Source organism: Manis javanica, chromosome 10 (assembly GCF_040802235.1).
Source record: "Manis javanica isolate MJ-LG chromosome 10, MJ_LKY, whole genome shotgun sequence".
Taxonomy (NCBI): Eukaryota; Metazoa; Chordata; class Mammalia; order Pholidota; family Manidae; genus Manis; species Manis javanica.
The window spans coordinates 45,789,231-45,919,392 of record NC_133165.1 but is presented as its reverse complement, the minus strand read 5'-3'; the positions used below and the strand labels follow the sequence as shown (position 1 = coordinate 45,919,392).

Genomic DNA, 130,162 nt, shown 5'->3' with positions numbered 1-130,162 from the left:
GATTCACAAATGACAATGGTTAAAGATCTGATGAGAACTTACTGTAAGATAGTTGATATATGGAAGTTTGGATATTTCTGTAACATAAAACACTCAGTAATAAAATTTAGCACTATTCCTTTTGACAGCACTTTCCAGGTAAGTATATATCAGGTAAATAAGCCAAATTAGTCAAATATTTTCCTTGATGAGGAGAAGGAATTCTTCTGACATGTTCCAGAGGCCCTCTGGAAAATATCAGAATTAACTGAGAGGTAAAAATACTTTTTTAAATTTGGTCTTGGGAAGCTGTCAAAAGTTTTTAAGGCACTTGCCTAAATAGAATTATAGTTATTAAATAACACTTGTTATTTAACTGGAATGATAATAAAAAGGCTTAAAAGCAAATACAGAGTGTTACATGGTTGTTAACACTTAGCTTAGTCTTTTTAATATTGATCTTATTTTCTTAAATACTGTAAGGCTGGAGGTACCAGAGGGAGAGGGTCAAGGACAATGCAGGCAGAGCAGAGACAGCACCAAGTAGCTCTGTGCCATATGGGGAAGGAACGAACAGCTCTTCCTGGATTCCAGTCCCATGATGTGCTGACAAACCCCAGATGCAGACCCCCTCCGTCTGGAAGGAGGAGACCTCTGGCTATCCATCACCCGACCCTGAGCCAATAAAAATTCCCCACATACCCTTAGTGCTGCCCACTTCCCCCTCCATTCCCTGTTCTCTTAAAAACTCCCTGCCTCCCCTCCTGGGTGCAACTTCCCCAGGCTGCGTCCCTGCAGACTGGTGAAACTCGCCTGGGAATTGCGCTCAAATAAACTGCCTGGCCCTTTGTTGCCTCTCATTGCCTGTTTATTTCAGCTAAAATTTATCTTACATTTGGTGCTGAAACAACCTGGGAAGGAGCATGAGCGTGGGGCCCTGACTGGCCACCGGTGGCCCTGCCCCCTCCTTCCCCGACAGAGGACCTCATCCTGCTCTCCACTGCATTGACTATTTTCCAGTGAGTCCCTCAGTTTCCCTAGTCTGTTTCCCTTCCTAACCCATTTTCGCCTGGTCCATTCGAAATCGTAGCTACATCTGGGTTGGGGCATCTGGCCCCTTGGGCATCAGGCACACCCTCTGTGGGCAGCTGGCCTGCCCCTGCCCCTGCGGTGCAGGAGACGTCCCTAACCCAGGCCCCAGGACGTCTATAGGCATCTGGCCCACCCCTGGCCCTGCAGTGTGGGAGAAGTCCCTCACCCAGGCTCCCAGGACATCTCCCCTGACTTGGCACACTTGGGACATTGGGCACTCCTCTCAGCAGGATTAGTTGGGGAGGTGATGCAGACATGGGAACCAGCTCTCAAAAGTGGAGGCTCAGACCCCATTGCGGTGTCTCATTTCTAATCTGGCCACTCTATATTTGTCCCAGGAAGTTTGCAAACAGAAGCTGGTCTTCCTTTGCTCTCAGGCCTGGCCTCAGTATCCCTTGGACAACCAGTCTTGCTGGCCCCCTGAGGGAACTTTTGATTTTAGCCTCCTCACCGACTTGACTACTTATTGCTACTGGAGCAGAAAGTGGAGTGAAATCCCATATGTACAGGTTTTTTGGAATTTGTGCGCCCGCCCAGATCTATGTGTTAAGTGTACTCCTTCCCAAGTTTTGTTAGCCCAGGCCTCTGCCAAGGACCACTGATCTCTACTACTCCTATTATTACTGGGAGGCTCTTCTCTGACAGACTCGGCAGAGGATCTCAGCTACCCCCCTTTCCGCTCCTTCAGGCCCACCGCGGGGGCCAGCACCCTTCCTCAATGTTCATATCCTCACCCCTCCTCCTCTCTCTCCCTCTCCACCATCTTGTTCCCCTTCTCTTCTGGTCTCTCCACCATCTTGTTCCCCTTCTCTTCCTGTCACGCCACCACCTTGCTCCACAGGTGCTGACCCCACTTTGGAAAAAGCGGATAAAACTCCCCCATATCCTGGTCCCCTGCCTTCAAGTTCCACATCAATTCCCAAGTTGTATCCCACATTGCCAGTGTGGCCTCCTCCCTCCCCTCCTTCAAACCTGCCACCGTCCTACTCACTGCAGCTGGTGCCCAAATGGTCTAACCCTCCCATAACCTGCTCTAAGTCACAGCGGTCTCAGGCTCATGTGATGGTGCCTCTGAGGGAGGTGGCAGGGGATGAAGGGGTAGTACAGGTTCATGTTCCCTTTTCCCTGGCAGACTTGTCCCAAGTGGAACAGCGATTGGGGTCCTTTTCCTCCAACCCCATAATGTTCGCTAAACAGTTTAAATATCTCAAGCTTACAAGCTCACCTGGCATGATGTACATGTAGTCCTCCAATCCACTCTAACCCCGGAAGAATATGACCGTGTCATGGTGGTGGCACAGCACTGTGCCAATAAGACCCATGCCACAGACGAACAGAAACCTATGGGCAGGGAGGCTGTTCCTCTACAGGAACTCCTGTGGGATTATAATTCTCCCGAGGGTGAGGCGTGCCAGGATTGCATGGTTCGCTACTTGTTAGCAGGTATGAACTCAACCACCCATAAGGCTATCAATTATGATAAGCTTAAAGAAATTACCCAGAGGCCTGATGAAAACCCATCAGAATTCCTCAAGCGCCTCAAAGAAACCCTAGGGGCTTTTACTAAGATTGACCCAGCCTCAGTGTTGGGTTCCTCTCTCCTGGCCATGTATTTTATAACTCAGTCGGCTCCCAACATCAGGCGCAAGCTTAAAAAAGCTGAAGATGGTCCCCAGACCCATCTAGGAGACCTGGTAGATAGGGCATTTAAGGTTTTTCATGCCCAAGATGACGAAAGCAAGAAGAGGTCAGCTGCCCGAATGAGGTCAGGACCACCTCCCAGAAAGCCGAATTAGTGGCTCTTACCCAGGTGTTATAGCTGGCAGCCAGGAAGAGGGCCACAATTTATACTGACTCTAAATATGCCTTCCTAATTACACACACTCATGCTGCGATTTGGAAGGAAAGAGGCTTCCTTACCATTAAGGGAATTCCGATCATCAATGGCAGGGCTATCAGCTGCCTGCTACAGGCCCTACAGGACCCCAAGGAGGTGGCCAACAGACTCGCGCAATAACACCTGCTCTGTGACCGGCTCGTGGGGATCGTCGGGGTGTCCCTGAAGATTGACTCAAACCTCCGGGCCCTTGCTTTCAATGTGGCAAAGAAGGGCACTGGGCATGGAAATGCCCCAACCAACCACGCAGACCAACCAGACCGTGCCCCAGGTGCAGTGAGCGAGGTCATTGGAAAGTAGACTGTCCACTAGGGGGTGGTCCTCATCCAGCAGCAGAGCCTCATGGGGGGCAGACTCCCTCGAAAGACTACCCTTCAGACCTGCTGGGCATCCTCAAAGATTGAAGACGCCTGGACTTGGACACCCTGATCACCCTTGCCGAGCCCAGGGCCAAGCTGTGGGTAGTGGGTAAGCCCATATCCTTCTTAGTGGATACAGGGGCTATCTACTCTGTTCTCCCCTCCTTTAAAGGGCTTTTATAACCTGCCAGGGTCTTCATAGTTGGGGTCATGGGAACCCTCTCCAAGCCTTTAGAGACGAGCCCGGTGGCCTGCACCTTCCAAGGCATCCCGTTTACCCATTCCTTTCTAGTCATGCCTTCCTGTCCTACCCCTCTGTTAGGACGGGATCTGCTCTATAAGTTAGGAGATTCTATTTCCCTCCCACCTTTTGAACACTTAGGTTCCCTCATTGCTTTAGTCAGTGAAGGAGGGTTGAACAACAGAGACCTGAGTCTCCCAACTCCCTGGACTGCTGTCAATCCGGTCGTGTGGGACATCTCCACCTCTGTGGTGGCAACCTACCACACCCTGGTTTTAATACACCTTAAAGACCCATCCCGCTTCCCTTCTCGGCTTCAATATCCTATTTCACAGGCTCACTGAAGGGGCTTTTAGTGCCGGCTAACTCTCCATGCAATACTCCCATCTTGCCGGTAAAAAGCCTTCTGAAGTGTATCGCCTCATTCAGGACCTCCGAATAATTAACAAGGCTGTTATTCCCTTACACCTAGTGGTGCCTAACCCATATACTCTTCTGTCTCGAGTCCCTTCCAGTACCTCTCATTTTACTGTACTGGACCTTAAAGATGCCTTTTTCACTATACCTCTCCACTCAGACTTGCAGCCACTATTTGCCTTTACGTGGGAAGACCCTGGCACCTGTCGATCTAGACAATTGACCTGGACAGTTCTACCTCAGGTTTTAGAGATAGCCCCCATCTTTTTGGACAGGCTCTGGCGGAGGACCTCCTACGACATTCAACAGCGAGAGTATTCTCCTCCAATATGTGGATGATCTTTTACTTTGCAGCCCCTCAAAAGAGGCCTCAGTTCTGGACACCACATTCCTTCTTAATTTCCTGGCAGACATGGGATACAGAGTATCCCCTGCCAAAGCACAGCTGTCTCTACCCCAAGTTACATACCTCGGGCTGACTCTAACTCCCACCACTAAAGCCCTAACAGCGGACTGAGCAGCTGCAATTAAAGCTCTCTTGCCACCTACTTCAGGAGCCAAGATACTATCCTTTCTAGGATTGGTAGGATTTTTCAGACACTGGGTGCCTAACTTTGCCCTTCTGGCCAGACCGCTCTATGTGGCTGCCACAGAGACTCCTACTGGGCCACTAACTTCACCTGCCGAGGTAGTTTCTGCCTTCAATCAATTGCGAGATGCATTGCTCTCATCCCCCCTGTTAATGCTCCCTGACTTAACTAAGCCCTTTACCATATATACTGCAGAGAGGGCAGGGGTGGCAACCAGAGTACTGGTACAGCCAGTGGGGCCAGGGTACCATCCCATTGCCTTTCTCTCCAAACAGTTGGATACCACTGCCAGCGGGTGGCAGCCTTGCCTCTGAGCCCTGGCAGCTGCGGAAAGTCTGGCCCGAGAAGCCCTAAAATTAACTCTCCAACAGCCCATTACTGTGTATTCCTCACACCGGTTATAAGATCTTTTGAGTCATAAATCCCTGGCCTCCTTGAGTCCTTCAAGGGTACAGGAATTCCATCTTCTGTTCATTGAACAATCCACAGGTAACCCTACAAGTCTCTCCACCCCTTAACTTAGCCTCCTTGCTTCCCATCAGCAATCAGGCAGATCAGCCCACTCATTCCTGTGTATAAGTTATAAAGGCTCTAAGAAAACCTAAAGAGGGCCTATAAGACATGCCCCTTGAGGAACCTGACTTGACTTTTTTCATGGATGGAAGCTCCGTGAAGGGGAGTGACAGGGTGCGAAGGGCAGCCTATGCAGTGGTGACTCTGTCACAGGTGATAGAAGCAAACTTACTCCCATCTGGGACCACCTCCCAGAAAGCCAAATTAGTGGCTCTTACCCAGGCGTTGTAGCTGGCAGCCAGGAAGAGGGCCACAATTTATACTGACTCTAAATATGCCTTCCTAATTACACACACTCATGCTGCGATTTGGAAGGAAAGAGGCTTCCTTACCATTAAGGGAATTCCGATCATCAATGGCAGGGCTATCAGCTGCCTGCTACAGGCCCTACAGGACCCCAAGGAGGTGGCCATAATGCATTGTAAAGGACATCAGACTGGAAATGATCCAGCAACCAGGGGTAATGCGTCGGCAGACGCCATGGCCCGACAGTTAACATCCGGGTCTAGCCAACTCTCTGTGCTGTTCCTTTCCTCCTCTCTATTGCTCCAATTCCCCGATGACAAACGGCAATTGCTTCCACATCAAGGGGGGACGTTGGGAGATCAGAGATGGATATACCTCTGTGATGAATTGCCCTCCCCCAAGCCCAAGGCAGAGATATCATATCCAAAATTCACCAGTTTCTACACATTGGGCTGGAGGCCACGCACCAGTTTCTCTCCCCCATATTTGCCCCTTATGGTCTCTGCAAGGTAATAGATCAGGTGCACCAAACCTGCACTACTTGTCATTGTGTCTCATCTCAAGGTGCTCTGAAGACCTGGATAGCCCTCCACCAGATGAGGGGAATGATCCCCAGACAGGACTGGCAGATCGATTTCACCCATATGCCTAAGCATAAAAAGCTCCGGTATTTACTAGTTCTGGTTGATACTTTTTCAGGGTGGATTGAGGCCTTCTCGCACCTACTGGGAGACTGCATCAGTGGTGGTGCAGGTGCTGGTAGAACACATCGTTCCTCGTTTCGGGGTCCCCACTTCACTCCAATTCTATAATGGACCTGCCTTCATCTCCCAGATCACTCAGCTAACAGCTGAAGCTCTCAATATCACCTGGAACCTCCATATACCCTATTACCCCCAATCATCAGGTAAGGTCAAAAGGGCTAATGGTCTCTTAAAAGACCAACTAACTAAGCTGTCTCTGGAGGTAAAGCTCTCGTGGCCCCATCTTCTCCCCATCATTCTTGCTCGGCTGTGTGCTGCCCCCCGGGGACCGGCTGGACTAAGCGCATTTGGGCTGATGTATGGTAGGCCCTTCTTACTAAACACAGGCCTGCCTGCTACCTCTCCTCCTTTGGTCTCCTACCTTCCTTACTTTACACTGTTGAGCAGGGAACTCACAGACCAGCTCCTACCCCAACCTACGTCATCCAGCAACTCAGGAGACGCAGCAATCCTTCAGCCAGGAGATGAGGTACTCCTAAGAGAACTCCAGCCAAAATCTCTCCAACCCTGCTGGACAGGGCCTTATACAGTAATCCTCACTATGCCCTCAGCGGTCAAACTACATGGGCATTCTTCCTGGTATCACCTTTCTAGGCTCAAATGGGCACCTGGACATGATGATTGGGTGTCTTGTGAGGTGGGTCCTCTTCAGCTGCGGGTTAGTCGTGTCAAGTGCAACCAGCCAGATGAATAGCCCGGTAGTCTCCAGGCAGAGCTACTCTGCATGGAAGTTTAAGCTCCAACTAGCTCTTCCTCACGGAACCGAAGCCCAAGAAGTAGGCACCCAAAGTTGCCCACGTGCGGGTTGTCAGATGCCGGTTCAAATACCAGTACACACAGACATCTTAAACACATTCTCAAACCCAATGCTGTGCTTTCCATATGACCAAACCTCTCATACATGTACTTTCCAGTCCAACGTGTATGGGGGATGTCATCCTGAATTAGACCACTGCATAGGCTGCCCTTCGCACCCTGTCACTCCCCTTCACGGAGCTTCCATCCATGAAAAAAGTCAAGTCAGGTTCCTCAAGGGGCATGTCTTATAGGCCCTCTCTAGGTTTTCTTAGAGCCTTTATAACTTATACACAGGAATGAGTGGGCTGATCTGCCTGATTGCTGATGGGAAGCAAGGAGGCTAAGTTAAGGGGTAGAGAGACTTGTAGGGTTACCTGTGGATTGTTCAATGAACAGAAGATGGAATTCCTGTACCCTTGAAGGACTCAAGGAGGCCAGGGATTTATGACTCATAATTCAGGGTTCATGCAGTAGGAGATACAACAAGAGGAGTCTCTGACAACATGTTCATCAGAATACAGGATAGGCTACACATTACCATTAGTGACCCATGGGAACAACACTGGGAGAAAGGAGTACAGGGCAAGCTATACAATAGTTACCAAGCCCAGCCATGGGACACAGTATACATCAAGAGGGAATGGACCACTGTGAATCCCACTCTCATGGAGGTTCTAAACACCCAGGTACAGGTATTAAGTAATATTCTACAGACAGAACAGGCACTAAAACAGAAGATTCAGTCGGACCCCTTCCCCCTACCTCTCTCCTTCCGCCTTCACTACCCTCTTCCCCCACCGGAACACGCTCCTCCTGCACTCTGGTTCAGAAGCCACAGACAAGAAGCTAAAAAGAAAGAAAGCGATTAAATATCAGTGACTCAAATCTTTATATCAGTTTGTCTGCCTGTGTATATGTACTTTTTATGAAAAGTGTTGCTAACTGTAGTCATTATGTCTCAGTCTGTATGTTTATGTATCTAAACGTGTAGATGAAAGATTTCTCTACCTCCGGATGGTATTAATAAAATTGATTTAAAGACAAGTGCTTGTGAAAATTGGGCATTCTAAAACTTCCAGAGAGTTCTAATGGAAAATATTAAGCATTAATGCTAATTTAAGTTGAACTGAAATGGACATGTCCTTATGGTTATCAGCTGCCTAGGTTTATCTAAAGTCATTTAAGTTGATGTTATCTGCTAAATCTTTCAAGAATAAAATGCTTAGAGGCTTGACTTTGTTTAAGTATTCAGTAAAAGTTTTGTAAGTAACCTAGCATACTTAAGAATAAGTGAACTATCAAACAAAAAGCAAATAATCCAATTAAAAAATGGGCAGAGGAGCTGAATAGACAGTTCTCTAAAGAAGAAATCCAGATGGCCAACAGGCACATGAAAAGATGCTCCACATCGCTAATCATCAGAGAAATGCAAATTAAAACAACAATGAGATATCACTTCACACGGGTAAGGATCGCCATCATCGAAAAGACAAACAACAACAAATATTGGCGAGGTTGTGGAGAAAGGGGAACCCTCCTACACTGCTGGTGGGAATGTAAACTAGTTCAACCATTGTGGAAAGCAGTATGGAGGTTCCTCAGAATGCTCAAAATAGAAATACCATTTGACCCAGGAATTCCACTTCTAGGAATTTACCCTAAGAATGCAGCACTCCAGTTTGAAAAAGACAGATGCACCCCTATGTTTATCGCTGCACTGTTTACAATAGCCAAGATATGGAAGCAATCTAAATGTCCATCAGTAGATGAATGGATAAAGAAGATGTGGTATATATACACAATGGAATATTACACAGCCATAGGAAAAAAACAGATCCTACCATTCACAACAACATGGATGGAGTTAGAGGGTATTATGCTCAGTGAAATAAGCCAGGCAGAGAAAGACAAGTACCAAATGATTTCACTCATATGTGGAGTATAAGAACAAAGGAAAACTGAAGGAACAAAACAGCAGCAGAATCACAGAACCCAAGAATGGACTAATAGTTACCAAAGGGAAAGGGACTGGGGATGATGGGTGGGAAGGGAGGGATAAGGGCGGAGAAAAAGAAAGAGGGCATTACAATTAGCATGTATAGTGCATGGGGGACATGGGGAGGGCTGTGCAACACAGAGAAGACAAGTAGTGATTTTACAGCATCTTACTACGCAGATGGACAGTGACTGTGAAGGGGTATGTGGGGGGGACTTGGTGAAGGGGGGAACCTAGTAAACATAATGTTCTTTCTGTAATTGTAGATTAATGATACCAAAATTAAAATTAAAAATTAAAATAAAAAAAAGAATAAGTGAACTAAATAAGTGTGGCAAATGAACACCTTAATAATTGTGTATTACAGTGTGTATACCTATCTACAGTCTGGGAATCTCTGTGGTAACCTAAAACCTTAAAGTTTTGCTAAATTAAAAAGATATACTTTGTGCTTAGTGAGAAATTGTGTTATAAAGCTCATAGTTAACAGAAATTATAAAATGTTCATAAATTTGTTAATCCAAAGAATGCTAGTGTAACAGTTTATAATAGTCTACTTTTCAGTGTTCACAAAAAATTAAAGTACCTAATAGTTTTAAGTTCTAATTAAAACTACTTAAAGTAATAAGGAAAACATTTCTGCGTGATAAAGAATATGTCTTTTGATAAAAGAAAGTAATTGTTCTAAAGTACAGCTGTTTATTTAGAGGGAGAAATCTAAATGAAAAAGAAGGTTGTAGAAAGTTTGTGGAACAATTTAATATGGTCATGCTATATAAAATTAAAGCAAATGAGTCTCGGTATCAAGTACACAGCAAAATTAGAATTCTGTTTTGTTAAAAAGACAAAGATTTCTTAACTGTTAGTCTGCTCTTAATATTGAAAGATTGCAGAGAGTTCTCTAATTGTTTCATCAAAGCAGTTTCTCATGCTTAAAGTCTCAATGAGTTGTCGGAGGCTTTTAAAAAATGAGATCTTAATATTAAAAGGACTAAAAGCTAAAGTTTGCTAACAACTGTGTAACCTTCTTTATTTGCCTTTGAGGTATTTTGTTGTCATTCTGGTTAAATGGATAAGTATTGCTTCATGGCAACCTATAATCCTATTTAAGCAAGTGCCAAAAAAAAAAAATCAAATGCAAAAAGGTGCTTTTACCTCGAGTTTACTCTGTATTTTCCAGAGGGCCCCTGGAACATGTCAGAAGAATTTTTTCTCATTGGAGAAAGTATTTGGCTAATTTGGCTTATTTATCTGATATATAATTACCTGCTTAATTAATTAGAAAGCACTGTCAAAGGGAATGATGCCTAAACTTTGTTACTGAATGTTTTGTGTTACAGAAATATCCAAATTTCCTTATGTCAACTGTCTTACAGTAAGCTCTCATCAGATCTTTAACCACTGTCATTTGTAAGTCTTTTGTCATTTATAGTCACTGTTTTATTACTCCTAAACTAGTAAAGAACTAGATTTCAGCAGAACAAGTATTGGTTACATAAGATTAAGTAAACTAAAGAAGATGATTTTGTGGCTTTTTGTTTCAAATGTTGCTGATAAAGTGCTTTAAGTTTTTTCTCTTAAGCTGATAACAGTTTATTAAATTACTATCTTTATAAGCAGAATTGAAACTTTATCTTTCTCTCTACCTGATCCCTCCAGAATTTAAAAACTCTCAATGACTATTTTTATATTTCATGGCAGTATGTTTATTTGCATAAGTTCAACAAGAACCTGCTATCCTTGTAAGAGGACCAATTAAAAACACTGGTTATATTACCAAGGCTTTGACTGGAATGTCATACCTGAGAGACACGTGAGTAAACTCAGATATGAACAGCTTTAAGGAACTAAGATTGACTTTACAAAGCCTACAAAGCCCCTTGGAAGAACTAGCCTGGTACCTTGCTTACAGGGTTCCCAGCAGTCTTACCAGGTGAGTAAAGAAGGTCACTTCCTGGCAGGTGCAGGAACCTCAGGAATGTCTCGAGAACCTCAAGAAGAGAGGAATTCACTCAAATGTACAAGTACTGCAGGCACAACCTGATGGTAAGTCTGGCTTGGCTCTCTGGCCTTGAGAGGCCTTTAAAAGTTCAATCTGAAATTCCTTACAAAAAGTTCAAGCAAAGCACATTTAAAAGATCCCATGTAATCAATTACTCTTCCTGCTGCACTTATGCAAATAATCAAGCCAACTGTTATTTTCTTAACCTGGTTACTTCTGATAAAAATGAGGGTGATTTTAGAGAAAAGTATTGTTTCAATAATTCGGTCTTATCTATACTAATTCCTAATAATAGTCATTGGGATGTAAACTTGATCCCGAATTCTAGTTTCCCCATGATACCTGGCTATGATTCTCAATTAGACTCTTCATATTTCTAGTTCTCATATTCAGCCATGCATTCTTAATCTCATCAAGTTTGTCCTTCCAGAATAGAAAATCCAACTCCAAATGTTGCTACCTTACCTAATAACACAATTTGTTCTATCTTACCTAGAAGCCACAAAACTGCAAATAGTAATAGAAATGAAACCCAGAATAGAAGCGCCAATCTTCCGAGGCCCTCTCAACTGACCAGTGATGAAAACCTAGCTGCACCCTTTACTGTGCCCCCTCTCAGCATGAAGCAGCCAGAGTGGTCATTGCCCCTTTTCCCTAGCAGCAGCTAGAGTCTCTATCTGTAGAGGGGAGAATGAGACAGAGACCATAAGCTTAGACAGAATAAGGTGAGAGCCTCTAGAGAAAGCAAGGCAGGACATTTGCAGACAGAGCAATGTAACTACATGCTAAGAAACACCCCTCAATGACTCCCCTTGTCAGCCTCAAGTAGCCAGGTCGAGTCATCACTCATTATGACCAAAGGGTGGAATGTAAGGCTGGAGGCACCAGGGGAAGGGGTGAGCCTGCTGGATAAGCTCAGGCCTCACCAAACAAGGTGAAGAGATCACAGGTTCTGGTCTGACAACATTCCAGAGCCTGATCGGATAACATTTCTAACTAGAGCCCTTCCTCCAAGCTAGAAGAATAGTAGTAACTTTGCAGTACCTGGCTAAAGGCCAAAGAGAGACCTCCATGTACCCTAGATGAGCCAATCCTCACACCACTGTACAACTTTGCTCTCCCTCCCCCTGTCTTCTTTAAAAACTTGTGGCCTGCCCTGCTAAGTGTGACTTCCCTGGCCTGTGATAGCCAGACCAGGGAACATCACCCAGGAATTGCACTCAAATAAATTGCCTGGCCCTTTGCTGCCTCTCATCACCTGCTTATTTTGGTTGGAATTTATCTTACATTGGAATTTATCTTACACTTCACTACTGTGTCTCTGCCCTTCAATTCTTTGTCATGGTGGGGACAAGAATGGAGGAAAATACACAATGCCTCCCCTCCCAATGTTGCCACTCCAGCAGATTCTAGGAAGAACAGAAAAATGTGAATTCTGGTATCTCAAATGTGATGGTATTTGGTGCTCTAGAAGCTTTGCTGTTCCAGGGATTCAGGAGTCAACAAATATCACTACTCTATACCACAGGTTCTTAAAGTATTTATTCCTCAAAATCAAGGAAGTGCTCCTTATTTCTACCCTTCACAGATCATAAGACAGACAGCAGGGGATAAAACTTGGCCTAGCCTGGGTTAAATGTGTGGACACTAAGGAAAATCCAATCATCCAAACTCAAGCATGGCTCAGAGCAGCTAAGGAATGGGGCTGCAAACCAACAGCTGTCTGACTACCAAAATGAGGCTACCTTCTCCAGGTTTAAGGGCAGCAGGCCCTTCCCTACAATCTGCTCCTGATGAGAGGGTTCTGAAGCTGTCAGGCCTGCACCAGTTCAGGTGTGCTCAGCCAGAGCAGGTTCAACCTTTTTAGCGACTGACAGGCATGCTGCTTTCACGTTAGCCTAAGCAGAGGCTGATGGCACTGTGTGCTCCACAGAAAGCTCTCCTGCTCACCTGGGAAAGATGGTAGGCCCAGGGGGTTCAGCTTCTTCTTCAAGCTCCCCGGCAGCAGGTTAGTACTTAGGGCTGGGGGGGAGGCTGAGGAAGCAGCAGTCCCAGCAGCAGGCAGGGTGAGAGAAGAAGGTGGAGTGGCATGGCAGGTGGGTTCGCAATGTCAGAGTTTAAGGCAGTTTCTAAGGAAGAAAGAAAGGATTGTCCTCCCTTGTAGGAGAATTCCTTCCAGGGGCATCACAGAGCACAGGAGGCTCAGGGACTTGGGGGAACTCATGTAGAAATGCTTCCTTTCAATCTCAATGCTCACTGTTCTCGGATTCCACTGAGAACCCAAGAGGTGGATTTCTCAGAGGAGAAAGACTAAAATAAAACTAAAGGAAACCATCTCTGGAGTGTGAAATTAACCTATATTCCTTACCAGTCTTATCCTCCACAACCTTGTTAAGTCATTGTAAGGACGCTTTTTTTCTCCAACTCTATATCTTCATCCGTGATTGAGTAACCAAGCATGGGAGGTGGAGACTACCAAGAGAAAAAGGAGAAGCCAAGTCAGTCAGAAGGAAGTGAAAGAAACCTGTACTGACCCTTCCATTCCTGAGACTCAGGGGATCCAGGCTGGAGTGGGCAGGGGTGGATGGACAGACAATACCAAGATCAGCAGGATCCCTTGTCTGGAAGGCACCAGTTGAACCTTCTGTCTGCGTGGCCGGGAGCTGCTGGGTGTAGATGGAGAATCCCAGGAGTTCTGCTTCCTACATGTGGTTGTATCTGAAAATAAAGTATCAGACTTACTTTCTTCCTCCTCTCCTCCAGAAATGGAGAAGTTTGTTTTTCCAGCCTACTTTTAATACTGAACTTTCACTAGGTGTCTCTGAGATTCTGTCTTCCATGGTTTGGGCTCTTGGATGGTGTTGGCAAGATTATTTCTAATCGTCAGGAAGACATGAAGTGATAATTGCTCCAAATGCATGCACATGGTTGCTTACTGAACAGAAGTTGCCTGGACTGCTCAGATTCCCCCACCTAGGCTTACCTTACCCCGAATCTCCCAGGTGGCCTGGATTATGCTATAGAGTCTGGGCCACCTTTCTCCCTTACCAGACCATAAAGCCCGAAGGACAGAAATGTCTATCTCTGTAACTACCAGACCCCACACAAATCAAGGCTTAGTACATGTTTCCAGTGGGTCGTGGTCCATGTGCCCTCCATTCACACTACCACCAACACATGCCACATGTTCAACTTACCCTGTTCTCCCTGGGACTCGTTGTCTGTTCCCAATGGAGCAGAAGAGCCAGAATTATGAGAACTCTCCTCTGTAGGAGGAAGAGGCACAATTAAGTTTAGAAAAGTACTGGATAACTTCTTATACCCTCCTAACTACCAACTGGCCAAAGTCTAGAACAACCATGACTAAGATCTCAATGTATCAAGAAAACAAATAAATCAAAGAAAATTACTAAAGAAATGAAGGGAGGCAGTTCACAGAAGCCACAGAGACATCTTTGTCTTAAAACAAGCAGAAAACAATCTTCAGAATGTTACATACAACCTGCCAAATTTCTGAGAGTTCTAGTCACACCTCTATCTCTAAGAAAGTGGCATTCTAGTTGGTCACCTAGAAGGGTCAGCTGGGGTCTAGAATTGAAGCCTGCTGCCCACTCCCATCAGTCACTCTGTCCTGTGCAAGCCCTTCCCCTTATGCCTCAGCCCCTCAATGCTGCAGCATGAGGGGGAGCAGAGGCTGGTATGGTCACTATGTGACGACTGCAAGAAATGAGAGCGATTCAGGGCGGCACCATCTCTGCCCTATAGATGTGAACCGCTTTGATTCTCCAAATCAGACTGTCAGATAGCCTAATAGCCAAGTAAATTTCCCTCCTTTCCTACCCTCTAATTAATCCACACAGCAAATCACTGATTACTTTATTTTCCTTGCTGGCCTCTCTGCTGTCTGCGAATGGGTAGAGGCGAGGCTGGAGAAGAGTGAGGAACTGGAACCTCTTCTCTTCCAGAGCTAAAAGCCAAACACAAGTCACATGACCGACCCTATATAATAACTTAGGATCTGACCTTCAACATAATTCTGTGGCTCTAATCCATCATTGTATATAAAGTCTCTTTTCCAAGTGACTAAAAAACATTTCTTTGTGAAGAGGGGCTTCTGAAAAGTGAGTCAATTACCAGTATTAACTATGGGGAATCAAGTCGGAAAAAGTAATGGAATGCTAATAAATGGCAGAGGAATGAGCGTGCTTTCTGCATATCCTGGAGAGTGGAACGTCATATTCAGTAACGGCTGAGAGCGAGCTCTGATGCATACACGTTCACTGTGTATTAGTACATGGAAATGATAAAGGGAAACTCAGAAACTGTTCCAGTGAAGATGAGCCAGTAAGATAGTTTAGTCTTGCTTTCATTAAATTTTTAAAATATGCTATTGTGACACTTGTGACTTTTGCAACATCTTTGGTATTTACTGTCACATGATAATTATCCATACAGCCATCCATCCATGACTAGCCAGGATTGAGGATAATCCAGACAATTGAGGGAAAAGTGTTTTCTCTCTACTTCATAGACTGTGCATAGCCATACAACACAGACATGATAAAAGATTCATTTTTAGAAGTGTAACAAACAAAAGGACTATAACAAAACAGACAAGCTGTTAGATAAGGTTGGGTAGGGAGAGACTGTACCAGAGAGAGAAGACAGAAAACTGGCAGACTGTTACATAAAACTAAGAACGTTTTTCTATAAAAACATTGTCACATGGGAAAGAGACTTCACTGTACACCCTTTGTGCCATTTGAATTTTCAACCCTACTAATGTTTCCATAAACTATAAATAAAATAGGAAACCAACACACCCCAAAACAAAAACAAAACCATAAGCAACATTAAAAGTCAGGTCTTTTCAATTAAACTGATGAGTTAATATCCATACCATATAAAAATGGAGTCTCACAATTCCATATGAATATAATCAACATGTCAAATGGAAAGTGGGCAAGGAATGTGTAACAAGGCAACTCATAAAAACAGTCTATGTCTCTGGCAGTTAGTTCTGTATTGGAATTCCATTTTTATTTGCCTAGTTCCTACTTCATAAGGATACTATGCCTTCAAACTCTACAAAGAATGTGAAGATAAGTATGACGTTTCCATCACCAAGAAATTTACAATCTGGAAAAGAGACAGGACAGGACACAAAATGATTACAGAAATGAAAGATAAAGCAGGTCTCTGCACAGGAGCCTAAGAAGAGATTATGCAGAGTTCAGTTAGAAGAATCAGTGGATGAAGGTGGCATTTGATATGGTCCTTCATGATTTGACTTAAAAAAAAAACACTTGAAGAAAGACAAACTTTATAGGCTTGCAGTGGGATGGGCATGTCATTCTGGATGGAGAACAGTACAAGGAAAGATAAGGAAGCAAAGTATCAGTATTAGGTGCTCTTAGGAGATATTTTGATTTGCTTTATTATGGGGTATATGTAAAGGGATAAGAAGTTAGAAATGCAAACTTGAGGTCTGGCAATTTAAGGCCATTGTAAATATTTCTGCTTTGGAAAACAGTATGTCCTGTTAAGACAAATGGAGAAACCAATGCCACACACAGAGAGGTCAGAGGACTGTTCACTTTCTTTGTTACATAATTAGTACCAGTTTAATGCTGGTAATGATTTACAATGGCAAAACTAGAACTTCAAAGTTGCACAGCTATAGATTTGGGCATTTACTACTGTTCCTCTGGAAAATTAAGTCAAGTAACTATGCTACCACTTGCTCCAAATATGAGGGCTGCCATCTTGGCTGATCACACTGTATTCACTATTCACCACCCATTCTTCCAATGAGGCATCATGTAAAGAAGGTTTATATTTAGTGTCTGCTTCCTGAGACCTGCTTCTGAGAATTTACATTTTTAAACATCTATAGGGGGCTGCTAAGTACTCACAACAGAATATCCAACAACTGTCAGTGTCAATGAATGTACATCTTGCAGTAAGCCACAGGCTCTACTGGTAATGGGAACTTTACAACAAAAATGTGGCAAAGGCCTACTACAGTGTTCTAGACCAACCACCTGCTGAGGACAAGCGAAATGCTGAAAAAGATAAGGAATACATCTCTTTGAAGGTATGGTGATATGAAAGAGCAACTAAAGCAATGAGACACTTTGGGGCAAGACAAAGAAGAGAAGCCCAGAGATGAGCCTACATTTAGGTCTACATTTTCCCTCAAGTGACTGCCATTTCTACAAGGGAAAGCTGCAGTTGAGAGGCTGAGAGAAACTTTCACCAGTCTCACAGGGCTGAAGAGACAAAAAACAGAATCAGAGCTTTCCAAAGTTGAGGGGTCATAACAAAACCTCAGGCTTCTGGTTGGGGTTGCAAAGGCTACATGAGAATATATAAGGCAAATCAGAAATAAACCAGCCCCCACAAGAACTGACAACTCAGAATTCATGTCAATCCCAACTAGACAGAGGAATCTGCTCCCACCCTGGCTGCCTGCCAGAGACAAAAGTAAAAACTTTCTGGAGAAAGATACCATCATTCAGAGATTCAAGTTATTGTTACTTTGTTTTGTTTTATTCAGTGTCTGACAGAGAAACAAAGCAACACATAAAATCAGGTATGTAAGATAATATTTAACCAATAACCAAGTGGACGGAGCACAGAAGATTAAAATATACTGGAGTTGTCAAGACTTTAGAGGAATGGTTTATTGTAATTTAAATGACAAAATGGAGATTCTAGGCAGAAAGGGTAGCTATAAAAATGACTAACTGAAATTAAGAATGCAACGATAAGTTAAAACAGCTGATTCCACAAAGCTGAAGAAAATTAGTGAACTAGGAAACTGAAGAACTGAAGGTTGGGACACAAAATGATGGGAAACACGAGGAGATGCACATAGGACACAGTAAGACGTCTAACATGTCCTAGAATAGTTACTAGAGAGAGGTGAGAAAATAGGGCAGAACAGTCTCTGGAAAGATAATGGCTGAAAGCTTTTCAAAACCATCAAAGTCATCAAGCCACACAATAAATTCCAAGTAAGATAAACCACAACTGAGCACTTCATAATAAAATTTATTTTCAAGTGAAGGTGGAATACTTACGAAAACTAAACATCTGTTGGTGCATAAAGCAAATCCGAAACATTTCAAGGATTGATGAATACATCATGCAACCTAGCAGAATTAAGCTAAAAGCCAGTAATTAAAAGATAACTAGAGAAGATTAAAGATGGCAGCATGAGAGGAGAAACAGATGCTTCATCCTGAAACTGGATACAATTACAAAATATAGATGGCGCAACTAATCCTGAGAGAGCAACAGGAAAGAGGATGGTGCCAGACTGCACACACCTGGAGAAAAGAGCAGACCTCACCAAATGGGGTAATGTACTAGAGCTGTGGCTCAGCGGGACCCGAGCCCTTCCCCCACCCCAGCTCACTGGTGGAAGAGAAACGGAGCAGGGAGGGGGTGGAAGGCTTGGGACAGCTGAATACCTAGCTACAGAGATCTGTGCTGGGAGCACAAACCTACATTTCTTGGTGCTTTCATGATAGTCACGTGATTACGGGGTTGGAAAGCTGGGACAGGCGGAGTTCCTGGGGAGATTGGGATTCTGGCCACTTGTGGGAAGCATGGATCCATATCCCGCTGCTCTGAGACAAAAGCTTATATCTGTGTGCTCAGCCCACTGGTTCAGGCAGTGGAAACAGGCATAGCAGCCAGGAAACAGGGAACAGCTCTTTCCTCCCCCCAAGCACCAATACCATTCCCCTGAGACCCCCAACATTGCTTCAGGGGCTGAGCAGCTCCAGAGTAGAGCTTCTGGACACTAGAGGGCGCCATATACAAATATGAAATGCCAAAGGAACCTGGTCCAGAGTAAAATTAATATAACGCCAGAGAAAGACTTAAATGACATGGACTTTATGACTCTTCCTGAAAGGGAGTTCAAAATAAAAATCATCAACATCCTAATGGAGGTACGGAAAGATATCCAAGAACTCAGGAATGAATTCAGGTCAGAGATCCAATCACTGAAGAGCACGATGGAGGGTATTAAAAGCAGATTGGACACGGTGGAGGAGATGATAAATGAAATAGAAACTAGAGAAGAGGAATACAAAGAAGCTGGGGCACAGAGAGAAAAAAGGATCTCTAAGAATGAAAGAATATTGAGAGAACTGTGTGACCAATCCAAACGGAACAATATTCGCATTATAGGGATACCAGAAGAAAAAGAAGAGAGAGAAAGGGATAGAAAGTGTCTTTGAGGAGGTAGTTGCTGAAAACTTCCCCAATCTAGGGAAGGAGATAGTCTCTCAGGCCATGGAGATCCACAGATCTCCCAACACAAGGGACCCAAGGAAGACAACATCAAGACATATAGTAATAAAACTGGCAAAGATCAAGGATAAGGACAGACTATTAAAAGCAGCCAGAGAGAGAAATAAGATCACATACAAAGGAAAGCCCATCAGGCCAACATCAGACTTTTCAGCAGAAACCTTACAGGCCAGAAGGGAGTGGCATGATGTATTTAATGTCATGAAGCAGAAGGGCATGGAACCAAGATTACTTTATCCAGCAAGATTATCATTTAAATTCGAAGGAGGGATTAAACAATTTCCAGATAAGCAAAAGCTGAGGGAATTTACCTCCCACAAACCATCTCTACAGTGTATTTTGGAGGGACTGCTATAGATGGAAGTGTTCCTAACGTCGAATAGCTGTCACTAGAGGTAATAAAACCACAGTAAAGAAAGTAGAACAGCTAATTACTAAGCAAATGAAAAATTAGATTAAGTATCTCCAAAGTCAATCAAGGGATAGACAAAAGGTACAGAATTTGATACCTAATATATAAAGAATGAAGGAGGAAGAAAAAGGAGGAGAAATAGAAAAGAACCTTTTATATAAAGAATGAAGGAGGAAGAAAAAGGAGGAGAAATAGAAAAGAACCTTTAGATTGTGTTTGCAACAGCATACTAAGTGAGTTAAGTTAGACTCTTAGATAGTAAGGAAAGTAACCTGGAAACTTTGGTAAGCACGAATCTAAAGCCTGAAATGGCAATAATACCTATCAATAATCACCCTCAATGTAAATGGACTGAATGCACCAATCAAAAGCCACAGAGTCACTGAATGGATTAAAAAACAAGATCCATCTATATGCTGCTTACAAGAGACTCACCTCAAACTCAAAGACATGTACAGATTAAAAGTCAAGGGATGGAAAAAGATATTTCATGCAAACAACAGGGAGAAAAAAGCAGGTATTGCAGTACTAATATCAGACAAAATAGACTTCAAAACAAAGAAAGTCACAAGAGAAAAAGAAGGACATTACATAATGATAAAGGGCTCGGTCCAACAAGAGGATATAACCATTATAAATATATATGCACCCAACACGGGAGCACCAGCATGTGTGAAACAAATACTAACAGAACTAAAGGAGGAAATAGAATGCAATGCATTCATTTTAGGAGACTTCAACACACCATTCACTCCAAAGGACAGAGCCACCAGACAGAAAATAAGTAAGGACACAGAGGCACTGAACAACACTCTAGAACAGATGGACCTAATAGACATCTCTAGAACTCTATATCCAAAAGCAACAAGATACACATTCTTTTCAAGTGCACATGGAACATTCTCCAGAATAGACCACACACTAGGCCACAAAAAGAGCCTCAGTAAATTCAAAAAGATTGAAATTCTACCAACCAACTTTTCAGACCACAAAGGTATAAAACTAGAAATAAATTGTACAAAGAAAGCAAAAGCACCCATAAACACATGGAGGCTTAACAACATGCTCCTAAATAATCAATGGATCAATGACCAAATTAAAATAGAGATCAAGCAATATATGAAGACAAATGACAACAACAATACAAAGCCCCAACTTCTGTGGGATGCAGCGAAAGCAGTCTTAAGAGGAAAGTATATAGCAATCCAGGCATATTTAAGGAAGGAAGAACAATCCCAAATGAATAACCTAATGTCACAATTATCAAAAGTGGAAAGAGAAGAACAAATGAGGCCTAAAGTCAGCAGAAGGAGGGACATAATAAAGATCAGAGAAAAAATAAATAAAATTGAGAAGAATAAAACAATAGAAAAAATCAATGAAACCAAGAGCTGGTTCTTTGAGAAAATAAACAGAATAGATAAACCTCTAGCCAGACTTATTAAGAGAAAAAGAGAATCAACACATATCAACAGAATCAGAAATGAGAAAGGAAACATCACGACAGACTCCACAGAAATACAAAGAATTATTAGAGAATACTATGAAAACCTATATGCATACAAGCTGGAAAACCTAGAAGAAATGGACAACTTCCTGGAAAAATACAACCTTCCAAGACTGACCAAGGAAGAAACACAAAATCTAAACAAACCAATTACCAGCAAAGAAATTGAAGCAGTAATCAAAAAACTACCCAGGAACAAAACCCCCGGGCCAGATGGATTTACCTCGGAATTTTATCAGACATACAGAGAAGACATAATACCCATTCTCCTTAAAGTTTTCCAAAAAATAGAAGAGGAGGGAATACTCCCAAACTCATTCTATGAAGCCAACATCACCCTAATACCAAAACCAGGCAAAGACCCCACTAAAAAAGAAAATTATAGACCAATATCCCTGATGAACGTAGATGCAAAAATACTCACAAAATATTCGCAAACCGAATTCAAAAATACATCAAAAGGATCATACACCATGACCAAGTGGGATTCATCCCAGGGATGCAAGGATGGTACAACATTCTAATATCCATCAACATCATCTACCACATAAACAAAAAGGACAAAAACCACATGATCATCTCCATAGATGCTGAAAAAGATAACTAGAGAATTCCCAACCATTTAAAAATTAAGCAATGTACTTCTAAGTAACCCATAAGTCAAAGAAGAAATCACAATGGCTATTAGAAAATCTTTTTCACTGCATGAAAATAAAAAATCCTATTTCAAAACTAGTGGATTAAGCTAAAGTAGAATTCACAGTAACCTTCAAAACATACATGAGAAAAGAGAACAGGCTGAAACTGAGTGATCTAAGAATCATACTTAAAAGCCACAAAGGAATCCTAGCAATTCAAACATGAAGAAAGGAAGGAGAAAATAGTATCTATAACAACAGAAATTAAAGAAACAGGAAAACATAAGAGAATGGCTCCTAAAATTGGTACTTTGACAATATGACTTTGGAAATGGAACTTCCTTAATCCAATAAAGGTATATACAAAGAATGTCTATCTATATTCAAATGTCATGTCATATGTAATACAAAACTGGAAAGTGCTCCCTCTGAGATTAGGAAAAACAAGACAAAGATGTTTGCTATCATTTCTGTTCAACATTGTATTGGAAATCTTAGCCATGTGCAGAAAGGCATAAACAAACAATAAAAGGATTGGAAAGGAAGGAGAAAAAATTGTCATGATTGTAGACATGACATACATATAAAAATCCTAAAGAATGTACAGATAAATGTTCAGAGTTTAGCAAGTTTTCTGAATACAAAAATCAGCTGCATTTCTAACATCAGCAACAAATTTTCAATGCACTATTTATAACAGCATCAAAAACATACACCTAGGAAAAATTTAATAAAAGATACAAAAAAACACTACACAGAGAAGTTGATGATGTAAATAGGTGAAGGACATACCATGTTCATGGATTTTAAGATTCAATACTGTAAAAATATCACTTCTCTCCAAAATAACTGTTAGATTAAAGGCAATCCCAATCAATAGCTCAGCAAGTGGTTTTTGTTTTTGTTTTGGTTGAAATTGACACGTTGATACTAAATTTATGTAGAAATACAAAGGTCATGATCCAAGAGAATTCAAAAGAGGAATGAGAGAAATTATACAGATGGATGACCTATTCTACTAGGTATCAAAATATAAAGACTGTAGAGCATAGGGAAGAAAAAAAGATGGGCATAGGTAGAAAAACAGATCAGTGGAACAGGACAGAATCTAGAAATGGATCCACATACATGTCGGCATTTAAACTGCAACTGTGGGAATAACATATAAATCAAGTATAGAAATCAAACGTATAATCATATATGACTTGATTATTTTTCCTGTAATCCTGATAAGTGGTCAAGAACAGAACAAACAAGACCAAAACAGTTTCTGACCTAATTGCCCTTGCTATTGTTTCAGTACCATGTAAGATGTCGTGCCCCAGGAGACTGGAGTCTGCTAAGGATTAAGTTTCGAATTAGTTAATGATTGTGTATTAAGTCCCCCCCCCCAGAATTCTATTGTTGTTAACATGTATTTGCTCAATAAACATGAAGGGTGCCCTCTCAGCACCACCCTTGCGCTGTTAAGCCTCAAGTCCCCTGGCTGGTCCTTTCAGATCTTTGGTGTCTCATTGTGTCTCCCCCCTTATCTGCGGGTCGGAAGAAGGGAGGGGCCGACATGCAACAAAGCTGACACTGTGAGCAATAGGGAAAGGATGATCCACTCTTCCAGTGAATGTTACAGAATCAAATGGATATTACATGAAAAAATATTAAGACTTGATCTTTACCTCATACCACGTAAAAAAAAAAATTTCAGGTGAGGATCTAAATGTGAAAGGAAAAATAATAAAGCTTCTAGAAACAAGCATTAGAGAGGATCATCACGACCCTCGGTAGGCAAACGTTCCCTAAACAGCACACACAATACACTAACCGTAGGGAAATGACTGAAAGAGAATGGAACGGGGCACACCTATTTGTTGCAACATATATAATTCAGAAACCTTGCATCTAGAATATATAAAGAGCTTATATACATCAGTAAGAAAAAGACAAATAACCTAATAGAAAAGTCAAGAAATTTACACAGACACTTCATAAAAAAGATTGTACAAATGGCCAATGAACTCATACTTTTAACTCCTCAGTAATCAGGAAAATACAAATTAAAACCACAATGAAATACTACTTCACACCCACTGGAATGGATCATTAAAGAGACTGGCAACAGCAGGTGTCAATGAGGATGTGTAACCACAGGAACAAAATCTCCCATGCTCTGGAATGAGTATCATTTGAAACATCACTTTATACAATTGGTCAAACTACTAAAACCGAACATACACATACTTGATATATATGTGCACCACAAGACTTATACAAGAATTTCCAAAGCAGCATTACACATAATGGCTCCAAACTGGAAACCCAAACATCCAGTGGTAGAATGGTTAAGTTGTGATATATCCTACAGTCCAAGAGAATCCACAATGAAAATGAAAGACTCTCTGTTACCTGCAACAGCATGGATGAATCTCACAAGTAAAATGCTGAGTGAAGGAACCCACACATAAAAGAAAGTATATTCTATTCCCACTGATATGAAATTCAGAAACAGGGAAAACTATATGTATGTGGTGCTAATAATCAGGAAAGAAGAGAGAAGGAGTAGTGATTGAGAGTGGGTATGAGAGGGGCTTTGGGATGTTGAAAATGATTTATTAACTTGGCCTGGGTGGTGGTTACATGGAATGGTTGCGCTTATGACACCTGTTTTTCTGCACATTCTCTAATTTTAAAAAGGCCATTAAAGAGAGTTTATATGACACAGAATGCATGCAATATATAATGACCAAAAGCATGTTAAAAGCACATATGTGATGATACCACTTGAGTAAAACAGCTCCAGAAGTCTGTGTATTATCTGTGTTTGTACACATGGTAGGAATATTAACAATCGGGACCTATGGGATGGAGACTGGGATAGCCAGGACCCGGGAATTTTACTCTTTACTTAACAGTGATCCATACTTAAAAGTTTTTTGAAACCAGGAAAGGTAATACTTGTAGCACATTACAAATTCCAACACATATATGTTCAAAAGTTAGTTTTCCTCCTATCTCAGTAAGCACCAGTTTCTAATATACCCTGTCAGAATTATTCTATGTATATTAAAAGATTAAAGAAACCAGCAGCACAAATAGAGGACACTATACATACACTTTCTGCACCTTTATCTTTTTATGTATTTTTGAGATCATTACATCAGTGCCTATTGAACTACCTTATTCTTTTTAATAGTTTCATAGTATTTCAACTTATGGAAATACTGTTAGCTATTCAACTAGCCCCCTGAAAAGGTACAGTTACTTTGTTTCCAAGCTTCTGCTATTTAAATAATCCTATAATCAACATCCTTTTATATGACTTTGATTATACGTGTAGCATTAAGTCCTAAAAGTAAGCCTGCAGGGAGAAGGCACACAGTGGATCTGTGGCATCTTACTGCACTGATGGACAGTGACTGCATTGGGGTATGGGTGGGGACTTGATAATATGGGTAAATGTAGTAACCACGTTGTTTTTCCATGCGAAACCTTCATAAGAGTGTATATCAATAATACCTTAATAAAAAAAATTTTTTTAAATGTAAGCCTGCTGGATCAAAGGGCAGGCAGGTGCATCTCTAATGTTGGTAATTACCATCACACTGCCCTCTACAAAGCTATACCAACTGACACGTTCACGAGCAATACATGAGAAGTCTGTTTTTGCAAATACTTTTACAGTTTCTATTTTACATTTAAATCTTTAGTTCACTCGGAATTATGTTTCTCGAGTAATTGAAAAGCCTCTCAAACTCCCTCAGAAGAGACACAAATACTCTTCTTCACATGTCAAACTGGTAAAACCCAAAGCTATGACAACTTAATCCGTTGGTGAGACCGTGGAGAAACGGGGCCTCCCATACACTGCTGGTGAGAATGCTAAATAATTCATACGCTAAGGGGGAAATCTAACAACATCTAGCAAAATTGCACATGCACGTAACCTTTGACCTGGGACTTACATCTTCTAGGAACTTATCCCAGAAGTATAATGACCAAAGTGTGAAGTGGCATATGAACTAAAGTATTATTTATGGCACCATGTGTGTAATAGCATAAACAACCCAATGTTTATCAATAGACAATTGGAGTAACTATGCAGTTGTAAAAAAAAAATGAATTTCTATATACTGCCATTATCTCTAGTATATACTAGGTGGAAAAAGGCACTAAGAGACGCCCATCGTCCCCACCGGTGGGGAGGGCGCGCGGCCGCCGCCCCAGCCCGTGTGCTCCGTGCCTGCGGCGGCGGCGGCCCCATCAACAGCGCGCCCACGGCTCCCGCGGAGGGAGCCTGACACCTGGAGGCCTCCAGGGGACGCCGGCCGGGCAGACGCGCGCGCGGGGCCTGGAGAGCCCGGGGAGGGGGCGCTGTTAGGGCGGCGACCTGACGCCTGGGGGTCCGACTCCTCGGGAGGGCCGAGGCGCTGGGAGCCGGGCCCCGGCACCCGGGGAAGTCGGCATCCTGGCGGGGCCCGTGTGTCCCGGGGATGTGTCTGGTGCGGCCCCAGGCCCGCGGAGGGGTTCTGCCACCGACATGGCCGGAGGGCGGCTGGCTCGCGGTAAGCTCGCCGGGACGACCGGCCGGCCTGAGCAGCGGGCCCCGGGAGGCGGAGGCCCCGGGGCACGCGAGCCTTGCGCGGCCGTCCCTGCAGCCGCCGGCGACGCGGGGACTCCTCCCCGGACGACCGGCTGGCGGCGGGGCGCGTGACGCTCGCCCCGCCCCCGGCGCGGCGCTCAGAGCATCCTCGCTCCTCCCAGGCCGGTACCGGTTGCGTGGGCTCCGGCGCCCTGCGTTTTCACTGGATTCTCCAAACTCGGCGGCAACGAGGACACTGGGTTGGGCTTGCGAGGCGGGCTCGCACCCTGGCCGCACCCGTGCCGCCCGAACCCGGGTGGCGGCTCCCGAGCCGGAAGATCGCAACTTTGCAGAAAGAATCATCAGAAACATCTTCCAGATACAAAACAGAGTTGGATAGTCCACTGACCCTGAATGAACGACAGGCCTGTGCTGAGAGGCAGCGATGAAAGGCAATGATCTACTCTGGAGACAGTACCCACAACACCCAAGCCTGCCTTCACATGAAGAGTGCGAGCACAGAAAGGACAGAGTTGCCTCTCATTCTTTTGTCAACTACTGGTGTTTTCACAGTACTTTAGATCTGTTAGTATTTGTTTCACATATGTGGGTGCTCCTGTGTTGGAAGCATAGATATTTATAATGGTTATATCTTCTTGTTGGATTAACTCCTTTATCATTATGTAATGTCCTTCTTTTTCTCTTGTTACTTTCTGTGTTTTGAAGTCTGTTTTGTCTGATACAAGTACTGCAACTCCTGCTTTTTTCTGTTAGTTGCATGAAATATTGTCCCGGCCCGCGGGACGAACGTGGAGTGTGCCAGTGACGCCTGCAGAAATGAGACAAGCAAGGGACACAAAGAATGACCAGCAAGACAGGATGTCTGATCAAGCTGGCAAAGTTTATTGTTTACAGGCTCAATTTATACAAGTAGCAAGTAAGGGGTGGGTCAGGAGATAATTGGACCTTAGGTGGCGCTGGCGGGGAGGTGTTTTCACACATCCTCAAGGTCTCCCTATTTTCAGAGCGAGGAGTCTTGGCTCATCTTCAAGGACAAGATATGTTTTTGTGAGCAGATAACTTCCAAGGACTGCACCGGTTGCTCTCAAGCTTGTGCTTTCCCATGCTGCGTTCAGACGTGGGGGAAGGGACATAGCCCCGGCTCCCAACATCTCCCCCTTTTTTCTTTAATAAAATAACCAGCCTAACTCAGACTGGGTCAAGGTATGTGCCTGTCTTAGGTTGTACGGTTGAAGTAAATCCTTACCCGTCATGGGGGCATAGTCCTCTGTCGACCACTCCCTGTCTTAGGTTGGTATTTACTATTCAACCATATCTTACCCGTCACTGGCTACCATACTTGACTTTAGATCTTATGATTTACAAGTGGGGGAGCCGTCTGCAATTTCAAATAATGCAGGTCTCTTAAGGCTTGTTGGATGAGTTTCCACATGCTGCAAAGGACACAAGGCCCTAGTAACAGCAATAGAAGACATAAAATGCTTAGGGTTAAGAGAGGTGTGACAGCGTGCCAGACACTATTCAGGGGTTCTTTGAACATGTCGAAAGACAGACATAATTTGAATATATATATAGGTTTTAACAAACTGCTAGTTAAATTGCATATACACATTAACAATAGGAAATTAGATACATAACAAAGGCAGACTTACAATTACTAGTTATATCTAATGAAACTAAAAAACTAGTTAAATAGCTTAGGCATTTGTAAAAACTTATTGACAATATGATGGATATCATCTAATTGATTTTGAGTAGTTTGAGAAATTGAAACAGCACATTCTTGGAAACTGATCACATCTTACATGCTCTTTTAACATCAGACAGTCCACAGCAGCGCGATTCTGAAGCACTGCAGCTCGCAATTCTCTGTTTTTGGTTGAGTTCAGATAATACAGAAGCAGTCAAATTTGTTGTTTTGCTATATGCACAGGCCAGCTTAGATATCTCTTTCTGCATTCCAATGACAAGTCTAGGAACTGGCAGGAGGAATGCAGCTGCAACTGCAACAGCGACAGGATCTCAAAGTTTCAAGTTTTCATCAGTCAGATGGCAGAACTCGGAGAAGTCTCTAGCGCTTATATGCAGGCGGCCTATTAGAGCAGGAAGAATGCGTCCCACACCACAAACACCTCGATAGTGTGGAGAAAGGGCTTGATATCTTTTGTTATTACGCAAAAATACCCAACTATTTGGAAGTCTATATCCAGAAGACCTTTACATTGATTGAAGAATTATAATAAGAGGGCACATGAGTACAATTAATACATACACATTTACAGTAACAGGTAAATTTAATTGGGAATCAAGACTAAGCACTTTAGGGGGAAGAGTGATGTTTATGTAACATGAAAGATTCAATAATAAAGTTTAGTATTATTCCTTTTGACAGTGCTTTCCAGGTAAATATATATCGGGTAAATAAGCCAAATTAGTCAAATATTTTCTTGATGAAGAGAAGAAATTCTACTGATATGTTCCAGGGGCCCTCTGGAAAACATCAGAGTTAATCGAGAGGTAAAAATACTTTTTAAATTTGGTCTTGGGAAGTTGTCAAAAGTTTTTAAGGCACTTGCCTAAATAGAATTATAGTTATTAAATAACACTTATTATTTAACTGGAATGATAATAAGAAAGTTTAAAAGTGAATGCAGAAGGTTACATAGTTGTTAACAACACTTAGCTTAGTCTTTTTAATATTAAGATCTTATTTTCTTAAATAACTTGGCAAACTTTAAGAATTTTGGTTACCACAAAAATTCTCAGGCTGTTTGCAGATATATGATATATACATTGTTATAGATTAATACAGTATTATTATTATTAAAAGGTTTATTTGCTACACTTGTTTACTTATTTTTAGCAACTATGCTAAATTACTTATAAAACTTTCACCACACATCAAAGTCAAGCCTTTCTTTAAGTATTTTCTTGGAATATTTAACAGGTAACATCAACTTAAATGACTTTAAGTAAACTTTGGCAGCTAATAACTATAAAGACATGTCCATTTCAGTTAAGCTTAAATTAGCATTAATGCATAATATTTTTTAATTAGATTTTCTGGAAGTTTTAGAATGCCCAATTTTCACAAGCGCATGTTTTTAAATCAATTTTATTAATACCCTCCGGAGGTAGAAAATATATATTTTTTTTACACACTTAGACACACGAACATACAGACTGAGACATAATGACTAGTTAGTGACACTCTTCATACAAATACATATACACAGACAAACTGACATAAAGATTTGAGTTTCTAATACTCAATGGTCTTCTTTCTTCTTAGTTTATTTGATGAAAAGTACTTCAGTTTTCAAGAATACACTCTACAGGTAAGCAGTTTACATAACTGGGTTAAGGTTTAGACAGCCCCAGACTAACAGGGCCGATGAAGGCTCTGAACTGATAGGGACCATGTGTGTCTAGGGGGCTGGAAATGAAATGCAAGTACAATTCTAACTCCAGTCATTTAAAGCCAGGCTGTATTGCAGAAGATAAATTTCTTCTATCTCAGGGAGTTTAGTTTAAGACTTCTCAATTCTCAAAGACAGTGATGAACTTAATAAATAGAATAGATGTTCACTAAAAGAATTCAGAAAACTAGCTCTACATTGTAGCAGTTCATGGAACTCTTGACTATCCTCTTCCCTTGTGGCAAAATATATTTAGCTGCATAACATTATATTGCATACTTCTTTCAGGGGCCAAGCCTCTCTAATCAGAGTTTGTACTGGGACCAGGTTTGTGTGCAGAAGATAAGATACTTCTTTTTAGAGTTTAGGGATCGAATTGCTCTCAGTTAGTTTTCCTAGTTTTTCTGCCTGAGCTATTGTCTTTCCTCAAGAGGCCCCTGCCTGTCTGATAAATGCAGGGACTGTGTGACTTTTCACTACCAGAGCCCTGATCTGAGTCATAAGCTTGTTTGGCTTCCCTGGGGCTGCTGAGGAGGTTTTGGGATGTTAAGTTCTGTGAATCAATTTGGAGAGCTCTTGATCTAAATCACAGACGGCCTGCAGGAGTTGAATCTGCTCTTTTCTGTTTTTGACCGTGTGCCTGAGGACTGAGAGGTCATTTGTCATATGCAGACGCTCTCGGGAGAGAGTTGATGAGGCAAGGAACACTTGGTCAATGACAGGGAAATGATAAGGTGGTGGTCGGGAGTTTTCTTTAAGGGCTATTTCTCCTGTTTTAATTATATCTTTAATGTCAGGATCTTGAGAATGAACCTCAAGTATGTCGTGAATAAGGTTCCAGTAAGAAAATGCTGAAACAGGGTCTTTTTCAGGGCCAAAGGTCTGATAAAAGTCTTGGAGGGCATCACCAACTCTTTTCCAACATTTATGATTGATAGTGCCTTCGAGGGGAAACCAGGGGCAGGTCTCATGAATAAAGGAAAAAAATTGTCTAAGATCTTTTCTTTTAACCCTTACTCCTCATGTCCTGAGGGACTCCTTGAGTCCGCTAAGAAATACCTCGTGGGAGTTCAGTGAGTTGCCCATTAGGACGGCTGGGATTTCAACTCTATGTAACTTGGAATTATACTAATGCAGCCGCAACCACGCCAATGTTCTGAACTACTGGAGGTACTCTCATCAGCTCAGGCGAGCCCTTGCTTACGTAGGACAGTCGGCAAGTATAATCCGCTTGCTCGGACCCTCTAGGGCAGGGACTCTGTAGTCAGAGTCCCTTGTGCAGGCCCTAGAGGTGAACGACCATTAGCCCAAAGTAAGCACAAGGTTTTCAGAGAGGAACAACCAGAGGACAAAACAAGGAATAAATCGCGGCAGCAAACTAGAGGGAGGGGATCAGTGAGAACTCACAAGAGGTATTTAAGATGCTTGCTTGGGTGATGCGTCTACTCACCTCTCCGGGATCTGTATTACGGACGGGTGATCCGCAGTGATCCTCAACGCAGAGTCCACATCAGGTCAATACCCGTGTGATGACTCAGAAGAATGCCTGGCCAGGGCTTCCGAGCAGACGTTTCAGCAGGAGTCCCAGGGCCCCACGTTGGGCGCCAGTTGTCCCGGCCCGCGGGACGAACGTGGAGTGTGCCAGAGACACCTGCAGAAATGAGACAAGCAAGGGACACAAAGAATGACCAGCAAGACAGGATGTCTGATCAAGCTGGCAAAGTTTATTGTTTACAGGCTCAATTTATACAAGTAGCAAGTAAGGGGTGGGTCAGGAGATAATTGGACCTTAGGTGGCGCTGGCGGGGAGGTGTTTTCACACATCCTCAAGGTCTCCCTATTTTCAGAGCGAGGAGTCTTGGCTCATCTTCAAGGACAAGATATGTTTTTGTGAGCAGATAACTTCCAAGGACTGCACCGGTTGCTCTCAAGCTTGTGCTTTCCCATGCTGCGTTCAGACGTGGGGGAAGGGACATAGTGTTTTGTCTGATACAAGTACTGCAACTCCTGCTTTTTTCTGTTAGTTGCATGAAATATCTTTTTCCATCCCTTCACTTTTAGTCTGTGTATGTCTTTGGGTTTAAAGTGAGTCTCTTGTAGGCAGCATATAGATGGATCTTGTTTTTTAATCCATTCAGTGACTCTATGTCTTTTGATTGGTGCATTCAGTCCATTTACATTGAGGGTGATTATCGATAGGTATGTACTTATTGCCATTGCAGGCTTTAGATTCATGGTTACCAAAGGTTCAAGGTTAATTTCCTTACTATCTAAGAGTCTAACTTAGCTCACTTAATATGCTATTACAAACACAATATAAAGGTTCTTTACTGTTTCTCCTCCATTCTTTGTATATTAGGTATCAAATTCTGTACTTTTTGTCTATCCCTTGATTGACTTTGGAGATACTTAATCTAATTTTTCATTTGCTTAGTAATTAGCTGTTCTACTTTCTTTACTGTGGTTTTATTACCTCTAGTGACAGCTATTCGACGTTAGGAACACTTCCATCTATAGCAGTCCCTCCAAAATACACTGTAGAGATGGTTTGTGGGAGGTAAATTCCCTCAGCTTTTGCTTATCTGGAAATTGTTTAATCCCTCCTTCGAATTTAAATGATAATCTTGCTGGATAAAGTAATCTTGGTTCCATGCCCTTCTGCTTCATGACATTAAATACATCATGCCACTCCCTTCTGGCCTGTAAGGTTTCTGCTGAAAAGTCTGATGTTGGCCTGATGGGCTTTCCTTTGTATGTGATCTTATTTCTCTCTCTGGCTGCTTTTAATAGTCTGTCCTTATCCTTGATCTTTGCCAGTTTTATTACTATATGTCTTGATGTTGTCTTCCTTGGGTCCCTTGTGTTGGGAGATCTGTGGATCTCCATGGCCTGAGAGACTATCTCCTTCCCTAGATTGGGGAAGTTTTCAGCAACTACCTCCTCAAAGACACTTTCTATCCCTTTCTCTCTCTTCTTTTTCTTCTGGTATCCCTATAATGCGAATATTGTTCCGTTTGGATTGGTCACACAGTTCTCTCAATATTCTTTCATTCTTAGAGATCCTTTTTTCTCTCTGTGCCCCAGCTTCTTTGTATTCCTCTTCTCTAGTTTCTATTTCATTTATCATCTCCTCCACCGTGTCCAATCTGCTTTTAATACCCTCCATCGTGCTCTTCAGTGATTGGATCTCTGACCTGAATTCATTCCTGAGTTCTTGGATATCTTTCCGTACCTCCATTAGGATGTTGATGATTTTTATTTTGAACTCCCTTTCAGGAAGAGTCATAAAGTCCATGTCATTTAAGTCTTTCTCTGGCGTTATATTAATTTTACTCTGGACCAGGTTCCTTTGGCATTTCATATTTGTATATGGCGCCCTCTAGTGTCCAGAAGCTCTACTCTGGAGCTGCTCAGCCCCTGAAGCAATGTTGGGGGTCTCAGGGGAATGGTATTGGTGCTTGGGGGGAGGAAAGAGCTGTTCCCTGTTTCCTGGCTGCTATGCCTGTTTCCACTGCCTGAACCAGTGGGCTGAGCACACAGATATAAGCTTTTGTCTCAGAGCAGCGGGATATGGATCCATGCTTCCCACAAGTGGCCAGAATCCCAATCTCCCCAGGAACTCCGCCTGTCCCAGCTTTCCAACCCCGTAATCACGTGACTATCATGAAAGCACCAAGAAATGTAGGTTTGTGCTCCCAGAGCAGATCTCCGGAGCTAGGTATTCAGCAGTCCCACACCTTCCACTCCTTCCCTGCTCCATTCTCTTCCTCCCACTGGTGAACTGGGGCAGAGGAAGGGCTTGGGTCCCACCAGGCCACAGCTTTGGTATGTTACCCTGTTCTGTGATATCTGTTCTTTTTTCCAAGTGTATGCAGTCTGGCACCATCCTCTTTCCTGTTGCTCTCTCAGGATTAGTTGCACCAACTATATTTTCTAATTGTATATGGTTTTAGGATGAAGTCTCTGTCTCTCCTCTCACGCCCCCATCTTTTCTTCACAGTACTTTAATGCCTGATTTCAAATTACAACAATACCAATATTTATTTTGAAAGGTAGGTTTCCATATAGCAGATATTAGCAACTTCCAACACAATCTCTAGGAATAATTAATGTTTCTGAACTGTACTTTAGGAAAACATTTCCTGTACAAACAGGTACTTAAAAAAGCACAAGTTATCTTAACATTCCAACAATTACTATATACAACAAAGTAGAAAAGTACCGAAGCTCAGTCATTATCAGAACCCAATTCCATGCCTTTTATGGTGTGTCTGTCTTCCTTTCACATCATTGCAACCCTTTAAGTAAGCCATTGAACAGTTTAAGAACACTAGCCGCATTGCTAATAATACACTCAGCAAGTAACAGTGTAAATTAAGTTAACCATCAAAACTTGCTTTAGTATACAATAAAACACGTAAGGAAAGAAAAAAAAATAGTTAAGTCTAAATTACTACAAGTGACAAACATTTAGAAACCCGACCTGACCTGTTTTCATTCAATTACCTGCTGAATTTTTCTTCATGCCCCATGAAAAGCACATTTCAACTCGTAAGGGTAATGTTACAGGCAACATGTTAGAATAAGCAGTAATTCAAATTAAGATAAACTAATGAGCATTTCTAGAATAAGAAAAAACAAAACCTATATGTAAAACCCAAGTTTAAAGGCACCTATACAATAAATACCTCATGATTTTCAATGAATAACCTTTTTAATAAAATGATATGTACATTACACTATTGATTAAACTGAAGATACTTTACAATTATAAGTCCTTCATTTTCTCTATGACTGAATTTCAATCCTATGAGGACAATGTAATTTTGTTGTGATATAAAAGTACTCTATAATAATTTAAACATAACTACTGCTCAAGACTGAGGTTACACTATGTGAAAACATGCTTAATTTCAAAGCATTATAATTAGATTATAAGCCAAAAAGGGTACATCTAAAAAATATAAAATGACCTATTAAAAAGTTTAAGATTATTTTTACCCTGCTTGCTTGTTAGACCAGCATACACAGCATTGTATAATGTTAAGTCTGAAGCTCTCTGAGTGTGAATTAAGTCCCCTGAAATTAAATGACTGTACTTATTTAAAATAATAGTAATAGGTGGCACTTCTTGAATGTTTACTATGGACAATGTAAACTCTTGAACACTTTACATGTACTACCTCACAACTATCTTATGAAGTAGGTCAAAATTATTATTTCCATAAGTGTACAATCTTACCTTCAGATTTTCTGTTACATATGTTAATTGCATATCTTTAATGCTCAAAAAAAAAAAAAGAATCTAAGAGACATGTGAACCAAATGCAATGTGTTGATTTTTGGTCCCTGATTCAAAGTAACTATAATAAGACAGGATAATAAGGGGAAATTGGAGTGATAATAACTAACAAGAAGTCATTATTATTCAGAAGAATAGAGGTATTGTGGTTATTAATGTTCAAAAAGTTTTAAAAATACACTGAAGTACCTACAGGTGAAACAGCATGTTTGTACTTTAAAACACAAGAGGAAAACCAGTTTGGGGTGGGGGTGTTGATGGATCAGGACTGACAAAACACTGTAAACTGCCGGAGCTACATGGAGGTTCATTATTATATTTTTCCTTCCTTTTGTGTGTGTATACCATTTGACGTAAAATTGTAGGAAGGAGCAATGACTATGTATCTCATAGGTCTGTTGTGATCACTGATTGAGGAAATGTATGTACAGTGCTCAGCAGAGGGCCTAGTGCAGAATAAAGACTTTGTACTATTATCCTCTGCATTGCCATAACTTCCTGGCTGGGGCCTTCATCTTCTATATTTGTCATTTATCATTAGCATGTCATTTGTATTACTCTAAGAGCCTTCTGTATGGATAAAAACTTATGTCAAATTCTTTCTCCTCTCAAAAACCTCCTCCACACATGTGTTATTTTTTTCAAGCTCCTATATATCAGATGCCCACTTACTGATAGGCACTGTAATGGGTGCTTTTCAAACATTACCTTCAATCTTTACAACAATCCTTTAGAGATGAGAAAAAGAGAGTTACATCATTTGCCTGCCCAAGAGTCTATAGCTACTAAGTGCCAAAGCCAAGATTTGAACCCAAGTCATTCTGGTAGCAAAACTTGATCTGTTCTCCAGTATACACTACATCCTTTCTAAAAAGAATTATAACCACTTATTTTAAAAACTTTCATTAAATTCCCAGTGCCTATAGGATGAATTTATGACCCAATGCAATCCAGACTCAATCTACCTTTTTAATCAAATTAGTATCATTTTTTGAATTATTCATCCTTTGTCCATTTATCTATAATAATGGCTCTGTCTTATATCAGGTTTCCACATAGGCATTCTGGGCTTTCTAGTTTGTTCCACTGGTTTATAGCAATCATTCAAGGGTTGGTAACTGCTGTTACCTTAGAGGTGATCTCAGCATCTGACAGGAGGCTAGTAAACACTGCATAATCAACTAATAGATGCAAAGAATCCACTTCTTCCACACCACCAGGTGCATGTACCTGAGAGATCCCTCCAGTGGAACTGTAGGAACTGGTAATGGCATTGTGGCTGGACACAGGGATGCCACATGTGTAGCTGTGGGATCTCTTATTTAAGTGGCCATCTGAGCTCTGGAAATTGAGGCCATTCTTCAGAGGCCCAGGCCTAAAAGAGAAAGAAAAGGGAAAAACACAGAAGTGCTACTGAAAGGCAACAACACTGGTTTTTTTTGTTTTGTTTTTTTTGTTATCATTAATCTACAATTACATGAAGAACATTATGTTTAACTAGGGTCCCCCTTTCACCAAGTCCCCTCCACAAGCCCCATTACAGTCACTGTCCATCAGCATAGTAAGATGTTGTAGAATCACTACTTGTCTTCTCTGTAACAACATTGTTTTAAGGCTTCATCCCATGGTCACGAAATCGTTCTAACATAATGAAAAATGATAAGGTTCTTAATTTTACTGTTAATTCAGCTAAATATATCTCACAAAGTCAGAGAAGGAAAGCTAAGTATTTTAAAAATTAAATGTATGATTCTACTTATATGTACTCTAGGAAATGCACACAAATCAAATCTATAGTGACAGAATGGGGATCAGTGGATGCCAGGCAACAGGGGCAGAGTGAGAGGGAGGTTTGAAGGCTTCACCAAGGGGCATGGGGAAACTTTTGGCAGTGATGGTGATGTTCATTATCTTGACTGTGGTGATGGTTTCATGGGTGTGAAATTTAGACAAAATAGTTATTGTGGCAAGTTACTCAAAATGTTCCTTTCTATTTCAAAGAGGAAAATTTATAGGACAATTATTCTGATAAGGATATATGTCAAAATTTATCAAATTGTACACTTTAAAGAGGCACAGTTTATTTATATCAATTATACCTCAATAAAGCTGTTAAAAAATTAGGAGGAACCAACCACTTTTTCTAAGATTCAAACTGAAACAGAAATTCCCTAAACACCTGTCCTGTGGAATAGTCATCCAACCTTTGTGACAGAGCAGATGGCTCGCTATCTCCTGGCTGATGAATGTCAACCACAGACCAGTTTATTCCTACACTGGATGCAAACATACTTCCTCTTTCACCTACTTCACCTATGGATCCTATCTGGAGCCAAACCAGGCCAATTGTTCTTCTTTCCCATGATAGTCCTTCAGTTTTTTGCAGACCATTATCCTTCCATCCCTCATTTCCTTAGGCCCCTGAGGTTTTTCTCCTCTGGGCTAGTGCTTATGTACCTATAGAACCCCCTCACCCACCACCACCCCGGGACATCTTGAGTTGCTTCACTCTCTCGCAGTGAATTTCGGTCTGTGTCTGTGTCCTCTTGCAGGGCAGCACAGCCCACCAGCAGCCCTCCGCGGACAGTAGGACGAAGGCATTCAGGACCACCACTGACCTGCCTCCTCCTAGTCTTTGTTCTGCCATCAGCCCAGAGTTGGAGCATGTTAAGCTTTTTTGGCAGCCATGTCATAGTGCTGACCCAAATTAAAAATGTAAATTATCCCAAGTCTTTTCACACACATTTCCAGCCTCTTTCCCTCCCAGCCAATTCTTCCTCAAGTATAATTAAGCTCAAATGCAGAAATCTAACATTTTTCTTAAATTTTGTACAGTTGCATTTTATCCATTGCACAAACCTTGTGATCTTTTTGTTACATACTTTGTTAGTCAATGTATCTACAAACCCTCTTAGCTTAAGCATATTTTATGCATATTAATGAAAAACAGTAAAAGGAATTAGACAAAATAGTTGTTGTGGCATGTTACTCAAAATGTTCCTTTCTGATTTCAAAGAGGAAAATTTACAGGACAATAACTCTGATAATGACCTTTTTTCAAATAGGAAATCTCACCCAGGTGGATTCTCACTTACTTAGGCACAAAAGCAGCACGGACTTCATTGGTCACCTCAGGCTTAAAAGCTGAATGGCCACTCCCACTGCTATTGTGGTGCCTGTGACAAATCACAAACCCTCAATTAGATTATATGACTTTTTCCTTAAAGCATACTCTCATATTCCTGGGATCTTATACTCTTTCTATGGAACATAGGTTCATGCTAGACAAGAAAAGGTTGCTTCAAATCTCAAAGATTCAGGAAGGTAAATTTATTCTAGGACTGTCCTAAACTAATAAGAAAAGTATAAAAACACTTCAAGACCTTTTTTTTTTTTTTTTTTTTTTTGAGAGGGCATCTCTCATATTTATTGATCAAATGGTTGTTAACAACAATAAAATTCAGTATAGGGGGGTCAACGCTCAATGTACAATCATTAATCCATCTCAAGCCTAATTCTCGTCAGTCTCCAATCTTCTGAAGCATAACGAACAAGTTCTTACATGGTGAACGAATTCTTACATAGTGAATAAATTCTTACATGGTGAACAGTACAAGGGCATTCATCACAGAAACTTTCGGTTTTGATCATGCAATATGACCTATAAACAATCAGGTCAAATATGAATATTCGTTTGATTTTTGTACTTGATTTATATGTTGATCCCACATTTCTCCTATTATTATTATTTTTTTTATTTTTAATAAAATGCTGAAGTGGTAGGTAGATGCAAGATAAAGGTAGAAAACATAGTTTAGTGCTGTAAGAAGGCAAATGTAGATGATCAGATGATCAGGTGTGTGCCTATGGACTAAGTATTAATCCAGGCTAGACAAGGGCAGCAAGACATCCACGGATGCAGAAGATTTCTCTCAAAGCAGGGGGGGTGAGGTTCTGAGCCTCACCTCTGTTGATCCCCAAATTCTCACCTGATGGCCCCCCTGCGACTGTGCCTGTCTTAGGTTGTTCCTCCCTTGAGGAATCTTACCCGTCTCTGGCTAACCAGTCATCTTCCGGGGCCATACAGGGAAATGTAAAGTTGGTAAGTGAGAGAGAAGCCATATTGTTTGCAAAGGTTAGCTTTTTACTTCTTTGCAGATTTATGCCCTGTGGCTTCTATGCCCAGCACTTGTCTCGAGGTATCTTTACCACCTGGAGGAATTATGATACTCGGTAAATTCGATATGAGGCACGAATTCTATTTAAGGGTTGTAATTAGGAAGGAAGAAGAAAAGCTATAGATGTAGCATATGAAGGAAACTTGGGAGGATTGATTATTTCTTTGACATATCTTCTTGTATAGTACCTTAAGTATGTATAGGTTTTAAACTACTAACTAATTTGCACACACATATTAACATAATAGGAATACGGTGACATAAACAAAGCAAATCTATAATTACCATCCATCTCCAGTGAAGCCAAGAAAACCATTTAGGCACCCTAGGTATTTGTGAAAATTTATCTATGATATGATGGATATTGTCCAACTGTACTTGAACCATCAGACAAATTAAAGCAGCCCATTTCTGGGATCTGTTCACATCCCATATGTTCTTTTAACCATAGATAGTCTATAGTCATGAGATTTTGGAGTGCTACAACTTGCACCCCTCCCAACTCCTGGTTGAGTTCCAACAGTACAGATCCGGTCAAATTCGTTGTCTCACTGTATGCACATGCCAGCCTAGACATCTCCCTCCTCATTCCTATGGCAAGTCCAGGAGACGGTGGGCTGGATGCAGCCACAACCACAGCATCGTCCGGATCCCTGTGGAGGCTTTTTGATGATCATCCCCCGGCACAAGTCCTCCAGAGAGTGCTGATGCCGGAAGCTCCTCCTCATATCGTATCTTAGTTCATTTTCTGGGTATCCAAGCTAGGCCTTGATCTTCTGCATAGAAACAAACAGACCCTTTGCCCACACTTTGACATGCCCTCTATACCACTGTGCAGAACTCATTGGAGGTCAGCACACAGTAACTGCTTTTTTTTTTTTTTAATTAAGAGAAAGGAATATTATCAGAAAAGAGTACCTCCATAGCTGATCATCTGACACCCTTTAAGTGATCAACATTAAGGATATTTAAAGCATGCATTGATCTTTGATTTACCAATAGTTTTATCCTGTTAAGGAGTAATCCCCCTTTTCTTTCTTTCTTTTTTTTTTTTTTTTAATTTTTAATCTACACTTACATGAAGAATACTATGTTTACTATGCTCTCCCCTATATCAGGTCACCCCTAACAACCACATTACGGTTACTGTCCCTCAGCTTACAAAATGTTGTAGAGTCACTACTTGTCCTCTCTGTGTTGTGCAGCCCACCCTCCCCTTTCTCCCTCCCCCTATGCATGCTAATCTTAATACGCCCCTTCTTCTTCCCCCCCCTTATCCCTCCCTGCCCACCCATCCTCCCCAGTTCCTTTCCCTTTGGTACCTGTTAGTCCATTTTTGGGTTCTGTAATTCTGCTGCTGTTTTGTTCCTTCAGTTTTTCCTTTGTTCCTATACTCCTCAGATGAGTGAAATCATTTGGTATTTCTCTTTCTCCACTTGGCTTATTTCACTGAGCATAATACTCTCCAGCTCCATCCATGTTGCTGCAAATGGTTGAATTTTTCCACTTCTTATGGCTGAGTAGTATTCCATTGTGTATATGTACCACATCTTCTTTATCCATTCATCTACTGATGGATATTTAGGTTACTTCCAATTCTTGGCTATTGTAAATAGTGCTGCGATAAACATAGGAGTGCATCTGTCTTTCTCAAACTTGATTGCTGCGTTCTTAGGGTAAATTCCTAGGAGTGGAATTCCTGGGTCAAATGGTAGGTCTGTTTTGAGCATTTTGATGCACCTCCATACTGCTTTCCACAATGGTTGAACTAATTTACATTCCCACCAGCAGTGTAGGAGGGTTCCCCTTTCTCCACAGCCTCGCCAACATTTGTTGTTGTTTGTCTTTTGGATGGCAGCTATCCTTACTGGTGTGAGGTGATACCTCATTGTAGTTTTAATTTGCATTTCTCTGATAATTAGCGATGTGGAGCATCTTTTCATGTGTCTCTTGGCCATCTGTATTTCTTTTTTGGAGAACTGTCTGTTCAGTTCCTCTGCCCATTTTTTAATTGGGTTATTTGTTTTTTGTTTGTTGAGGCGTGTGAGCTCTTTATATATTCTGGACGTCAAGCCTTTATCGGATCTGTCATTTTCAAATATATTCTCCCATACTGTAGGGTTCCTTTTTGTTCTATTGATGGTGTCTTTCGCTGTACAGAAGCTTTTCAGCTTAATGTAGTCCCACTTGCTCATTTTTGCTGTTGTTTTCCTTGCCCGGGGAGATATGTTCAAGAAGAGATCACTCATGTTTATGTCTAAGAGGTTTTTGCCTATGTTTTTTTCCAAGAGTTTAATGGTTTCGTGACTTACATTCAGGTCTTTGATCCATTTTGAGTTTACCTTTGTATATGGGGTTAGACAATGGTCCAGTTTCATTCTCCTACATGTAGCTGTCCAGTTTTGCCAGCACCATCTGTTGAAGAGACTGTCATTTTGCCATTGTATGTCCTTGGCTCCTTTATCAAATATTAATTGACCATATATGTTTGGGTTAATTTCTGGGGTCTCTAATCTGTTCCACTGGTCTGTGGCTCTGTTCTTGTGCCAGTACCAAATTGTCTTGATTACTATGGCTTTGTAGTAGAGCTTGAAGTTGGGGAGTGAGATCCCCCCTACTTTATTCTTCTTTTTCAGGATTGCTTTGGCTATTCGGGGTCTTTGTTGTTTCCATATGAATTTTTGAATTATTTGTTCCAATTCATTGAAGAATGTTGCTGGTAATTTGAGAGGGATTGCATCAAATCTGTATATTGCTTTGGGCAGGATGGCCATTTTGACGATATTAATTCTTCCTAGCCATGAGCATGGGATGAGTTTCCATTTAATAGTGTCCCCTTTAATTTCTCTTAAGAGTGACTTGTAGTTTTCAGAGTATAAGTCTTTCACTTCTTTGGTTAGGTTTATTCCTAGGTATTTTATTCTTTTTGATGCAATGGTGAATGGAATTGTTTTCCTGATTTCTCTTTCTATTGATTCATTGTTAGTGTATAGGAAAGCTACAGATTTCTGTGTGTTAATTTTGTATCCTGCAACTTTGCTGTATTCCGATATCAGTTCTAGTAGTTTTGGAGTGGAGTCTTTAGGGTTTTTTATGTACAGTATCATATCATCTGCAAATAGTGACAGTTTAACTTCCTCTTTACCAATCTGGATTCCTTGTATTTCTTTGTTTTGTCTGATTGCCGTGGCTAGGACCTCCAGTACTATGTTAAAAAACAGTGGGGAGAGTGGGCATCCCTGTCTGGTTCCCGATCTCAGAGGAAATGCTTTCAGCTTCTCGCTGTTCAGTATAATGCTGGCTGTGGGTTTATCATATATGGCCTTTATTATGTTGAGGTACTTGCCTTCTATTCCCATTTTGCTGAGAGTTTTTATCATGAATGGATGTTGAATTTTGTCAAATGCTTTTTCAGCATCTATGGAGATGATCATGTGGTTTTTGTCTTTCTTTTTGTTGATGTGGTGGATGATGTTGATGGATTTTCGAATATTGTACCATCCTTGCATCCCTGGGATGAACCCCACTTGGTCATGGTGTATGATCCTTTTGATATACTGTTGAATTCTGTTTGCTAATATTTTATTGAGTATTTTTGCATCTACATTCGTCAGGGATATTGGTCTGTAATTTTCTTTTTTGGTGGGGTCTTTGCCTGGTTTTGGTATTAGGGTGATGTTGGCCTCATAGAATGAGTTTGGGAGTATTCCCTCTTCTTCTATTTTGTGGAACACTTTAAGGAGAATGGGTATTATGTCTTCTCTGTGTGTCTGATAAAATTCCGAGGTAAATCCGTCCGGCCCCGGGGTTTTGTTCTTGGGTAGTTTTTTGATTACTGTTTCAATTTCTTTGCTTGTAATTGGTTTGTTTAACTTTTGTGTTTCTTCCTTGGTCAGTCTTGGGAGGTTGTATTTTTCTAGGAAGTTGTCCATTTCTTCTAGGTTTTCCAGCTTGTTGGCATATAGGTTTTCATAGTAGTCTTTAATAATTCTTTGTATTTCTGTGGAGTCTGTCGTGATTTTTCCATTCTCATTTCTGATTATGTTGATTTGTGTTGACTCTCTTTTTCTCTTAATAAGTTGGGCTAGAGGCTTATCTATTTTGTTTATTTTCTCAAAGAACCAGCTCTTGGTTTCGTTGATTTTTGCTATTGTTTTATTCTTCTCAATTTTGTTTATTTCTTCTCTGATCTTTATTATGTCCCTCGTTCTACTGACTTTAGGCCTCCTTTGTTCTTCTTTTTCCAGTTTTAATAATTGTGATGTTAGACTATTCATTTGGGATTGTTCTTCCTTCTTCAAGTGTGCCTGGATTGCTATATACTTTCCTCTTAAGACTGCTTTCGCTGCATCCCACAGAAGTTGGGGCTTAGTGTTGTTGTTGTCATTTGTTTCTATATATTCCTTGATCTCTATTTTGATTTGTTCATTGATCCATTGATTATTTAGTAGCATGTTGTTAAGCCTCCATGTGTTTGTGAGCCTTTTTGTTTTCTTTGTAGAATTTATTTCTACTTTCATACCTTTGTGGTCTGAAAAATTGGTTGGTAGAATTTCAATATTTTGGAATTTACTGAGGCTCTTTTTGTGAGCTAGTATGTGGTCTATTCTGGAGAATGTTCCATGTGCACTTGAGAAGGATGTATATCCTGTTGCTTTTGGATGTAGAGTTCTATAGATGTCTATTAGGTCCATCTGTTCTAGTGTGTTGTTCAGTGCCTGTGTGTCTTTACTTATTTTCTGCCCGGTGGATCTATCCTTTGGGGTGAGTGGTGTGTTGAAGTCTCTTACAATGAATGCATTGCAGTCTATTTCCCTCTTTAGTTCTGTTAGTATTTGCTTCACATATGCTGGTGCTCCTGTATTGGGTGCATATATATTTAGAATGGTTATATCCTCTTGTAGGACTGAGCCCTTTATCATTATGTAGTGGCCTTCTTTATCTCTTGTTACTTTCTTTGTTTTGAAGTCTATTTTGTCTGATATTAGTACTGCAACCCCTGCTTTCTTCTCACTGTTGTTTGCCTGAAATATGTTTTTCCATCCCTTGACTTTTAGTCTATGCTTATCTTTGGGTTTAAGGTGAGTTTCTTGTAAGCAGCATATAGATGGGTCTTGCTTTTTTATCCATTCTATTACTCTATGTCTTTTAATTGGTGCATTAAGTCCATTTACATTTAGGGTGACTATTGAGAGATATGTACTTATTGCCATTGCAGGCTTTAGATTCGTGGTTACCAAAGGTTCAAGGTTAGCTTCTTTAGTATCTTACTGCCTAACTTAGCTCGCTTATTGAGCTGTTATATACACTGTCTGGAGATTCTTTTCTTCTCTCCCTTCTTATTCCTCCTCCTCCATTCTTCATATGTTGTGTGTTTTGTTCTGTGCTCTTTTTAGGGGTGCTCCCATCTAGAGCAGTCCCTGTAGGATGCCCTGTAGAGGTGGTTTGTGGGAAGCAAATTCCCTCAGCTTTTGCTTGTCTGGGAATTGTTTAATCCCACCATCATATTTAAATGATAGTCGTGCTGGATACAGTATCCTTGGTTCAAGGCCCTTCTGTTTCATTGCATTAAGTATATCATGCCATTCTCTTCTGGCCTGTAGGGTTTCTGTTGAGAAGTCTGATGTTAGCCTGATTGGTTTTCCTTTAAACCTTTTTCTCTCTAGCTGCCTTTAAAACTCTTTCCTTGTCCTTGATCCTTGCCATTTTAATTACTATGTGTCTTGGTGTTGTCCTCCTTGGATCCTTTCTGTTGGGGGTTCTGTGTACTTCCATGGTCTGTTCGATTATTTCCTCCCCCAGTTTGGGGAAGTTTTCAGCAATTATTTCTTCAAAGAGACTTTCTATCCCTTTTCCTCTTTCTTCCTCTTCTGGTATCCCTATAATACGAATGTTTTTCCTTTTGTATTGGTCACATATTTCTCTTAGTGTTGTTTCATTCCTGGAGATCCTTTTATCTCTCTCTGTCAGCTTCTATACGTTCCTGTTCTCTGGCTTCTATTCCTTCAATGGCCTCTTGCATCTTATCCATTCTGCTTATAAATCCTTCCAGGGATTGTTTCACTTCTGTGATCTCTTTCCTGACATCTGTGATCTCCTTCCGGCCTTCATCCCACTGCTCTTGCATTTTTTTCTGCATCTCATCCCATTGCTCTTGCATTTTTCTCTGCATCTCTGTCAGCATGTTCATGATTTTTATTTTGAATTCTTTTTCAGGAGGACTAGTTAGGTCTGTCTCCTTCTCAGGTGTTGTCTCTGTGATCTTTGTCTGCCTGTAGTTTTGCCTTTTCATGGTGATAGAGATAGTTTGCAGAGCTGGTACAAGTGACCGCTGAAAGAGCTTCCCTTCTTGTTGGTTTGTAGCCTTTTCCTGGGAGAATAGCGACCTCTAGTTGCTTGTTCTGGGCAGCTGTGCGCAGACAGGGCTTCTGCTTCCTGCCCAGTTGCTTTGGGGTTTATCTCCACTGTTGCTGTGGGCTTGGTCTGGCTGGGGCTGTTCCTCCAAAATGGTGGAGCCCCGTTTGGAGGGGGAGCGGCCAGGAGGCTATTTATCTCCGTAAGGGGTCTCTGTGCCCCCTGCTGCCCAGGGGTTTAGGGTGCCCAGAGATCCCCAGATTCCCTGCCTCTGGTCTAAGTGACCTGTCCTGCCCCTTTAAGACTTCCAAAAAGCACTCTCCAAACCAAAACAACAACAGCAACAATGAGAGAGGGAACAGAAAGAAAGAAAAAAAAAAAAAAAGGAAAAAACAAGCGATTTTTTTTTTCTTTTTTTCTGTCCTCAGGTGCCGGTCTCAGGCACCCGCTCACTGGTCCTGCTGCCCTGTCTCCCTAGCACCAGGGTCCCTGTCCTTTCAAGGCTTCCAAAAAGCACCCACCCACCGGTCCCGCAGGGAAGGAACGCTCGATATTCTTTGTCCTCAAGCACTGGTCCCAGGCACCCGCTCACCAGTCCCACCGCCCTGCCTCCCTAGCACCAGGGTCCCTGTCCCTTTCAGGCTTCCAAAAAGCACTCGCAGAAAAGAGAAAAAAAAAAAGAGAGGAAAAACGCGCGATTTCCTCTGTCCTCAAGTGCTGGTCTCAGGCACCTGCCCACCGGTCCCGCAGGGAAAAACGTGGGATATTCTTTGTCCTCAGGCGCCGGTCCCAGGCACCCGCTCACCAGTCCCACCACCCTGCCTCCCTAGCACTGGGGTCCCTGTCCCTTTAAGGCTTCCAAAAAGCGCTCGCCAAAAAGAGAAAAAGAAAAGGGGAAAAACGCGCGATTTCCTCCGTCCTCAGGCACCGGTCTCAGGCACCCGCCCACCGGTCCCGCAGGGAAAAATGTGGGATATTCTTTGTCCTCAGGCGCCGGTCCCAGGCACCCACTCACCGGTCCCGCCACCCTGCCTCCCTAGCAACGGGGGCCCGTCCCTTTAAGGCTTCCAAAAAGCGCTCGCCAAAAAAAAAAAAACCGCTCCGGTTTCTTTCCACCCGCCGGGAGCTGGGGGGAGGGGCGCTCGGGTCCCGCCGGGCCAGGGCTTGTATCTTACCCCCTTCGCAAGGCGCTGGGTTCTTGCAGGTGTGGATGTGGTCTGGATGTTGTCCTGTGTCCTGTGGTCTCTATTTTAGGAAGATTTTTCTTTGTTATATTTTCATAGCTCTATGTGTTTTTGGGAGGAGATTTCCACTGCTCTACTCACGCCACCATCCTGGCTCCGCCCCTCACTTCAAGACCTTTTTAACTATTCAGGTGTACTGATTATTTGCTAACTTCTCACCAAAGCACTTCAACCACAAATTTAATATCCTACCATCCATAAATTAAAAACAAAAAAACACTTTAGCGACCCACCTACACACATCCCCCAGTGCTCTCACTTAATTCAGTCTGTAAGAGAAGAAGAACACGTACCACACATAAGGCCTGTGCATGGTGCACATAAACACTGCTTATTCCAATTACAGGAAAGATAATACAGAGCCCTCAGTTATAGGCTCACTGGGGTCTAGACAAACTACCAACCTGGAGAACATGAGAAACCTGTTTTGACCATAAAGTAGTTATTTTCTCTCTGACCTCCACAAGAATCCTTCAATCTTTTATGCTAAGTCATCAGAAATATATACCTAAAGTCAAACATTTAAAAACCTGAATGTTCACCTTTTCAAATAAATGTACTTATCAAGGATCTAGTGTTGTCACCAAAGATTTGAATTTTGTATCACTCAGCTACTGGGACTAAATGAAAAAACAAGTCTTTTTAATCTAATCATCTTTATCAGTCAAGTTATATACATCAAGGAGGTTTCCTAGGTACACCTCTTTGAGCTCAGCTGATACAATTTATTGGTCCAAAGGAAAAAAAGTAACAAAATCTATTATAGTACTATGCTTTAAAGACAGAAGATATTTTCACCTGAAGTAGGGATATTTTAAGTGATTTACCAAGTATTCTGTTAAACCCATACTGTATTGAAGTTCAGAGCTATAAGAACTGAAAGAAGGGAACAGTTCTGGCAGCACATCTCATAGCAAAGGCTAAAGGGAGGCAGGACACGGTTGACACACATGAAGGTGTTTAAAGAGGTCAAACACCTTGCTTTTTGGGTGTTGAGGCATGTGAGACACATGAACCCACTTAGGACTTAAGGGAAAAAAAGGATTTCAAAGTCAAGTCCTCCCCAAATAGCCAAAGCAATCCTGAGAAGGAAGAAGAAAGTGGGTGGGATAATGCTCCCTGACTTCAAGCTCTACTACAAAGCCACAGTAATCAAGACAATTTGGTACTGGCACAAGAACAGACCCATAGACCAATGGAACAGGCTAAAGAGCCCAGATGTAAACCCAAGTATATATGGACAATTAATATATGATAAAGGAGCCATGGACATACAATGGGGAAATGTCAGCCTCTTCAACAACTGGTGTTGGCAAAACTGGACAGCTACATGCAAAAGAATAAAACTGGATTATTGTCTATCCCCATACACAAAAGTCAACTCAAAATGGATCAAAGACCTGAATGTAAGTCATGAAACCATAAAACTCTTAGAAGAAAACAGCAAAATTCTCTTGAATATAAATATGAGCAAATTTTTCCTCAAAGTGTCTCCTTGGGCAGGGAAACAAAAGCAAAAATGAACACATGGGGCTACACCAAACTTAAAAGCTTCTGTTCAGCAAAGGACACCATCAACAGAACAAAAAAGGCATCCTATAGTATAGAATATATTTGTAAATAACATATCCAACAAGGGGTTAACATCCAAAATACATAAAGAACTCACACGTCTCAACACCCCAAAAGCAAATAACCCAATGAAAAAGTGGGTGGAGGATATGAACAGACAATTTTCCAAAGAAGAAATTCAGATAGCGAACAAATACATGAAAAGATGTACCACATCGCTAACTATCAGGGAAATGCAAATAAAAACCACAATGAGATATCACCTCACACCAGTTAGGATGGCCAGTATCAAAAAGACTAAGAACAACAAATGCTGGCGAGGATTTGGAGAAAGGGAAACCCTCCTACACTGCTGGTAGGAATGTAAGCTAATTCAACCATTGTGGAAAGCAATATGGAGGTTCCTCAAAAAACTAAAAATAGAAATGCCATTTGACCTGGGAATTCCACTCCTACGAATTGACCCAAAGAATATAATTTCTCAGATTCAAAAAGACATATGCACCCCTATGTTTATTGTAGCACTGTTTACAATAGCCAAGATATGGAAGCAACCTGTGTCCATCAGTAGATGAATGAATAAAGAAGAGGTGGTACATATACACAATGGAATACTACTCGGCCATAAGAAAGAAACAAATTCTACAATTTGCAACGACATGGATGGAGCTGAAGGATATTATGCTCAGTGAAATAAGCCAGGTGGAGAAAGACAAGTACCAAATTATTTCCCTCATTTGTGGAATATAACAACGAAGCAAAACTAAAGGAACAAAACAACAACAGACTCACAGACTACAAGAAGGGACTGGCGGTTACCAAAGGGGAGGAGTGAGGGAGGGGGGGAGAAGGGGATTCAGGGGTATTATGATGGGCACGCATGGTGTGGGGGGGATCAGAGGGAAGACTTTGTGTAGCACAAAGAAGGCAAATAGTGACTCTGTGGTAAGTCAAGTCCTCGGTCTGGGGAGGGTCAGCGTATCTTACTGGCGGGAAGGCCCCCAAGGGCATCGGAGGAAAGGAGTGGGGACTGAGGGGTGACTGGGATCGCGAAGGGCCGAGGGAGCCGGCGGGGCGGGGTGGGCGGGGCTTTCGGGGAGGGCTGGGCGGGCGGTTGGGCGGTTCCTGGCCTCCCGGGGCAGAGCTTGCTGAGAAAACTTCCTATGAGGAGCTTTCAGCGGTGTCTGTCCATCGAGCAGCGTCCGCGGCTCTACTAGACTCCCTGACCAAACGCGAGGTGATCGTTGTTCGCTGGCGGCGCGCGTTCTGAAGTTGGCAGGAGACGGCGCGCGAATGCCTTCTCGGCGCTCGCGGTTCGGTCCCTATCTCTCCTGTAGGAGTCAGCTCATGGGACAAAAACTACACCCTCTTATGCTTCCTTGAGCACCTCGACCATGTTTTTATGAACATTAACTCCGGATGACCCGACAGTGAGAAATGGGAACGTGGTGGCCCCCACTCCTCACGCCCAGAGAGGAAGGCCAAATTGCCCACCCACCTAAAATCTAACCTTTATAGTCTTTCCCCCCCAAGCTCCTATTGCGGGTCTGCTCGCTAGCCCCACAGGATGCTAACCTCTTGAGAGAGACAGAGAACCTTTCTAGTTTCTCCTTCAGGAATATTCACAGAAATAAGATCATAGGCTAAAGGACATAAACACCTGTCCAGCTCTTCTGAACTCCAGGAGCATTTCTCCGACAGGCTAACCCCGCCACCGTCGCCCTTGTTAGCGCTGGGGCAGGGTGCGTGTGCCTGTCTCACACGTGCCGTGGGGCTCAGTCTGCCCCTTCAGAACTGCCACACGGATTTGCTTTCAGCTTGTTTCTTCTGGGTGGGGACAGAACCGCAGGAGGCCGAGAAGGCTCCTCTAGCACTCCCCACGAGGAACGTGGTCTCCAGCCCTCAGTCCCCAGCTGCCCTCGCGGAGCCGTTATGGGAACCCAAATGCCAGTCCAGATGCCCTGAGCACAACGGGCTCTGTTAGCCAGTGAAGTGGGTGTCGTGAAGCTGGGACAAAAGGGTCCTTGTGCTTCTGCGGGCCTGGGGCAGGGCGGTGGGAGGCACAGCCGGGCCTTCACCAAGGAGGCCAGGCCGGGAGAATAGTGATGGTGTGGGCCTGTTTTTGAAAAACCTTCCGCTCATTCGGTTTTTCCTTGTTTAGGGCAGGCCTGGGAGCCAAGAATTATGGGCGCACTCACTCATCCATCCATCCTGGGGGACTCCTGAGTGCAGATCCTGTACCCAAAATGAGAAACAGCCCAAAGGCTCCCTGATGGGGGGCAGGGCCGCCTGAGGGTGACAGAAGGGACCCAGATGCCCTTTGTCACCCTCTCCCGGTCCAGCAAACCCAGCCAGGACCCAGCGCGGGCGGCAGGCCCCGCCGCACTCCAGGGCCTTCTCTTTCCTGAGCCACCTCCTCTCCTGAACCTGCTCTCCGGTCAAGTTCAAGGAAAATGACTCCGCCTCTCTCTCAGGCTTCTTCACCCTGTGTGTGCCCCTCTCCCCCGCCCCCACCTCCCACCGCCCCGGGCGCACCAGACCGAGATGCAGCTGGGGCACGCGCGCACTGGCGAGCTGGAGCAGAGCCTGCTACTGGAGAAGGCGCAGGCCCAGCGGCTGCTCCGAGAATTAGCAACAACAGGGTAACACGCTGCCGCCGCCCGCCACCGCCTTGGCCCCTTCACTCCCCTTCGGCCTCTCTGTTTTATTATTTTCTGTCTTTGGCTGCTCTCCTCATTGTTTTCTCCTTTTGCACCCCTTCCAGGAGGTAGGTAGAGGGTTAGGGACGTGCTTAGGCTTCACTGCCACATGGTACTTGTTGGGGGGAGGGGTCTTCACTGGCCAGCTCATGGTCCCACTGGATGGGACTGTCCTGTGAGACCCTCCCCTTCCTCCTCCCCATCCATTGCCTTGACAGGCTTTGTCCTGGCCAGAAATCGGGGGCCTCTTGGGCACATTCTGCCCCAAATGTGGGCAGACACGGGGACAGCCTGTCTATGCCTGCCTTCTCCACAGGCTGGGAAGTCAGGGACCGCAGACCCAGGTCTCTCTAGCCCAGGGGATCTTAAATATGGTGGTAGGAGGGGCCAGCCTGAAGGACATGGGGCTCTGTGTCAGACCTAGGGTCAGGCTGTTAAAATACAGTGGGTCAGGGCATGGGTCATAGGCCAGGGAAGTTCTGCTTGGGGGTGAGGTCCTGCTAAGCCAGGGCCTGGTTCTGAGTCCAGGCTCTGGACCCAGCTGACCCCTTCAGGTGCCAGGGCAGGCCCTCTGTGCAGGCACATACATCCAAACAGCTGGCCAGCCGCGCCCAGCACATAGCCCTCTTGGCAAAGCAGCTAAACAGCCAGCAAGCAGTGATCGGTAAAAACCACCACAAACAGCATGTGCCTGGGAGGCGGGCAGCAGTTTCTGTAGGTTGGCCTTAGCCCATGAATGGTGCATGCGCTGGCATCTGGGTCCCTTTGCATGCACTGGCCATTGCTGGGTGACCCAGTGTGTCATGCAGTAGACACACGTGTGCATGAAGGCTACTTGCAGAAACTGAATGAGTGGCAGTGTGCAGGTGTTAGCCCTCCACATGGGCATCTTGGGCTAGGGTTCAATCTGATTACAAAAACAAAAACAGGTTTACTGAACTCTAAAGGTCATTTTCAGAAACAAAAGTTTTTCAAGCTTGTTAAAAGATTTCAAACGTTTAAATATATTGCTTCCAAATCTATGGCCATTGACAAGGTCAGGATGGAGTTTTAGAGGATGAAGCTTCTGATCTCAGGGTTTGCCATCAGAAGGTGGGTCTGGGAGCATGAATTTTGTTCTGCTTTAGGCATTAAACCCTTCCTTGGCCATGCGCTCCAGACAGCCCCTGTGATTCAATCCTGACTGTCTGGAGACCTTCCAAGAGCAGGACAATGCAAAATTCCCTGTCATCTCTGCTCTTTAAAAATAGTATGAACCTAGAGAAAGCCATAACTCCTGGTTTGTCCAAGCCACCTTGGGCAGCAGGGAAAGCTGACTCCTTGAATCACTGGGGTACAAGCCAGGGAAGTCTTCCTGGAGGCTGTGGCTGGCAGGGCCACAGACAGCCGGCACTCAGGTGGAGGTGGGCACCCTTCCCTTCCTGTGGCCCTCCCTCACTGGGGCTGGGGCCCTTGAGTGGGGAAGCCCTGCCTTGCCCCAGTTGAGTCCCCAGACAGCCCAGTGACCCCAGCCTTCCTCTCTCGCTGGTGGCTGACCACAGTGGCTGAGAAGTGCTGTGATGCCAAGCTGTGGGTGCATGAGCTGGAGAAGCTGAATGTGGAGTACGGTGGGTGGGCACAGGCCGTTGAGTTCCTCAAGGAGCACATCTCCCTGGCCAAGAGGAAGATGCTGGATTATGAAGATGCTTCAGCGGTTGGAAGCCCAGAGCAAGCAGGAGGCTGAGAGGCTGCAGGAGAAGCTTCCGGTTGCTGAAAACAGACTCCAGGCTCTGGAGTCCCTGTGCTTGTCCCAGCACACCAACATAGTCAGCAACCCCTGCTGCTAGGGGGACCCACAGGCTGCGTGTGAGGGTCCATCTGTGGAGGGCCTGGGTGTTTACTGGCCACTTTGTCCCAACCTGGGGAGGCATTCTCCTTGTCCCCAGGTGCACACCTGGGGGAGATCAGACAGCATCCGGCTCAGAGAGCCCCTCGTCCCTCCATCAGTCAGAAGGGCAGCTGGGCCTGGTGACTGGGGTCCCAAGGTGGTCTGATCAGACCTGGCTGGGACCCCACAGGCCAGGCTGCAGAGAAGAACACCTTGGCACTGAGAATGGGTTTCTCCCACTCCCCAAGTTCCTGATTCACCCAGATGTCTTCCTGTGGAGGGCAAGCCCTGTGCATTCCCAGGGGGCCCATCTCCAGCACAAGCATCTGGAGGTGGCCCCCTTTCTGCCAGTCCTAATGAGACTGAGCAACAGTCCAGCAGCTACTTCCTCAGAGTGTGAGGGTCCCCAGAGTGGGCTCTGGAAGGCTAGAGGTAGGTGGCCCAATAGGCTGCTCCCACTAGTACCAGTTTTGCCCCAAATTCGGAAGGCTGAGGCCCTGGGTAGCGTGGGCTGTGTCCACTCCAGCAGGGCCAGGAAGGGCCTTCGCGTGGCTCCTGCCAGGCTGCAAACAGCCCCATCTCCTCTGAACTCCCACGTAGTTGATATTGGCTCCATAGATGAGAAAACAAAGCCTCTGAGATAAGTAACTTTCCCAGGTTTCTTGCTCAGTGTTGACAGAGGGAATATCCAGCCTACTGCCGGAGGGCCCACAGGGCGCCCAGGATGATAGTGATCAGATCTTGCCTGAAGGGAGACCCAGCAGCATAATCGTTGATTTCATACAAGCCCTGGGGCTTCTTCAGCCTGTGGTTCTCCTTGTACATTTAAACCAGAATTTGGCCTTTGAGTAGTAAGTGTTCAGGAGTTCCAAGTGCTGTGTACCTTTTTTGTAAAAGGAGCTCTGCCTGCATCATACCTCGAGGTCCCCCTGCAGGGGCCTTCTCGCCCACTCCTCCCTGTTTTTAGCAAGTGCTCTGCCAGGACCCTGGGCAGAGGGAAGAGGAAGAGCCCCAGGTGAACTTATGTGCACATGGCCTGACTGGCTGTTCAGGGCAGGGGGTTAGGCCAGGACCCCTAGTCTCCCTGGACCCCCCTAGTCAGGGAGGTTTTGGATGACTGTGGTTACACAGGACAGCACCCCCTTGAGTCACAGACCTTCGGCTGAGGACTGGGTGGTGACCGAAAGGATCCCATCTCTTGACTTCCATCTATATGGGGCCTCCACCCAGATCCATATGCCTCCCAAATTCAGAATTTTAAGTCCAGGAAAAGCTAGGTTTTGGTCTCATGTAGAAAGTATGGAAATTTTAAAGAAATATTTTAGTGTGTGTCTCATTTTGGGTGCTTAATCATAGCTAGCTGAGACTAAAATGGGGCTTGGGATGTATGAGCAGAAGTATGAGGGGCAGGCTGATGGAGGTGACTGCCTGTTCAGTGCTGTGCTGCCGTGATTAGATTCTGTAGTGTTCGATTCTGGCAAACTGCAGGCTCAGCAGACAGCCAGCTCAGGCAGGAGGCTGGGAATGTGTGCCAATGAAGCAGTGAGGAGCCTGTTGATCTTCACCATGAGGATTTTTTTAACTTAATTGATCTTTTCTTCTTCAGCTTATGAGTTTATTATTAAGATGTGTTGGAGAGAAAAGAAGTAGCGTTTATTGAAGTCCCTCTGGGAGCTGTCCTAAAGCATGCTCTGCATACCCTGCCCCACGGCAGCTGATACTTGTTCTGTGGATGGAAAACTGAGGCTGGGAGTCTTGCCTCTGGATGATGATGGAAGCAGACTCAGGACCAATCTCTGTAGGTGTCCCAGGGAAGAAGACATCCGTTTACTATAATAGATGTTTCAACAAAGGAAGGGGTAGGAAGCATTCACATGAAAGCTGCATAAACAGATTTTGGGAGTCCTGGGAGTAGTAACGGGGTCCCCTGTTGTCAGGGAGGCCAAACTGAGGATATCTGTGCTCCCTGCCACCATATCAAGTCCCTGAAAGTCACCTTGTTTAGGGGTGAGCTGGGTTGGCTGGAGGTCAGGGGGCAGAGGGAGAGGTTAGTGCCCCTGCCTCACAGGGCTTTCCTTTCCGATGATTGAGACCGACATTTCAGGAGAGAAGGTCAGGATGCAGGAGACTGTGCAGGATAAGTGGCTGCTGGGCTGGGTGGGACTCTGGCCTTTTGGGAAAGGCTGGTTGGTTCTGCCTTTATGCTGGGTACCACGTGTTTTCATCATCTGCCATTTGGTGAGAGCCACCTACTGTGTCAATGAGCTACTCACCCACCCTGAGGTGAGGAGGGAGGCTGTACAGTTAAGTGGCAAGCATTGTGCTAAGTACCGTGTTACTTATTTGTTTTTGTTTTTTTTGGTATCATTAATCTACAGTTACATGAGGAACATTATATTTACTAGACTCCCCTCATCACCAAGTTCCCCCCACATATCCCATTGCAGTCACTGTCCATCAGCATAGTAAGATGCTGTAGAATCTCTACCTGTCCTCTCCATGCTGTACAGCCTTCCCCATGCCACACCCAACAATATGTATGCTAATCGTAATGCCCCCTTTCTTTTTCTCCCCTTTATCCCTCCCTTCCCATCCATCCTCCCTGGTAACTGTTAGTCCATTCTTGGGTTCTGTGAGTCTGCTGCTGTTTTGCTCCTTCAGTTTTTTCTTGGTTCTTACACTCCACAGATAAGTGAAATCATTTGGTACTTGTCTTTCTCTGCCTGGCTTATTTCACTGAGCATAATACCCTCTAGCTCCATCCATGTTGTTGCAAATGGTAGTATTTATTTTCTTCTTATGGCTGAATAATATCCCATTGTGTATATGCACCACATCTTCTTTATCCATTCATCTACTGATGGACACTTAGGTTGCTTCCATTTCTTGGCTATTGTAAATACTGCTGTGATAAACATAGGGGTGCATATGTCTTTTTCAAACTGAGCTGCAAAATTCTTAGGGTAAATTCCTAGGAGTGTAATTCTTGAGGCAAATGGTATTTCTATTTTGAGTTTTTTGAGGAACCTTCATACTGCTTTCCACAATTGTTGAACTAATTTACATTCCCAGCAGCAGTGTAGGAGGGTTCCCCTTTCTCCACATTCTCACCAACATTTGTTGTTGGTCTTTTGGATGGTGGCGATCCTTACTGGTGTGAGGTGGTATCTCACTGTGGTTTTAATTTGCATTTCTCTGATGACTAGTGGTGTGGAGCATCTTTTCATGTGTCTTTTGGCCATATGAATTTCTTCTTTGGAGAACTGTCTCTTCAGTTCCTCTGACCATTTTTTAATTGGATTATTTGCTTTTTGTTTGCTGTGGTGCATGAGCTCTTTATATATTTTGGATATCAACCCTTTATCGGATCTGTCATTTATGAATATATTCTCCCATACTGTAGGATGCCTTTTTGTTCTATTGGTGGTGTCCTTTGCTGTACAGAAGCTTTTCAGTTCGATATAACCCCAGTTGTTCATTTTTGCTTTTGTTTCCCTTGCCCAGGAAGATATGTTCATGAAGAAGTCATTCATGTTTATGTCCAAGAGATTTTTGCCCATGGTTTTTCCTAAGAGTTTTATGGTTTCATGGCTTACATTCAGGTCTTTGATCTATTTCGAATTTACTTTTGTGTATGGGGTTAGACAATGATCCAGTTTCATTCTCTCACATGTAGCTGTCCAGTTTTGCCAACACCAGGTGTTGAAGAGGCTGTCATTTCCCCATTGTATGTCCATAGCTCCTTTATCATATATTAATTGACTGTATATGTTTGGCTTAATATCTGGACTCTCTATTCTGTTCCACTGGTGTGTGGGTCTCTTATTGTGCCAGTACCAAATTGTCTTGATTACTGTGGCTTTGTAGTAGAGCTTGAAGTAGGGGAACATAATCCTTCCACCTTTATTCTTCCTTCATAGGATTCCTTTGGCTATTTGGAGTCTTTTGTGGTTCCATATGAATTTTAGAACTATTTGTTCCAGTTCATTGAAGAATGTGGCTGGTATTTTGATAGGCATTGCACTGAATCTGTACTTGGCTTGAGGCAGGATGGCCATTTTGACAATATTAATTCTTCCTAGCCAAGAGCATGGAATGAGTTTCCATTTGTTAGTGTCCACTTTAATTTCTCTTAAGAGTGTCTTGTAGTTTTCAGGGTATAGGTCTTCCACTTCCTTGGTTAGGTTTATTCCTAGGTGTTTTATTCTTTTTGATGCAATTGTGAATGGAATTGTTTTCCTGATTTCTCTTTCTGTTAGTTAGTTCATCATTAGTGTATAGAAAAGCAACAGATTTCTGTGTATTAATTTTGTATCCTGCAACTTTGCTGAATTCAGATATTAGTTCTAGTAGTTTTGGAATGGAGTCTTTAGGGTTTTTAAGTACAAAATCATGTCATCTGCAAATAATGCCAGTTTGACTTCTTCTTTACCAATCTGGATGCCTTGTATTTCTTTGTTTTGTCTGATTTCCATGGCTAGGACCTCCAGTACTATGTTGAATAACAGTGGAAAGAGTAGGCATCCCTGTCTTGTTCCCAATCTTAGAGGAAAAGCTTTCAGCTTCTCACTGTTAACTATGGTGTTGGCTGTGGGATTGTCATATGTGGCTTTTATTATGTTGAGGTACTTGCCCTCTGTACCCATTTTGTTGAGAGTTTTTATAATGAATGGATGTTGAATTTTGTCAAATGCTTTTTCAGCATCTATGGAAAAGATCATGCGGTTTTTGTCCTTCTTTTTGTTGATGTGGTGGATGATGTTGATGGATTTTCAAATGTTGTACCGTCCTTATATCCCTGAGATGAATCCCACTTGATCATGATGTATGGTCCTCTTGATGTATTTTTGAATTCGGTTTGCTAATATTTTGTTGAGTATTTTTACATCTATGTTCATCAGGGATATTGGTCTGTAATTTTCTTTTTTGGTATGGTCTTTGCCTGGTTTTGGTATTAAAGTGATGCCGGCTTCATAGAATGAGTTTGGAAGTATTCCCTTCTCTTCTATTTTTTGGAAAACTTTAAGGAGAATCGGTATTATGTCTTCTCTATATGTCTTATAAAATTCAGCGGTGAATCCATCTGGACCAGGGGTTTTGTTCTTGGGTAGTTTTTTGATTACCGATTCAGTTTTGTTGCTGGTAATTGGTTTGTTTAGATTTTCTGTTTCTTCTTTGGTCAGACTTGGAAGCTTATATTTTTCTAGGAAGTTGTCCATTTCTTCTAGGTTTTCCAGCTTGTTGGCATATAGATTTTCATAGTATTCTCTAATAATTTTTTGTATTTCTGTGGGGTCTGTCATGATTTTTCCTTTCTCATTTCCGATTTTGTTGATGTGTGTAGATTCTCTTTTTCTCTTAATAAGTCTGGCTAGGGTCTTATCTATTTTGTTAATTTTTTCAAAGAACCAGCTCTTGGTTTCATTAAATTTTTCTATTGTTTTATTCTTCTCAATTTTCTTTATTTCTTCTCTGATCTTTATTATGTCCCTTCTTCTGCTGACTTGGGGCCTCATTTGTTCTTCTTTTTCCAATTTCAATAATTGTGACATTAGACTATTCATTTGGGATTGTTCTTCCTTCCTTAAATATGCCTGGATTGCTATACACTTACCTCTTAAGACTGCTTTCACTGCATCCCACAGAAGTTGGGGCTTTGTGTTGTTGTTGTCATTTGTTTCCATATATTGCTTGATCTCTATTTTAATTTGGTCATTGATCCATTGATTATTTAGGAGCATGTTGTTAAGCCTCCATGTGTTTGTGTGCCTTTTTGTTTTCTTTGTACAATTTATTTCTAGTTTTATGTCTTTGTGGTCTGAGAATTTGGTTGGTAGAACTTCAATATTTTTGAATATAAGAAGGCTCCTTTTGTTGCCTAGTATGTGGTCTCTTCTGGAAAATGTTCCTTGAGCACTTGAGAAGAGTATGTATCCTGCTGATTTTGGGTGCAGAGTTCTGTAGATGTCTGTTAAGTCCATCTGTTCTAGTGTGTTGTTCAGTGCCCATGTGTCCTTACTTATTTTCTGTCTGGTGGATCTGTCCTTTGGAGTGAATGGTGTGTTGAAGTCTCCTAAAATGAATGCATTGCATTCTATTTCTTCCTTTAGTTCTGTTAGTATTTGTTTCACATATGCTGGTGCTCCTGTGTTGGGTGCATATATATATTTATAATGGTTATATCCTCTTGTTGGACTGAGCCCTTTATCATTATGTAATGTCCTTCTTTGTCTCTTGTTCCTTTCTTTGTTTTGAAGTCTATTTTGTCTGAATCTAGTACTGCAACACCTGCTTTTTTCTCCCTGTTGTTTGCATGGAATATCTTTTTTCATCCCTTGACTTTTAGTCTGTGCATATCTTTGGGTTTGAGGTGAGTCTCTTGTGAGCAGCATATAGATGGGTCTTGCATTTTTATCCACTCTGTTACTCTGTGTCTTTTGATTGATGCATTCAGTCCATTTACATTTAGGGTGATTATTGGAAGATATGTACTTATTACCCTTGCAGGCTTTAGATTTGTGGTTACCAAAGGTTCAAGGGTAGCTTCTTTACTATCTAACTGCCTAACTTAACTCTCTTATGAAGCTTTTATAAACACAGTCTGATGGTTCTTTATTTCTCTTCTTTCTTATTCCTCCTCCTCCATTCTTTATATCTTAGGTGTTTTGTTCTGTACTCTTTTGTGTTTCCTTTGACTGCTTTTGTGAGTAGTTGATTTTATTTTTTGTCTTTACTTAGTATGTGGTTGGTCTGCTTTCTTTGGTGTGATTTAGTTTTCTCTGGTGACATCTGTTTAACCTTAGGAGTGCTTCCATCTAGAGCGGTCCCTTTAAAATATCCTGTAGAAGTGGTTTGTGGGAGGCAAATTCCCTCAAGCTTCATTTATCTGGGAATTGTTTAATCCCTCCTTCATATTTAAATGATAATTGTGCTGGATATAGCATTCCTGGTTCAAGGCCCTTCTGTTTCATTGCATTAAATATATCATGCCATTCTCTTCTGGCCTGTAAGGTTTCTGTTGAGAATTCTGGTTATAGCCTGATGGGTTTTCCTTTGTAGGTGATGTTTTTTCTCTCTCTGGCTGCCTTTAATACTCTGTGCTTGTCTTTGATCTTTGCCATTTCAATTATATGTATTGGTGTTGTCCTCCTTGGGTCCCTTTCCTCCCCCAGTTTGGGGAATTTTTCAGTAATTATTTCTTCAAAGACACTTTCTATCCCTTTTTCTCTCTCTTCTTCTTCTGGTACTCCTATAATGTGAATATTGTTCCATTTCGATTGGTCAGACAGTTCTCTTAATATTCTTTCATTCCTGGACATCCTTTTCTCTCTCTCTGCCTCACCTTCTCTGTATTACTGTTCTCTGATTTCTATTCCATTAATGGCCTCTTGCACCTCATCCAATCTGCTCTTAAGTCCTTCCAGATTGTTTTATTTCTGTATTCTCCCTCCCTACTTGCTCCTTTAACTCTTGCATATTTCTCTGCACATCCATCAGCATGGTTATGACCTTTATTTTGAATTTTTTTTTCAGGAAGATTTGTTAAATCTATCTCCCCAGGCTGTCTCTCGGGGGTTGTCTGGGTAATTCTGGACTGGACCAAAGTCTTCTGCCTTTTCATGGTGATAGAGGTAGCTGTATGTAGGTAGTGCATGTGTCAGCTGGGAGAACAAAGTCCTTTCCTGTTTGCTTGTCACCTTGCCCTTCTCTGCTGCCTGTGTTGGTTACCCACACTCCTGGAGCAGCCTCCAGATTAATCCCCTAAGGTGATGTAGGCAGGGTCGCCATCAGTGTAGCTCAGAGCCCTGCAGGGAGTGGCAGGTGCACCAGGTGTGCTCTCCTGCAAGAACAGCACCCCTTTGCACCTTGCCCCAGTTTCTTCTGCCTGCGCTGGGCAGCTGCACACCGGTGGCAGCCTTTGGGTCTGGCCCGGGTGGCTGTTCGCTGAGAGGAGATTCCAGGCAGCTGCTGGGGGCGCAGCTGCTCCCAGGTTTTTCCATTGCTGCCGCAGGCATGCACAGACACTCCCAGGCTGCTCTGCCGCCACCGCAGGCTCGTGCGGCGCTCCCGGTCTGCTCCATAGCCAATTCGGGTATGCGTGGCCACTCTCTCGCTACTGGGCCACTGTGTTGGGGGCCGCACCAGCTGGGGGAATGACTGGCAGGCTGCTTATTGCCGTGAGGGGCTTCAGGGCTGCGTTGCCACCCATGGGGCTGGGGCACCTGGTGTTCCTCAGGATTCCCTGCCTGCTGGGCTGAATGTACCGGGATGCTTCCATCCGGCTGTTAGGCCCCTGTCCCTTTAAGACTTTCAAAAAGTACTTGCTTTCGTTTTGTCCATGGGGAGCCAGTTGAGAGGACCCACTCACAGATTTTGCCTTTCCGTTTCTCTAACCATGCAGTGTGTGTCTGCACTCCTGGTGTGGATTACTAGGGCTGGGTATTTAGCAGTCCTGGGCTTTCATTCCCTCCCCACTCCAACTCCTTTCCTCCTACTGGGGAGCTGGGGTGGGGGGAGCGCTCGGGTTCTGCTGGGCCACGGTTTGTATCTTACCCCCTTCGTGAGACGCTGAGTTCTCGCAGATGTAGATGTAGCCTGGCTGTTGTACTGTATCCACTAGTCTCTCTTTTAGGAATGGTTGTATTTATTGTATTTTCAAAAATATATATAGGTTTTGGGAGGAGATTTCTGCTGCCCTACTCACACTACCATCTTGGCTCCACTTACTTGGTTTTAACTTTATTTTTTAAGTAGGTATGAACTTCAAATGGTTCAAAGGGCTTATAGCAAAGGATTGTCTCTTGCCCAAATTTCCTCTCTAAACACATACTGTTAGCCAACTTATCAGAGATGGTTTATGCACATACAAGCACACAGGTAACAGAGGTACCACACCTCCCACACTGTTTGGCCCCTTATTTTTTTTCCATTTAATAATGTATCTTGGAGACTGTTCTTTATCACTACATTCTTTCACATGGTGCAGAATATTCCAGTTTGGAGCTACAATCATGGATTTGGCCAGTTTCCTACTGATTGGATCAAAGATTGTTTCCAGTCTTTGGCTATGACAAACACTGCTTTGGTAAATTAACAACAAAATATTTCATCAAACTTTGTGATTTTTGCCAATATGAACAGTAAAAGATGTTACCCAGAGTAGCTTCAGCTTGCCCTTTTATTGTGAATGAAGCTCTATTTCCATTTCTACCTGTATCCTTTGCCCATTTTTTCTTGATCTTTTTGTTGGTTTTTAGAAATTCTTTATATATGACATTGCAAACATTTTTCCCAATTTTTTGTCTTTTTATTTTTTTGCTTCTGACATTTCTTTTGGTGGTTTTTATCATGCAGATTTTGAAAACACAATCTTTTTTGGCTTCTGGGTTTATTATTTTTAAATGTAGCCCATAGTTTCTTCTAGTACTTTTGTAGTTTCATTTTCTATGCTTAAAATCTCTGCTCCATCTTGAATTCATCCTTCTATAAGGTGTTTTTTTCCTGAGAGTATATTTATATTTTTTTCCAAAAGTATACCACTACCATTTTTGAAAAACTCATTTCCCCCTCTCCACTGATTTGAATTATTGACCTACCATCTTTAATTCCCTTGCATAATTGACTCTTACTTCTGAGCTTTCTAGTCCATTTTAGTGACTTGTCTGTTCATGCACCAGTTCTGTAATGTTTCAATTATTCAACCTTTGTTTATATTTTAATCACTGGCAGAGCTAGTCTTTCCTGCTCTGCTTTTTCAAAATTCTCTTGGACATTTTTTTTTTTTGCATTGGGCTGAAATTAACGTAACATAAAATTAACCATTTTAAAGTGAAAAATTTGGTGACATTTGGCATATTCACAGTGTTGTGCAGCCACCACCACTATCTAGTGCCAAAACATTTTCATCTCCCCAAAAGGAAACCCCATACCCATTTTCAGTCACTTCCCACTCTCCCCTCCCCCCACCAGCCACTGACAACCATGTCGCTTTCTGTTTCTATGGATTTGTTCATTCTACACATTTTCATATAAAGAGCATCATGTAATAGGTGGCTTTTTCTGTGTGGCTTCTTTTTCTTAGCCTAATATAGTGAAGGTTCCTTCATGGTGTAGCAGTGTCAGTGTGTCATTCCTGTTTAGAGCTAAGTAATAGTTGATCGCATGCACACGCCACAGTTTGTTTATCCATCCACCTATGGATGACATCTGAGCTGTTTCCACATCTTTGGCTGCTGAAAACATGCATGTTTTTAGCGTGCATGTACAGGTACTTGTCAAATGCCTCTTTGGTGTTCTTTGGGGTGTATACCCAGGGGTGAAATTGCTAGGTCACATGGTAATTCTATGTTTAACTTTTTGAAGTTTTTGCCCAGCTCTCGTTTCTTCTTGCTTATTTTTTCATGTGATTTTACAATCAGCTTATCTAGTTCCACAAAAATTAAAATCTTGTTGGCATTATGTTATATTGGTAGGTTAACTTGTGGAAAGTATATTTCCAGCACTGTCCATGCATTATCTTTTTTATGACTGTTCGGAGACTGTCAGTACTTAATACACAAGACTTTGTGACATGAGCACCATTTTTTGTTTTGGTTTGGTTTTTTGTTTGTTTAACATCTTTTTGTTGTTGTTATCATTAATCTACAATTACATGAAGAACATTATGTTTACTAGGCTCCCCCCCTCACCAAGTCCCCCCCCACACCCCACCACAGTCACTGTCCATCAGTGCAGCAAGATGCTGTAGAATCACTACTTGTCTTCACCGTGCTGCACAGCCCTCCCCATGCCCCCCCCACATGCTAATTATACATGCATGAGCACCATTTTTATTTTCGTAACTTCCCACTTAAGGAAACTGACACTCTTAAGTTGCCCAAGACTTTTGTTTGTATTGCAGCCTTTTGTTCAGAGTGGGTTACCCAGAGAGGACTAGTGTGAGAAAGAATTTGGACCAATGAGCCCATGTGTAGCTCCGTTTTAGGGTTCCTGCAGGTCATCCCCTTGCCCACTAACCTAGAACACTGATGGCCCTTTGTCTCTCCTTTCTCCAGGCCTTCAGGACAAGCTGACCAAGAGGGACAAAGAGGTGACAGCCTTGATGTCCCAGACCAAGATGCTCAGGGCCCAAATAAGTGGTAGGTCTCCCTTGCACAGGGCAGATGAGGGGCTTTCACTGGGGCCATGTGGCAGTCAGGTGTGGGGTGTGCTGACACCTGGGTAAGGGCACCCTTTCCATGCTGCCTTGAGGAGAAGGTGACCTGGGCCAGTACAGCTGCCCTGGACTTCACCTGGGCTGCAATGACTGGGGAGCAGGAACCCATATACGTCCATCATATAATCAGGGCCCTGAGCCAGCTTCTTTCCCCAGAGCCAGCTCTGTGTTCCCTCTGCTCTGAAATTCTGTCACCAGTTCTGTTTGGTCTTGAAGATGTTTTGGGTTCTCTAGGTCACTTTGATAGTGTATCAGTCCCCAGCCCCTAGAAGAAATACCAGGATTTCAGAACTGGAGGGACGGATGCTCAGAGCAGCAGAGAGCAAGACACAGGGGGGATGAGGACAGAGGGGGAGCCTGGGGAAGGGCGGGGTTCTGGAACTTGGGACTTTGTGACAAACTGGCCCTGCTTCTTGTCTGCCAGAATGCCAGTGCTGGTGTCCATGAGACGACCCCCATCCTGGGAACCAGTTCCCACCCCCACTTTTCTCCAGTTCCCATCACGTTCACATGGCATGATTGGTCTTGACAAAGGTAGTTGGCCTCAAACTCCTCGGAGGTGAAGGTGAAGATTTAGTTTTTCCTTGTCCAGGAGCAGTGTAGGTGCCGGTCCCGTCTCAGGCAGGGTGGACTGCCTCCCCTGCCCCCGAGGGCCTGGGCTGCTGTGCTGGGGGACTCAGGTCTGCTTTTGTAGCTCTTCCCTTGGCCTCTGGCTGCCTGGTTCTGCAGGACGAGAGAGATGCACTCCGTGGAGTGTGTCACTGTGACCCCCCTGGGACAACAGGCCCCCTGCCCAGGTTTGGCCCTCTGGTGGGACAGAATCCCATGAACATTCTGCCCTCTCTCTGCTTTCCCTGCTGGCTGACCCTCAGCACTGGTGAGCAAGTGTAAGTCAGGAGAGAAGATGGTGGACACCCTGTAGAAGGAGAAGCAGCATGTGGAGGCAGACCTAGAGGCTGTGTCCCGGAAGACCCATGATGCCTCGGGCCAGCTGGTCCTCATCAGCCAGGAGCTGCTCAGGAAGGGGTGGTGAGTCAGCCATGAGCTCGGTGGTCACGCTTGCTGGCCCTGTCCCTCACTCCACCTGACATTAGCCAGTCTTCCCCAGAGCAAGGGAGAAGGGCCACATTGTAAAGGTGGTTGGCATGACCAATGATCGCCTAAGCACTGATGAAGCCTCAGAATCCTTCTTAACACAAATGAGTTTATAGGAAACTCCCAGGAGAGAAGATTAGTAGTTCCAAAATTTCTTGGTCTCAGGGGGCCCTTTAAAAAGATTTTTATAAAAGTTTTCTTAAAAACTCTTAAAAGTTATTGGGGTTTTCAAAGGGCTTTTCTGTATTCTATACTTATATTGTAAATTTAAACTGATGATTTTTTAAATAGCTATTAAATCATTTAAAAATAATAATACTAATAATTGCATGTAACATAAACAATACACTTTGGGGAAAAAGTGCTTCCTAAAACAAACATGGTTTAGTCAGAACAGTGGCATTGCTTTACATTTTTGCAGATTTCTTGAGTGTTGGGCTTAGTAGAAGACAGTGGGATTCTCCTCTCTTCCTCTGCATTCAATCATTACAATCATGATCAAGTAGGATTTATTCCAGGGATGCAAGGATGGTACAACATACAAAAATCCATCAATATTATCCACCACATCAACAAAAAGAAGGACAAAACCCACATGATTATCTCCACAGATGCTGAAAAAGCATTCAACAAAATTCAACATCCATTCATGATAAAAACTCTCAACAAAATAGGTATATGGGGCAACTACCTCAACATAATAAAGGCCATATACAACAAACCCACAGCCATCATCATACTTAATAGCAAGAAGCTGAAAGCTTTTCCTTTAAGATCAGGAATACTACAAGGATGTCCACTCTCCCCACTTTTATTCAACTTAGTTCTGGAGGTCCTTGCCATGGCATTCAGACAACACAAAGAAATAAAAGGCATCCAGATTGGCAAGGAAGAAGTTAAACTGTCCCTGTTTGCAGATGACATGATATTGTACATAAAAAACACTAAAGAGTCCACTCCAAAACTACTAGAACTAATATCTGAATTCAGCAAAGTTGCAGGATACAAAATTTAATACACAGAAATCTGTTGCATTCCTATACACTAACGATGAACTAGCAGAAAGAGAAATCAGGAAAACAATTCCATTCACAATTGCATCAAAAAGAATAAAATACCTAGGAATAAACCTAACCAAGGAAGTTAAAGACCTATGCTCTGAAAACTACAAGACACTCATGAGAGAAGTTAAAGAAGATACCAATAAATGGAAACACATCCCATGCTCATGGATAGGAAGAATTAATATTGTCAAAATGGCCATCCTGCCAAAAGCACTCTACAGATTCAAGGCAATCCCTATCAAAATACCAACAGCATTATTCAACAAACTAGAACAAATAGTTCTAAAATTCATATGGAACCACAAAAGACCCTGAATAGCCAAAGCAATCCTGAGAAGGAAGAATAAAGTGGGGGCTTATGCTCCCCGACTTCAAGCTCTACTACAAAGCCACAGTAATCAAGACAATTTGTTGCTGGCACAAGAACAGACTCATAGACCAGTGGAACAGAATAGAGAGCCCAGATATAAACCCAGGCATATATGGTCAATTAATATACAATAAAGGAGGCATGGATATACAATGGGGAAATGACAGCCTCTTCAACAGCTGGTGCTGGCAAAACTGGACAGCTACATGTAAGAGAATGAAACTGGATTATTGTCTAACCCCGTACACAAAAGTAACCTCAAAATGGATCAAAGACCTGAATGTAAGTCATGAAGACTCTCAGAAGAAAACATAGGCAAAAATCCCTTGAATATAAACATGAGCAACTGTTTCCTGAAAGCATTTCCTTGGGCAAGGGAAAGAAAAGCAAAAATAAACACATGGGACTACATCAAGCTAAAAAGCTTCTGTACAGCAAAGGACACCATCAGCAGAACAAAAAGGCATCCTACAGTATGGGATAGTATATTTGTAAATGACATATCAGACGAAGGGCTAACATCCAAAATATATAAAGAACTCATACACCTCAACACCCTAAAGGTAAATAACCCTATTAAAAAATGGGCAGAGGATATGAACAGACACTTCTCCAAAGGAGAAATTCAGATGGCCAACAGGCATGTGAAAAGATGCTCCACATCACTAATTATCAGGGAAATGCAAATTAAAACCTCAATGAGACATCACCTCACACCAGTTAGGATGGTCAACATAGAGGAGACTAGGAACAACAAATGTTGGCAAGGATGCGGAGAAAGGGGAACCCTCCTACACTGCTGGTGGGAATGTAAGCTAGTTCAACCATTGTGGAAAGCAATATGGACATTCCTCAAAAAACTAAAAATAGAAATACCATTTGACCCAAGAATTTCACACCTAGAAATTTACCCAAAGAAAACAACTTCTCAGATTCAAAAAGACATATGCACCCCTATGTTTATTGCAACATTATTTACAGATATGGAAGTAACCTAAGTGTCCATCAGTAGATGAATGGATAAAGAAGAGGTGGTACATATAGACAATGGAATAGTATTCAGACATAAGAAAGAAACAAATCCTACCATTTGCAATAACATGGATGGAGCTAGAGGGTGTTATGCTCAGTGAAATAAGCCAGGCAGAGAAAGACAAGTACCAAATGATTTTTCTCATTTGTGGAGTATAACGATGAAGCAAAACTGAAGGAACAAAACAGCAGCAGACTCACGGACTCCAAAAAGGGCCTAGCGGTTACCAAAGTGGAGGGGTCGGGGAGGGCGGGTGAGGAGGGAGGGAGAAGGGGATTGTGGGGTGTCATGATTAGTGCGCATGGTGTGTGTGGGGTCACAGGGAAGACAGTGTAGCACAGAGAAGTAGGGACTCTGTGGTGCCTTACTACACTGATGGACAGTGACTGTAATGGGATATGGAGGGGACTCGATAATAAGGGTGAATGTAATAATCACATTGTTTTTCTTGTGAAACCTTCATAAGAGTGTATATCAAAGATACCTTAAAAATAAAAAACCCCCACCAAAAAAAAAAATTTAAGAAGTCTTAAATCATGAGAAAACTAACTCTGATCTTGGATAAGCCAAAATACTGTTCTAGCATTGGTTTTACATGGCAAATTAAAATTTAAAGACACTGCCAAAAACTCTCCTGTTATCTTGGAACTAAGGCCTTTTCTTATCTTATAACTGTAATAACAAATCCTATTACAGAAATATACTTTTTAGTGCCCACATAGGAAACATACATAGTTAATTCTTTTAGATATTTTTAACTGTTTGACTGGACTAGTGTGCACACATTCAACAGAGTAATTTTTAAATTTTTCCAAGAGAGAAAAATGAACATCAAAAGTGTGGAGAATGAGCTACTTTAGACAAATATGAAACTACCACTCTAAAAGGCTAAAATCCATGTTCATTCAGCAGGGAGAAGGAAAACATTTTAAACATAGAAAAACAGATTTTTACATATACATACACACACAAAAAGAATGACATTTTAGCCAATTTAAAAAATAACTTACGCAAGTGACAAGTTAACAGAGCTACCCAATTAAAAGTATTTTTTACCCTTCATAGTATGGAACTGAAGTATCACTTATCAGTGATCTGTCACTGATAGGTGACAATCTCTTTTACAAAACAAATAATCTCTTTTACAAACAAGACAATATTTTCATGAGGGTTTGTTTTTTCCTTCCTTGTTCTGAGATACCTCTCAAATAAACAATCTTGTTCTCATCCAAGTTCTCAAAAATGGCCACTGCACTTCTAAATTGTCCCTAGTGAAATTATGTCAGAGATAAGGGTATAAGTTAGTACAGTTGTGAGAAAACATGAAGGAAGCAAATATTTGGCCCAGTTTTAGTTGAAACAAGGATTCATAAGGATGTTGCTGTGCAATCCTGTATCTCCAGAACTTGGCCAAAGTCCAAATGCCTTTTATCAGGGGCCAGAGAAAAATGTCCTGATTCTGGGCAGGAGAAATGAAACAAAGCAGTTCACGGTAACGTAGACAAAACTGAGGAAGAAGTCCTTATAAAGGCTTGAAATGGTGACCTGTGGCAAAGTTTAACCAAAGGATACTGGTCTGAGGATACATTCTGAATTCCAAAGCCTTGAGAGTTAGTTGTAGGACAGACTTACCAGGCCTCGGTTGATGGAGTAATTTATATGGTTAATTCTGAGAACAAATGACATTCCAGCATGCTAACTAGTTATATCATACCTGAGCAGTTGGCATCCCCAACTCTTAGAGGGACAAGTCATGTTCAGCCACCAGAAACTGAGCAATAGTAGGTTTGTGATGCCCTTAGACATCCAGGACTGCACATCTCTTTTCCATATATACTTTTCCTCTTTTAGACAAACAATATTCAAAACGTTAGGCAAAAGGATAGACCATAGGAGCAGGTGGAGCAACCCAGAAAACAATTTCACCAAGGAAAAATAAAAATCTGGATAACCAGGCAGAGCCAAGATGGCGGCGTGAGTAGAGCAGTGGAAATCTCCTCCCAAAAACACATAGAGCTATGAAAATATAACAAAGAAAAATCTTCCTAAAATAGAGACCACAGGACACAGGACAACATCCAGACCACATCCACACCTGCAAGAACCCAGCGCCTTGTGAAGGGGAGTGCTTTTTGGAAATCTTAAAGGGGCAGGACAGGTCACTTAGACCAGAAGCAGGGAATCTGGGGATCTCTGGGCACTCTAATCCCCTGGGCAGCAGGGAGCACAGAGGCCCCTTATGGAGATAAATAGTCTCCTGGCTGCTCCCCCTCCAACGGGGCTCCACCATTTTGGAGGAACAGCCCCAGCCAGGCCAAGCCCACAGCAACAGCGGAGATAAACCCCAAAGCAACTGGGCAGGAAGCAGAAGCCCTGTCTGCGCACAGCTGCCCAGCACAAGCCACTAGAGGTCGCTATTCTCCCAGGAAAAGGCTACAAACCAACAAGAAGGGAAGCTCTTCCAGCGGTCACGTGTACCAGCTCTGCAAACTATCTCTATCACCATGAAAAGGCAAAACTACAGGCAGACAAAGATCACAGAGACAACACCTGAGAAGGAGACAGACCTAACTAGTCTTCCTGAAAAAGAATTCAAAATAAAAATCATGAACATGCTGACAGAGATGCAGAAAAAAATGCAAGAGCAATGGGATGAGATGCAGAGAAAAATGCAAGAGCAGTGGGATGAAGTCCGGAAGGAGATCACAGATGTCAGGAAAGAGATCACAGAAGTGAAACAATCCCTGGAAGGATTTATAAGCAGAATGGATAAGATGCAAGAGGCCATTGAAGGAATAGAAGCCAGAGAACAGGAACATATAGAAGCTGACATAGAGAGAGATAAAAGGATCTCCAGGAATGAAACAACACTAAGAGAAATATGTGACCAATACAAAAGGAAAAACATTCGTATTATAGGGATACCAGAAGAGGAAGAAAGAGGAAAAGGGATAGAAAGGGTCTTTGAAGAAATAATTGCTGAAAACTTCCCCAAACTGGGGGAGGAAATAATCGAACAGACCATGGAATTATACAGAACCCCCAACAGAAAGGATCCAAGGAGGACAACACCAAGACACATAATAATTAAAATGGCAAGGATCAAGGACAAGGAAAGAGTTTTAAAGGCAGCTAGAGAGAAAAAGGTCACCTATAAAGGAAAACCAATCAGGCTAACATCAGACTTCTCAACAGAAACCCTACAGGCCAGAAGAGAATGGCATGATATACTTAATGCAATGAAACAGAAGGGCCTTGAACCAAGGATACTGTATCCAGCACGACTATCATTTAAATATGATGGTGGGATCAAACAATTCCCAGACAAGCAAAAGCTGAGGGAATTTGCTTCCCACAAACCACCTCTACAGGGCATCCTACAGGGACTGCTCTAGATGGGAGCACCCCTAAAAAGAGCACAGAACAAAACACAAAACATATGAAGAATGGAGGAGGAGGAATAAGAAGGGAGAGAAGAAAAGACTCTCCAGACAGTGTATATAACAGCTCAATAAGCGAGCTAAATTAGGCAGTAAGATACTAAAGAAGCTAACCTTGAACCTTTGGTAACCACGAATCTAAAGCCTGCAATGGCAATAAGTACATATCTTTCAATAGTCACCCTAAATGTAAATGGACTTAATGCACCAATCAAAAGACATAGAGTAATAGAATGGATAAAAAAGCAAGACCCATCTATATGCTGCTTACAAGAAACTCACCTTAAACCCAAAGATAAGCATAGACTAAAAGTCAAGGGATGGAAAAACATATTTCAGGCAAACAACAGTGAGAAGAAAGCAGGGGTTGCAGTACTAATATCAGACAAAATAGACTTCAAAACAAAGAAAGTAACAAGAGATAAAGAAGGCCACTACATAATGATAAAGGGCTTAGTCCAACAAGAGGATATAACCATTCTAAATATATATGCACCCAATACAGGAGCACCAGCATATGTGAAGCAAATACTAACAGAACTAAAGAGGGAAATAGACTGCAATGCATTCATTGTAGGAGACTTCAACACACCACTCACCCCAAAGGATAGATCCACCGGACAGAAAATAAGTAAAGACACACAGGCACTGAACAACACACTAGAACAGATGGACCTAATAGACATCTATAGAACTTTACATCCAAAAGCAACAGGATATACATTCTTCTCAAGTGCACATGGAACATTCTCCAGAATAGACCACATACTAGCTCACAAAAAGAGCCTCAGTAAATTCCACAATATTGAAATTCTACCAACCAATTTTTCAGACCACAAAGGTATGAAAGTAGAAATAAATTCTACAAAGAAAACAAAAAGGCTCACAAACACATGGAGGCTTAACAACATGCTACTAAATAATCAATGGATCAATGAACAAATCAAAATAGAGATCAAGGAATATATAGAAACAAATGACAACAACAACACTAAGCCCCAACTTCTGTGGGATGCAGCGAAAGCAGTCTTAAGAGGAAAGTATATAGCAATCCAGGCACACTTGAAGAAGGAAGAACAATCCCAAATGAATAGTCTAACATCACAACTATTAAAACTGGAAAAAGAAGAACAAATGAGGCCTAAAGTCAGCAGAAGGAGGGACATAATAAAGATCAGAGAAGAAATAAACAAAATTGAGAAGAATAAAACAATAGCAAAAATCAACGAAACCAAGAGCTGGTTCTTTGAGAAAATAAACAAAATAGATAAGCCTCTAGCCCAACTTATTAAGAGAAAAAGAGAGTCAACACAAATCAACATAATCAGAAATGAGAATGGAAAAATCACGACAGACTCCACAGAAATACAAAGAATTATTAAAGACTACTATGAAAACCTATATGCCAACAAGCTGGAAAACCTAGAAGAAATGGACAACTTCCTAGAAAAATACAACCTCCCAAGACTGACCAAGGAAGAAACACAAAAGTTAAACAAACCAATTACAAGCAAAGAAATTGAAACAGTAATCAAAAAACTACCCAAGAACAAAACCCCGGGGCCGGACGGATTTACCTCGGAATTTTATCAGACACACAGAGAAGACATAATACCCATTCTCCTTAAAGTGTTCCACAAAATAGAAGAAGAGGGAATACTCCCAAACTCATTCTATGAAGCCAACATCACCCTAATACCAAAACCAGGAAAAGACCCCACCAAAAAAGAAAATTACAGACCAATATCCCTGATGAATGTAGATGCAAAAATACTCAATAAAATATTAGCAAACAGAATTCAACAGTATATCAAAAGGATCATACACCATGACCAAGTGGGGTTCATCCCAGGGATGCAAGGATGATACAACATTCGAAAATCCATCAACATCATCCACCACATCAACAAAAAGAAAGACAAAAACCACATGATCATCTCCATAGATGCTGAAAAAGCATTTGACAAAATTCAACATCCATTCATGATAAAAACTCTCAGCAAAATGGGAATAGAGGGCAAGTACCTCAACATAATAAAGGCCATATATGATAAACCCACAGCCAGCATTATACTGAACAGCGAGAAGCTGAAAGCATTTCCACTGAGATCGGGAACCAGACAGGGATGCCCACTCTCCCCACTGTTATTCAACATAGTACTGGAGGTCCTAGCCACGGCAATCAGACAAAACAAAGAAATACAAGGAATCCAGATTGGTAAAGAAGAAGTTAAACTGTCACTATTTGCAGATGATATGATACTGTACATAAAAAACCCTAAAGACTCCACTCCAAAACTACTAGAACTGATATCGGAATACAGCAAAGTTGCAGGATACAAAATCAACACACAGAAATCTGTAGCTTTCCTATACACTAACAACGAATCAATAGAAAGAGAAATCAGGAAAACAATTCCATTCACCATTGCATCAAAAAGAATAAAATACCTAGGAATAAACCTAACCAAGGAAGTGAAAGACTTATACTCTGAAAACTACAAGTCACTCTTAAGAGAAATTAAAGGGGACACTAATAAATGGAAACTCATCCCATGCTCATGGCTAGGAAGAATTAATATCGTCAAAATGGCCATCCTGCCGAAAGCAATATACAAATTTGATGCAATCCCTCTCAAATTACCAGCAACATTCTTCAATGAATTGGAACAAATAATTCAAAAATTCATATGGAAACAACAAAGACCCCGAATAGCCAAAGCAATCCTGAAAAAGAAGAATAAAGTAGGGGGGATCTCACTCCCCAACTTCAAGCTCTACTACAAAGCCATAGTAATCAAGACAACTTGGTACTGGCACAAGAACAGAGCCACAGACCAGTGAAACAGATTAGAGACCCCAGAAATTAACCCAAACATATATGGTCAATTAATATTTGATAAAGGAGCCATGGACATACAATGGCAAAATGACAGTCTCTTCAACAGATGGTGCTGGCAAAACTGGACAGCTACATGTAGGAGAATGAAACTGGACCATTGTCTAACCCCATATACAAAGGTAAACTCAAAATGGATCAAAGACCTGAATGTAAGTCACGAAACCATTAAACTCTTGGAAAAAAACATAGGCAAAAACCTCTTAGATATAAACATGAGTGATCTCTTCTTGAACATATCTCCCCGGGCAAGGAAAACAACAGCAAAAATGAGCAAGTGGGACTACATTAAGCTGAAAAGCTTCTGTACAGCGAAAGACACCATCAATAGAACAAAAAGGAACCCTACAGTATGGGAGAATATATTTGAAAATGACAGATCTGATAAAGGCTTGACGTCCAGAATATATAAAGAGCTCACACGCCTCAACAAACAAAAAACAAATAACCCAATTAAAAAATGGGCAGAGGAACTGAACAGACAGTTCTCCAAAAAAGAAATACAGATGGCCAAGAGACACATGAAAAGATGCTCCACATCGCTAATTATCAGAGAAATGCAAATTAAAACTACAATGAGGTATCACCTCACACCAGTAAGGATAGCTGCCATCCAAAAGACAAACAACAACAAATGTTGGCGAGGCTGTGGAGAAAGGGGAACCCTCCTACACTGCTGGTGGGAATGTAAATTAGTTCAACCATTGTGGAAAGCAGTATGGAGGTGCATCAAAAGGCTCAAAACAGACCTACCATTTGACCCAGGAATTCCACTCCTAGGAATTTACCCTAAGAACGCAGCAATCAAGTTTGAGAAAGACAGATGCACTCCTATGTTTATCGCAGCACTATTTACAATAGCCAAGAATTGGAAGCAACCTAAATGTCCATCTGTAGATGAATGGATAAAGAAGATGTGGTACATATACACAATGGAATACTACTCAGCCATAAGAAGTGGAAAAATCCAACCATTTGCAGCAACATGGATGGAGCTGGAGAGTATTATGCTCAGTGAAATAAGCCAAGCGGAGAAAGAGAAATACCAAATGATTTCACTCATCTGAGGAGTATAGGAACAAAGGAAAAACTGAAGGAACAAAACAGCAGCAGAATTACAGAACCCAAAAATGGACTAACAGGTACCAAAGGGAAAGGAACTGGGGAGGATGGGTGGGCAGGGAGGGATAAGGGGGGGGAAGAAGAAGGGGGGTATTAAGATTAGCATGCATGGGGGGGGGAGGGAGAAAGGGGAGGGTGGGCTGCACAACACAGAGAGGACAAGTAGTGACTCTACCACATTTTGCTAAGCTGATGGACAGTAACCGTAATGTGGTTGTTAGGGGGGACCTGATATAGGGGAGAGCATAGTAAACATAGTATTCTTCAGGTAAGTGTAGATTAAAAATTTAAAAAAAAAAAAGAAAGAAAGAAAGAAAAGGGGGATTACTCCTTAACAGGATAAAACTATTGGTAAATCAAAGATCAATGCATGCTTTAAATATCCTTAATGTTGATCACTTAAAGGGTGTCAGATGATCAGCTATGGAGGTACTCTTTTCTGATAATATTCCTTTCTCTTAATTAAAAAAAAAAAAAAAGCAGTTACTGTGTGCTGACCTCCAATGAGTTCTGCACAGTGGTATAGAGGGCATGTCAAAGTGTGGGCAAAGGGTCTGTTTGTTTCTACGCAGAAGATCAAGGCCTAGCTTGGATACCCAGAAAATGAACTAAGATACGATATGAGGAGGAGCTTCCGGCATCAGCACTCTCTGGAGGACTCGTGCCGGGGGATGATCATCAAAAAGCCTCCACAGGGATCCGGACGATGCTGCGGTTGTGGCTGCATCCAGCCCACCGTCTCCTGGACTTGCCATAAGAAGGAGGAGGGAGATGTCTAGGCTGGCATGTGCATACAGTGAGACAACGAATTTGACTGGATCTGTACTGTTGGAACTCAACCAGGAGTTGGGAGGGGTGCAAGTTGTAGCACCCCAAAATCTCATGACTATAGACTATCTATGGTTAAAAGAACATATGGGATGTGAACAGATCCCAGAAATGGGCTGCTTTAATTTGTCTGATGGTTCAAGTACAGTTGGACAATATCCATCATATCATAGATAAATTTTCACAAATGCCTAGGGTGCCTAAATGGTTTTCTTGGCTTCACTGGAGATGGCTGGTAATTATAGATTTGCTTTGTTTATGTCACCGTATTCCTATTATGTTAATATGTGTGTGCAAATTAGTTAGTAGTTTAAAACCTATACATACTTAAGGTACTATACAAGAAGATATGTCAAAGAAATAATCAATCCTCCCAAGTTTCCTTCATATGCTACATCTATAGCTTTTCTTCTTCCTTCCTAATTACAAACCTTAAATAGAATTCATGCCTCATATCGAATTTACCGAGTATCATAATTCCTCCAGGTGGTAAAGATACCTCGAGACAAGTGCTGGGCATAGAAGCCACAGGGCATAAATCTGCAAAGAAGTAAAAAGCTAACCTTTGCAAACAATATGGCTTCTCTCTCACTTACCAACTTTACATTTCCCTGTATGGCCCCGGAAGATGACTGGTTAGCCAGAGACGGGTAAGATTCCTCAAGGGAGGAACAACCTAAGACAGGCACAGTCGCAGGGGGGCCATCAGGTGAGAATTTGGGGATCAACAGAGGTGAGGCTCAGAACCTCACCCCCCCTGCTTTGAGAGAAATCTTCTGCATCCGTGGATGTCTTGCTGCCCTTGTCTAGCCTGGATTAATACTTAGTCCATAGGCACACACCTGATCATCTGATCATCTATATTTGCCTTCTTACAGCACTAAACTATGTTTTCTACCTTTATCTTGCATCTACCTACCACTTCAGCATTTTATTAAAAATAAAAATAATAATAATAATAGGAGAAATGGGGGATCAACATATAAATCAAGTACAAAAATCAAATGAATATTCATATTTGACCTGATGGTTTATAGGTCATATTGCATGATCAAAACCGAAAGTTTCTGTGATGAATGCCCTTGTACTGTTCACCATGTAAGAATTTATTCACTCTGTAAGAATTCGTTCACCATGTAAGAACTTGTTCGTTATGCTTCAGAAGATTGGAGACTGACGAGAATTAGGCTTGAGATGGATTAATGATTGTACATTGAGCATTGACCCCCCTATACTGAATTTTATTGTTGTTAACAACCATTTGATCAATAAATATGAGAGATGCCCTCTCAAAAAAAAAAAAAAAAAATCTGGATAACCAAAAAACCAAAGGAGACTTTATTCTAAGGAAAACAAACAGAATAATCTCAACCTGAGGGTCTCACAAAACATCAGAGCTCAATTCAGTGAGAACTTACCTCCCAGACATGAGCAGAATGGCACCTCAGAGACACAAGGGGCCTCAGATGCGCACATTAGTACTACAGTCGAAGGTTCCAGTCTAAGGTAGTAAGAGTTTCCACAGAATCTCTGCAGATTCTTCATTTCTGACAATGCCCCCCATCCACAGATCACCAAGAACACACCTGTAGTTGAACAAGGGAGATGGCACACAATGGGAAGCCCATCCATCATGGGCATCTCAGCAAGCATTAGTTAGAAAAGACTTCTTATAGTATTTGGCCTTTTGTTGCATGATTTTCTTGCAGAGTTTCAGAAAGGGGAGATTTGCTCTCGGTTGGATGCTCTCAGGGAACAGGGATAATTATTTTTGGTTATCTTGATTCATATCTAGAAGTTAGGAATGGATGGAGCTAAATCTGTACTTGTTAAAGAAGCACCAAACTGGTTGTATTTGGTCAATTTTGTGGTTTGGAAAATGTCCTTGTTTTTGTGTTCAGATATGATTATGGAATGGTCTTTCTCTCAGTCCGTTAGAGTGGCTTTGTCTGATGTTGGTGTTCTGTGAAATTGTTTATGCTCAACAGGACACCACCACAGCCTAGCTGTTAGTTACCAGGCCTACTCCTACCAACACCAAGGCTTCTGCAGGTAGTGTTAACTAGCTCCCAGCTGTCACGAGCTGCTTTTCTCTTTTTCATCAGCTACACTTAAAAAATCAAAATTGGCAACCCCTTTTGGTAAATCATGCTCTCTACAAGTCCCCACAGCATTACTGCCTTTTGGCCCTCCTCACATGTAACACTCTTACTTGTCCCCTGGCATCTAAATTCATATCCCTCACTAAGCAGAAAAGGAACCCCTCAGAAGTGACTTGCCTAAGATCATCCAGTGAACTGGTGTTAGGGTGTAAACTACAACTCTGACTCTGTGTTTAGTTTTCCCTCCAGTGAATCCCTCTCAACCTAACAGATCTAGTCTGATCTTGTTTTTATGTTCTCATTACAAAACCCACACTTCTTATCACACTTTATTGTCACTGCGTTCCTATCTTATTTATTGTTTTGGGATTGAGTGTCTCACGGTATTTGCCAAGATTCTAAATTGCTCAGCTGCTTAAGCCACCCTTGACATTCTTTCTGCTACTCAAAAACACGAAGTGTGCTCCTGCGTAAGGGTCTGTGTATTTGCCCTTCCTGGAACTCTCCTCCCTCGCACCTCCATGTCGCCACTTCTGCCCAGTTTCAGCTCAGTATCACCTCCTCAGAGAGGCCCTCCGTGACGACCTTACCTAAGGGCACACCCTAGCACTACTGCCACCTCCTCAGGAGGCTACCTCCGTTTAGCTTCCTTTAAGAGCTTTCCTTAAGAGCTTCCCTCGATGCTTTGTTGGCAGCTCTCCTCCGTGAAATGCTCGGAGTTGGGGCAGAGAAACCTTGCCAAATCCCGTCTCTCTGGGCCTCAGTTTTCTCTTTATGCCCGCGAATCGCTCCGAGCGCAGACACCCAACCACCGGTCTGGGACGTCGCTTTCTACAAACTGACAGAGGGCCTGATCCCTTCTCGATCTAGTGTCCTGGTCTTGCGAAGCGAGCTCGCCTCGCGTAGCCCCTATCCCGCCCGGCGCAATTAGCACGCGAGCTCTCAACCGGCACAAAGCCATTACGCATGCTCCGCTCCTCCGGGGGCGGGACCTTGAAGCGCCTGCGCAGCTCCTCGGTCGGGTTTCTGGGCGGTGCCGGCGTGATGGGGCTGAAGGCTGGCGTCGCTGAGTAGCGGCGGCTAGTGGGCGTGTGGGCCCTGAGGGTCTGGCCCAAGGGCTCGGGTCCGGGCGTCTTTCGGAGCCGGTGGAGAGCGCCGAAAGAGCCTAGGATCACCGCGGGCCGCCACCCTCTGGCATGTCGGCCGAGGCTTCAGGCCCTGCGGCGGCAGAGGCCCCTTCCGTGGAAGTCCCAAAGCCCTCAGGTCTCCAGCCTGGCTCCTCTGCCTTCGGTCTCAATCCACTGATCCCGAACAGTAAGTACGTGAAGCTGAACGTGGGCGGCTCGCTGCACTACACGACGCTCCGCACCCTCACGGGACAGGACACCATGCTCAAGGCCATGTTCAGCGGCCGTGCGGAGGTGCTCACGGACGCTGGAGGTACGCCGCGCCGTCCTTGCCCCTGTCTTTGATCGCCTAGTCTCATGACCTTTCTCTCGTCTCATTACCATCCAGTCAGCCCATTCTCAACGCCCTCCATCCCTTTCTCTCGTCTCTCCTTTCTCATTCATAATCTCCTCGTCTAATTTTTTACCCCCAACAATAACCAACGTTTATAGAACCGCTCGCAACTCTTTTCAGGCTCTTTGGAAAGTAATTCAACATGTTACTTCAGAATTTCATTACCACTCCCCCTAGTTCTCCGTCTTCACCCCTCAGCTCAAAAAACTTTGGAAACCAACCCTACTGCCAGCAGCACTCTTCCAGGCACCTTCATCGGCTTCTTGCAGCTACCTGGCCTTTTGTTTGCCCCTCTTCTTCAGCACTGCTAACAACCAGCCTGGAGAGTTGGAGGATCTTGCGTGTCTGTGTGTTTCCCTGACACAGGTCCCTGTACACTCAAGGAATCCATCTGTAAATGCAGATTGTAGAAAGCGGCTGCTTTGGGTTTGCCAGGGACACCAGAATGGAGGGTATACAGTTATCTTTGGCAGGTGTACCTTACTGTCTTGGACTATTGAATTCAGGTTTGGTTTCCACATGTCCAAGTGGAACATGAAAGGTCTTTTTTTTGCGGGGGGGCGGGATAGGGAGTACTCAGAGGGGGTTAAAACAAAGATTGTGAGAGCAGGAAAATAAAAAATTGGGAGGTGGAGTTCAGTCCTCAAATATCTGAAGGTCAAGACTTTATTCATTAAAAAAAATAGTATTTGTAAAGTGCCAGTTAATGCTGGAGATATTTTGGTAAACGAATCTGACTAGATATGCCTTATGGAGTTTACTTTTTTGTGGGGGTAGAGAGAAAACAATAAGCTAGTAAACATACCAAAAAAAATGTAATTGCAAATAGTTGTAAGTTCTGTAAAGAATAAAAAGGTTAAATGGTAGTGAACTAGAGAGAATAGGGTAGACATTTTCATAGGATGGTCAGAATTAACACCAAAGGTTAGAGGTTTGTTGATAAGGTAATCTCATGGTGAGAACCTTCTCAATGTAGAACAGACCTGGGAGGGAGTTAATTATCTGTGGCTGGATATGTTAAAAAGGGACCTAGGGAAGACCCAATGGAGATGTTTTAAAGGTTTTTTAAGATATGGCAGAGGTTTAAGACAGATCAGTATTACAAATTGTAGCTTTGGAATCCGTTTTTCATAAAAATTTAACAACAACAGAGCTCCCAGCAAAGCCATCCTTTCTCTTGCCTCTCCCCACCCCACCAGGTTGGGTGCTGATTGACCGGAGCGGCCGCCATTTTGGTACAATCCTCAACTACCTGCGGGATGGGTCCGTGCCACTGCCTGAGAGTACCAGAGAACTGGGGGAGCTGCTAGGGGAAGCCCGCTACTACCTGGTACAGGGCCTGATTGAAGACTGCCAGCTGGCACTACAGGTGAGGGTCCCTCCCCCACCTCCTGAGTCCCCTGTGCTGATGTCCCTGGGAGAGCTGCCTAAGCAGTTAGATATTAGGACATAAAAGAAAGAAATATTGGGTGCTGCCATGAGAGGCAGCCTCTGATCTGGCTGTCACTAGCCACAACCCCAGAGACTGTGGGTACTGCCTCCCTGCCACCTCAGGAAGGGCCCCCCTCATCACCTCATGCTAAGATAAATGACTGTTCTCTGTGCTTTTTGCTCTTCCTACCCAGCCAGTCATTACCACCTGGTAAATTAAACACAGTCCTAATCTGTTCTCTCCCTTGCTCAATAATCTTAAATAATTCCATTGTGCCACCAGGAAAAAAAAATCTACATTTAAGTTGGAACATAGTGATCTCTGTGATCTGGTCCTATCTGGGGAGGCAACATCCACCCAACCCCACCCTCAGGGATTAAAAAAAAATTTTTTTTAAAGCAGTGAAATCGTAGAAGTAGTGTGGTTCTAGAGTATGGGCTTGTCTTCTGTGCATCGCTTAGGGTTTTGAGGAGAAGAGCTTGAAATCCACAGCCAGGACATACGGGTTAAGTGTCACCTTGGCCACAGCTGACTTAAGTGACCTTGAGTGAGTCTATTCCTGCCTCTAGCATACTGTCCTCACATTCCACAAGACAGGGAAATAAGAAAAATATGTACAGTGTGGTTAGTTTTACATAAAGCCTTTTATTCTGTTCTGTCTTTACAATGTTAAAAATATCCTGTCTTTTATGATATAATATTAATAGGAGATTATAGGGATTTCTTTTTTGCTGCCCTTTGTATATGAAAACTGGCAACTATGAACAACTTTCTGTTATCTTGGGAAATACTGGTTCTTGAACTTCAGAAGTATAGAATTCCTTTGGACAATACCCATGTTTTTCAAACTTTGTGACTGCATAGAAAAAAATGCCTTTTATACTTATTTATAACTGAAATGAGAGTTTTATAAAATGTTACTTGTAGTGAAATGTGCTCTGATATATTGTTTTCTTTCTTTTTTTAATGCTGTTTGAGACTCATTGAATTTATCTTGTGACCCATTAATGGATAACCATTTGCAGTTGAAAAATGTTGAGCTAGATCATCTTGGAAGTGCATTCCTTCTCTGTAGTTTCACATTTATCTAATGTTATCTCACATCGACTCTGATTCTGCTATCTGCTTTTATGTTGATCGTGTACTCATGTTTGACTTAAAAAGAAACATGAGGGAAGTTGAAGATGCATCCAAGGTGCAAGACCCAGTAAGCAGCAGAGCTCAAATTGAACCCCAGGTTATTGGACTCCCAAATGCAATGCTTTTTCTTTTATGCTCCAGCTGCATCCTTTCCTGGTTTCTCTGAGGCCTTTCCCATCCCTACCCAACTCAGAGTTTGCTTGTTCGTTTGGAGGTTTTTAAGATTCAGGTACAGAGCACTGAGTTCATCATACTCCTCAGTGCGTGGCAGTTAATCATCACTGGTCTAAGCAAGTATTTTCTCTCTTTATGTTTTTTTCCTTCATTCCTAATCCCCTGCCCACTTCCTTTACCCCATGAGTACCCCTCCATTTCTGATGTTTTGACACATATGCTTTGATTATGTACCCTTGAAAAGCTAAAGCATTATTTTGTATACATATGTGTTTCAAATTTCCATAAATGGCATTGAGCTATGGACTGTGTGTTCTGTTTCTTAATTCAACACTTTCTTCATGGTCTGTTCAGCTGCTGTGTGTACATTTAGTTCTTTGCCTCTAACTGCTGCACAGGAATCTATGGTGTGCATTCATCGTATTTTATTTATACATTCTCCTGAGGTTGGAGACTTAGATTGCATCCCACTTTCTGCTCCCATAAATGGTGTCACTGTGAGCGTCCTTGTATATGTGCTCTTATGGGTCCTGGGCCAGGGTTTCTCAAGTTATAGCTGGGAGTGGAATTGCTGGGTCACAGGACACACACAATTTTCAGCAAGTGCCATCAGATTATTCATCTGGATGGCTATAGCACTTTATACTATTTATCAGCAGTGCATAAGGATCCCCTTTCTGCATATCCACAACAAATATCACATGGCATTCTCCAATGTTCTAATTTTGCCAATCTGATTGGTATAGAATGATCTCATTTTAGTTTGCATGCCTCCAATTACTAATGAGATTGGCATCTTTTCATACACTCACTAGCTTTTCTGTAGTTTTTCTAGTTTCCCCTTCTGTGAATTGCCTATGCATGTTCTTTACCAAATTTTTTACTGCATTGCCTGTCTCTTTCTTGTTGCTTTGCATATTGTTGCTTGTTTTATTTTAGTTCCTAGAGAGAATTAAGCCCTATTACCCTAAGGCATGTATTGTACATAATAATTTACTCTTCTCCTATGCACCTAGAATGGTACTATTTACCTATCATCCTCAGGGGAGTTGAGAATATAGTTACTTAAATTATTTGCTGAATTTTGAGATTCAGGTGAGGAATCCCAGTTGAGAAAACCTGTTTCAGGTAATAATTTCTAGTCAGTGTTAGTTGTTGCCAATACTTTCTCTTAGAAAGTCACCTGTCTGTGGCATCTGTTGTTAAATAGAAATTCTTGATTTCTTAAAAATATAAACATTTATTATTTTAAAGCAGTATACATGTATCATATGAATTTAGAAAACAGGTATAATCAAAAAAACACCAACTATCCTTCCAGGTCTTTTCATGTGTGTGTGTTTTCCAAACTATGATCCTACTGTATGTGCTGTTTTGTAATTTCTTTTGTTTGTTAATAATTGCTATCTTCCATGTCAATGAAACTTTATCTTATCTGACATCCAGGGCATATACAGATTTCTCTATTTGTTCTAGAATAGTCTTTTATAGCTGGTTCACCTAAACCAGGACCCAATCTAGATCCTTGCACTATGTCTGGTTATTACATTTCTTAAGTGTCTTCCAACACAAAACTGTCCCTTTTTTCTCATGATGCTGACATGTTAAGGAGACCACCAGTTGTCCTGCACAATGACCCACTTTCCAGATTTGCCTGGTTGTTTACCTGTGGTATCATTTGGTTTGTTACCCTCCAAATGGGGTTTCTGTAAATTAGATGGTAGACTTAAAGACTGGATAATAAACATTTTGGTTAGGATACATTTTACATCATTTTATATGCTTCATTTTATGTTATATGAAGAGAGACATAATTTTGCTAATATGACCCATCATGAGTGATGCTCTGAATTGGCCCCAGGATTCAGGTGATGGTGGTTTAATCCCTCCATTGCAGTTCCATTTCCTTGTTGCCAGATATAAAGTCATTTGTGTGATGTTATTTAGGCACTATGTGAATGGCAGTTACCAATCAACCACACAACAATTGATAAACCTTACCTAATCAATAATTTCATTAGGGTTGTAGAATAAATACAATTCTGTCATTCCTTCAACATTACATGGGATTATTTTTAAAGACACACTTCTCATTGTCAACTGGGGAAATTCTTGATTGTCATGTAGTCAAGGCCCCCCACCCCTTTTTTTTTCGTAATGGTGTATGCTTTTAGGGTCTTGTTTAAGAATCTTTTTCCATTCTACATTTTTTATCAGCTTTACAGTTTTATCTTTCATTTATGGTTCTCTCCACCTAAATGGAATTCACTGTTGTAAATGTTGAATTATGAAGGGATTTTTGTCCTCCTTGAGTGAGCTAGTTTTCTGTGCCATCTACTCCACTGTCTGTGGTAGCCAGTGTCTAAGTTGGCCACCAGCAATTTTGCCTTCTGCTTATTTGGGCTCTTGTTTAGTCCCCACCCACAGTGAATAGGGCTGACCTATGTAACCAATAGGATATTGCAGAAACGATAGTGTGTGACTTCTAAAGCTAGGTCATTACAGTTTCTATCTTCCTCTCTCGGATCCCTCACTCTGGGGAAAGCCAGCTGTGATGTGAGAACACTCAAGCAGCCCAAGGGAGAGTCTGCTTGGTGAGGAACTGAAGCCTCTTGCCAGGGGCCAGCACAAACTTCCAGCCATGTGGGTGAAGTATCTCAGAAGTGAATCCTCTAGGTCCAATCAAGCTATGGCCAACATCTGGACTCCAACTTTATGAGAGACCCTGGGTCAGGGCCACCTAGCTGTGCCAATCTCAAGTTTCCAACCCACAGAAACTATGTGAGATAATATTTGTTGTTGTTTTAAGCTAGTAAGTTTGTAGTAATTTGCCACCCAGCAATAGATAATAGATTTTGGTATCTGGAGTTGGGTTCTGCCCAAACAAAACCAGAATGTGGAAGTGGGCAGAAGCTGAAACGACTTTTAAGGATAGTGTTAGGTAAAAGTCTGAAGCACTTTAAAGAGTCTGTTCATAGAAGTCTGATGACCTTTGAGAAGGCTGCAGTGAGGAAAATGTTACCGGAAACTGGTGTAAAAGGGATCCTTGTTATGTAGTGACAGAAGTTTTGCTATACTCGTTCTGTGGTGATGTAGGAAATAGAAATTGCACCTAATGAACTGAATGATCCAGCTGAAGAGATTTCCAGACAGAATGTTGAAGGTGCCACCAGGTTTCTTGTTTATTATGGTAAATAGAAGAGGAGAGAAAGGCTAGAGAAAAAAGTTGAACAAAAAGGAGCTATGAGTTACTGGGTTTGAAAATTCCCAGCCTTTCTGGATAACAGGATGATCCAGTCAGAGACTAAGTACTGGGCATTCTCAGGAAAACATGTAAAGATGAAGCTGAGGGTGTGATCGTAAAATCTTTAGTTAAGACCTCAGAAATATCTAAGAAGATGACTCCGAGAACCATTCATCAAATAATAGCACTTCCAAGAAGCTTAAGGGTGTCCCTCAGCAGTCTCAGCACAAGCCCAAGTAGAGAAGAGCTTACCTCACACAAAAGATTTGTGGGTATGGCTTTTCTCTAATGAAGTGAACCCCAAGATTCACAAGACACATTAAGTTTTTAGGAGCATTACATTGGCAGAAATACTGCCAGCTTGGGCTGAAAAGGACAGAGAGGGGAAGAGGGCTTTGGAACACCAAAGGTCTACAGGCAGGAAGGAGGCTAAGGAAGCTAAGTTGCTGCAAGCTTGGACTGTCTTTCATGGAAAAGGAAGGATGACTCAGAGCAGAGCCAAGTGCCACAGAGAATCATTCTTGGACAAGAGTCCATGAGAGAGCTTCCAACATTTGTCAACTGGATTACAGAATTTCTACGAAGCAGTGATTTCCGTGTGCCTCCTGTTCCCTGGCCCCCTTTTGAGCATGCCTGCCCTAGTGGTTATCCTAATGCCTCTTCCACAATTGCATATTGGATATATGGAAGAGATAACTTGTCTCTTTAGTTCACAGGTCTTCAGATCAAGAGGAAATGTACTTAAGGAGCAGTAGTTAAGGAATTAAAGCCAAGGAGCTTCATCTCCACCTGGACCTGATTTAGATGACAAGATTCTGTACTTCAGGATGATGCTGTAATAGGATGAGACTGGGGGATCTTAGAGGGGGTGCGTATATTTTGCATATGCGAGGGATTTGAATCAATGAGGGCCAGAAGGTAGACTGTGGAACTAGCCTTCAAGGCAGTCCCCAGTGATTGTTGTTCCCTAGTAGTATTCCCTTTTGTAGTTTTCCTACCACACTAAATGGCTAAAATTCGATCATAAAACACATTGAGGCCTCCACCTTGCTCTTGTATCATTTGTTGTGGAAAAACCAGCTGCCATATTATAAGGACACTCAAGCAACCCCATAGAGAGGTCCAAATGACAGGAATTAGATACTTGAAATTTCCAGCCATGTGAGCAGCCTTCTCAGAAACAAATCCTCCAGACCAAGCCATGACTTCAGATCCCTGCAGCCCTGGCTGTCTTAACTACAACCGCATGATAGACTCCATGTCAAAACCCCCCAGCTAAGCCACTCCTGAATTCCTGACCCACAGAAGCTGAGATAATACTTATTATTGATTTAAGCCTCAAAGTTTTGGGACAGTTTATCACACAGCAAACCAATACATGCTCTATACTTCCCCTGTTTGTAGTGTCCTGTTTATAGATACCAGTTCTCATATATACACCAGTCTGTTTCCAAGGTCTCTTTTGTGTTCCATTGTTTTGTTTGTTTGTTTGTTTCTGTACCAAAACCATACTGTATTAATGGCTTTGTAGGATATCTTAATATCTGGTAAGATAGGCTCTCCTCTTGGCTCTTTTTAAAAATTGACCTAAGTATAGTAGTCTTTTCCTCTCCCATAATAATTTTAGAAAAATTACAAGTTTCTCAAAAAGAATATGGAATTTTTGGTTAAGAGAAAATCTGCTGGTTGAGAAAGGTAAAAGGGGTTTTGGCATAAACATCCTAGAGGACAGAGAAGAGGAAATAAACCTCTGTCTGGTTCTGATTCTGCCTGTAGCCTCATCCCACCAGTTAGGGTCATTTATTCAACAGATACTTACTGAGCATCTGCTGTATAATAGGTACTTACTCCCTAGGTGAGAAAAGACAGACCATAAGCAAATATACAGAAAAAAGGAGAAAATGTGAGGAACTAAGTGCCATAAAGGAAGTGAACTGATAATGTGAAAAGGAAGAAGTAGAGGAGGCTGCTTTAGCCAGGGAGCCTAGGGAGGAAGATCGGTACTCTGAGGGGCACTGAGTTGAGATCTGAATAGTATGAAGGGGCCAGCCTTGCACACAACTGACTGTAGATCATTTCAGGCAGTGGGAAAGCAAAGAACTAAGGTGGGCACAAATTGGATGTGCAAAGAAACAGGCCATTGGTGGGGCCTAAGCCCAGCAGGCAGGAGAGGTAAGGATGAGATCAGAGAGTTCAAATCCTGCAGAGCCTTGTGGACCCCTAAGGAGTCTGAATTTTTTTCCCCAAAGCAACAAGCAGTTTTTGAAGGCTTTTAAGTGGGGGAGTGAGTGACCTTTGGTTGTGCTGTTAACCACCTTCCCCTTCTTCTCCAGCAAAAAAGGGAGAACCTGTCCCCGCTGTGCCTCATCCCCATGGTGACATCTCCCCAGGAGGAGCAGCAGCTCCTAGCCAGCACCTCCAAGGTGAGGCCCCTGAGCCCTGCAGGGTGGAGGCTGGGGGCCTCTCCATGCAGCTTGACTCCCACCCTTGTTCACCCTCTCTCCCCCAACAGCCCGTGGTGAAGCTCTTGCACAACCGCAGTAACAACAAGTACTCCTATACCAGGTGACCATCATGGGGACGGGAGGTGCCCTGGGTGGAATCCTGGGCTCAGCCAGCCCTGCTTCTGGCCTATGGGGAGGGCTGTGGCCATAAAGAGAGACGAAAAAAATGCCTGGCTGGATGTCAACTCCAGCTCTGCCATTTACCCACTGGGTATTTCAGACAGGTCATTTTTACTTCTGAGCTTCAACTTTATCATCAGTAAACTGGGTTCCAAGGTGAGGATTAGATGATAATGCCTAGCATTTCCTAAATGCTTTTTTTTTTTTTTATAACGGGTATTGCTCCAAGTGCTTTACATATATTAACTCACATAATCCTCACAGTTGTTTGAGGTACATAACTGTACGGTCTCCATTTTACAGATGGGGAAATTGAAACACTGAGAGGTGAAATAACTTGCCTAGTGTCACTCAGTTAAAAAATGATAGAGTAGGATGCTAGGTGAGGCAGCCTGGCTCCAGAGCCTGCTGGAAATGTTTACTGGGATATGCTCAACAAGTGCTACTTCCTTCTGAGGCCTGCTTAGCCTGGCCTCAGGGGTGGGGGAAACACCCTGCTCAGCACCAAACCCTTGGGCAGGACCAGAGTGCCAGGTGCGTAGGCCCCTGTGCTGGGAGAAAAGAGGGAGGGAAGCCAGTTGTGCTGAGGCCTTCTGGCCCCTGTTTCTCAGCACTTCAGATGACAACCTACTTAAGAACATCGAGCTGTTTGACAAACTAGCCCTGCGCTTCCACGGGCGGCTGCTCTTCCTCAAGGATGTCCTGGGGGACGAGATCTGCTGCTGGTCTTTCTATGGGCAGGGCCGCAAAATCGCCGAGGTGTGCTGCACCTCCATTGTCTATGCCACGGAGAAGAAGCAGACCAAGGTCAGAAGGGGCTGTTGGGGGTGGGCAGAATAAGGAATTTGGACAAAGGCAACTCCAGATCAGGCAGGGGAAAATCCATCTCTGGGAGTCAAGAGCTGTATAACCTTACTTCAGTGGGTCTCCATTTCTCTACGTGTGAAATGATGGTATTGGATTAAGGTGGGATTGTTAGGCTAGGCAGTTGGGTCTCAAGGCTGTCTTGCAATAGTATGCAGGTTTGGGAGTGTGTATGTATTTTTCTGTGTGGAAGGATGAGTGTTAAATTTCAGAGAAGGGTCCATGAAAACCTTAAAACCACAGGATTCTAAAACACACAAGTCTCTTAGAATACATTGAGTCTGTGGGTCCTGAATCATTAACATGGCAGTCATCAGCAGATACTTCCTGAGCACCTACTCTGTGCTGAGCACTGCAGCAGACATGCAATACAGGTGAATGAAATGTGAGTAAAGTACAAGCCCTGCATCACGTCATCTGGCCCCTGTTGATCTTACCAGCCTGGTCCCTTTTGACTTGAAGTGAGAATGTGCCTCAGATACACCAGAGATCTTGCAAGTCTCTAAGCACCCAGTGCTATTTCATACCTCCCTACCTTTGCACACTATTCCCACTTCTTGAAATTATTTGTCCTCATCCCTGTCTGCCTAAGAAACTTGTTTAATCTTTAAGACCAATCATCACTTTCTTTGGGATACCTTCACTCATGAACTTTCAACCCAACAACCCCAAAGTTGGTCATACCCACTTCTTAGCTAAACACAGTGTTTATTATAGTCTGCCGAGTGGTGGAGGTGGGAAGTGTTTACTTCTGCAGTAAGGTATGAGCCTCTTGAGAGTAAGGCTGTATGTTTTCCTAGCTCTCTAGCACTAGGCAGGCATTTATCACAAAATGGAAGCTAAGCATTTGTTGAGTGCATTAGTGAGTGAGTGAAGGATCCAGTTTCCAAGAAGTATTGTCATATTTAGGAAGACAGGAAGATAAACCAATAATTAGAATGCAGCTTGTGAAGACCTATGTTATATTCCTTCAAGTGACTTCCTCCTTTATTCCTTTCTACTCCCTTCACTCTGCCTCCTTGCTGCTGATCTGCAGATAATATACCAAGTGCACTTCTGCCCCGGAGCTCTTACACTTGCTGTTGCCTCTTCCCAGACTGCTCTTTCTTCAGTTATCCACCTGGCTTCCTTCCTTCCTCTCCTTGGCCTTTGGGCAAATATCACCTCACTGAGGCCTTCTCTAAATTCCCATTTTAAAGTTAAAACATTCCTGACCATGACCATTCCCACTCCCTTTTCCTGCTATATTTTTCATAACATTTATCATCCTGACAGTTTATATTTTATTTCATGTATGTCTGTGTCCTCCGCCTAGAATGTAAATTTCCTGTGGCAGAAACTTTGTTCACCACTGTATTCCCAATGCCTAAAACAACACCTGGTATAGTACAGTCACTCAGTAAATATTTGTTGAATGAAAGAATATGCCAAGAAGCTTGGCAGCTAAGGAAAGAAAGCACATAACTCTGCCTGACTTCAGAGATGGACCTTGAAATGTCAGTGTGACTTTGCTGCATAAAGAAGGTGTGATTGCAAAGGCTAGGAGGTGTGCTGGTGCAGGAGCAGCTGGGGAGGGGGTGGCTGTATAACTGGACCAGAGGGTAGGAGCTGGGAGTTGCTGGCCTTTTGCAGGTGGAATTTCCAGAAGCCCGGATCTTTGAGGAGACCCTGAACATCCTGATCTATGAGACTCCCAGGGGTCCAGACCCAGCCCTCCTGGAGGCCACAGGGGGTGCAGCTGGAGGTGGTGGGGCAGGCCGAGGGGAGGATGAGGAGAACCGAGAGCACCGTGTCCGCAGGATCCATGTCAGGCGTCACATCACCCACGACGAGCGTCCTCATGGCCAACAGATTGTCTTCAAGGACTGACCTTTGACCTTTCTCCCTGTTTTCTTCCTGCCACTGAGACTCAGTCCCTCTCTCTTTTCCTCCCCTTCCCAGACCTGTGCCCCAGCTTTGCTGGCCAAGTTGTGGGTCTTCCTTCTGTCCCTTCATCACATGGTACAGTTCATTTTTGCCCTTTTCCATTCATTCATTGCTCACAACACAGTACATTCCAGCCCCTCCCCTCAGTCGGTGCCCTTTTGAAGGTCTACATTTGTTCCCTCATCCCCATCTTCATCCTATCTTCCCTCTCCAGCTGGTTTAGAGTGATTTAGAATTCCTTTTCTCTTTTTTTAGTACATGGTACATGCCAAAGTGTCAAGCCAGCCCTTAATAATACCTACCACATCTGAGCCACCTCCCCACCATCCTGCAGGATAGTTTGCCTCCCTCCTCCTTCCCCCACCATTCTCCCTACCTCCTTAACTTTGTATTAGGCTGGCCTGAGCCTCCACCAACTCAGCTGTCTTCTCAATCTGTGTCATATTATTTATTATTTTAATTTTCTATTAAATTATTGGAATAAAATTGAGTTGAGGGTCTGGTGCTGGCTTCTGGGGAGGGGAGGGCCAGAGAGATGGCTGTGTTAAAGGAGGTGCCTGATGAGTTGGTTGGGAGGGAACATGAGCCCATTGCCCAAACCTTTCCCTGGGGCTGGTAGCTGGAAGAAAGTAGTCAGGAGTTAGGAGAGTATTTAAAATCTGTATTTAGTGTTGGCTGGCCAATTCCCACCCCTCAGCCCACCCAACCCTCTGCAGTGGATAGGAGGTCCTCGCTGTCACTCAAGCCATCCCTGAGTGCAGCATCTCTCCAGCCCAGACGTCTGAAGAGAACACCTTCCTTCAAGGGTCTGGTGCGAAGACATAGTCAAGGGCCTGGCGCTCAGCCCCAGCCACATTAGGGTGCCAAAGATCCACAATGAAGACCACTCGAGGCCCATCTTCAGGGGAGCCTTAGGGCACATGGGGATGGAGACAGCTGACATTAAGTACTTACATGCCAGAGCACTCACCAAATACTCAAAGGCAAACATTTGTAAATAAGTGCCAGGCACTGTTCTAACCCCTTATATGTATTACTCAACATCAGAATACCCTTGGAGGTAGTACACAATTATTCCCATTTCATGCAAAGTAACTGAGGTGCAGAGGTTAAGTAACTTGATCAAGGTCACATAGCTGGTAAGTGCCAGAGGTAGGACAAGAAGTTGGGTGGTCCAGGCCCCCAGGGTCTTGTGCTGTTAACCATTTTGCTGTGTACTTACAGTAATTATTTCATCCTTGCAGTCACCTGATAAAGAAGGGGCTTGCCCCATTTCACAGGTGATTTGAGAATTGTAGGACTTGTTCAAGGTCATACAACTGGAAAATGGTGGTGCTAGGTCAGGAAGCCAGTTGGCCGTTTCTTCAGCCTCTAGTCTATGCCCCTTCACTCCAGTCCCACATCCCTCCTAGCAGAATGGGAGCCCCATTACCATTATGAGTCACTGTGTGCAGGAAGGAGTCATCCACCAGTAGACAGTGTCCCTCAGCCCAACACTGAGGCTCACCTCCGACCACCAGCTCACAGCCAGGAGGGATCTTCAGGCCTATAGAAAGAGACCCAGGCATCCAACACCCCTGCCTCCATCAAAGAGGCCCACCCTATTCAGTCAAGAAGATCTGAGGGTCTTAAATACTAGGTTCTATGGTGGTCCCTCCTAGCTTTCTGCAGGGTGACCCAAGTATAACTACAGTACCAAATGAAAGAAGTGCTAGGAGATGGGAAGTGTAGTGCAAAGCACAGTATATTCTGTTCTCAGAGAAAAGAGAAGGCTTTCTGGAGGAAGTAGCATCTCTTAGGCTTCTGACAATTTAACTCAAGAACCTACTATGTGCTAGGTCTCTCTCCCCACAAGGTATAAAAGAAATGGTTCCCTCCTGGCCCAAGGACCACCCATTGGAGTGCTGTGAGAAAACTGAGCAGTCAACTTAAATGATGGGGAATAGAAAGACATCCCAGAGGAGGTGTGGCTCTTGAAAGTGTGATTCCTAAAGGGTGAGTAGGAGTTTCCCAGGACGTGATAAGGGGGAAAGACATTCTAGGTTAAAAGGATAGCATATGAGTATGGCATCTGCCAGGGTCAGCCAGAAGGCTTCCATGATTTAGAGCATGGAGGGAGGGAAAGAGGAGAGGAAGGATCTGGACTTGATCCTGAGGCCAGTGTGAAGTAGAGGGCACATCCAACTGGTAGCACAGAAAAGGTAAAATAAAGTCATGGCATTAAATAATCAAAATTGCTTTCTTCTCTATTTTCTTTCAATCTTTAAAACATCAAAAAGAAAATCTCAGTTTGGCACTACCATAACTTTAACATCCCAGTAACACTGCTGCTCCCTTCTAAAGGAAGAGAGTATAGGCTTCAGGCTTGGAGAGACTGGAGTATTTAGCTAGAATTTTTAAAGCTTTCTTTTTTTAAGTTTAAATTTGTTTTAATGAGTATTTTCTGTTTAGGGTAAATAATACTGGTTAGCATTGTTCTAAAAAGATTCCTCTTAAGTAAAACAAAATGTGGGGTGAGTCAGTATCAAGAAACAGTACAGGTGGTAAATGACTATGGCAAAGCTCATGAAGATGGTTTGCAAATAAGTGAAGTTAAGGAAATGCAGCTGTGGGCAAGGGAGTCATGGAAGATTTCTGAGAAGAGGAGCATGATCAGAACCACAGAGGAGAAAGCTCAGGTAGCAGAGAAGGGAGTCTTGGGGGGGAATCGTGGAGGCAAGGAGGTTGGTTGTAGGCTGCATCTACTTACCCAGATGGCATCTGACCCGGGCATTTGTGGGCCCACAGCGGCCCTCAAGCTGGGCCCCAGGCAGTAGGACAGAAAAGCCAGCATTGCCGAAAGCGTTGGCACTCATAAAGCTCCGCAGCGCCCTTAAGGCCCGGTAGGTTCCCGGGCACCGGCGGCAGTTAATGGGTTGGCGCTGGCCTGCTTGGTACAGCAGAAGCTGGTAGCACCCAGGGGCCAGAGGTGGGGACCAGCCCGGAGGCAGAGGGGTAGTTCCTGAGAAGTCCCAGCTTACAGCCCCAAAGTCCCTCAAAATGGCAGGGAAGCTGCTCTCCAGGAGCTCCACATCATGCCGCTGGGCATCCCGAGGCACAAAGGGGGCTGAAGGTAAGTCTGGCAGAAAGAGCAGGCCTGGGCGCTGAATGCCCAGGACCCCTGGCCCTCTCCCAGGGCTTGGGCCACCCTGTGCTGCCCGCCTCACCCTACCCATTCCTGCCCAGGAGTAGCGCTGGGCATAGGCTCGAAGGCGACTACTCACTAGACCTTCTGTCCCAGGTCCTTCCCCAGGCTCCCTAGAGCTCCCTGGGCTTGGCCTGCCAGCCTTAGAACATCCCCCAGGCCCACTACTTACACCCACAGCTGAACTCCCACCCCCCAGGACTTGCATGTCCTGAGAACCCAGGCGGTAACAGTACCAGAGGAAAAGGGAAGTGAGGGCTCCCAGGAGCAGGGTGAGGGCTGAGGAGGCCAGGGGCAATGGCCAGGTGAGCATGATGGGCAGGGAGGCCCTGGCCAAGAGACCTGAGGCATCTTCTCTACCCCAGTTCCCATGCCCCCCCAATTCTCCACCAGCTCCCTCCATGCCTGCTCCCTGGTTACCCCCTGGGCTGTTTCCCTTCCACATTCCCACTGTTATTTTTTCTCCTCAGGAGGTCTCTCTCCACCTGGGTCTTCCTCTTTCTCGCCTCCTTCAGGTACCTCTAACCCTCCTTCCCTTTCTTTCCCTCTCCTCTCTCCCTCTTACACCCCTCCTCCTCTCTCCTTTCTCCTTCCGGCAGTTTGCTCTTTCTCCTCTGCCTCTTCTTTACCCACCCTGTCTCCCCCTCTCTTCTTTTCTCCCCCCTTCACCCCTTCACTGTAGCTTTCCCGGCTGCAGTTCCTACCCTACCTGGACCCGAAGCCCCAGGAACCCGCAACCAGTCCTCCTTCGCAAGGGCTTCTCCCTCCTTCCTCCCCCCTTTCCTTCCTGCCCTCGCTTCTCACTCGACCCGACCTGCAGGTCCACTCTCCATTTCTCTCTCGCTTCTGCCTTGGCTCCCACTCACCCTGACGTCACCCCTCCCCACAGTCCTCTCAGTTTAGCTACCCCGCCCCCACCCAGTGGTCGCCGCAACTGCGCAGTGTGGGTGGGGGGTGTCTCCGGATTTGCCTTTTCATTCCCCAACCGCGGGCCCCGGCCTCTAAGTGCCCCGCAATGCGAAAAGAAGGGGCGGGGGCTGAGGGGGCGTGGTAACGCAAGGGAAGTGGCAATCGCGAGGACTGTTAACTTGGCGGGTGCTGGCGGACAGCGGACCCTTACGCTGCGGTCTGTGGCCTGTGGGTTGGCCGGTCGATCCTCGACCAGTGGTCCTGTGACCCCCTCCTCCGTCTACACCAGAGCCAGCCCGCGGCCGGAGTCTGACAGTGAAGGCGGCTTCAGGCAATCGTCCTCGGCTCCAGGGGCCGGGCCAGCTCAGACTCGGCCGAGAAGAGCTGTCCGTTCGTTAGTGGTGCTGAAAAGAGCCCTCCAGAGGTGTTAGAGGAGGCCAGGAGACAAATAATCAAAGTTGAAGCTATCTGACAGTTGGCTGGGATCATGTTGTATGTAAGAGGAGGTCTCCCCTCCCCAGATCGCGGTCCGTCACCCCTTAGACTTCTCATAAACGTAGCAACTTGCCATTTTCCTGGAGGAGCAGAAAGCTCATTCCACATGAACTTCTGTTAAGGAGAAAGGAAAAGCCCATTAGGGATCTGAATCCGGGCAGGGGGCATATTTGGGGTGGACAGGAGCGAACCCAGCTGTGCTGATCCTCTGTACAATGGGAAAAGGAGATTCAGATTCCAGATGTGCCGTAATGGCTGGGGGAGGTGGTGTATTTTTACTGCTGGGACCAGAGTTTCCTTTGCCTCCCTAGGGGCCGCGGGAGTGAGGATTAAGATGCTAACTCATTTGGTTCCTCCTTCCTCCATCTGCACTTCCTCCTCCTCCCTCCCCCACCCTCCGCCCCCAGATAAATCCCAGGCCCCTCCCTTCGCCCGTCCCCAGGATCTGACGTGAGCTCGACACCTTTCTCAGCTTCTGCCTCCCGCAGCTCCAGTACCCAAGCTTCGACTCTCCAGGTTCCGCAACCCTTTCCCCAACTCGCCAAGCCCCCCCACCCCACTAGGGCACTGTAGGGATCCTCCCGATCTTCAACCCCACCTCAGGCCACCGTAAGCTGTTTGGCCTCTCTCCCCCATTCTCCCGGTTTGAGATCCAGCCAGCTGTGTGGACCCAAGTGTCCCAGCAAAGGGTAACCCAGGCAACCGGCCCCTTCGGCCTTCTCGGCCCCACCCCCTGCAGCCGGAGCCGCGCCCCCTCTCTCACAGACCCGAGAGCAGAGGACAGAGAAGATTGGGCAGAGAGGGGTGTTCTCCAAGCCACCCCCAGCCCATTCTGCCCCTCCATCCCAAGGGGCAGAGAAATTGTCTTCTTTGCTAACTGCTAACAGGAAAAATAAAATTAAAGGGAAAGATAAAAGGAGACGGAGGAAAAGTGACAGCTAGATTATTTAGGAGCAGGGGAGAGAAATCGGTGTGAGTCGCCATGGGGACTTTCAGGGCCCAGAACCCGCTGCCTCCCCAGCTGCTGTTCCTAATTCTGCTGAGCTGTCCCTGGATTCAGGGTAAGGACATGGGAGTGTGGGGGTGGGCACCGGGAAGGCCTCCGTTGGGTTCCTCTACCCTCTTTTTTCCGAACATCCTGGGCCTTCTGAGCTGCTGGGGGAGGGGAGGGGCAGAGCTGAAGGGGAAGGGCCAAGCCAAGGCTTTCCAGATTGTACCTGGAGCCCCTACCTCCCAGTATTGAGGAGGTGGGGAAATAAATGAGGGGCGTTTTTAGCAGCTTCTCAGGGGTTAAATATCTGAAGAAGAAGAAGAGGAGCTGGGGAAGTTAGGGGAATGTCTGCGGAGGTGGCAGCTCACAGGGTACCTGGGTGGGAGATGGAGGTGCTGGGAGAGTAGCCAGGCACTGCACACACAAATGTTCTTGGATGTGTGGACAAAGGCAGATGAACAGATACAGTGCTCAGAGACCAGATATTTGCCCCCCTACTCTGACCCCCTGCCAGGCTTCAGGGAAGGGGGCAGAGACTGCAGAGGAGAGGGAGGAAGGAAGGGAGGGAGCTTGAGAGAAAGAGAGAGAGAGAGAGAGAGAGAGAGAGAGAGAGAGAGAGAGAGAGAGAGAGAGAGAGAGAGAGAGAGAACGAACGAGAGAACCACACTGCAGAGAAAGAAACCCAGAGAGGAGCTGGGCACTGCAGAGCACTGGTTGGGAGGTGCTACCAGATCCTCCCCAGAGCCCCAGGGTTGGGCTAGAGCACCATCAAGGAGAAAATGAAGGCACCACAGTGGGACCTCTCCCACCCTGCTGGCACTGTCCAGGGTTCATAAGAGCCAAGGTGCTCACAGAAGGCCCACACAACCTGGGGGAAGTGGGGGAGAGGAAGGTGTAGGAGTGTGAGGGGCGTCTGGGGGCTCCTCCTCCAATCTTGGCTCTCAGCCCAGCCTGAGATCCTCTGAGCTCCTGCAGGCCCAGCTGACTGAGGAGAGAGGAAGAGCTCTGGAAAAAATCTTCCTGGGGAAGGAAGGGGTGGGGGGCAGTGAAAGGGCTCACACAACTTCATCTCCTAGGTCTGGCCCTGAAGGAGGAGGAGGCACTGCTGGAGCCTGGAAGTGAGACCCCCACGGTAGCCTCCAAGGCCTTGGCTGAGCTGCTCCATGGGGCCCTGCTGAGGAGGGGCCCAGAGATGGGCTACCTGCCGGGTGAGGCTTCCAGAGTGACAGGAGTGACAGAGGCAGAGGGAGGGACATTAGCTCTGGGAGTGGGGAGCCAGGCCAGTGAAATTCAGAGGAAGACAGAGAGAGATGGTTAGAGAGAGTCAAAACTGGGTGAGACAGTCAGAGAAACAGGGAAATTGAGACAGAATGATCAAGGAGACAGAGCCAGAAAGAAAGACAGATGGAACTCAGAAAACCAGAATCAGAGAAATAGCAGGAGAGAGACACCAAAAGAGAGAGAAATGCAGAGACCAGTAAATCTCAAATCATAAAATCAGAGAACGATAAGAATACTAAATGGAGATAATGAGTTTGAGAGAGAGTAAAAGAGAAAAAGGTAGCCAGGAGGAGCCAGATCTGAAAGTGGAGGCACAAAGACAGGCTCATGGACATTGGCAGAGTGGAAGGGCCTGGGTAAAGAGGTGGAGCAGGGAAGAGAAGGGGGTGGGGCAGTCTGGCTGTGGAAGCCTTGGAGAAGTGGGAAGTTTTGGTGGAGAAGGGAGAGGTGGGACACCTACACCTTGTGGGGAGGCCCTTGGGGCTCAGTAGGGAATTTCCAGTTTCCTTCAGCCCTGCTCCCTACCCAAGGCCCACCGATTTGCTTCTCCTGTGCCCTGACTTCCCTTGCACTGTCCCAGGATCTGATGCAGACCCCACACTAGCCACCCCTCCAGCCGGCCAGACTCTTGCAGCACCCTCCCTGCCGCGGGCCACTGAGCCAGGGACAGGGCCTCTGACAACAGCCGTAACCCCTAAGGAGGGTAGGGGGGCAGGCCCCACCGCGCCAGAGCTGCTGACCCCGCCCCCGGGAACTACGGTCCCACCCCTTCCCGGCCCCGCCTCCCCAGGCCCACATCTGGCGTCTGAGGGAGGAGAGGAGGAGACCACGACCACTATCATAACCACGACAACTGTCACCACCACAGTGACCAGCCCAGGTGAGGCGATTGAGAAGATGAGGGTACTGTGCAAGAGCACAAATGTGGGAAAGGAGGAGGGTATGGGCGGGAGAGAGGCTGCTGGGAACTTGTGGAGGAGTATGGGTACAGATGGGAGAGGGACTTGTGCTTTATAATGATAAAGTTTGGCATTTATAGACCCTTACTATGTACCAGCACCGTTCTGCATGTTTTCTCCATATTGCAGTTGGAGAAGGGAGTTCTGGGCACTGGTGAGAAAGGCAGCATTGGATAAGGATGGTCAGGGAGCTAGAAACAAGATAGATGAGGACTCCAGGATTGCCTGGCTGGGAGGGCAAGAACACAGGATTCTCTCAACCCCAGCTACTTGTATCTCTTTAGTTCTGTGTAATAACAACATCTCTGAGGGTGAAGGGCATGTGGAGTCTCCAGATTTAGGGAGCATGGCCAGCCACACCCTGGGACTCCTGGACTGCACGTACAGCATCCATGTCTACCCTGGCTACGGCATTGAAATCCAGGTAACTGGACTTAGCATATGACTGTGAAACTTCCAAGCCCTTTCCTCTGTATCCAGGGCTGTGCACAGGTTTGGCCTGGGAGCCAAAGAACCCATTTTCTGACTAAGGCCTGAGGATCTCAAAGACTCTTCTAGAGCTTGACAACTTGGCTGATGTCACTGTGGTGTTTGGGCTGCCATATATAGGGACAAGGAAGGCAAGGGGCAGGGGACTTAGTGGGCCAGACACCCTGACTAATTTGTACTGGTGGGTTTGGGTCTGGCTTCTTTAGGTGCAGAGGCTGAATCTGTCTCAGGAGGAGGAACTCCTGGTGCTGGCTGGTGGGGGATCCCCAAGCCTTGCCCCCCGACTCCTGGCCAACTCCTCCATGCTGGGAGAAGGACAGGTCCTTCGTAGTCCAACCAACCGGCTGCTCCTGCACTTCCAGAGCCCACGGGTCCCAAGGGGCGGTGGCTTCAGGATCCACTATCAGGGTGAGGCATCTGGGCTGCTGGTGGAAGAACAGGAGCCATGCTGGGCAGAGGGGACATCTCCAGGAAACTTCTAAACATGGGGCAATGATGGGGAGATGGACAAGTAATCAGAATGATTATGCTTCAGTGAGATCAGTACCTATTATTCCTATGATGGAGGAAACACAGGCAGAGGGAGCAAATATCAAAGGGACCTAAACTTCTCCTGAGGAATATAGGAACATGTTCTTGGAGGAGGTGATGACTAATCTGAGTCTTTTAGATGACTTAGCTAAAGGAAAGGTGGGAGGGAAAGAAAGGGGAAGGCAGATGTCTAGCTGGATGAAAAGCACACTTCGAGACCCAGCAAGTAGGAAAAAATGTGCCCCCCTTGAGGAATTGAAGTAATTCAATATGGAAGATGGAATTGTCCTAGCTGTGTGACCTGGGATGAGTTCCTTAACCTTTCTGTGCCTCATTATATCTTGTCAAAATTGGTGAACATAATACTTCATGGTACTATTAGGAAGATCAAATAAGTTAATACATACCAAGTGCTTAAAATAGTGTCTGGCACATGGTAAGAGCTCAACAATGTCAGTCATTGCTATTACAGTAAAAGCACAGAAAGTGGTGGGGGAGAAGTAGGCTAAGCGACCAGATTTGTGACCTAGAAAGATCCTGCTGACTTCTAGGGGCAAAGAAGGGGGGATGTACCCATGCTCAACTGCATCCATGAGCATCCACCCACAGACAGCCTGCACACGTGTACATCCATACCCACCTGTGTGCACAGTGACCTTCCCACAGCACCATGTTCTAGCATACATGTGTGCATGAGGCAAGGGACCCAGCCCACAGACCCATCCCAGACACTGCTGCCATCTCCAAAGTCCCTTCCTATTCTCCTTGGAAACAGAGAGGAAACTGTGTTTTGGGCCAATGTCCCCTTCACATCACCACCTCATGGCCTTGCCTGCCCCCTTGTGAGCTCTGCTGACTTCAGGTCCCTTCTGACCTTACCCAGGTTACACACAGCCTGTGTTTCTTCCTCACACCCTCCCCAGCTGTACTTGAGGCCTCTGCTCAGGACCTGCCTCAGAGACTCATGAATGCAAGGTGGAGGCACCCAGTACCAGGCCGATTTGTGGAGAGACCAGTGAGCTGGAGGACATATAGTTGGTGGTCAGGGCCTGGTTGTTGGGGAGGAAGGGTATGCCTGGGGGACCCAGGGCTGAGAGCTGGACTTCAGATATTACACAATGGCTCCCCACTGGCTCCTTTTGGCAGCCACTTCCCTAGGGCATTGAAAATAGGCCTCTTCAGGCTAAGTGGAGCATTGGAGGAGGCAGAGCTCTCGTATAACTTGGCCTTAATTGCCTGCCTCAGTCTTCCCTGTTTTGTGGCTTCTCCATGCACCTTTGGGACTCAGGCCCCATTTAAGCCCTTCCCAATCTGTACTAGCTGGGGCTTCTGATCCAGAGTGGCCTCATTAGCTTCACCCGAAGGCTGAAAGCTCCATCAGCCCTCACCCCAAGCCCAGCAAACATTCCCACTTACAGAAAACCTTTTCACCAACTGCTGTTTCATTTGCTCCTCACAGCAACCCTGGGGGTGGCCACTGTCAACTCCACCTCTGAGAGGACAAAAAGGACTCAAAGGTCATATAGATTGCTCAGCCACCTTCAAATTCACTGCAGAGTCAGAAGTCAGATCCCTGAGTCCCTAACTCCTAGTCATTCATTAATTGAGACTGAGGGGTGGGTGATTACATTTTCTGCACGTGATTGCCTGTCTCTCTGTGCCAGGTTCTTTGCTTGTGTCATTTCTTTAACTCTAAGGCAATCTGCAATGATAGGAATTATTATTGCAGTTTACAGGTGAGAGGCCCTAGGGGTGAAGTCACCTGCTCAAGGTCATACAGCTAATAAGTCATGGAGCTAGAACTGGAACTCAGGTCTGCCTTTCTCCAAATCCAGTGCTCCTTACAATGTTCTGCACTGCCTTTTGGCTGCATCAATTGATCAACTAGGCTAGCTTTTGGGAGACAAAATAAATAAGGCTTGGTTCAGTCTCATAATAACAATAGCGATTAATGTGATGATAAAATTATGCATGCAGATTGTGTATAGGCAAGAAAGCAACTAACTCTGTTGGAAAGAGAAGGCATTGGAAGATTTCCTGGAAGAGGTACTTAAGTTACTCCTTGAAAGATGAGAAAGGTAGAAAACAGTGCCTTGCAGGTAGTGGGAATGCTGTGGAAAAATATGGACATGGGACCGTAAGGAGTCACAAAACTGTTGGGTAGGATATCTAGCTCACAGGTGTTGAGAACTGAAGCTGCACGTGCCAGGTGAACTCAGCTGAGGAAAGGTTCAAATGTCAATCTAAAGCATTGGGTCTTGGTTCCATTTGTGATGGAGAGCCACCACAGAATCTAACATTTATTCAAGTCACTGTGTTCTAGAAGGTTGTTTTTGTGTTTATCTCAATAACTGTGGACTCCTGACAGGCAAGGCCTGTGTCTTTTTCATCTCTCTGTCCCTAGGACCCAGCCAAGGAAATGCTTGTAATATTTTGAAATAAGGAAAGACCAGGCCTCTTGCACTATTCAGTCCTGAATCACTCAGGCCTGGAGTCAGAAAAAGCAAAGGCCCAGGCAAGCTGGTACCTCCCAAGCCCTCTGCTAACTAGAGCCTACCTCTCCTACAAGACCCAGCTTTGGTGCACTTCTTCCAGAAAGCCCTTCTTGATGAGCCTTGCCTGGTCTGAAACAGATACACAGAACTCTGTCAGGATCAAATTCAGAATGTATCATTTATTGCCAAGTCACTTTCTATTTATTTGTTTTATCCCACATGATTCCACAATTTCAGGAGGTTTCCCAAAACAATGCAAGCAAACTTAAATAGGATAAGAAAAAAACTGCCACCAGATAATGCTTGTTAAAGATGAAAAAATAGAATGTGGATGGACAAGCCATTGCTGCTAGGGACAAGCCTCAATCTGGTTCCAAGCTTCCTAGCAGCCAGTTCAAAAAGAGAGATTATGCAATTCTCACTATAAGAAAGGAGAACACAAACCAGTTCCTTAAGGAAAGCAAAGCTCTCCCTAGCACTTCACTTTCACCAGGGGATTCATCTGATGCAGGGGGAAGGCACTGAGTATTAAGATCTTTAATAACAAAACAGTCAAAGTTCCTAAAAGAGTTTCATGTGGCTCCTCTGAACGAAAGCTGAGGATGTCATACTACCGGACACCTCAGTGGAAGGAAGTCTGTGTATGGAGGGAAGAAAATACTATGAGGTACTTAATAACTTGGAGCCTCAATTTTCACATCTGGAAAATGGATCACAGTCTTTCTCTGACTACCTCAAAGTACTGTGTGAACTCACTTTTGAAGCTGAACAAGCTCTGCAAATACTATTTGATATTTAGAGCTGGATGGGGTTCAGAATGGCTAATTGATTTGCCTGAGTTAACACAGTAAATGAGTACTAGAGTCCAGAATTTCTTTCTTTGAGTCTCAGATATCTCATCTATAAAATAGATGGGAGCCACAGTGGATAGATTACAGACTAGGAAAGATAAGGGATATTGAAATTACCTCTTCATGAGACAATGCCCATGTGAAAATTCCAGTATAGAGCCAGTTTCCAGGCCCACAAGGGAGCCTGGAAAGAGGGGAGAAAGTTTTGGGGGACTGGTAAGAGAGGATGGCATGGGAAATGAGTCCTCTTCCTGCTCTGCCTGATCCAGCCTACCTTCTGAGCTGTGGCTTCCCTCCCCGGCCAGCCCATGGGGATGTGAGTGTGACAGACCTGCACCCTGGGGGCACTGCCACCTTCCACTGTGATTCGGGCTACCAGCTGCAGGGTGAGGAGACCCTCATCTGCTTCAATGGCACCCGGCCAGCCTGGAGTGGTGAACCCCCTAGCTGTATAGGTGAGTCTCCTGCCACAATAAGTGGAGGTGTTTGTCCTGGGTGTGGGGGGGGGTCCTCTCTTGGGGACCTCCATCTTTGGAGAACATCCATCTTGAAGGGGTTTCTACGCTGAAAAATCCCTATCCTGGCATCTTCATTTGGAGCTCCTTACACTGAGTGTCCCTCTCCTGGGAGAACATCTGTGCTTGTGGGGGTCTCCATGTGGGGCTGCCCCACCTGGAGGGTTTCCATTTTGGGAGCTGCCATTCTGGACATCCCTTCTTTCAGAGATTCCTCACCCTAGAGGGAGCCATTCTTGGGGTCTGTATCTGGAGGATCTCATCTCCTCGAGAGTCTTCATCGTGGGGATCCCATCTTGAAGATTTTCCATCTGAGGGCTTCAATTTTGGGAATCCCCATAACTAACTATGCCAGATGTCCATATCTTGGGAGTCTCCATTTTGGTAGCATCTCTATCCTGAGAAGTGTCCATTCTGGGGTTCCTCTCTTCTTAAGCTGGTTCCCTACCTGGGTGGTAGCCTGGAAAAGGTCTTGTCTTCTGGGGTGAGCTTATACAGCAGAGGTCATCCCAAGACCAGGTCCCAGCAAAGGTTGGATGCAACAGCTCTGGAGATGGGAGAACAAGTCACCTTACCCTGCCTCCCCCTTTGCCCACAGCATCCTGTGGTGGCACCATCCACAATGCTACCCTGGGCCGCATCGTGTCGCCTGAGCCCGGGGGAGCTGCAGGACCCAACCTCACCTGCCGTTGGGTCATTGAAGCAGCTGAGGGATGCCGGCTGCATCTGCACTTTGAGAGGGTCTCACTGGATGAGGACAATGATAGGTAAGGGTCTGTCTGAGCCTTAAGTCAGAGGTACCCACCTCGGGGAAATAGAGGGGCTGCAGTCAGGGGTCAGACAGACCTGAGGTGAATCCCAGCTGGGATCTGTGCCAAACACAAGTTAGTCTTTTCCCTTTCTTAGGCAGTATAACTGTTCAACTTAGACGAATCACTTAACATCTTTGTGCCTCAGTTTCCTTATCTGTACAATGCAGTTAAGTGTACCTCCCTCTTAGGGTTCTGTGAGAATGAATGTACTGGGATATGTAAGGTGTATAGACTGGTGCCCAGCACACAGTGAACACAATGCACGTGTCTGTCATCATCATCCTCAGTGTCATCCTTTATTGAACAAGCTGGTGGTGTACCAGCTCTGCCACTGGTTGCTATGCAATGTTGGGCAGGTTACTTAATCTTTCTGTGCCTCAATTTCCTCATCTATAAAATGAGGGATAATAATAGTGTCTGACTCAGGGATCTTGTGAGAATTAAATGAGACAAAATGTGTAAAGGCTTAGGGGAGTACATGGCATAGAGTTAATGTTTGAAAATAATATCTATGAAAATAAGTTCAGAGAGCAGACAAAAGGTGAGGTGGCTTCTGGGGGAAAACTAAGCTCCTGGATACCTTTCTGCCCATCCCAGACTGATGGTGCGCTCAGGGGGCAGTCCCCTATCCCCAGTGATCTATGACTCAGACATGGATGATGTACCAGAGCGAGGTCTCATCAGCGATGCCCAGTCCCTCTACGTGGAGCTGCTTTCAGAGACACCTGCCAATCCCCTGTTGCTAAGCCTCCGATTTGAAGGTAACTACCCTCCCCCCAGCCCTAGGCCTCAACTCCCACACCTTCTCCTCTTCCTGATGCCCAGGCATGGTCACAAGCATATACTCCATCCCTGCTCATCTTTGTATTTGGATCCCTGAAACTCCACTTGCCTCCCCACCCCAAAGCTAGAAGGATCCCTTCATATGGACCCCTTCTAGTTACTTGAATTAGCCTTTTCTGTTATGTTTTATGTATGGCTAGATTCAGGTGCACAGCCAAGAGACCAGTTGCCTTAATCTCTTAGTTCCTTCCTCTGTGTTAGCTTCGTTCTCAGTCAGGTTCTCAGGTTGTGGTGAACACAGGGGTGACATACCACTAACTTAGTAACTCCATCAGAAACAGAGAAGGTATACCACTTTCCTAAGAGCTTCAGCAAAAATGTCAGGAAAAGCTCTCATTGCCCTGGCTTAGGTCATGTGCCTATGCCTAAGCCAATCACTGTAGCGGGTGGTAATATGATTGGCAGATCCATCATGTGGTTATCCCTAGTTGACCCAACTGAACCTCCTGGACTGTAAGTGAGAGGGACATGTAGCCTAAAATTAAAATAGGAGTGCTGTTACCAGAAGGGAGACTGGATGCTGGACAGGTAGAAACAAGATCAGTGATCACAGGAGAAGAGGCATTTAAGCTAGGCCTTACAGGATTGAGAGAATTTTAAAAGGAGATTGAGAATGAGCATCTCAGGTGAAAGGAAGCAGTGGTAAAAGAGGAAAAAGCCTGATATGTTTGGGAAACAAAGAATATCTGTGTGGCTGGAGCAGAGGATTTGTGTGAATAGTAGCAGGAGAGAGACAAAGTGATGCTCAGAGATGAGAGGAGTTAGTTTCTGGTATGAATCAAGAGAGAAATGGAATTGGCATGGGGCCCTGATGGATGCATAGTATTTGGACATAATACCTTATTGGGTTAAACAATAGTGAACTAGAACAGTGTATCTGAAAAATAAATTGCATTTTAGATTCTGAGAGTGCAAAAGAAATTCCTAGGTTTGTGGCCTGCCTCCATAGTTGTGGGCTGCTGCTACTCCATAAGCATCAGATTCCTCTTTTGTAACTGAGGTACCTAAGTCTTATCTTATAGATGGTTTTGCAGCTAAGATATGATCAGGTGGGCAAAAACTAAGATGCTTTACAAATGTACATTTTTTCTGACTTAGTCCAAAGTCAAAACTAAGTAATTTTTTCATTGTCTTCCCTTTTGGATTCTTGCCACAGCATGGATGATCAGAATCCAGCTGTTATTTTTGAGGAGAGAACACACCTACCCATGCCAGTTCTTCAAGGCACCTTGTTCCCCCGATTCATGTGCAGTTTCCAAAGCCAAGTGTCTCTGGCTAGGAATCAAGTGATCTGGGTTTGAGACCTGGTTCTGCCACTGCTCTACTGTGTGACACTGGACAAGTGGCTTTTTGTGTGTGGGCCTCAGTTTCCACATCTGTAGAAAGGTGGCTAGGATTTGACTGGCCCTAGGGGTTTCCCTCCAGAGGCCAGGGAAGTGACATAAATGTTTGAATGAGGAGTGTTAGAGCTTTTAGGGGAAACTGGAGGGTGAAAGCTAAGCCCAAGGGTATTCCATTTTAAACTGCCTCTGAGTGGCCAAATGTCTGAATTCAGCTCAAGTCCCCCAGTTTAAGACCTGTCCTAATGCTTAGTTTCTGTGACTGACTCCTTTCTAGCCTTTGAGGAAGATCGCTGCTTTGCCCCTTTCCTGGCACATGGCAATGTCACCACCACAGACCCTGAGTACCGCCCAGGGGCACTGGCTACCTTCTCATGCCTCCCAGGATATGCCCTAGAGCCCCCCGGTCCCCCAAATGCCATTGAATGTGTGGATCCCACAGAACCCCACTGGAACGACACAGAGCCAGCCTGCAAGGGTGAGTCCTCCACATCCCCAGGAAATCCTTCAGTCTACAGATTACCCCAAGCTGGGGCCCTAGGAAGGCCATTGAGGGAGGACATCTGCATATCCAAACCTAATAAACCTGGGCCTTGGGTAAATCCCGGTCTCATTCAGAGACTGTTTTCTTAGCCAAACAATTGGTGGGCTTGTTACAGAATTCAGGGGTCACAACCCAAATGTCCAAGAACTAGAACTGGAGTGAGGCTAAGTCATGGATTGGGTGGTGATGCACAGGCTGGAGAGTGGGCAGGATTTGTGAAGAGCAGGGCTGAGGATTGGGCACAAGAGGACTAGGCCAGGCAATTCACAGGAGGGTAGCAGATAATAGGAACCCTGAGAGGCAGGGTGGTGCTCATGATTGGGAAGGGTGAGGACTATGGTGACATGGAGACTGCATGCCCACCTGGGGCCTGAATCTGACACCTCTTCTACCCTAGCCATGTGTGGAGGGGAGCTGTCAGAGCCAGCTGGTGTGGTCCTCTCTCCCGACTGGCCCCAGAGCTACAGTCCCGGCCAGGATTGCCTGTGGGGCCTGCATGTCCAGGAAGAGAAGCGCATCTTGCTCCAGGTTGAGATGTACGTTTGGGTGCTCCAGAGGGAGTGAGGGGTGTGAACTCTGAACGTGTGATATGACAGTGCACCAGCCTGTGTTCTTTTTTTTTTTGAGCATTAAGAGTTTATTTTGGAAAACAAGAATATAGAGAAAGTAGTACATGCCTGAGAGTGGGGCATGGACAGACCCAAAGAGAGGCTTTCACATCTACACGAGATTCAGTGAATATATGGTCCGATGATAGAGGCAACTAAGAGTTCAAGATGGGGACGTGGCTGTCAGGTAGATGGAGGTACAAATCACTTATTGGCCAGGTGACCTGGGATAAGTAAATGGAGTAATGCAGCCTTCCTCAGCGACTGTAAAAGGGGCTCTGGCCTGGTGTCTCTCACTCTGGCAGTCTCTGAGGCCTCCCCTGGAGGGATTTCCAGGGACTCGGGCCCGAGCGGTTATACCTTCACCGGCCCACAAGATGGATGTGGGTGGGGCTGGGGAGAATCCAGTGAACAGATTTGGTATAAGGTGGTCGTGTGACTGCACACAATCAGAAGCAGGCGTGGCCCAAAAGCACACACTGAGGCCCGGTGGTGAGCATGTTCTGTGATTGGTCAGATTTGGAGTGAGCTATCCCTTGGTGATGGAGACTTTGGAACGTGGGAGGAGTTAGTAATAAACAGCGTTGGGCTGGGAAGCAGGAATGGGCGGAGCCACAGGACTAGTGGAACCTGGAGACGCCCATCATTGGTCAAAACTGAAGAGGGCCAGATCTGGGATTGAGTACTGTGGGGGGAATCTGACACTCCTTCTACCCTAGCCATGTGTGGAGGGGATCTATCAGAGCCGGCTGATGAACTGAACTAAGGATTAGGCAGAACCGGATGGGCGGGGCAGATGTAGCCCAGCCCCCACATGTGGTCCCACTCCCTGCAGCTTGAATGTACGCGAAGGAGACATGCTGACACTGTTTGACGGGGATGGACCCAGCGCCCGAGTCCTGGCCCAGCTGCGGGGACCTCAACCGCGCCGCCGCCTTCTCTCCTCTGGGCCCGACCTCACGCTTCAATTCCAGGCACCGCCTGGGTCCCCCAACCCGGGCCTGGGCCAGGGTTTCGTGTTGCACTTCAAAGGTACGGAATTCCGTCTAGGGGTCCGGCAGGCGAGGAGCGAGGTCCCGGAGCTGGAAGGGCACCCTGAGTTACGGGACAGCCTCCAAACTCACTGTATTCTCCCCTGCAGAGGTCCCGAGAAACGACACGTGCCCAGAGCTGCCACCTCCGGAGTGGGGTTGGAGGACGGCTTCCCACGGAGACTTAATCCGAGGCACGGTGCTTACTTACCAGTGCGAGCCGGGATACGAGCTGCTCGGCTCCGACATTCTCACTTGCCAGTGGGACCTGTCCTGGAGCGCTGCGCCTCCCGCCTGCCAAAAAAGTGAGCCGGGGCCCCGCCATGGCTGCCCACGGCCCAGCCCCTGCCCTCTGGGTTTCGCCTCTGCTTGAGCGCCACCCGTCCTCTCTGCTCCCCGCCTCCGTCTCTCCTTGTCCAGGACTCTGTACAGCCTTTGAGTTTCATCCCTTCCCTTTGGACCTTCCTCAGGCCCCGCCTCTGCCCTTTGGGTCCCATGCCCCTGCTCTTCGGTGCCCCCCAACCATCCCGTCTGGGCCCCACTCACATCCTCTCCGGGCTGCCTCCTTTTCTCTTGCACTGTTCTGGACTCTGACCGTTTCCTCTGGGTCCTACCTCGTCTTTTCGTAGTCCCACCCCTTCCCGGCTCCGCCCCCTCAGCTCGGCTCCGCTCTCCCTGTTCTAGGCCCTGCTTCAGTCTCTCAGTAAGTCCTCAGCACCTGACGTAACTGGAAATCACTTTACCAGAACCTCGGCTTGTCAGGGAACTTGGTTTATTTAAATGCAACCATTTAATCCCCACCCTGGGTTGGGGTTATGCGGAGGGGTTGGGGTCTCTCCATATCCTGCCAGAGCTCATAGTCGGGAGGACCACAGATACTTAACACGGGATGGTACAGAGTGGTAATGGTTGGATGACTTTGGGCAAGGTACTTAACATCTTTGAGCCTCGACTTCCTCATTGGTGAAGGAGGACTAGGAGGTTATGAGGAGCAAATGAAAAGCTTTTTCAGTGCCTGGTGCGTGTAAACAGTTAAGTAACAGCTGCTATTAGCACAGAGAAGTGCTGTGGTGGTGGGCAGGAGTAAATGTCTCAGGGATAGGGCAGGAGATTTACAGAGGTGGTGAAATTTAAAGGAGGTGGGAGTATATCTTTTAGAAGAGCAGAAAGGGGTGGCATCTTGTCATTTTCTCCAAATTTCAGGAAGCCTGCTACAAGGATATAGGATTGTAGATCTTCCACCTGGCCGCTGGGGCAATGGTGGGACCAATGGGGATATGTTTCAGGAAGCCAGATTTGGGCTGGACACGGAATTCTTTCTAGTTGACACAGCTCCTCATCCCTGGAAGGATTGCCAGAAAGTCTAGTCTGGAAGCCAGGCAGGACTGAGGCAGGGACAGGAAGGGATGGAGGCAGAGCCCAGAGAGGATAGGGACTGGCCAAGCTGCTGGGGGCTCAGGAAGGAACCTTACCTGGGCAGCACATTAAGCCTGATGCTGAGCTGACACCCGAGTCCCTTTCTCAGCCCAGGGCTCCAGGGCTGTGACCCTGTGTGGTTCCAGCTCTGCTACTCTGCTACTCCCTGGGTGAGTGACCATAGGCCAGTCATTTGACTGCTCTGGGCCCCAAGGGAGATAGATGACAGTGATGTTGACCTCTGAGGATCAGCAGGGCATATGATAGTGTGTTTGTTAAACATCTAGCAGGATGCCTTACACAGGCCTATATACAATACATAGCTAAGACTGTCACTCTTCCACAAGGTTATAAACTCAAACACCTGCAGGAACCAGGCAGGCAATGGAAGTGAACAGAAGAGGAGGAATGATGGGAGCAGGAGGGCTGAGCCCCTCGAAGGACGGCAGCTTCCTTTCCACCTATGATCTGCTATGCTAGGCTGACACTGCTAGGATTTAGCTGGTATGGTCTGGTAACAGTGGTTAAATATTTTAAATTTCCCTCTAGGATGAGGGTCTGTGTTGCCCCAGTCACTCTGTTTTCCAGGAGAAGCCTGAAATACAAAATGCACGGAACTTTTTTTCCAACTCCTGCTCTCTTCATTCCCAGGAAATAGTGGATGGTGGGGTGTTGCTCAGAGGATATGGCCCATGGCTCAGTCCTCTCCCATCCCTAAACTTCTAGATCTTTTAAGGCCCTTGTAAGCTCCCTCTGACCTTGCCCTCCTGCCAACAGTCATGACTTGTGCTGATCCTGGTGAAATCACCAACGGGCACCGAACCACCTCAGATGCTGGTTTCCCTGTTGGCTCCCATGTCCAGTACCGCTGTCTGCCAGGGTACAGCCTGGAAGGAGCGGCTGTGCTCACCTGTTACAGCCGGGACACAGGCACTCCCAAATGGAGTGACCGGGTCCCCAAATGTGCCTGTGAGTATGGGGACACCCTGGGAAGGGTGGCTGGCTGGCCTGCTCAGCAGTGCAACTGGCACGTGACTGACTAACATGTTCCCTACAGTGAAGTATGAGCCATGCCTGAACCCTGGGGTCCCAGAGAATGGCTATCAGACATTGTACAAGCATCACTACCAGGCGGGCGAGTCTCTGCGCTTCTTCTGCTATGAGGGCTTTGAGCTTATCGGCGAGGTCACCATCACCTGTGTGCCTGGCCACCCCTCACAGTGGACCAGCCAGCCCCCACTCTGCAAAGGTGCCTGGGCAGACAGGGCAGGAGGGGACACAGCAGTTGTTTGGGGAGTGACAGGGCTGAGAAAGTCAGGTAGCAAATGTGAAGCCAGTGGTCACCCTGCTGAGTTCCCCATTCATTTCCTGTGGGCTCTTATCCTCAAGGGTACATCCAGAAGTACTGGGAGTTCAAGGTCATGGAATTATCCTAAGGGAGGTAACAGAGGGAGCTTTGGTTTGGAAGTCCTTTGTCCTCTGGATAGGTCCCAATTTCCCTATTTTTGACAAATTCTATAGACCTGGTTGGTTTAGACTGCCCAGGAACCCTAAACTTTTAGGGGTCTGGAGGAGGAGGAAGGCCCTGCCCTGACTAGTCCTCCCTGACCCCCATCAAGGGAAGGACAAATAGGTTGAGCACAGGGCAGAGAGAACCAGGCTGTCCAGCCAGCCCCACTGGGCTCCCGGCCCTCCACCCAGCTTCCTTCCCTCCCTGGCTCAGACCCCGTCCCCTCCTCCTCCTCTCCCTGCAGTGGCCTATGAGGAGCTCCTGGACAACCGAAAACTGGAAGGTCAGTGAGGGCACAGGTGGAGATCCCGACCTGGCTGAGTTGGGAGGGCAACGCAGAGGCCTGGGGCAGGAGGCCAGGCCCTGGAGGGGTGAGGCCCAGGGTTCAGGGTCCAGGGCAGAAGGCTGGGAGAGAGCCCAGAGCTGGGCCCAGTCCCACCTCATTGGCCTCTCCTCCTCCCCTCAGTGACCCAGACAACAGACCCGTCACGGCAGCTGGAAGGAGGGCACCTCGCCTTGGCCATCCTGCTGCCCCTTGGCTTGGTCATTGTCCTTGGCTGTGGCGTTTACATATACTACACTAAGTAAGTACCCAACTCAGGGAGCTGAGGGCCAGGGCAGACATCCTGCCTGCCTGGCACAGGAGCCTGGGTGATGGGGGGGGCAGGGGCTCACCTCTCGATAAGGCCCTCTATCTCCTCCCTTTCCCAGGCTGCAGGGAAAATCCCTCTTCGGCTTCTCGGGCTCCCATTCCTACAGCCCCATCACGGTGGAGTCAGACTTCAGCAATCCACTGTATGAAGCTGGGGTGAGCCCTTCTCCTACCCTTGAAGAGCCACATTCTCAGCCACCCCATGAACAAAACAAGTCAGGTGTGAACAAAAGGGAGTGGTAAGGACTGTGACTAACAGGAGAACTTGTGCCCCATCTAGTCCACAGTGAAAAGTTAGGTGCAATTGCCAGGTCTTTCAGTTGTTCAAGACAATCCAGAGATTCAAACTTTTATGTGATTTTAAGATACTACAGAATGAACCAAACACATCCATTGGCCAGATTCAGTCCCATTCTCACCCTGTGGTCCCCACATTTCCTGATCAATGTTACTTTAAAAACCTAGGGTCTTCCCTCTTCCTTGTGGTTCCTCTTCCCATTTGCTGCCTCCTCCACCCCCATCCCACTCCAGCAACTGATCCCATTTCTCTGTCTCTAGGATACACGGGAGTATGAAGTTTCCATCTGAACCCCAAGACTTAAGCTGCAGGACCCAGAACCTGTCCCAAGCTCCTTCTCTTCTCATTCTGGGCAGGGAGGGGTTCAGGACCTGGTCTCTGGTTCTTTTCCTCCCTGCTGTGTAAATAGTCTCCTGGTCCTACAGGGGGGCTTTGATGGGCCCTGGGGACCCTAGAGTAAATAAACCAGCATCCTGCCACCCAAAGCTCCTCTTCTCAGTTGCCAAACCAGGGGCCTGCCCACCCCCTACCAGCTTTTGGATCCTCCTGGGAGAGGAACTCAGCCCACCTGCAACTCCTGGAGCTGCTGCAGCCCAGGACACCTCACAAAGATTGCCCGAGGGCTCTACAGTTCCTTTGGCCTTGGACGGTCAGGAGGGATGAAGGGGAGAGATGGGACAAGGCCCCTACCCACCTCCTGCTATCTCCCCAACCTACAACCCTCTACCTTTGCTTCTGGATTTTGTTTTTGAGCAATAAACAGAAAATCACCATTTGTAACTGGCTGGTGGAGTGTGGGAAGGTGGATCACAGAGCATAACAGATGGAGACGGTAGCCTCTCCAAAGAGAGGGCTGGGGAAAGGGGAACAGTGTGGAAAATGGTGGAACTCCACGACTGGGCACAGGGCGATGTCAAGTAGGCTGGCCTGGGGTCAAAAAGCTTGGTTTTTGGCTCAGCCTCTGTGGAGGACTGGCTGGGAGGACAAGCCCCCTCTGGGCCTCAGCTGTCTCTGCGTAAGAACTTGATGTTTCTAGGTCCTCTCGCCAGAAGATAACTAACAGTAACCACCTCTCCCCACTTACTGTTTGGGGGAAGGCAAATGGCTCTCTGTTTCATGAATGGTTTACCTAAAATTCAACCCCTTTTTGAGAATTTTTGTATCCATCTAGTGTTCCACTCTTTTTCTTTCAAGCATACCTGTTGTACCTATCAACCAAGTACTGGTCAGATCTGCAGCATTTCACTAACAGTGAACTTGTTTTGTATCCTGTAGGCCTCCTTTTTTACTTTATCTATTTTAAAACATTGTAAGGAATGTATAGCCTGTTTGTCTAAAGTCTTTCTCCAAACAAATTGGATTTTACTTAATTAAAATTTTAAATACAATGAAACACTTTTAAGACAGATGATACAAAAATACTCAATAGAAGGTTGAATTTTAGGAGAAGTGTGGCAAACTGATCTTTATAGTAGCCTAAGGTTTGGGGGCATTTATTCTGTGTCAGGATTGTGCTAAGCACTTTGCATCATTGCTCACAAGGATCCTGTGAAACAGACAGTTTATTCCCATTTTTCAGTTAAGGAAACTGAGGCTCAGATGTGAACTGGTTTTCTCAGGAGGCTCCACTAAGTGCCAGATTGGGATTTAAATGCAAATTCACAAAGCCTACCTCACTGTCTTCTGGCTAGTAATGGGTGTGACATATTCCTGTAGGCATGAGGCCCCAAAGGTCAGAGGGGAGATCTCACCACTGACAGTGGTGGCAAAGGTAGCTCTTCAGAAGCAAGGGTGGACCGTCTCAGATGCCACAGAACTGTACCTTAAGGTGCTGGAGTTTGCCTAGGAGGCTGGTTTGGACCTATGAGCTCATCTGTGCCAACAGGTTAATAACTGAATTAAAATCATTCCAATAATATGCCCACACATCTGGCCAAAAAAAAAGGGCCACTCTCACATCTCTACCCCAGAGAAGCCACACCAGAGCACGCCTGGGTTGGGAGGAAGGCAGGATCTCTGTGTTTTTATTAAAGCCTTTGATTTCTGGTAGTGGTGTTGCCAGCTGAGGATGGAGAGGTGTGTGCTGGTTCCAGAACATTCTGGAAGCTTAAGGGTTGATGCTGCTCATGACTATGAATCACCCCCAAACCCAAGTATTTAATGAGTTCTGAAAGAGGAGCTTTGAGGCATGTTCTAGAGGGACAGAATGGGGCAAGGCATGAGAGCCCAAAAGCAGCACCACAGAGGGTTGGGATCATCCTCCAGATGTCAAACTGCTAGGCAGAGTTCCCTAGGAAAGAATCAGAATTTTGATTCTTTGGATCCAAGCTCATGTCTTCTTATCCCTCCATCCACTCCCTAAGCCCCACCTAGCTATCCATCAACCATTCTCCTGCTATCTATTCATCCATCTACCCATCTATCCATTAACCCACCACTGTCCTTCCACCTATCCATCCATTCATGCATTTCTCCATCCACACTTACACCCATCATTCCCCATCCATCTGTCTGCCAATCCATGTATCCCTCATTCATCCACCCACCCACTCACCTCTCTTCCATCAATGGATCTTAATAAGGCACTCATAAAGTCTCGATGAGCCCCTGGTATCTTGTCTCTATACTCCAGTGGTTAAACTATTTCTGTTTCCACCCTCTCCCATCCTAAGAACACACACACATACATACACACTCATATTCATTCTACTGAGACTCAGCTCTCTGCCTTTGCTTATGTATGCCCCACCACTTGGAATACCCCTACCAGCCCATTTTTTCCTGTAAAATTCTTTCTTTAGGTGTTACTTCCTCTAGGAAGCTCCATGTTTCCTTTCCTTCCTGTCCCAAATGAGGCTGGGATAAATGCTCTTCTCACTGTTCCCATTTCTATTATGGGGATGTATCTCTATTATAACCAGCCATTTACTTGGCTGGATCCATACTAAATTGTGAACTCTTCAAAGGCAGAGACTACCATTCATTTCTGTGTCCCAAGCTCCTGAAACAGGGACTCTAAATATTTGGTTAATACTAAATGGCCTTGTAATCCACCAGGCCCAGGGCATACCTTGTCACGAGGGGATGGCAGGAGGTGTGCCTTGGTATGGGTATGGTTTCTGTCAGAGCTAGAGAAGAAAGGAAAAGAAAGGCTAAGAGCTCTGAATTCAAGGGTCAGAACAAAACAGAATAAGACCACATGGTTTAAAAATTCCCCTACCCTGCTGGGATGTTGTCAAACCCTTGCTCTCTCCCCTACAGGCTCCTCATCATTCTCCCAGGACAAAGGGCTTCTCCCTTGAAGCCTCACCGGGTATTGGTGCCTCAGGTCTTGGTGAAGAACACTGGAAGTAGAGACCCCAATCGGAGAAATTACTATCTCTACAGCCAGTAAAAGGTGTTGATAGGAAGGGAGGGGCTGAGATGATTCCAGGCCAGCAGTGAGGAGTGGGTCCTGGGTTCATGGGTCGGGGGGCACAGTTCAGTCCTAGGGCTGGCTGTGGGAAGCAGGAAAAGGCTGACTTGTGAAGAGGTCAGCTGTGGTTGAAAGGGGTCAGGGTCTCGAAGGAAGGGCAGGGAAGGGTTTCTGGATACAGTGGTCCTGGAGTGAGGGTCACCATGTTTGGAAATCTGAGTTATCGGTCTTGTGTCTGTTTTTCCTTGGTATGCATGGGGTTCATGTGGTAGCTAGCGATAAACAAGGCCTTATCGGCGAGTTCTGTGCTGACCTGGGTCAGGAATTCCCCAGAACGGGATAATGAAACCTTCTGGGAAAGGGAGGGTCAGAGGGGCTCAGGCTGGGAGTTCCCACATGGGAGTCCTGGGTCTGAAGGTCCCTAAGTTGGGGGCTCTGGGTCTAAGGAGTCTGGTACTGGAGGACTGGGCCTTGAAATTCGTCCCAGAAGGCCCTCAAAGTTGGGGGCAGCTTTTGGGGGTCTCAGGGCCTAGTGCTGGGGACTATGGGCTCAGTCTCTAGGCTAGAGTCTCAAGGCTGGAGGTTTCAGTGCCTAGGAGCCCCCCACTTCATTCCCCCAACCCACCCCTGCTCACCAGATCTCCACCCAAGGAGGTTGCTGCTTCACCCAAGGAGGCTGCAGGTTGGGGCAGCCAGCTGCCCATTTTCTCCTCATTCCTGGTAGGAGTGGATGCCATCCCTCTGGGAACAGTTGGAGCCACTGTTAGACTGAGACACCAGCCCATCTCCCCCAGACCCATCCCATCACCATTCCCTGGGCTCACATTTAAGCAAGGCCTTTAGGTGAACCCTCCTGTGATCTCAATTCTCCCTCTGCAAAAAAAAAAAAGCCAAATCCGTTGCCTTAAATCTTCGCGGGTCAAGGACGGGGTGGAAATGCCCACAACAATCCCTTCTCCCACCTTGCCCAGGGGACCTCCTTCCCATCTTCCCACCCAAGGCCCTTTCCAAGACAAGGCAGCCTCCGTGCTGCCCCGGACCTCATAGATGGGCAGAAATCTCGGGCTACTCGGCATGAGGGAGGGTGGAGAGGGCAAAGGGGCACCTATTATAGGTTCGGGGGGTACGGGTAGCTGGAGTTGGGGAGGAAGGCTGGAAAGAGGGGGACCCGGGGCGGTGCCGCTACCCGTGCTATAAAAATCCTGGCGTCTGCGGAGTTTCCGCTGCTTCGTTGCCGGGAGACTAGGGACTCTAGAACCGAAAGCAGGGGGCCATTTTCCTAGCCTATCGCATGCGCTCCTACGGCCTCTCCTCCTCCCAACTCTAGGTCCCTCTTTGGGGGCGGTGAAACTTGAAGGAGCCAGAGGAGGCTTGAGAAACTTGGAAAGGTCACAAAAGGTGGAACCTGAGACCTAATCCTCCTACCACTAGGGGCATGCAAGAAGCAACCCCGCCCGCAACAGCCCTCCACGGTCATCTCTCCGCGTGGAGACGGCGAGAGCAAACGAGAGCAAAAGAGAGGGGGCGGGGAAGAAAAAAAATGTGGACTCTACTAAATCAGCTTGCCTCTCAGGAGGACGGAATCTTTTCCCTTTTCTTTGTCTCCAGGATGCCATGCCCTCCCCCGGGAGGAAAGCAGAGATGGTCATCTAGGCCTCCTTCTCTTTTGACCTCTCCTTTTTCGTTCCTTCCTTTGCTCGGTGTCTCTGGTTCATCTCCCCCTGTCTCTAGCAATTTGGTACGAGCCGAAGGAAAGGGACAGAGGGAGGAAGAGGAAAAGGAAGCGGGCAAATCTTAAAGGGAGCGCAGCCATTTTTAAGCCTCTTTCTTTTTCCAATTTTGCAAGGTGCACAGTAGAGCGGCGGGGGCCTCAGCTGGGGACCGGAGCGCCTGCGGGGCGGGCGGAGGCGAGGGTCTGCCCACTGGAAGGGCCCCGCGCACCTCCGGCCCATGCTCCGGCGGGCAGCGAGCTTGAACATCTGGGGCTGGCCTGGGGCGGCAGGGTCTTGTGCGCGGTTGGCGCGGCCGCTGCGCCGGGCCGGAGGGTGAGGCCGCGCTGCGGAGCGGGGATAGAGCTGGCACCTCCAGATCAGATCCGTGGCGCCTAGGGGGCCGCCGCGATGCCAGGCGAAAATATCTTCCTGTTCGTGCCTAACCTCATCGGTGAGTGTTGTTTGCGGCTCCCGGGGTCGAACGCGAGGGCGAGGGTCCTTGGGCAGGCTCCCTGATCCCACCCTGTCTCCCCTCGTTCCATCCCAAGGTTATGCCCGGATTGTCTTCGCCATCATTTCTTTCTACTTCATGCCCTGCTGCCCCCTCACGGCCTCCTCCTTCTACTTGCTCAGCGGACTTTTGGACGCTTTCGATGGACACGCTGCTCGAGCCCTTAATCAAGGTGATATACAATTCTTATATCCAGAAGTCCAACTACCCTCTGCCCTCTTTTACTGCTTCCTCAGGACCTCAGGGTGGGTGGGTCCTCGGGAATCCGGGAGCTTAGTCATTCCCATCGTTGTAGTAAACAGAACAGAATGGCCAGGTTTTGTAGCCCAAGGGACTTACTTAAGCTAGCTGTTGAGAAGAACTCACTGATAGTGAGGGGTGTGGGGAGCTAGACTGGACATGACAGTAGCAGAGCAGGAGATCTCTCTGAATAAACATCCATCCAACAGGTGTTTATTGGGCGTCTACTGTGTGCCAGGCACCAGCAATAGGGCTTCCAGAAGGCAGGTTTTGAGGGAGGATGGAGAGGGAAGGGGATGGCTTTTGGAAGGTTATTTTTTAATCTGTTTTCCAGACCCACTTCCAAGACTTCCCGTAAGTCCTCGAGTCTCCTTGTCTTGAGACCTGGACCCTTGGTTCTGGGATTGATGTGTTGTAGGGCTGGCTTTGTCTCACCCACGCCTACACTGCTCTCCCATGCCTCATTTCACGTCATGGTGAACTTTGCACACTGGCCTTACACCACAGAGAGCAGCCTGTTCTCTCCGGACAGTGACTGGTGAACATTTTCCATCGTCTTCTAAATTCTGCATTGGAGTTGATAACACCAAATATATAGCCCTTGTCATAGATCTATGGCCCCCAACAGCCTCTACCCACCTAATAGTCACCGTTTTTCAGGGACCCGGTTTGGGGCCATGCTGGACATGCTGACGGACCGCTGCTCCACCATGTGTCTGCTGGTCAACCTGGCCCTGCTGTACCCTCGTGCCACCCTTCTCTTCCAGCTCAGCATGAGCCTGGATGTGGCCAGCCACTGGCTGCACCTCCATAGGTCTGCGATTCTGGGGGTGTTGACCAGTTGAAGAAAACTGGCAATGGGGAGGGGTGAGACTGTATGGGAGGGAGGGTGTCCGGATGTCTGGGATGGCAATAGGCTTCTTTTGGGAAGGCCCCTTTTTAGCTCTGCTTTTTTGGAGGACTGGGAAAATCCTCTCTGTATCAGCTTCAGTTCTGCTGACAGTTGAATTAAGCAGTCCCTAAGACTTTTGACTGGATAGTCAAGGATTCCAAATAGATAACAGCTCTTGGGAAGGGGCTGGGGGCTTTTGAATGTGGCATTTTGAGTCCTGACCCTGCCCCCAGGTAGGTAATTGTTTGGGCAAAACAGGAGTCTTCAGCTTCACTGCAGCCCCTCTGAATAGAGGCAGTTGCAGTACCTACCTGGGGCGGGAATCACTAGGAGGATTGGATGGGCGTTCATGGTAATGAATGCTCATGGAGTCCCCCTACTTTCTCCCCAAGTTCTGTGGTCCGAGGCAGTGAAAGTCACAAGATGATTGACCTGTCTGGAAATCCAGTGCTTCAGATCTACTACACCTCCAGAGTGAGCATTTCCTGCCCCTCCCTTATTTACTAAGTTGATGCCAAGTCCTGGGCTGAGCCCTGGTCCCAGGTTAGCACTGGAGGGACAGCTAGCCCCCCAGCCTGTCCCATGGGAGAAGAGGTCTGTAAGCTGAAGCACTAAGGAGGGTAGGCTCAGTGGGAAGGGCCTGTGTGAACTGGTTCAGGCTTTAGTGGGCCTGAGGCCCAGGTGCACCGAGGGAGGCACTGAGTGACTGGAGGGGAGTGGGGGGCAGGTAGGAGGAGTGGAGAGGTCACAGAGCCAGCTCTCAAAAGGCCTTAGGCCATGACAAGGAGTGCGGGCTTTATTTGTAGCAGAGGCAGCTTCTCAAAGTGCTTTTCAAAAGAGAGACAGTATGTGGAGATGGCTCTTTCCTCTTAGCCCCATCCCACCCTCTGCACCTGCTCCTCCAGTACAATGCCTTCCTGCTACCTGCCCTCAGAGGGTTCTGGCCCTGACCCCTGAGTTGGGGGATAGGGTCAGGGCGCAGTGCCCTGCCCTCTTGTTAGCAGCCTTTTTTGCTGTTTGTGCAGCCTGCTCTGTTTATCCTGTGTGCTGGGAACGAACTTTTCTACTGCCTCCTCTACTTGCTCAATTTTTCCGAGGGACTTTTAGGTAGGAAACGGGCTGGGCAGGAGGATGGGAGGGGGTTCTGGCCTGCCCAGGGAGATGAAGCCAGCAGCCACCTGGGCCCCTTCCTCACCTGCATCCCATTTTCTCTGTGTTGCCCTGGCTCCCTTCCCACAGTTGGCTCTGTGGGTCTCTTCCGAATGGGTCTCTGGATCACTGCCCCCATTGCTTTGCTGAAGTCTGTCATCAGTGTCATCCACCTGGTCACAGCTGCTCGAAACATGGCTGTCCTGGATGCAGCAGACCGTGCCAAGAAGAAGTGACCCTGGAACCTCCAGCCCCTGGCTGTCCACCTGCCCTGGGAGTCTCACGGTACCACGAGGGTCCCCTCTCCCTCCCAGGAGGTCCCACTCTCATGTCTTCCTAACATGTTATCCAACATGCTGGGAACGGGGTAACCCTCTCTGGGGATGTCATGTTCTCCATAATCCTGAAGACCATTCCCATCCCTGTGATCCCCAAGGACCTGGACTTCAAATAGGAAAGATGTTCTGGTGGCCCCACCCATAAGGGCAGTGCTCCTGGGGCACCAAGAGGCCTGAGGACTGGCATTGTCACACATGCTGGCTCAGCGCTGGGGTCTGGCTTGACCTGAGACTTCAGGGACACGAGTGTGAGGGAGATTGGGCAGGGGCCAGGCTTCGCAAGAGGCAGGGAGTCGGACCTCTGCTCCTGGCCCGAGGAAGCCTGCAGGTGCCAAGGCCAGAAGAAAAGGGGCTGTCTGGAACCTTTCCCACTATAGCCCTCTCTGTCCAGTCTGTCTTGACTGAAAGCCTAGATAATAAAGGCAGGGCTTCACTATCCTGGGCTTGGTTTCCTTTGAGATACTCTGGGTTGAGGGAAGACTGGGGGAAAAGGGATATCCATCTGGATGCTTTTACCCCGGTTGTTCACTCGCTGACTCCTTGCCACCTAAGCTGTTGCCATGTCCTCATTGCTCTACTGCTTTATTTTCTGACACTGGCCGTCCATATTTATCGGTGTGCCTGACGTTTTCCACCCCCCCACAGAATGTAAACTGAAAGCACAGACTTTTCTTGTTCCTTCTCTATCCCTGCAATAAAGGTTAACCTTAACCTGGCGTATCATAGCTGCTTAATAAATATTCACAAGTAGATCAGTTGGTTTCTCAGCATGCAGTAGTCCTTAGACCTTCTGTGGGATGTGTCTTAAAAATTCAGCTGCTTAGACCTTGTGCCAGACCTTAAGTCACCATTGGTGGGGGATGGGCCCAGAAGTCTGCATCTTTAATAAACTCCAGGTGGTTGATTCCTCCCAGTAACATTGAGAATCACTGTTCCCTCTTAAACATTTTTTGGGCACCATATAGTAGGCACTGTTCGGAGCATCCATCCGTAACAGCTACATCTAATGTCTGGCACCAAGTTTTTAAAACAATATTGAGGCTACCATATGCCAGATCCTGTGCTGAGGGCTCTTTGCAGATGTTACTCATTTTATCCATATAAAATGCTCAGAGCTTAGCTGAGAGGTCCTCAGGTCCAGGAGAGCTGAAATTAGCAGATGTGTACTGAGCCTCAACTCCTACACTCTCCCAGGAGATTGGTGGGAAGAAAGCCAGCCTCTTGGGAGTCAAGCCAGTGAAGGTGGGGATAAGCAGGGAGGTTCCTGTAGGGGATGTAACACTTAGGTGTTGGTGGTGAAGGGGTGAGTGTCTCAAGTAGAAAGGTGGTAGGGATTGGGCAGGAAGGGTTCAGGAGAGGATTGGTTCTCAGCTGAGGGAACAGGGAGGTCGGTGCCCTAGGCAGTTGTGGAATAGGCAGTTGTGGAAATGGAAATGTTACAGAAAATACTGGAAAGACCTGGACTGGATCACTGACGGAAGAACCAAGCGGCACTCAGAGGTCTTGGAGTGTTGAGGGTTATTTTACACCAGTGGGCTCAGAGGGGAGTAATCTCCCAAGGTCTGAGCCCCAAACAGAGGCAAAGGGAGCCATATATATCTGCTTCTCCATCTATAACATTCCTATGTGCACAGCAAGTGAGCAAGCAAGAGGAAGGGAGTTTAGGGAGTAAGTGCCTGGCAGAGCGGAGAGTGAAGGGGAGGGGGAAAAACAGGGCTTTCTGCTGTCTTTGCTAACAAGAGAAGAGAAGGGAGCCACCTGGACTAAATTGCTGTCCTTGCAAATTTTTCCCAGAAACATGAATGTTGATGAGACTGGATTACTGAGCACTGGTGGCTGGATATGGAAGGCAGAGGCAGCTGACAGCCCCTGTCTGATCTACGGGGTCCCAGTCAAGGGGGGAGACCCGTGGTTGTCCATCCTTTGTGAGCTCTCCCCAGCTGCATGAGTCCTGTGAGTACTTGCTCAAGTCCCGCTGACTGGCTCCTTGGCCTTGACCATTTACAGTGACATCAGGAGTCTCTACCTTCTGTAAACCCAGGAAATTGTCTAAAAAAGAAGAGGAGGAGATAGGCAGGAGAACATGAGTATCTCCCACTCAAGTAGAAAATGTACCCACACTGAGGATGCTGAGGCCCCTCCCTGGTTGAGGCCTGGAGGTTAGCCTGGTACCTCTGGTCCAAATCCAGTGGCAGGACTGAGCCCAGGAGGAACCTGCAGTGTGGTTCTGTGACCTGAAGGAGAAGGGAGAGGAAAGTCTAGACTGCATTTGATCAAGGGAGCATAGTAGAGTCACATTTATGTGGCTGTGATCTGAATGTGTACCTGCAAATGTTGAAACAATGCCTGATGTGACAGTGTTTGGAGGTGATCAGGTCAGGAGCCCTCACCAATGGGATTAGTGTCCTCACAAAAGAGGCCTGAAAGAGCTTTCTTGCCCCTTTCACCAATTAAAGACGCAGCAAGAAAGTGCCAGCTGTGAACCAGGAAGAGGGTTCTCACCAGATCCTGACCATGCTGGTGCCTTGATCATGGACTTCCAGCCTCCAGACCTGCAGAAGTGAGAAATAAATTTCTGTTGTTTATAAGCTTCCCAGTCTGTGGTGTTTTATTATAGCAGCCAGTGCAGGGTGACACATAGGTGCAGTAATAACTTCCTGGATTTCAACTATATGCTTTTAGACTGAATGAGTAGCCACCTTTTAAGGCATTCCATTTGCTCATTCCATTCAACAGGCTCTACCTCAGAGAGGGCACAGATGGGCGCCATGAATCTGCTATTACCTTGGGAGGTCGGGAGTCTCCTGGCTCTCATACTGTAATTAAAGGTAACCCTAAGTGCTGCAACAAACCTGAAGATGAACAATGGCTCAAACATGATCGAAGTTTGTTTCTAACTCCTGTTAATTCATCAGGTGCTCCTGAGTGGGAGATGGCTCTCCTGAAGTGGAGATTCAGGGATTTAGGCTCCTCCTGTCTTATGGTTCCACCATTTACAACACCTGTCCCAGAGCTCGCTGCTTGCTTGCATCAAACAGCAGAGATGTGCCTGGAGGAATGTGTAAGGCTGGTTTAATGGGAAGGCAGGAAACTGGCACATACCACTTCCATTTGCATTTTATTGGCTACAACTAGTCATGTGGCCACATTTATGTGCAAAGGATGTTGGGAAATAAAGACCAGTTGTGAGTCTAGGAGGCAGAGAAAATAGATTTGGTGAACAGCATCTTACCATGCTGGGTATGACTGTGCTGTTTAAAGGCACAAACTTCTTACACAAGCGGATCCTTAAGCAAATCAGTTACCTTATCTGGTATTCAACCAAAGAAAAGCCATTTGCTCCTGTGCTAGAGAAAAACAGGCGACGCTGGATTCCAACAGAGATCATACTGTTCCGTGTTTTAGGAGAAATTTCAGAGAACTTCAAAGATAAATTTGGTACCAGGAGACTGACTTAAGAGTCTGATTCTGGTGTGAACTGAAACTCCACGCTATTTCCAGCAAGGCTGTTTTCCTATTACTGAAGCATATCTTGTCTCCCTCACCACACAATCAGTGCTGGGTCTGTCTTAATGCATACAATTTAAAAGCAGTCTCCCCTTGTGAGGTCCATGTAGTAGGATAGGCTAGATTTTGCTGTGGTAACAAAGCCATCTAAAATCTGTTACTTAATCCAGCAAACATTTATTTCTTGCTCCTGGTGCATGTCTACTGTGGGTCAGCTGTGCCTCTGTTTCATGCTCTTTCTCTCTGGGGCCCAGGCTGATAGAGCAGCCTCTATTGGAATATTGCTTGTCACCAGGGATAAGGAAGAGGACAGTGATATCCCTTCCTCTCAAATGTCATTGGGCAGAACCAGTCATTTGGTCAAATCTGATGGTCATTAGAGATGCATGTGGAGACATCAAGTCATCAATTGGAAATGAGTCCACAACTCAGGGGTGAGATCAGGGATGAAGAAATATCTTTTGAGATCAGTGGTATAGAGATGGTCTAAAGCCATGAGCCTTGCCAAGAATATAGCTGTGTAAGAGCAACCCACAATTCAGACTGAGTAGAGGAAGTGGAGTGGCCCCAAGATGGAAAGAAAAGTGGAGTAGGCTGTGTATGTCATGGAGCCCCATGTAGAAGGGGGCACCCACTGTGAAGGATGGGGGTGCTAAACAGATCTAGTTACAGGGAGGTTATTGGGGGTGCCACTTGGAGCAGTTTCTTTGAAGCAAGGGGCAGAGACAGAAGCTGATTGGAGTGGTTTTTTCTAGGCAGGAAGATATGAGTGGGGTGGAAAGAGAAAAAGGACAGGAAAGTCCACTAAAAAGACCCAGAGTTAATCAATTAAAGCTCAAAAAGCCAGGAGCAACTTGGTCTGGAATGTTTGAATATTTCCCAGATAAAGGAGGGTACCTCAGCATAGCCCATGTCTTTATTGTTTCAATCATGCAGGCCTAGCTTATTTTTTACCTTTACCTATATGCTGTTTTTTTTTTCCTTCTGCCCTAATCAAGTAGTTTGTAATCTAGGCATGCAGGCCTAGATTTAGCATGTAATTTAGTATGCAGGCCCAGCCTTAAACAACATAGTAAAAGGCAGGAAGAATTCCATCTTAAAGATTGTATTTTAATACCCAGGAAGTTAAGAAGTAAAATTCTTAATTTACTCTTTAGCAAACAGACAATACACCTTGGGGACTATGTAAGGCTGGAGGTGCCGGAGGGAGGGGTGAGCATGCGGGATGAGCTCGGCTCTCACCAAATAGGGAAAGGGGGGGCAGCAAAGCCCCCAACCCTGGCCTAGTAAGGGAAAGAGACCAACAGATTCTGGCCTGATGATGTACCAAAATCCCCGGCTGCTGCCCCCTCCCAACCTGGAAAAGGTGTCTTAGGGTAGCCAATCTACCACTGTAAACCTATGCTCTCCCTCCCCCTAACTTCCTTAAAAACTCACTGCCTGCCCTGCTTGGCGCGACTTCTCCGGCCTGTGACTAACCAGACCAGTGAACATTGCCCAGGATTGCGCCCTGTTTAACTTTTGGCTTTTTTGTAGCCTCCTCGCCTGGTCATTTCAGCTCGATTTTACTTTACAGGCTGGGCAGGCCATCTTGTTTAATATGCTCTCAGACCAAGATGCAGGAAGTTCCTTGTGTTAAGTCAATTTTAAATATTCAGGGACCACTTAATGAGTCTGCACCCCCAGCCCTTTGTTACATTCCTGAAAAATCTTTCAGGGAGCTCCTCTCTCTGAGGTCGCCTTCACTTTCTAAGTGCACAACCTTTTAATCTTAAGCTTTCTCTCTCCAAACTTTCAGGGTGCCTCTCATTGCTGAGGTGGCCTGTACTTTTTCTCTCTTTAAGTAACTTTAAATAAAACTTTTACTCTGCTTCACTACTGTGTCTCTGCCCTTCAATTCTTTGTTGCTGTGGAGACAAGGATGGAAGAAAATAAACAACGCTCCCCCAACAGTTTGAGATAATGCAAAGTGAGAAATGGAAACTGAGAAATGTGGCTGTGAAGGAGAGAGAGAGGAGAGGTGGCAGCTGGAGGTAAAGTGGGGCTGAGGGAGCATTTACTGGTTGGTTCTACATGGGAGACAGTAGAGCACATGTATACTGCGGTAAGACATTCCTGGGGAGATAGGAGGGACTGGGAGCAGGAGAGAAAGGTGATAGTGAGACAGGGACCATGGGTGTAGTCAGAGTACGGTGAGGGCCTCCGGAAAAAGCAAGGCAGGATATTTACAGTCAAAGCCATGTAACAGTGTAAAGTCCCTATCGAAACTCTTGTGTTCAGCATTATATAAAGTCAAGGTCCCACTAATTCTCTAGGGTAAAGATACCAGACTAGGAATATAGACATCTCCATTGCGATCAGTAAAAGGTCAAAAGGCCAGGAGCAACTTGGCCTGGAATGTTTGAGTGCACGGCAAGAATATCTCAGCATAACCCATAACTTCACTGTAAACAGCCCTAGCAATCAGACAACAATGCAGCCCACCTTGAGGGCAGGGCAGGTGGCACAAGTCCATACCCTAAGCCCTCAGTTCCCCAAAATCCTCAACTGCCTGTAAGTCCCCTAGACAATGCACCACCCCGGGCTCTCTTGTCCCCTCCTGGCTCATGCCAGGAGCTTTGTCCTCTCACTGTATCTCTCAATAAAAGTCTCCCTGGCTCTCCTACCTTGACTATTTGCTACGTTCATTCTTCAACTCTGCAAACAAGAACCCTGGCATCAATAGGGGTAGGCATGGACTGAGGACTTGAGAAGGGTGGGATGGGAGAGCCCAGAGGGAGGAGCTGGGTTCAGAGGGAGCAGGAGGCCAGGTGCTAGTAGTTCATTGGATTTGCTGCTGGGTAAGGCCTTCCCACCTCATTTGCTTCTATTTTCTCAAAGGTTGAGAGAAAGTGGGCAGGGGTGTGGGAGGCTGAGAGGAGAGGTGAGAACAGTTATTTGGAGGGGAGCTCCTGCAACTAGAGCATAGTCAGAGGCAGTAGGTCTTCCTTGAAATGTGTTGCCATGAGTTGAAATGGGATCAGTCAGGATGTGGGGTGTTCTTCCTCCAGTAGCACATGGCTGGTCAGGGGTGGGCAGAGAGTGCAGTTGGCTTAAGAAGGGATGGGGCTTAGTAGAAGAGGAGGGAATACTTTCAAACTCGTTCTTTGAGGCCAGCATCACTCTAATACCAAAACCAGGCAAAGACACCACAAAAAAAGAAAATTACAGACCAATATCCCTGATGAACACAGATGCAAAAATACTTGACAAAATATTAGCAAATTGAATGCAAAAAAAGATCATCCATCATGATCAAGTAGAATTTATTCCAGGGATGCAAGGATAGTACAATATTAAAAAATCCATCAACATCATCCACCACATCAACAAAAAGGACAAAAACCACACAATCACCTCCATTGATGCTGAAAAAGCATTTGACAAAATTCAACATCCATTTGTGATAAAAACTCTCAACAAAATGGGTATATGGGGCAACTACCTCAACGTAATAAAGGCCATATATGAAAAAGCCACAGCCATCATCATACTTACAGCGAGAAGCTGAAAGCTTTTCCTTTAAGATCGGGAACACTACAAGGATGCCCACTCTCCCCACTTTTACTCAACATAGTACTGGAGGTCCTAGCCAAGGCAATCAGATAATACAAAGAAATAAAAGGCATCCAGATTGGCAAGGAAGAAGTTAAACTGTCCCTGTTTGCAGATGACATGATATTGTACATAAAAAACCCTAAAGAATCCATTCCAAAACTACTAGAGCTAATATCTGAATTCAGCAAAGTTGCAGGATATAAAATTTAATACACAGAAATCTGTTGTATTCCTATACACTAATGATGAACTAACAGAAAGAGAAATCAGGAAAACAATTCCATTCACAACTGCATCAAAAAGAATAAAATACCTAGGAATAAACCTAACCAAGGAAGTGAAAGACCTATGCCCTGAAAACTACAAGACACTCATGAGAGAAATTAAAGAAGATACCAAAAAATGGAAACACATCCTGTGCTCATGGATAGGAAGAATTAATATTGTCAAGATGGCCATCCTGCCTAAAGCAATCTACAGACTCGATGCAATCCGTATCAAAATACCAACAGCATTCTTCAACAAACTAGAGCAAATAGTTCTAAAATTCACATGGAACCACAAAAGACCATGAAGAGCCAAAGCAATCCTGAGAAGGAAGAATAAAGGTGGAAGGATTACATTCCCCGACTTCAAGCTCTACTACAAAGCCACAGTAATCAAGACAATTTAGTACTGGCACAAGAACAGACCCAAAGATCAATGGAACAGGATAGAGGGCCCAGATATAAACCCAAGTGTATATGGTCAATTAATATACAATAAAGGAGCCATTGATATACAATGGGGAAATGACAGCCTCTTCAACAACTGGTGTTGGCAAAACTGGACAGCCACATGTAAGAAAATGAAACTGGATTATTGTCTAACCCCATACACAAAAGTAAACTAAAAATGGATCAAAGACCCGAATGTAAGTCATGAAACCATCAAACTCTTAGAAGAAAACATAGGCAAAATTCTCTTGAATATAAATATGAGCAACTTTTTCCTCAACGTGTCTTCTCGGGCAGGGAAACAAAAGCAAAAATGAACAAACGGGACTACATCAAGCTAAAAAGCTCTGTCCAGCAAACGGACACTATCAGCAGAAGAAAAAGGCATCCTACCGTATGGGAGAATATATTTGTAAACAACATATCCAACAAGGGGTAAACATCCAAAGTATATAAAGAACTCACATGCCCCAACACCCTGTTAAAAAAATGGACGGAGGATCTGAAAAGACACTTCTCCAAAGAAGAAATCGAGATGGCCGGCAGGCACATGAAAAGATGCTGCACATCGCTAATTATCAGGGAAATGCAAATTAAAACCACAATGAGATATCACCTCACACTAGTTAGGATGGCCAACATCAAAAAGACTAGAAACTGCAAATGCTGAAGAGGATGCGGAGAAAGGGGAACCCTCCTACGCTCCTAGTGGGAATGTAAATTAGTTCAATTATTGTGAAAAGCAATATGGAGGTTCCTCAAAAAACTAAAAATAAAAATAATATTTGACCTGGGAATTCCACTCCTAGGAATTTACCCAAAGAAAATAAGTTCTCAGATTCAAAAAGACATATGCACCCCTATGTTTATTGCAGTAGTATTTATAATAGCCAAGATATGGAAGCAACGTAAATGTCCATCAGTAGATGAATGAATAAAGAAGAGGTGGTACATATACACAATGGAATACTACTCAGCCACAGGAAACAAATCCTACCATTTGCAACATGGATGCAGTGAAATAAGCCAGGCGGAGCAAGACAAGTACCAAATGATTTCCCTCATTTGTAGAGTATAGCGACGAAGCAAAACTGAAGGAACAAAACATCAGCTGACTCACAAACTCCAAGAAGGGACTAATGGTTAGCAATGGGGAGGGGTGGGGGAGGG

General features: G+C 45.0%; 4 protein-coding genes and 3 long non-coding RNA genes across 34 annotated transcripts; 3 read left to right on the top strand and 4 right to left on the bottom strand.

Annotated features, from left to right (window-relative positions):
- Nucleotides 1-36,036: 36,036 nt before the first annotated feature.
- LOC140843731 (uncharacterized) lies at nt 36,037-47,006 on the bottom strand. Its single transcript, XR_012121738.1, has 3 exons — nt 46,862-47,006; nt 38,250-38,330; nt 36,037-36,529 (listed from the first exon to the last, which is right to left on the bottom strand). It is a non-coding gene; the product is annotated as an uncharacterized lncRNA (long non-coding RNA).
- A 16,875-nt stretch (nt 47,007-63,881) lies between these two features.
- On the bottom strand, nt 63,882-79,146 carry LOC140844069 (uncharacterized). Its single transcript, XR_012122239.1, has 3 exons — nt 78,827-79,146; nt 77,553-77,720; nt 63,882-65,006 (listed from the first exon to the last, which is right to left on the bottom strand). It is a non-coding gene; the product is annotated as an uncharacterized lncRNA (long non-coding RNA).
- A 119-nt stretch (nt 79,147-79,265) lies between these two features.
- On the top strand, nt 79,266-91,651 carry KCTD13 (potassium channel tetramerization domain containing 13). 2 transcript variants are annotated; one of them, XM_017680487.3, is made up of 6 exons: nt 79,266-79,550; nt 80,957-81,126; nt 88,081-88,170; nt 88,260-88,312; nt 88,983-89,178; nt 90,868-91,651. In XM_017680487.3, the coding sequence occupies exons 1-6, from the start codon at nt 79,433-79,435 to the stop codon at nt 91,102-91,104; spliced, it is 864 nt and encodes a 287-aa protein (XP_017535976.3). In that variant the 5' UTR covers nt 79,266-79,432; the 3' UTR covers nt 91,105-91,651. The 2 variants fall into 2 exon arrangements, with proteins under 2 accessions (XP_017535976.3, XP_017535975.3); XM_017680486.3 differs by having other exon boundaries at nt 79,268-79,676.
- A 174-nt stretch (nt 91,652-91,825) lies between these two features.
- On the bottom strand, nt 91,826-111,222 carry ASPHD1 (aspartate beta-hydroxylase domain containing 1). 4 transcript variants are annotated; one of them, XR_012122235.1, is made up of 6 exons: nt 109,586-111,222; nt 109,251-109,333; nt 95,823-95,863; nt 95,466-95,658; nt 92,594-92,707; nt 92,050-92,071 (listed from the first exon to the last, which is right to left on the bottom strand). XR_012122235.1 is itself a non-coding variant. In XM_017680485.3 (3 exons), exons 1-3 carry the CDS (start codon nt 94,788-94,790, stop codon nt 91,962-91,964), a joined length of 1,104 nt encoding a protein of 367 aa, XP_017535974.3. In that variant the 5' UTR covers nt 94,791-95,030; the 3' UTR covers nt 91,826-91,961. The 4 variants fall into 4 exon arrangements, 1 of the variants encoding a protein (XP_017535974.3); XM_017680485.3 differs by lacking the exons at nt 95,466-95,658; nt 95,823-95,863; nt 109,251-109,333; nt 109,586-111,222 and adding an exon at nt 93,911-95,030 and having other exon boundaries at nt 91,826-92,071; XR_001856298.3 differs by lacking the exons at nt 92,050-92,071; nt 92,594-92,707; nt 95,466-95,658; nt 95,823-95,863 and adding an exon at nt 108,867-109,090 and having other exon boundaries at nt 109,586-109,711.
- Nucleotides 96,191-113,690, top strand: SEZ6L2 (seizure related 6 homolog like 2). Of its 17 annotated transcripts, none has more exons than XR_005059857.2 (18): nt 96,192-96,810; nt 97,817-97,948; nt 98,602-98,901; nt 99,265-99,404; nt 99,676-99,877; nt 103,616-103,801; nt 104,460-104,628; nt 105,271-105,434; nt 107,134-107,334; nt 107,798-107,936; nt 108,844-109,040; nt 109,150-109,344; nt 111,233-111,424; nt 111,513-111,704; nt 112,210-112,248; nt 112,432-112,549; nt 112,652-112,856; nt 113,176-113,311. XR_005059857.2 is itself a non-coding variant. In XM_017680471.3 (18 exons), the coding sequence occupies exons 1-18, from the start codon at nt 96,732-96,734 to the stop codon at nt 113,318-113,320; spliced, it is 2,970 nt and encodes a 989-aa protein (XP_017535960.3). In that variant the 5' UTR covers nt 96,192-96,731; the 3' UTR covers nt 113,321-113,690. The 17 variants fall into 17 exon arrangements, 13 of the variants coding, with proteins under 13 accessions (XP_017535961.3, XP_017535960.3, XP_017535969.3 ...); XR_001856295.3 differs by having other exon boundaries at nt 112,652-112,837; nt 113,176-113,310; XM_017680471.3 differs by having other exon boundaries at nt 112,677-112,856; nt 113,176-113,690.
- Nucleotides 113,691-114,911: 1,221 nt separating this feature from the next.
- On the bottom strand, nt 114,912-118,031 carry LOC108409753 (uncharacterized). 6 transcript variants are annotated; one of them, XR_012122238.1, is made up of 5 exons: nt 117,897-118,031; nt 117,155-117,203; nt 116,966-117,071; nt 115,986-116,043; nt 114,912-115,205 (listed from the first exon to the last, which is right to left on the bottom strand). It is a non-coding gene; the product is annotated as an uncharacterized lncRNA (long non-coding RNA). The 6 variants fall into 6 exon arrangements; XR_001856303.3 differs by lacking the exon at nt 117,897-118,031 and adding an exon at nt 117,756-117,853; XR_001856302.3 differs by lacking the exon at nt 117,897-118,031 and adding an exon at nt 117,517-117,734.
- A 125-nt stretch (nt 118,032-118,156) lies between these two features.
- On the top strand, nt 118,157-123,764 carry CDIPT (CDP-diacylglycerol--inositol 3-phosphatidyltransferase). 3 transcript variants are annotated; one of them, XR_012122236.1, is made up of 8 exons: nt 118,157-118,493; nt 118,591-118,725; nt 119,454-119,607; nt 120,078-120,159; nt 120,711-120,792; nt 120,925-121,119; nt 122,967-123,125; nt 123,629-123,764. XR_012122236.1 is itself a non-coding variant. In XM_073215324.1 (7 exons), exons 1-6 carry the CDS (start codon nt 118,451-118,453, stop codon nt 121,068-121,070), a joined length of 642 nt encoding a protein of 213 aa, XP_073071425.1. In that variant the 5' UTR covers nt 118,157-118,450; the 3' UTR covers nt 121,071-121,119; nt 123,629-123,764. The 3 variants fall into 3 exon arrangements, 2 of the variants coding, with proteins under 2 accessions (XP_073071425.1, XP_017535978.1); XM_073215324.1 differs by lacking the exon at nt 122,967-123,125; XM_017680489.3 differs by lacking the exons at nt 122,967-123,125; nt 123,629-123,764 and having other exon boundaries at nt 118,158-118,493; nt 120,925-121,888.
- Nucleotides 123,765-130,162: the final 6,398 nt, after the last annotated feature.

Excerpts from the sequence above, each read along its gene's own strand:
- KCTD13 (XM_017680486.3), top strand. The coding sequence starts at position 79,433 with ATGTCGGCCGAGGCTTCAGGCCCTGCGGCGGCAGAGGCCCCTTCCGTG. Across the intron at positions 81,127-88,080 it reads ACTGCCAGCTGGCACTACAG|CAAAAAAGGGAGAACCTGTC; the intron begins GTGAGGGTCCCT and ends CTTCTTCTCCAG. Across the intron at positions 89,179-90,867 it reads CGGAGAAGAAGCAGACCAAG|GTGGAATTTCCAGAAGCCCG; the intron begins GTCAGAAGGGGC and ends GGCCTTTTGCAG.
- ASPHD1 (XM_017680485.3), bottom strand. The coding sequence starts at position 94,790 with ATGTGGAAGGGAAACAGCCCAGGGGGTAACCAGGGAGCAGGCATGGAG. Across the intron at positions 92,708-93,910 it reads CCGGGTCAGATGCCATCTGG|GCCTGAAGATCCCTCCTGGC; the intron begins GTAAGTAGATGC and ends CTCTTTCTATAG. Across the intron at positions 92,072-92,593 it reads GCACACAGTGACTCATAATG|GCTCCCCTGAAGATGGGCCT; the intron begins GTAATGGGGCTC and ends ATGTGCCCTAAG.
- SEZ6L2 (XM_017680471.3), top strand. The coding sequence starts at position 96,732 with ATGGGGACTTTCAGGGCCCAGAACCCGCTGCCTCCCCAGCTGCTGTTC. Across the intron at positions 96,811-97,816 it reads GAGCTGTCCCTGGATTCAGG|GTCTGGCCCTGAAGGAGGAG; the intron begins GTAAGGACATGG and ends TTCATCTCCTAG. Across the intron at positions 112,249-112,431 it reads GGACAACCGAAAACTGGAAG|TGACCCAGACAACAGACCCG; the intron begins GTCAGTGAGGGC and ends TCCTCCCCTCAG.
- CDIPT (XM_073215324.1), top strand. The coding sequence starts at position 118,451 with ATGCCAGGCGAAAATATCTTCCTGTTCGTGCCTAACCTCATCG. Across the intron at positions 118,726-119,453 it reads TGCTCGAGCCCTTAATCAAG|GGACCCGGTTTGGGGCCATG; the intron begins GTGATATACAAT and ends ACCGTTTTTCAG. Across the intron at positions 120,160-120,710 it reads AGATCTACTACACCTCCAGA|CCTGCTCTGTTTATCCTGTG; the intron begins GTGAGCATTTCC and ends CTGTTTGTGCAG.